Consider the following 136,320-nt stretch of genomic DNA (forward strand, 5'->3'; position numbering starts at 1 on the left):
TGTTGTGGTTTCTGAGTGCAAAATAAGAAGAATGATTTACTGTGACTAATTTATATATGCATGTGGATCCATCCATAATCTTTACCAGTTATACTTTGTTACTGTAGGTTTGGGGAAGTGCTGGAGCCAATCTTACCTTTCAACTAGGAACCCTCTTACTGTAAGGCAATAATACTAACCACTGCACCACCATGCCGCCACATTTACTGGTATTATTAGCAGTATCTGTCTTCTAATAATTTTTCTTATTATTATGAAAACTCATCCACATGCATTTGCATGCATGGAAATAAACAAAAAGGCTTCGATACGTCCCTGAGGATGATGGTATAATGAATGAAGTTGCAAAGAAAGCACATTTGAGTCAGGGAAGCTGATTAATCTCCTGTGTTTCATTAGCTTGCACCCTGAGCTCCCAGAGGCATTAAATAGTGTTGCCTTGTGGCTTTCTGAGAACCTAACCTTCTTCCATTGGCCCAGAGAAGCAGCGTAATAAATGACAAACCCTGCGAAGATCGAGCAGCGCACTGACCCGAACTCGAGAAGAAGTTGGCAGCATGTGGGAGGTCAAAGCCTGAGGTTTTGTGGAGATGGAGAATGCTTAGAGGTTTTACATCAGCCGTTCAAGCTGCTTCACAGACGAGGTTGTTCAATCAGTTGTCGCAATGGAAGGCTCAGAAAATCGTGATGCGGACTTGGGGCTTGTGGGGATGGGACTTCGTGTCTCTGTGTCCCCTGCACAAAATGCCTTTTACATCATCCTGGTGTTGCTAGGAATCCTGGGTAATGCCACTGTGGTTGTGGTGATCGGTAAGAGTGTGATTAAGGACCACGGCGGAGGACGAAACTCGGACATCATCATCATTAATATGGCACTCTCTAACCTGATGGTGTCTTTGATGAGGAACATGCTGCTTGTAATCTCAGACATAGGACTCGAGGTATGTTGTCTTCAAAATCATCCACTGAGTAACCTATTGTTTAAAGGGGGATTTTTTTTTCGCACCAGCTACCACACTGGTCATCTATGCCAAAGAGTACTAGAGGTAGTAATGAGATATTTATTATTTAACAATAAGATGACAGCTAGGTTAATGCAACACATTTCTTTGCTATCCTACCGGGAATAAGTAATAATCAATAAAAGATACTGTCTTCTTTACCCCAGCTGTACTCATCCAAAGAGTGGTGTCAGTTCCTGATGGGTGTCTGGGTGTGGCTGCGATCGGTCAACGTGTGGTCAACGCTCTATCTCAGTGCATTCCACTTCCAGACTTTGAGGCGCGTGGCTCCCAACATGGGCAACCTTTACGGGGCCCGGAATCCTGCCACCACCCTGCTGCTGAGTATGGGCCTCATCTGGCTCCTCAACTTTATCTACTCCATTCCTGCTCATATATTTTCCACGAACGGGGATGCGAACAGCACAGAGGTGATTCCCGTGAAATGTACCTCATCCAGACCTTTTATCAAGTACATTATATATTACAGGTTGTTCTTTCATAAATTAGAATCTTAAATTACTTCTTTCCTTTTTCACACAGACTTTTTTTCTTTTCATTCCAGCCTGTGGAAGTCTTTTGCTTTTAACCTGCTTGGGTTGTGTAACAGTCAATTTCAAGTCTGTATTTATTACTTATAAATTTGGTAGTTCGTGTCAGACCAAAAGAATAATCTGCATTACCAAAAGCAGGAAATCTTGGATACCAAATTAGTATATATTAGATATTAGTAAGATCATTTATTGCGTGTGTGTTCATAAGTGTTGGTTCCTCTATGTTCCTCCTCCTCTCAGACTCTGATGCTGGTGAGCAGCACGACGCGCCCCCTGCTGGGTTGTGTGTGGAATTTCCCCTCCACCTACAGTGGCTTGGCCTATGCCACCACCTCTATAGTGATCCATGAGGTATTTCCCATAATTCTGATGGCTATCACCAACATGGGCTCCCTCTACACCCTCTACACCCATGGCAGGATGCGCATCTCAGTACAGGACGGTCCGGTCATCAAACGAGTGCCAGCTGAGAGGCGAGCGGCCAAGGTGAGGAAGAGGAGGGTGTCACTGAAGAGCTCATGAAGCCATGTAGATAAGCAGTAAACAAGTTTTGATAAACAGCAGATTTGTGCTTTTATTCATAGATCTGATTTCTCTGTTGTTTGACTCAACCTGACCGTATTTCATTATATCTCTGTGTGGCTCTCATTGCCCCAATTCTTTGCCTTGTGTGATTTTCAGGTGATTCTCGCTCTCATTATGCTCTTCATTGCTTCCTGGGGAACCAGCATTATCTCCGTCAACTATTTCAACTACAATCAGGGCTCTTCGGCTGATTTCCTCCTGGTCATTGCTCGTTTTGCCAACATTATCTTCATCGCCATGTCACCTGCTATCCTGGCTGTCGGCCACAGGAAACTGCGGTCCACTATCAAGTCCTTGCTCTCGCACTGACAGAGCGACCGGCTGACAGGTCACTCTGCTGCAGCACTGGAGGTGCAGCTCACACAATACTGATAATATCTCTACCGTCATCTCAATAGTTAATAGTTCTGAGGTTCATGGTCATTGGTGTGAGTGCTTATTTATCTCTGTACACCTTTGTTTGTATGTGTGTGAGTGTGTGTGACTCAGAATAGAAAGGCAAAGTGTTAAAACCCCAACAAGCCTAAAGGATTCATGTTACGTGACTCAGTCAGTAGACGGGGTTATAGTACGATTATTTTTATTATGCAGTCCAAACAACAGGTCCTACCAAAATGAAAAATATGTCCAAACTGATTTAATTTAAGAATAAACTGCAACATGTTTCCTTTAGTTTCCCAGAAAAAATGTTAATACTATGCTTTATAGGTTCAGTGTAATGTTTTTTTCTCAACATGATGGCATCCGACTACATATTTCATATTTTCATACCTTGGGTGTATCAACATAAAATAATATCGTAACTACTTACTTAATAAACTTATTGTGAGACAGTAGCCTCTGATGCACCATTTGACATCTGGATTTTTGGATCTGTTTGCTTGAACCTTACAAAAGATTTTAGTTACAAAACGCTGTGGAAAAGTGAAACATGTTATGAAGGAACAATGCACGATATGTGGTAAATATATGCAATTGGACCAACATTTCAAGGAACAAAATGTCTCTGTAATTTTCCCTGTTATATTTATTTTTTAACTGTGTTGTGTTGGATATTGGAGACTGATTGTACTGGGTTAGATATTTTTTAAATCATTATACACTGTCAGAAATATAATGGAGACAAACGCTGATTTATAAAAATAATCTCGAATTCACAGCACAAAAAAACTTGTACAGGTGATATACTCAGTTTTATCAGAATAAATCCCATCTTAAAAGAAACAACAGAGATCACGGAAATATCTGCTTATATTGAAATATGTCAAAATAAGCTAAATTAATACATGAACATTTTTTTGTCCAGGTAACAAGTCAGTGGATTCAAACAGATTACAATTGTTTTTCTTGTCACACTCTGCATCACTTGCCGGCTTTGATCTTCGCCTCCACAGTTATGATTTTTCTCTCATTTTGAACAACAAAAACAGTTTGTCTTCCCTTTTTTCCTTCGGTCTTTGGAGATGTACTTCCCTGTTCAGCGACCTCACGGTGACGTTTCAGAACTTTAGACCAGCCCAGTATCATGCTCATGATCCTTCTCCTCAGCTTGCCATGTCCCAGCGCCACCACCATAGGACTGAAGCCCACAAATAACGAGGCGGAGAAGTGGGCCACGGTCAGCAGCCCCTCGGCGTGGTGTCCCCCGTCGTGGTTGTAGTACGTCACCGCAGCGACCTGCAGCACCCAGCAGACCACGAAGAGCGACACCAGCGACATGATGACTTGAGCTGCCTTTCGCTCAGTGGACACGTGTTTGTCCAGTTCTCCATTATTTCCTCCCCCCTCTCCCCCTGAGGTGACGGCTCTGATGTGTTTGGCCAGAGCCTGAAGTGTGGCCAGATTGGTGAACATCATCAGCACCAACGGCAACACCTCATTTAGAGCCAGTGAGGTGGAGGCGAAGGCTGAGCCCTGCTGCTGAGATGGGAACTCCCAGATGCAGCCCAGCAGAGGCCTGGTGGTGCAGCTGATCACCATCAGCTCCACGGTGGCGTTGTCGTGAACGTGAGTGGTGTACACCAGGGCCGGAATGGAAAAGACCAGGTTAGCCACCCACACCAGGCCCAGAACGAACCACACCCTCCGCCTCTCCCTCTGATGTGCGAGAGGTCCAAAGGCCACGTGCTGTCGCCTCAGGGTGGTGCAGTGGAAGACACTGAGCGCCAGAGTCACCCAGCAGCCCACGGCTCGCCACCACACCCACAGCAGCATGAAGACTCGGCACCAGCCTGGAGACAGAGACACGTTCAGGCCCAGGTCTGACACGAAGATGGGCACCGTGCGGAAGAGTGAGGTCAGCAGGTTGGCCAACGACAGGTGCACCAAGATGGTGTCAGAAGAAGGGAGTCTCCGACCCGGACTCTCACTGGCTGACAGAAACACCTGAGAGTGAAAGCAGGACAGACTGAGAAAAGAAACAAGACAAACACTCAAGTCACAAGTGCAGTACAACCCTGTGCATCATCTCACCACATGGATGACCAAGATGTTTCCCAGGATGCCAGAAAAAACCAAGAGCCCAAACAAAATAGCATCTACAGTGAGGACCTCTGACATGGCATCATCCTCTGCATGGCGACATAGTTTTTCTTCTTGTAGAGTGCGTGGGAGAGTAGAAGGGAAACACTGAGGCTTCATTTATACTACTGCTCCTGGGGATTTTCCTCTTCGTGTCTTATATGTTCACGCACAGATGAACAAGCAAGTTCATCACACAGCAGGTTTCATCTTTGCTGAACAGGTTCAGGGTCCATTTACTTCAACGTGCTGATGCTTTTGCTGAATATGCAGAGGCAGGCGTTTTCCACGTTTGCTTTCGACATCGACGACCAGCTGCAAACGCAAAGCTGTCTCCTGACCTGGACAATCACATACAAAGCCGTGGGTCACTGGTATTTTTTTTTTGATTAAAATATTTGTGCTCATTGTCACTTAACTCTGCTGCAGGAAAGCATGTGGTGGTGGACCAGTGATCCTCTGAGTGTTTCTTTTTTCGGCTAATTTATTTTTCAGTTTATTCTGTTTGTGTCCCTGCAGCTTGGCTAAAGGAAAACTTGTTGTATCACATAAACCAGAAAACTACTGATCTCACAGGTTGAACTAATCATCTGAGGTGAGCTCTCAGGAACCGTTGATGCTGAATCAGTCATCAATGCAGCACTCTCTCTCTCTCTCTCTCTCTCTCTCTCTCTCTCTCTCTCTCTTATTAGTCAGCCATTCATCCTCTCCCTTGGTAATAATTGTTTGTTGTCTTGCCAGGTTTCTCTCTCGGGAGGAGGCAATCATTATTCACAATAATCTCACATAAGCACTGCTTAATTAATTGTACCATCGAGGACAGTGATGCATCTTGATCGTATATTCATTCTAGATCTATTTCCTCCTCGCGTGATATTATTTATATCAGTAGATCGTTTCTTTATTTTTTAGGAACCATCAACATGTAGAACCCAAAACTTGGTTGAAGGCTTCACTGTATTCATGATGTTATCAAATAATGAGAAATCTAGAATGATTTCACTTTTGTAGAGGGGCCCTTTTACCTTGAGACCTCTGATGCACTGTGTCAGAATGCTTCGTGTACAGGGGATGGACAGAATGAAACTTGTACAACATTATTTACATATGACACAAAAAGCCCAGCATTTATATCTACATTTATGAAGCTTTATCATTACATTTTTGTGGAGACTGTATCAGAGAGGTCTTGGTGCAACTGATGTCTAATGTGTGAGGCTGGATTTCGCATCGTAAAACCCTATTTAATTAACTCTGTATCGACACAAAGATTTTGTCTGGGATATAAAATTAAAGTAAAGTAGTAGAAAAATAAAAGATGTGAGAAAATATAGATTTTACTTATTTGTTGGTGGAAATTAACAGTTTTAATTCATTGGTAAAGTAATATTAAGTCAGAGTTGGAGGTTGAGCCATTTTCAAAGCAACTAGCAAAATCATACGTATGCAGTCTTTAAGCACACAGGCCATCTCTCATATTTTTGTCACAAACGTTTTGTCTGGGAATAAAATAATAAATAAAGTAGCAAATAAGATATAATAAGATAAATTAGATGTAAGCTAGGTTGGTACAGGCACGTGCACAGATAGACCCCTAGTGGTGCTCAAGCACTGGCCCTTCTGCTGGAGCCCAATTTTTTCTTCATTCATCAATATTTAAGAATAAAAAATATTCTCTCTGTCATCAATTTCCCCCAAATGTGTTTTGATATCTGACAGGGCATTTATTTGAGTTCTTGTGAGCATGTCGCTCCGACATGCTCCCCAACATACACACGCAAACTGTCACGCATCCCGATAACTTTTGGACTGTATACAGATGCACACACAGGCAGATAAATTTGTAAGCTTTAAAAAAATAAAAATATATAATAAAAAATATCAAAAGAGTCCTGTACTGATAGCATATCATGTTTTGTCGACACAAATAAACATTAATGATGTCCAAAATGAACTGAACTATGAACTAGTTCAGAATTTAAATGGTGAACTATGAAGGTGAACTATTCATGTTTACTTGTATGAACTGAACTTTGAACTAGTTCATGAGAGGTGTGAACTTGCACAACGCTGCCCGCAGCATCAGACAAAGATAAGATAAGATAGATAAGATACATTTATTAATCCCACACAGACACACTGCAAATGGGGGGAAATGTGTCCTCTATTTTTGACCCATCTGGTGAACACAGCAGGACAGACAGAGCAGTGGGCAGCCATGCACGGCGCCCGGGGAGCAGATGGTGGGGGAGTAAGGTGCCTTGCTCAGGGGCACTTAGACAGTGTGTAGGGACAGTTCTCTTGGACGTTTTTGGACATATCCAGGTGTTGTCCATCCAGGTATGTTTTTTTGGTGGTCACTCCTTGGAGTCCATTCTAGTCCACCGCCTCTCCATGAAACAGGTGTTTGTGCAATCCCCCGACGTTGTTTGGTGATAAATGAACCACAACATTAGCGCCGCTGAAAACATTACGTCGCAACTGGTCCGACGTTTCCTAAAAAATAAACAAACAAAAAACTCAGTGATTTCAAAGCCTTGTCCAGCTGTTAACTGACGTTTGTCATGTTTACTGAAGAGAGAGAGGGTGAGAGATACAGACAGACAGATAATTTAAAGGCAGTTTTACTGTTCTACAAACTAGACTCTAGTTTTGTTTAATTTAAAATCGTAATTATTAAAATGAAAGGTAGGTCTTAAGTTGAGCTACATGACAGTCTGGTGAGGTGTATTTTGGTATATTAATAGTGTAATGCTGCTTATGCTTCAACTCTGTCAGAAAACAGTAACAAAAATGTGTGTGTACTGTGTTGTCAGCTTTATAGAGATGATGTAAGTCACTCTTGATAATTATGCACAACATTGTTTTATCTCATTAACAAAATTTGCAGCATAATGCCAAGAAAATAGGGACTCCAAAAGCAGAAGGACAGGGAGCTGCAGCAAGCAGCTCAGGGTAGCAGCTCTCTTTTATCATGGATCAGGCCATCAACTTGTAAAACAGATGAGGGAGAATCAGTAACCCTACCTGGTCCAGAGGAGCCCATCACATCACTAACCCTAACCCTAACATATTATTTGGTTATTCAATATGGCCTTGTTTTGTCTGTTTTTGCCTGTTATTCATTTATTTATTCAAATTGATACTTTGACTAAAATAAAAAAATATATATATAAGTTGAAAATATCCTACTGTATTTTTTATTTATTTATTATTATTATATTTAATTTCATAAGTAATTTTGGCGATGGGTGCCCTTTTTTGGGGTTTGAGCACCTGCCCCCCAAAATGTCTGTGCACGGGCCTGGGTTGGTATATTTTGTCAGTGTCAGTGTTGTTACCACGCAGGTCGTCTCTACATAAAACGTTTGGTCGGGCAACGAAAATCTAAATAAAGTAGCAGAAAGATCCAATTAGATAAATAAGATGTTGTTCTACAGGAAATAGGGAAAACTGGTAATTCAGCACAAAAAATGTATTAATATTGATTTCATGTTTTTATATTATTTCAAACACTCTTGGCTGGGACCTGGTAATTTCACAGGATTACAAGAGAAGGTAGCAGATTGTTTAACAGCAGCTCTGATGTGATGCGAGGGACGTGCACAGGATAAAGGTATACGTTTCCATCCATCGCTGCTGTCAGGACTGAGACACACTTGAAGCATCGTGAGTGTATGTGTGTGTGTGTGTATGTGTGTGTGTGTGTGCGCGTGTGCGTGGGTTGATGACTCACAAGCCGACTGTTCAGAATTACAAATATGTGGTGCACGCTCCCAGGGGATCTGCGGCGCGCGCTCGTGTACGCGCACTCTCAGACAGAGGCTTTTACGTCAAACCAGGCAGGAGGAAGAAGAAGAAGGAGAAGTAGAAGAAGAAGAAAGCGGACCTGGTGGCACGATAGGTGGATGTTAGAACATCCGCGTCCTGTCATCCCACCGAGACAAGTAAGTGCTTCTCCCGGATGTCTGGAGGTGATGCTGAGGTGACTTCCATGACTGTGCGTTGCTTCGTTTAACTTCCCCCTGCACTCTTCATCCTCATGCAAGGTCACAGCGGGATCTCTTACTGACTGCACGGACGTGAGATTCACTGTTATCTCTGTCGCAGATGCACGGCCCGCCTGCTCCTCCCGCCCATGGACGCGCTCTCTTGCTTTACGCGGATTCCGTCGAGCGCACCGAGGCTGAGCTGATCCTATGGCAGACGTCGGTCCGCCCTGTGCCACCGTGAGAGGAGAATCATCCGAACAGAGGGAGTGAAATGAAAAGCCAACAGCCATCCCTGCTCGCCCTGTTGGCTCTGCTGCTTTGCACATTACACCACACAGCTGGCTCCAGCAGATCATCATCCCCTTCCCCATCAGAGGTGAGGGGCAGGGGCAATGTGGGGGTGATGCTTCAAAACTGGCTGAGACAGAACAACATCACCTCCAACTATGGCAATCACAGCCCGGAAAGTAGGCCGCCGTCATCACCACCAAAGCCCGAAGGGGCAACGGGCCACGTGAATCGCTTCTCCTTCAACAACAGCAGAGGCAATGTCACTACTGTGATATCTGAGAGGTCTGGCGGGGGACCAGGCTGGAGCCCAGAGGAAGGGGTGTCATCACACTGTGCCTACCAAGTGGTCGAGGGAGGCGTTGGGGGGCAGCTGTGCTTTCGAGACACGCTGCTCGGGTACAAGTGTCGCAAGGCAGACTGCAGGACAGTGGTGACTTTGGGGAATCTGGTGGCAAATATCCTCATCAACGGCAGCGTACTGTTACAGTGGGGCCATGAGGGAGAACCTTTGATCACTGAGGGAGGGGTGAAGACAGAGGAGGCTGCAGCTGGTCGGAAGAGCAGTGGGGGTCCAGGGACCAATTCAACGAAGGAGGGAAGTCTACCATCAAGCACTGTTTTCAGTGGCCGACGCCACAGGCGAGGAGGCTATGAGTTGAGCTGCTGGTGGAATGGAAGCTACACTCAGTTTGAGTGTGCCGGTGTCCATCTTGGATCCAGCTGCAGGGACTTTCTCCTGACCGAGCTTCATGAGAACATGCCCTACCGGATCTGCCTGAGATCCCTGGCCCACTCCGATCCAGCTCAGAGCACAGACCAGCGGGACTGTGTGGAGTTTACCCTGCCACCGTCTGGGATGCAGGACATTGTGATCGCCATGACAACTGTGGGGGGAGCCATTTGTGTGATGCTGGTCATCATTTGCTTGCTGGTGGCATATATAACAGAAAACATCATGAGCCCCACGACACAGCACACATACTCCTACCGCACTCATTCACATCACTGATGCACTGCTAAATGAATAAAACTTGCATTTAACATCCACTACCATGTGTAAACTCACAGTCATAGTCACTCACTGTCCTAAATAGTCGTTTACCAAACAAATATGTACATCCTGTTGTGACTGAACTGAAGCACAATCTACTGTGGCTCTGCAAATAACATGCCTTGACAACCTCTGCGAGGATGCACTGGACCAAAAGTACTGATAACTTACATTTAGTAAATGCGGTAGTGTACTGTGTTGTGTTTTTGTTCAAGGTTGTCTGTGATTGAGTGTCTCAGCGTGGGCACTGACAGCATTTATACAGCAATACAATTGATGAAATGGCATCAGAAGCAGAAGTTTGGCTAAAACGTTCAGCCTGTGAAAGTGTCCAGACTGTTCCTGTCCTTGCTGGGTCACAAAAAAATAAGACTTTACAGAATTACATCTTTCCACTTGACTAATCCCCCCCCATCTTGTTTGCTTTTAACGCAATGTGTTTGTACCATTTTGTACAATGTGCAATACAATCTGCTGTACAGTGTCCAGATACTGTGCCAAACATCTTGAGTTAGAGAGCTTTTATGTCCTGCTGTCAGTAAATAAAACACCATGAGGTATTTTGTAATACTTTGCAGCTGTATTTATTTCCTTGTGTTTATGTATATGTGTTTTCTTTTGACATCCAAGGGGAATTTACAAGAATTAGAAACAGGCAATAGAAATACATGTATAAGCACAAAACCTTACAGAGCTGTCACCAAACAGGAAAATGGCTGGTTTGTATGATTAAATCCTTTATCTTCTTTATCTACTTATATATTAAACTGAAGAGTTTCAGTTTATGTTTGTGTTTTAAAGCAGTGTCATGCTCCAATTTTAGCTTCATCACCATTATGCAAGGTTGTGGCATTATGTCGCAATGCCCTAAACCTATAAACCACATGAATGCATTAGACTAATGTACAAATATTTTCCATATAATGGAAAATATTTTGGAGACGCCCTGGTTTCAATATTTGCATATAAGTATAAGTGTTCTGATTGATGAGCTACTTGCTCAATTGAGATATCTAACCAATTTTTGATGTTAACAATAAAACGCAAAAAAGGACACATTGTAAACATGATTATTTCTGATTGACATGTTAATAAGGTAAACATTATTTTTAAGTTGTATTACTTGTAAACACTTCATAGGGAACCTCCACCACAGGTAGGCCAAGATGACAGGATTACATTTTGTTGTTCCTGGCAGCCTAAATTTTAATATATATATATATAAATAAATATATATAAGGTTATCACTCTTTTTATGTTATATTACTAGTAGACACTTCCTATGGCACCTCCAACACAGGTAGGCCAATATGAAAAGACTATATTTAAAGGTTCCATATTGCATTTCAGAGTGTAGGACAAAATGGTGAATATCCATTGTACGTTTGATGGTCTTCTGCACAATGTAAGTTAGCAACTACCAGTATGTCAGCAGGTGTCAGCAGCCACTGGCGGATGTTAGGGACATAACTTCCGTTGTGCACCTCAGCATCATTAACTGTTGGCCTTGTAATCAACGCTACAGGCCGAACGTTAGGGTATTAAGTTAAATCTGACTGCATATGACTGAGGTTAACGTTCTTAAAACCTAATTGTAAAGTGCAAGCAACGTGAGCATGTGTTATTTAGACCTGGTATTCATCGCAATCCAAGTGCACGCTGGGAAATTCCCTGGTTGTTATCATGACAGTTTGTTTTCCGCACGTTTATTTGAATACAAGTCGTATTTGTCACATTTACTTCTCGAACTTTTGATTTCAGCTTGTGTGAAGCTCCGCCCCCTCCCCCATGTGACACCCTCTCATAAAGCCGTGTCCAACACACGGGATTCCGCCATTTTGACTTCCTCCTTGTAAGAGAAGACGAGCACATCGCCGAGTCATTGTTGTAGAGACGCGTCGCTGTTTACCGTGTCGCGGGGGGTTCGGTCACACTTTCCTCGCGGGGCTCGAACTAAGCCACCTCTCGTTAGTTTTTCAGAAAGTCGCGTGTCGAGTAGCTTCAGCCGGGGAGTCGCGATGCCGAGCCACCCGCTGCGTGTAGCGGTTGTGTGCTCGAGCAACCAGAACCGCAGTATGGAAGCGCACAATATCCTCAGGTAAAGACCGGGCGAGAGGAAGACAAAATGAGGGGTCGAAGGGAAACTGCGAGGTGTCGTTCCTGAATGTCTGTCTGAGCCGCTCATGAGCCGCAAAGACGCGGTGATAGACGGTCCCTCCGCCGGGCCGCAGTCTTAACAATGGATCCCTCCTCTCAGGGGCACCGGGGCCGCAGCGCTCCTTCCCCGCCGCCGATCACTACTTCAGCGTAGCTTAGATAAATTCTACCACCATACATCATGTGTCGTCTTCTAAAAGCTGTCTTAGGGTCTTTAGTTAAACTATCTGCGACCCCCACATGTGGTTTGGAGCGCCCTCTTGGAGGAAGCATACCGGAAGGGAGGAACTGCAGCTGCCACACAGGGGCTCAGTCATGTAGGAGTTTAGATTGTAGGTGATATCCTGTTTAAACTACATGTGTGCGCTACTGGTTCAGTCTGGACGCTGCACACTGGCTCTCACCGGACATGTGATGACAACAGGACTGGAAACAAAAGAAAGAGGACGCAAAAAGATCTGTGGACCAGTGTAGCTTGTTGGGGACACCCCCGTCATTAGCTGAAATAATAAACATCACATCCCCCTTTACAGTTTGTCTATTCTCCTGTATTGGTAACAGGGTTTACTCAGATTGGGACATAGGAGAGAGCTGGACGCGGCCCCCACACACTTCCCTGTGCAGTGATTCATCGTGTGACGCACAACCGGCCTGCTCTGCTTACTCACTCAGTTCAGCTCTCAGGAGACGGCAGGGAGATTGTGTAGGATGTGTTGTTGTCACTGCTGATTCCAGAAATGTTATGTAATTTATTCTCTTGTCCTTTTTTCCCCTCCTCTTTGCAGCAAACGTGGATTTGATGTGCGCTCATTCGGGACAGGGTCTCATGTGAAACTACCCGGTCCTGCCCCGGATAAACCAAATGTGTACGACTTCAAAACGACATATGAACAGATGTACAACGACTTGGTCCGCAAGGACAAGGAACTGTATCCCCTTCTCACTCACCTTTTCCTCACACACTCAGACGCACACTTACACGAGGACCATGCATCTTGTTTAGCTTTGGGTTTTTCAGCAGATTGGAGAGCACTGATGGATTAATCACATGCAGGGATTTTAACAAGTGTGACAGATGTACAGTGTGTTTTGTTATGAAACCTGTCCATTACAGAAAACAGGAAGCAGTGCGGCAGTAAGTGTGATTTGGTGAAGATCATTTAGGTTTTGCCTGTATTTGCGATGGTCTTCTTGATACCACTGTTTCTTTCTAATGCAGTTTCCCTATATTTTCCATGTGTTGAATTTTTTTAATTTCTCCACAATTTTCAGGTTGAATAACTTAAGCAAGTTCGTTTTTTTTTTTTGTATTCAGCTTCATCTGGCTCACTTACTTTTATTGTCAATTGCACTTAATGTAGTTTCTATAAATAACAAATCTTGGTTATATTAAGACAATCACAAGGGAAACTCCATTATCGAAGAAAACAGTAGTTTTAAGTAAATATCATTTAGTGGGGGGAAAAAACTCTACCCCTAAGTTTATTATCAGAAGTACAATAACAAAAAGCAGATAATATCTCCCACAGGTTGGGTTTCTGTTAAACCTGGAATCTAGGCATTACTTCTGTTTATAAGATTGTAGGACCCTAAGGTAAGTAAAATACTACCAATTACAACTCCCTGCATTACTCATGAAGAGTAACAACTGCTGCACTTTATTTGTACATGCAATAATATCTCTGAAGCTTTCATCCAAATTATTGCAGTTATTCCTCCTGTTAAGTTCTGGCTGGTCCTGATTTTTGGTCTTCAGTGACATTCAAATGATTAATGTCAACACCATCCACAGAATGTTAAGTCTGCTCTCTTTGCTTATTTCTTTGTGGAATGTTTCCAAAAAGCCTCCAGACTGTTCCTACTGAATTAATTAATTACTGATCCAGGGTTAGAAGAAAGGCAAAATATCTCACCAAATGTTGACTTACTGCTGTGCTACTGATCATTATGTTACTGTTTTGCAGTTGCCGATGTGCAAAACAGTGTGTTCTCATGTGTTTTGAGAGGTCAAATTTGTAATCCAATCAAATGTGGAAGAGCTGTGACATGACCATGCATTATGCATAAGGTGTTTGTACTACATCTTATAAAACTTCTATAATCCCTGTACATATGCATGGATTTCTCACTGATGTATCTCATCACGACAGAAATTGTTCTTTTTGGCAAAGATGGCCATGTAGTGACAGTGCAGTTCAGAATGTTTTTGTTTTTTATTTCAATTTTTTACAAATGGCAGCCTGGCAGTGTCTGGTTTGTTGATAAAATCAAATATTACAAGTTTGTTGAATTCATTTATCGCAGCCTGTAAAGGTTTCACATTTTACTGACATTGCTCTTGGGTGTCATTTCTTCATCCAGTGTTTTTTTTAAAGAGCCGACAATTTAGAGTAATCTTTTTTTGCACCACTAGAGGGTGCTGCAGTTTGACTATTGCAAGCACTGGTGATGAACCAGTGTGTAATTACCGCCTCTATGCTTCCATTGAGACACAACCTCAAGGTGCATGGTTCAAAATACAGCCCCATTCAGAAAAACATGTCCTTATATGACTTCCCTCTCCACAGGGTGTTGGTTAGTGTGATGAATGTTTTCAGTGTGTGTCTGTGGCTCCCTGCTTGTGTTCCTTGACCTCCTCACTCTTCAGATACACACAGAACGGCATCTTGCACATGCTGGACCGCAACAAGCGCATCAAGTCGAAGCCGGAGCGGTTTCAAAACTGCAAGGATAAGTTTGACCTGGTCATCACCTGTGAAGAGCGAGTTTACGACCAAGTGCTGGAGGGTGAGGATTCTCATACATGTATACTACAAGAATCCATGCGGTAACTGTGGGACACTTGCAAAGATCTAGCATTTACTGCTTTTTACAGGCCACAGCACGGAGTCATGTCATGGTTTCAAAAGCAAGTTTTTACTCTTAATTTCTCATCAGATCTGAGCTCAAGAGAGCAGGAGACGCTGCAGCCTGTACACGTCATCAATGTAGACATTCAGGATAACCACGAGGAAGCCACGCTGGGCGCCTTCCTCATCTGTGAGCTGTGTCAATGTGTGAGTCTCCTACCAGGCTTTCAAATGCTATTGCACCGACACAGCACCTGTGAAGGGGAGCTGAGACGCCACGAAATATGTTGTAATGTGTAAAGGGAGTGACTGGTTAAAATAAGATATGCTAAGGAAAGTATGCAGTAAGTTACGAGGATATATAAATTCTATTGAGCCTAACAGAAATGAGTCAGTAGTGACCTAATTAAAATACTGCCATGGCTAAATAAAGGTGCTATGTATTAATAAATGCGTTACAATGAATGATTGATTAAGTTCCCTGGTGCGATGAGCAGTGTGTGCATGCAGGCTGTGTAATTTGTTTCCCCTTCCTCTGTAGATCCAGCACACTGACGACATGGAGAATGAAATCGACGAGCTCCTTCAAGAGCTTGAGGAGAAGAGCAACAGACCTTTTCTTCACAGCGTCTGCTTCTACTGATACACACCCGAAACCCGCAATAAACTCAGACCACAAGCAATCAAACCACAGAGTATGGACATGCATACTCCCTGCTCCTCAGTCATCTGTTACTCAGTACATAGATAATGTGTGCCTACAGAGCACTCACACACGGAGCTTTTGTCAGGGCCTAACAAATGGCTGCGCTTGGACATATTGGTGATGTTGGGTTTCTCCTTAACGCAGAGTACAGACTCGCTGCTCTCACTCTGCCTTTATTCCTTCAGACCAAGGTCCTCCCTCCATCCCAGTCCAATGAAATGACTCAGTCATGTCTCCTCAGGGAGAGCCATAACACCCCCTACCCCTGCACCACAGCCCCTTCCGGGGCAACTGCTTTAGGAGTTCCTCTGATTTTTGTTCACTGCAGCATGTTGACGCTGACTTTATTTTCTCTAGATGATATATTGTAATTGATTTGACCATAAATGTCAGACTTTTCCTCTGACCAGGTGCAGTGTAAATGTGTCTCTTGGAGTCAAACAGAGAGGAGTATGAAGTGAATGCATTGTTTGTGCGACCGTGTGTGGTAGATTAGTTAGGATTAAGTTAAAGGTGGGTGGGCTAATAAAGGATAACCAAACCTAGGCCTCTCTGAGGCTCTCCTATGACGTGTTTCCAATATAATGTGTTGATTCATATTTAAACTTGGATATGTTTATCTTTCAGGGTGTAGTTTTCTTTTTTTTGTAAATGTTAAACTGAAGCATTGTAATTATCTGCAAACTGCGAGCTCCGCTCAGAGTGCCTAATTTTTCTGTATGTACAGATGAATCTACTAAAGAGAACAAACAAGAAACCTGCAGCGTCTCTTTATTTGCTCCGACATGTGGATCGTGTGTTCACTTGTATATTAGCATGTTACTTGAATTAATATTGAAGCCCAGACCATCTGCCCCTTTTGATTGAGTCAGTTCCTTTCTGCTCCAAGTTTTGGTTGACTGACAAATGTGTAAAAGATTGAGGTGTGCTAAATAAAGCTTACCTGGGAAGTTCACAAGTAATTGCTTCTGTGTATCTATCCCATTTCCACTGACGGTACAATTAGCATTTAGAGCTTGATTAATGAACTAATGAATATTAGTTCTGATATATTGATATTTCAGTATGATTTTAAAATATTGCATCATGTCATCTTATACAATAAAATGATTAAGATCCTCTTTACAGGATCTTATATAAGAAATGTATATATTTGGCCCAGCTTTTTTTTATGTAATGATTTTGCTTCAGTAATGTCTGGTTTAAGACCCTAATGTAAATCAGGAAACAACTGTAGTTTAATTAGAACATTCTGCGTGACAACATAAAGCTACAATGGAAGTGAGAGTGTTGATTCAAACAATGACTCGTTCAGTTCCTTGTCAACAATTAGCAGTAGGTCGTTACTCACCGGGCAGGACCGTGGACAGCGCTCGGTCCCCGGTGCAAACCAAGGAGATCCTGGTCCACGTGATGGCGCTCACTATTCACTGATGGAAGGTAAGAGCCATAATGTAAACGCTCCCCATTGGTTCAGTTAGTGTGTGATGTCAGGAGCTCTCCTGGCCCCCGTGCACGCGATTCTTAACCGCGCCTCGACGGTTAGTGCGATAAGAGGACCGTGTGTGTGTGTGTTTGCGTTCCAGTACAGCTGTCTTTGTGAGGACTATTTTAAATAGACTGCAGAGTTAAGGACATTTTGAAGGTCCTCATTTCTTCAGTGGGCTATTTGAGGGTTAAGACTTGGGAAGCTTCGGTTTTCTGAAGAGAGGCTGTTTGCAGTTCTTGTACAGTGTGTAATAAATAACTATATTTAAGATACGCTCTCCATTTACACCATCGTGACAAGGGCCTGGTAGGGCTAGAGTCCTCTACTAGGGGTGTCCAAACTACGGCCCGCGGGCCATCTGCGGCCCGCCATCCATTTTAAATTGGCCCGCCTAAAAAATAATGCACTCATTGTAAATCGCTTTGGATAAAAGCGTCAGCTAAATGAAATGTAATGTGATGGACTATGGCCCACTGTATTGCAGCTGTCCCTCAGAACGCCACCACGCCCACTGTCAACAGACCGCTCCAGGGCAGGGGGGCATTGCGGCGTGAGTGGCCCAGACCTTTGTATTTTTTTTCTTTATGTGGCCCTCGGGATAAAAAGTTTGGACACCCCCGGGCTAGACTAATAAACACCATGTTACTGATTTTAAATTTCCTTTGCTGAAATATATTTTCACCAGTATGACTAATTCTGGGCGACAGCCAAAATGTTAGCAGGTTGTCTGTTTATCCATCCAATTCTTGTAAATATCTCAAAAATCTCACAAGAGATTTGAGTCAGATTTGGCACTGATGTTAACTTGGACTACTAAGAAGTTATTACATTTTGGTAGTCAGAGTTCAAGTGAAGGTTACGGTGACCTAATCAAAAAATGTTGGGTTTTTTAAGTGCGATATCTCAAGTTTCTCTTTAGGGAATTTCTATAAATTTTTACCAGTTTTCAGCCTTGGACTCAAAAATTAACTCATTTCAGTGGTCAAAAGGTCACAGAGATCTCATATCAGCCTGAAAAAAGTGTTTAGACTAAATCATTCAACTACAATAAACAGTTCCATTTAACAAACTGTTCATAAGACACACATCCGACAATCTTAGTCTCATTATAAAAAACAAACACCCATTTAATCAGTTCAAGAGACACAACATTTATATACTGTTCTTACACTCGTTTCAATGTAAAGTTCACTTTTACATTTTTTTATTAGAATCAAAGAGTCTCAGTTATTGTTTGTGATGAAATGTTAATTAATTATTCCCCCTACATACAAGCCTATGAAGTCATCTTCTGTCATGAATGACAGTCCAGCAGGCTTTTGCAGATAAACTGACAGAATAGATAAAGTGACAGGACACTAATCTCTCATATCCAGGCCACACCAGTGAACAAATCAAACTGGAGTTCCATCCTTAGGAGGAGTGGATTCAGTCTTGCCATCTGCTTTCACCTTGCCCTCGCTGTCAGTTACACTAGCAGGCTCGGCTAAACTCTCAGGTGCTTTCACAGATTCTGCTTTGGCAGCATCTTGACTGACACTTTTGTCCTCTGCTGATTGGTCGATGTCTGAAGAAGTTGGTGTACTGTCAACTTCTTGCTTTGCATACACCTCTGAGGCAGGAGCAACCACCTGTTTGACTTCTGAAGGAGGAGGTATGGTGTCAACCTCAGGCTTTGTGCTCAATTCCAGAGCTGGATCCACCACCTGTTCGACTTCTGAAGGAGGAGGTATAGTGTCAACCTCAGGCTTTGTGCTCAATTCCAGAGCTGGATCAATCACCTGTTCGACTTCTGAAGGAGGAGGTATGGTGTCAACCTCTGGCTTTGTGCTCAATTCCAGAGCTGGATCCACCACCTGTTCGACTTCTGAAGGAGGAGGTATGGTGTCAACCTCTGGCTTTGCACGGATTTCAAGGGCTGGAGCGATCACCTGCTCGATTTCTGAAGGAGGAGCTATAGTGTCAACCTCTGGCTTTGTGCTGATTTCCAGGGCAGGAGTGATCACCTGTTCGACTTCTGGAGCAGGTATGGTGTCAACCTCTGGCTTTGCGCTGATTTCCAGGGCTGGAGCGATCACCTGCTCGATTTCTGGAGCAGGTACGGTGTCAACCTCTGGCTTTGTGCTGATTTCCAGGGCTGGAGCGATCACCTGTTCGATTTCTGAAGGAGGAGGTATCATCTCAAACTCTGGCTTTGCACTCATTTCCAGGGCTGGATCTATCACCTGCTCGATTTCTGAAGGAGGAGGTATCATCTCAACCTCAGGCCTTGCACTCATTTCCAGGGCTGGATCTATCACCTGTTCGATTTCTGAAGGAGGAGGCATCATCTCAACCTCTGGCTTTGCGCTCATTGCGAGGGCTGGAGCGATCACCTGAGTGATGTCTGAAAGAGGAGGGATAGTGTCAACCTCTGGCTTTGCGCTCATCTCCAGGGCTGGAGCGACCACCTGCTGGGCCTGAGGTGCCTCACTAAGGGGCAGATTGAAGCCCATTTTGCCTCCAGCGGTTGTTGCCCCAGCTGAGAAAGGCGTAAGGGTCTTGGAATCCTCCTCTCCAAGCAGCCAGTCCATCTTCTGAATGTGTTGCTTGACAGCGTCTTCGACACGAGCGTCAATCATAGCCTCGGTCAGGACGCCGTCTTCAGAAGAATATGCTGCCGCCTATGAAATAATAAAACACAACACGTTTTTTACAGATCCGTCTAAATTAAATAAAAATCGTAGGAAAATTTGAAGAGCAGCTGGGTTGTCATGTTTACACTGCAGGTGGAATTGAAGAGCACAGCAATGACTTTAGGGAACTTACCTGCCAGGCCACACCCAGCTTGGAGATCTCCCTTCCTGACATGCCACCTGTCCTCTTCGCAATCTCAGAGCATTTGATTCCATAGTCGAACTGTGCCAGCTTCATCCTTCTGTACAAACACAAGGACAACAGAAAGATGAAGGAAACCGGGTGGAGGTTGGCACTGTTTAGCTGGCCTGGATGCACTTTCATTCTAACTTTGCTGTGTTTTTGCACCTTATTTAATTTCCTGGCCTGTTTGTGTCACTCCACCAACCCACCAAATCATACATGTCATACATTGTTGTTCGTGAAAGCACCGTTATTGACAAAGTCACTTACATTGAGTCCAATCCGCCTCTACTACAGAGCGCTGGTTGCTTGTTTATTCAACTTTTATTTATTAAAAAACGGCTGTTCCCTGGGCCCATAACAATATACATGCCAAGTATGAAGCAGATCAAATGAATGGTTCTCGGGCTATGCCTTCAACATTCAGAGAGTCAGAGATTTCTGATATTGGTAGATAATTATGCTGTAGTGTTGGGATTGTACTCACTGTCTCCCTACAGTTGCGGGTTCCAGCACATATTTGTCAAAGTACAACCGCACCAGCCTCTCCCTCTCCTCAGGGCCCGGCAGAGCAAAATTCACTATTTCATCGATACGGTCGTTTATGGCCCAGTCAAACTGCTCTGGCTGGTTACTGGCCAACACCAGCATGAACCTACAGGAAGCACACAGACATGAAGCAGATTAGAAACGTCCTGCAAAGTATATGAAATTGTTTGTGTTTAGTTGAAGGCACCAGACTGACACAGAGTGAAAATAAACACTTACTTATTGCTCTGCTCTCCAGTGCGATACAAGAAGGCATTCAAAGTGGCTCTGAGGTCTTCACTGATCTTCTCCTACAAAATGAAAGAATGGAGAATGCTTGTGATGTAATTGATGATAAATAATGCAGGCATTAAAAATTACATCCTTTGTAGAGAAACTACTAAGGTTTTTGATAAAGAATATAGATGCACACTTACTGTGGATCTCTTGCGTAGGAAGGCATCAGCTTCATCCACAAACAGCAGCAGCCTGTGAGAGAATATCACTAAAATCACTTCACTGGGGATACTTAAACAGCACATCGTCGGATTATCACAATAAAGAAGAAATGTACCCGCGGCGACTTGTGCTTGCCCAGTCGAAGACTTTATGCATGGCGGTCACACCATCACGACCCATGGGTGCTACATCGCCGCCAGTCATAATTGCATAGTCCATCCCAGAATGCATTGCCAGCTTCTACTCAACACAAAGACAAACCTCAGTCAGTCAAAGCTTCAGTGTACAGGTAGTCTACATCATGGGGACATCAGGCGTACCTTAGCAAACAGCGTTTTGCCAGTGCCTGGCGGGCCGTACATGAGGATGTTCCTGTAGAGGCCGTTATTCTGCCTAGTGTTTCTGGTTGCTATGGCGATGTCACGCACACGCTCTTCAAGGGAAGGCTAAGAAAAGAGGAAAATGCATTTGTCTTAAGTTGTTAAACATTAAATTGGGTCAAATCTTTTGTAAAGACTTTGATATCCACGTACACTGAGCACAACTCCCTCAAGTGCATCCTGAGGTTTGCTCCTTAGTCGTTTAGTCGTCTGAGGAGTGAAGGAGGGACAGGAAAATGATTATTAACATAGCAGAACTTTCTGCAGCCACAAAAAGTAAAGAGGTTCAATTAATAATCAGGTACCGTGACTGGATGCTTGATTGCCTCTCCCACAGTTAATCGGGACGTCTCTCGCACCAGCGACGGCTTCCCAAGCCTCGCCTCGATGAAGCGTCCTGCCACCCCCGTCGCGTTCCGGGCTGAATACACGCCAACAGCTAGAAGGGTCAATCCTGCCACCTGGTTATGTGACAGAACAGTGAATACCATTTTCAAACATTGGTCAATGCAAGGAACGAGAAAACTGCATCATTGAAACATTTTAATGGGGATTTATGAACACTATTGAGTGTACTCATTGATAATATAAATAGATTATTTAAGGATGGCTATGTTGATATGAAGGAAACTACTTGCTTTGATAATATCTGCTATCAACAGTTTTTCTTCTCAAAGGCTGGATATGCGAGTACTCATGTGTGAAGTGTTTGTCCAACCAGTAGAAACACAATGTTTGAGCCAAAAGAAGAACAGGCAAGCTTAAATCAGTAGTGTCTTTATATTGAGCTACTTTAAAACACCAAACCAACCCTTATTTTGAGGAAGAAACTGTTTCAAAGAACCCGTGTTGTTGCCCAGTCGGTCTTTCAGTGACATTCAGTGGCAAATTCAAACCTCATCATATAAAAATAAATGTTTACTAAGTGTGGATGGAACCAGACATCTCACCGTGGCTACAACTTTGTCCCCGTCTGAAATAAAGGCTCTGAATCCTTCTCCGAACACAGCACCAGCGGTTCTAAAAAGCAAATACTCTTATTAACTGCCAGGTTGCCTTTAGGGTGTGCTTTACTAGAGTGAAGGTGACTGAAACTGTTTAAAACACTTCAAACATCTTCAATTGACTAGATACATGATTCAGGACACGAGGAAACATCAATAAAGTACATTGTATTAACATAAACACAAGAGCCCAAATACAATACAATGAGTCTGTATTGGCCAAAATTATCAACCAACAGATAAATGGATCAGGCTCTGATAAACAGTGTATTGTAAAAATCATAGTGTGTCTCACTTGATGGACTCCAGCACCGTCTGTCTGTGTTCTGCAGCCCGCAGACGGATCTGCTCACGGATGATATCAGCGTTCTCTCTCTCCACGCGGGCTCGAGCTTTGGATTCGGCTTCTATACGCAGGAGCTCGTTCTTGTGCCTCAGCTCCATCTCGTGCTCGATCGTCGCTGTAAAAAAAAAAAAAAAACACCACCACAAATACATAAACCTCAGCAGCTTCCAGGAGACCCTGCCATCTGTGTAGCAGTGGTAACATCCATACCTTTCCTCATGGACTCCTGCTTATGTACAGACTCCTCCTGTTTGCGGAGGTTCTCATCATTCAGGATTTGCTGTTAAATATAAAAACAAGAAGTCATCAGTAACTACAGCTCATTAAAAAAAGTATTTCACACTAAATATGAAGGCGATAACATCACCTGTTGCCTGAGTTGTTCCTCATATCTCTGTCTGGCCAGCTTGTCTTGGTACTGAGCTCTCTGTGGAGGGACAGAAAACAATCAACTGTAAACTCCAGTTGTTCTGATTCACTGCTGCAATATACTTCAAATTCCTGTTAACCTAAAAAATAATATGGAAAAAAAGTATTTCTATTCATACCGCTTGATGCTGCTTGGTCTCCTCATTCAGAGTCTTCCTCCTCTCCTCACCCTGGACTCTTATCTGTTCGCCTTTGAGTTGCTCGACCGCTGCTTCGTACTCCTGTTGCAGTGGCACAAAAACAATGAGAACTCACAACACACGACACAGAACACTTCATTGTATTGTGTTCATCGTAACACTATGGTCGTTTGGGTCATACCCTAGAAATCCTCAGAAAGTTACACACAAATGGGTATGGATCTGACTTGTGTTTTATGTTGTACTGACACGAGTCATTTTCAGACATAAACTCTGGATAACTGAGTCCTGACATTGTCTCAAATTTGCCTTTCACATATGCAAAGTGCAGCAGTTGGCAGATCTATGCCGACATTCAGGCGATGGTAGAGCATGAGGGAGGCATGACGAGTAAATGCCCATGTGGAAATCACGTGTTTTAGTGGACAGCGCATTTTCATATAGTTATGAATAAAAACTTTTTTATCCTGAGATGCATTTCTATTCATTTTGTGTTTTCAGTTGTGCATCTGTCCCGCGTTAGAAACGTCATCAACATGACAACTCACTCCCTGGACATTTCACTTAAATTGACACACGGAATTACACCTCTTCATACATGATTTCCATCTATATTCAAAAGCTACATTCATATAAATACTTTTAACTTTAACTAGCATTATCAATTTGTCTGAATTCCATCTAGATGTAAGGATAAAGCTCCAACAGACTTGTTTGCAGTGCCTTCTGATTTTCTCAGTGTTTAACTTTCAGAACATAACTGAGAAACGTCATTTATGTCCTTGACTCTGCGGCACAGACTTAAATAGAAATAGAGAAATAGAGAAAACTAGGATGTAAATTGACAAGTTCAATGAACTCTACTATCTCACTGCCCTGCAGCAGATTGAGAGTGGAGCAGGTGCAAAGTGTCTGTACCTTCATTTTGCTCTGGTGCTCCATCTGGGTGCTCTGCTCCTGCATACGAGCCAATTCCAGAGCTTCTTTGGCATGTCCTGGGTAGAGGAGAGAGGAGCGGACAACACAAAGCTGAATGATGTGGTGTCTGTGTAGAAATACAGTTTAATAAGAGTCCTACTGTGGCTCTGTCTCAGTTGGATCTGCAGGATCCAACCATGGAGTCCTGAGAAGGAATCCTCTTATCCTGTACCTGAAACGTTTACATTCCCTTTGAACCTGATTGGTAAACTGCTTCGAATGAAATACTAAATACATTGCACAAAATAAAAGCTGGTGCATGTGTGTGTGCGGGTGGAAGGTCAGTGTTACAAGCAATGTCTGCAAGGGGATGACCTTTGAACCCTGTCTGCTTGATTGAATGAAGCAGTGGGCAGCAAGTGACTGTTCTCACGAGCTACCAGAACGTATAATATGAATGGTGAAGGATTAAACTAATCACGTGTATAGCTGCTGTTTTAAATCATGTTGCCGGGCCCTTATTGAATGACTGAAGCCACCTCCACCGCGAAGCAGAGAGGAGCTGGTTGCTGCTGCTTCAACGCTGTCACTGTGCAGTAATGTTATTAAAGTCGAGCTCCTCCTGCTAAACACTTACGGGATTTGTCGAGCTCCTTGGCCGCGTTTGCAGCTCGCTCCAGCCCGGTGGGATCGAAGTTGCTCCATTTGTCCTTGGGTTTATCTCCGCCGCCGCTGGAGCCTCCGGCCGGCGGCGGTGGTGGAGGCTGAGCCGGGGCCTCGGGCTGCCCCCGGTTCAGGCCGAACAGCCACGACATGTCCGCAGAGGAGGAAGAGAGGTCCGAGTGTCCGGGGCTGTGGACGGAGACAGGGGCAGAGAGGAGGAGGCGGCTGCTGCTGCTTCACTGATGTCCCTGCACTTCCTCCACACGTGTGTCACGCCGCTCCAATCTACGCATGTCCACCAGAGGGCGCACGGTTTCTCTAAAATAACAGCAACCTTGATTGGCTGGTGGCGAGTATTCCCTCCTCTCATTGGCTAGATCACTCGCCTCCGTGTTCTCGAAAGGTCAAATGTAGTTCCGCCCACAGTTGGTACGGCAGCCGGAGAGGGTCATATGACCAACACGGCAAATAGAATGGGACAGTATGTTCCTTCTGTTGCATCAGGCTGGTTGAGGTTGGGTATTTCAGAGGTCATGTGTCTTTTCAGTCAGTGAGTTTGATCACCAGAGGAAAAAGTACAACAAGCACTGCTCTCAAAAAACCCTACATGTAACAGACTCTCTGTGCACTCCCACCTGTTCAAGCCCAAGATCACTTTTTAATTCAAAACGTAAACTGAGACCTACCACTTGAATATCTCACAAAATGTTTGCAATTTCTGTTAAAGACTCAATGTACGAGCATAAAAACACACAAAGAAAGGCAGTTGTGCAACTGTATCTATTCAATGCACACTATTTACATTAGTATCAATTCATATTTACAGCATCTGTTATTGAATATTCAGCTTCTCAGTTCAACAATATGTTCTGCGGGGGAGCTGCTACTGTAGCACAATGTTTAACATCGCATTTGCCTTGAAAATGGCCACAATTGACTGACTATTTCCTTGTATAAAAGTTGACCTGTGTACTCAAATAAAAAGTACTAAATAGTAAGAAGCATGCAGCTTCCGCTCTTCCAAATACTTCGCAATAAAAACAAAATATTTTCAAAAAATAAACGGATTTTTTAAAAAACGCATACAGAAAGTGTTGCAACCATTTATGTTTGTTAAATAAATTCATCCGGTAAACATTTTTCTGTCTTTGTCACAAACGTATTTCCAACACTTCCTGAACCCTTTTCAAAGTAAAAGCACTCCAGCGTTAATACGTTAATAAATTAATTTGTTTTAACTGGACTTTGATTGTTATTGACAGACCAGAAGATGCACGTACTTATACCGTAGTGTCCTGATATTTATTTTAGTACGTAATCCGACTTGTATTGAAGGAAATGGATGCATATTATGTATTTCCTGGCATTTACATTGCTAATTTAACAGGGGCCTCTGATCTATGCTATACTATATACGAGTATATAATATACAACAGTATAGTCAGACTTTTAACAAGCACCTTTAAAACGTTTCTGGCACATGAGATTGACTATTGTGCTAATATGCACATAGAATTAGTAATATTAGACAATAAAAGTAATAGTTATAATAATTAAGCCTGTCTAGACTTCTCTGGCTTCTCAAATGCCACTGGATAATGGAATTTAAGTAATTTTTATCTTTGTGGTCAACAGTTTACATTGTCATGCCAATAAAAGAAGATTTGTAAGGATAAATCAGCCGAAGCAACTACAAATGTTAGATAAAATAAAAATACCTCTTAAATTCCCATCCTTAAAATAGTTGTTTTTTCAATAAAGAGAATCAAGAGTAAATATCAAAATGTTTAATGAACTAAACATTATGAAAACAAAGGGTAAAATACATATTTACACAGACAAGTCATCACATGATATCACTTGAGGTCACTCTTTTCTTCACAACCTCCAAAAAAACTCACAATCCAATAACATCAAATCCTAATTTAACAAAGGTTGCATGTGGTGAACACAAGACAAGTTTTGGAAATTAATAATCACATCCTCTATGTTGACTCTGGAGGAAAGCAGCTCAGGAACATTGCTATAGTATGTTGTACCGAAGTCAGTGAATGTAGCAGGCGCAGGTGTGTACAGACAAACAGTTGCTATGCTTTTTAAATGTCAGATCTTGGATTATGATGATGCTCGACTGATGATTCAGTGCAGAACTGAAGTCTGATGAACTGAGTTTATGTCTGGTCAAGTAAACCATTGTAAGCACTGTCACACAATGAATAATGAATAGCAGGGGCTTTAACAGAAGTCTTATACAGTTGACAAAACTCTTCTTTTGAATGGGTTTGAGTAGCAAGTGTGCAGGGGACCACACCGTGTAAAGTAACCGTCCTGGAAGGTCTAAGACCAAGGCACTTCAACAGTAATCATCTGTCCTGCCAAAGTGTCCTTCAATAAGATAGAACATCCCATTCTACTTCAGGGATTAGGATCTGTTGGCAACTCTTTGTCAGACAGAAGGAAGAGGGGTTAGTAACAGGGACATTTTTCTTTTTTAAACTCTGGACCAGTGTGGTGCTGATTTACGTGGGACAGACAGGCAAGAGACACTGATCAGGCAGTGGATAACAAAGTGTCAGCCAGTGAACTCTTCAGAAAGAGCCCCAGGCAAACCATGTACCTAATGGAGTTCAGACACTGATGGCAACGTAAGTCTTTTCTGTGGGTTGTTAAACATGGGACAACCCTGGTATACTGATCAACAAGAGTGAAAAATACTTGGTGAAACAGCCTATGTAAAGCAAGAGGTGAGTGCATGTCTGGACATCTTCAAGATCAACAACAATCCAAGGTGATGCTCTTCAAACCACACAGCAACTGGAAATACATCACTGTAGCAAGCTGTTTATTGTAATAAAACAATTCGGGAGAAGACACCAGGAGGCTCTTTGCCGTCGCCCAGCGCTGCATTGAAGCCCTCCTGCCGCCGAGCCTGTGCCAGCTTAGCGAGTGACAGGAATGACCGAGGTTCTGTGATGGCCAGATCACTGATAACATGTCGGTTCAGCTGAACGCTGGTCTGTGTGGAAGAAGAGAGGAAATGTCTTAAATACAAATACAGTGAAACGTCCAAGCTAAAAAGATCTTACAGAGTGCTGTTACAGCTTTGTAATAGGGGACAAAACAAACCTTTGTAAGGTTGTGCATGAGGGCAGGATACTTCATGCCGTGCTCGCGGGAAGCTGCTGCAATGCGGGAAATCCAAAGCTGAAGAAATGACAGCACACATTAGAATGATAACCTTGTTCATCACAGATCACAAATTATTTGTTTATAAAATAGTGTTTTTGCAAGATCTCAAGTAACTCCCCGTACAGTTTACAATAAATACACCTTCTGCCAGCTGAAGACGTGAAGTAGTGGTACAAAACAAAACTGAGATTGGAAGGACACCTGACTTTGAAGTAAGTGACAATATTTAAATACGTTTTCTTGGTCATCTTGTGCTAAATGGATCTCACTTTTAAAGAGCTTTTCTGTGGTGTCATCCAAGTGTCCGTAAGCCGCGACAATCAAATTCGACTCGAGAAGAACTCATTTACACCATGTTTTCAGCCTAAATGTCTTCTGTGATCCCAGTGTGAACACAGCTCCAGGAGGATATCAGAGGACATTTACGCTAATAACTATGTAAACCCCTGAAACTCCAAGTGTTTTGTGCAATGAAACACTTCTTCACCCCCCCCCCATCTGCCTAGTGGAAAATGGTGAACAGATAATGAGTGGGTTTTCATTTTTGGGTGAACTATCATTTTAAAGAAAGATAAAATGATTATGACTACAACTAGACATGCATATAAGATGTTGGGTCTTGCAGCAATAGTGTGGACCCCGCAGCTGTTAGAAGTAGACGATCGGTTAGAAGACACGTGTTTAAAGGACACACTTTAAAACACCTTACCGTCCTCATGCTGCGTTTCTTCAGCCTCCGGGCTTGGGTGGCGTAGACGAAAGCTCTCCTGACGGCCTTCACTGCCAGAGTGTAGCAGCGGTTCTTTCTGCCCCTGAAGTGCTGGAGGAACAACCGACAGCAGGGTGACTACACCGGATCTACCGGGAACATGTTTCACACATTACAGTCACTACACCGGGGTGACGGTGAGCGGACCCATCTCCCAACGGCACAGTGACTCACTAGTTTCCCTGAGGTCACGACAACACACAAGTACAACACGATGACATAAGTCACAACAACGTGGGAGTAGGTTCGCTGCAGAAGCTCCAGGAGATAGTCGCGACCTTACCCGCGCGTGTTTCAGAACTTCTTGAACTTTCCAGTATCTGTCGGGCCCGCGGCTTCTGATCCAACAAGGCAGCGTCAGGAAAACCATGTTTGTTTTCTGGCCGAGGTGATTCAACAGAAGGAAAACACGGGGTGTGAGTGACCTCGAGCCAGTTTCACCTGGAAGGAGATGAGGGGGAACTCGGTTCACTTCCACACGCGACTGACACAGATACACCGGGTGCGTTTGTTTTTCTAACCCAGGACACGTTGTATGTGTAGGAGTGTCATGGACTGTGCATGGAGGAGGGTGTTGACTCTGCACCGCCCGGCTGATCTGCGGGGAGGGAAAACAAGCGCCACGGCGAGAGCAGTGAGGCGGCCGCGGTGGATGCTGGGATAGCAGGCTGTGTCGGAGGAGGTCAGACAAGCTCCAAAATGGCCGCTGTTTGTTTCACGTCCTTGAGCCGCTGCGGCGTTGTGGCGTGTCGTTCCCCCGCAGGACTGTTGGTAAGTTAGACTCAGTGTGCAGTTTATATTGTGTTGTCCGGGTCACACCGTGAAACTGTCGCTTCACTCACAGGAGCCCTTCGCCTTCTGGCAGCAGAGGTCTCCGTCTATGCCCTGAAGTCAGTGCTAACGCTAGCCCGCCCTGTCAGCTGCGGTCACACTGACTGCGCTGAAACTTCAGAATATCAGATGTTGTTGGTTTGCGGTTCGAGTGCGTAGCATCAAATGTAAACTGTTGTTACTCGAGAGTGTTCCACCCAAAAGTGTTTACCTTACAACCGTTAGCTGAAACCATTCAAGCTAATTAAAAACATCAGCCTGAGGGAAGGGATGTTTTTCTAACCCCACTGTGTAGTAATAGCGCAAAGTTCATCAGTAGTTAATCATAATTCAAATATCTGATTATTGACAGCTCTATGTCTATGAAAGGAAAAAGCATCTACAGTATTATACTGTATATAACACAGATCCAAGACAATTTACTTAAAAGAAACATACAGGTACACAGAGAAATAATGTCATTACATAGTATACAAACATATATTCAAGAGAAACAGGATCAGTCCTCACAGACCCCTGCTGTTTTCATCTGTAAAATGAGTTTGCTTAAAATAACAGGAAATGGAAAACGGTTATGAACCCTGATATTATCTCGGCGATAATTAATGGCTGGATGACTGAATGACTGGAGAAAGGTCTGCTAACTTTTTAAAAAAGATAACTAACTTACGGCATTTTCCAAATAAAAATGCCCAACATTTCTAGGTGAAATCTTCTCATGTGTGAGGTGGATTCTTGAAAGCATGTGGTGGAAGTATGTTCTGAATTTTTAGTGCTCATCGTTAAGCAGTGAAGAGTTTTAACAAGCAGTCTTAATGATTTAAAAGTTTTGGCCATTTAGGCTTCAAAATGGTAAAATAATTAAATAATCTTTTCTCAATGTTACAGGTAGCCAGTGCCCTAATGCTTTTACTGATGTAATGATATGATGTGATGATATCCTCTTTTCTTGGTTGTGGATACAATCCTTGCTGCTCATAGTCTTTTTAATGTCGGACACATAATTTGGTGACATCCGAATCACATTAACACCTTGATCCCATTTTTATTCCAATTAGAAGCAATATATGGAAAACAGCCGAGTATTAAACACTGAAGAAAACATCTCCAAGACAATTTCTAACTTTGTGTTGTCGCGTTACTATGCATGTATGTGTGTATAGTGAAAATAGACCAGCATAATAATCATATTTTGTCTCCCCTTGTCCCTGTTAGGCGGTGCGGTATGCCCAAACAGCAGCGGCTCCAGCAGCTCAGCCCAGAATAAAGAAGTTCCAGGTGTACAGATGGGACCCAGACACTCCAGGGGACAAACCCCGCATGCAGACCTACGAGATAGACCTCAACACGTAGGTGTTACAGCTTTTCTCTCTGAGTGAGGAGGATGAGGAAGGCCAGTTTTTGCAGCATTTGTCACTGCAACTTTCAAACTGGGTTTGCGTTTGTTATCTACTTAAATACACTTGCAAGTGGAAATGCACTCAGAAGAAAGCATACCTCTGTCAAGGCCCCAAAATCCTATTAAATTCAACCAATTGCACCGAATTTCACGCACTCACAGATTCCCTACATGTGACTGATTATTTTCATCAAGTTCCAGGTGTTTATATATATATTTAGATATATATACTTTATTTTCTATAAAAAAGTTGGTTTTCTATTTTATACTATTTCTATTTTATTTTATTTTATAGGGTGTTATTACTTGAGCATTGCTAGAAGAGAACCTGAGACTCAAGCATTTCACTGTCAGCGACTGCTTAATGTTAATGTTGTGCATTTAACAATAAAAAAAAAAACTTGAATCTTGAAATCTTGAATCTCAATATTGAAATCTGGAAATATTCTTCAGTAAAACCGTGAAAATTGTCACAATTTTAAAGAAAGTGAAAACTAATTCCAGATTATGCCCCCTGATCTGTATCTGTACCAACCTTACTTTAATTGATGGTTTCTTCCCCGACCCATACCACATCCTTTCACCAAGTTCTGAAAATCTGATCAGTTGTTTTGGTCTAATCTTGCTTAAAAACAAACGAACCTACCAACATAAACACACACAGGGTGAAAACATAACCTCCTTGGAAGAGGTAATGACAAATTTGTGATTCTGGTCATAATGTTTACTTGCACTAATGGTTGCTTGGTGAAAAGGGCATTGCTCATTCAATCCAAGTACTCAAACAGAGGGCATAATTAATGACCTATGAACAGCCTGCAGGTGGATTAAACTCAGGTGGATTAAACTCAGGTGGATTAAACTCTGGTATATCTGGCAGCCTGTCATGTTTCCTGCCCCCCTCCTTCACCTGTTCCTCTAATCAGCTTGAGAAGACTCTACTCTCTTGTGTCAAAACAACTTGCAGCATTGACTCCCTGCCTGCTCGTTCTCTTCTACAGTTGTGGTCCAATGATTCTCGATGCACTGATCAAGATCAAGAACGAGATGGACTCCACTTTGACCTTTCGCCGCTCCTGCAGAGAAGGTCAGGAGGCTGGAATAGGCCAACAGAATTTATTATCAACTTATATAGGTGCCATTAGAAATACATTTAATACAAACGCTTAAACACTCAAATGTACAGAAGCATTAAAACTCAAAAGGTTTTTAGTTTGCCCAGTCACGGCTAATGTAAAAACAATGGCGGCCTCTTTACAGAGGACCCACTCCTAATGTTAATATAAAGTATATAAATATAAAGGCCTCATTCAAGGGGTAAAGGAAACAGAATTTCTACTACGCTTCAGTAATAAAATGCTTAAGTAAGATTAAGTGATGGAGTTGTTTTGTCTGGTCCAGTGCCATAAATGACAGTGAATATGTTTATACATCTTTCTGCAGGTATCTGTGGGTCCTGTGCAATGAACATTAATGGAGGAAACACACTCGCTTGTCTCAACAAGATTGACACTAACGTTAGCAAGCCAACCAAGATTTACCCTCTGCCACATATGTATGTGGTCAAAGACCTGGTACCCGTAAGTAAAACCCATGAATAAAGAATCCACGACAGATCTATTGGAGCAGATGTTACTCCAGTTGTTCCAATTGTGTATAAAACACGTTTCCCTCCTTAACTTAATTTAGGATTTACAAAGTCTTAACATCAATGATTTTAAGTTTTTATTTATTGTCTCTATATTAATTTAATGTGTGTGTTTACGTGACTGCTGCTGTTAAAACAATTTCAGCCTCATTTGATTTATAGCTTATATAAGGTAATGTCATATTTAAACCAACTGGCCCAATGCCTTTTCTTTTTGAATATCCCAGTGATAACCGGTTAACCCTCATGACAACTATTTCTCTCTTCTGTTTCTATGTGGTGCTGTTTTTTGAACATGGATGAATTCCATTAACACAATCAGACCCATTTTTTCAAAGTTTATTTCTTTTAATTAACTTTTTTATTCTGACTTTTGTTTGTGTTGGCAGGACATGAGTAACTTCTACGCACAGTACAAGGCCATTGAACCCTACCTGAAGAAGAAGGATGAGTCAATGGAGGGGAAAGAGCAGTACCTGCAGACTGTGGAGGACCGACAGAAACTGGTACACTGCGGGTTTTATTTTGGTAACACATTGCAGGCTTTACAGTGCTCAAAGTCCCATGACAATGAATATCCCTTCTTGATTCTCTCCTCTGTAGGATGGCCTGTATGAGTGTATCCTGTGTGCCTGCTGCAGCACAAGCTGCCCAAGTTACTGGTGGAATGGTGACAAATACCTTGGCCCCGCTGTGCTGATGCAGGTGTGTGTGCGCAGGTCGAACGCATCAACATTAAATATTATTGATCTGAGTCAATTAAAAATATAGCCATCTGTCAGAATTCGTAGTCATATATCCTGCCGTCTCTCAGGCGTATCGTTGGATGATTGATTCAAGAGACGAGTTCACAGAGGAGCGTCTGTCCAAGCTGCAGGATCCTTTCTCCCTCTACCGCTGCCACACTATCATGAACTGCACCAAGACCTGCCCCAAGGTGACCTGTCAACACTCGTGTCTCGTGCACATCGCAGTTCACACCATAACACAAGTACATCTGGTTGTCCCTAATTGCATTTCCATCAGTGGCATCTTTCAAGCGTGGTGCAAGGGCAGAACTATAAACCAGACAGAAAGAGCCAAAGAGAGGGTTATAGTAAAAGACACATCCTTTATTCTCAGTATCCATGAGTATCATGAAAAAAAAAAATCTGTATTTACAGATATGTGTAGCCTCAGATTGTGAACCTTATTGCGTTAATATGTTAACCGGCAGCAAAGTATTTTTTTTTTATTTACATCTACATTTATTGATATCTGTTTACGAAAATCCTAATATAATAATCCAGGTGCTTTCAAAAATGTAAATGTCTCATGACAAAATAGATTTTCTACCTGCTGCACAAAGGTTTTCAACATCATATATGTATATATTCACTGGCTGATTCTGTCCTGTATCTTGTGTCATCAAAACATAGAATACATCCTGCAACATCTTCATCAAATATCACAATGATTCTCACTGGTCTCTTTTCAACCGTCTCCTCTTCCTCACAGGGGTTGAACCCAGGAAAAGCGATTGCTGAGATCAAGAAGATGATGGCCACATACAAGGAGAAGGCGGCGTCTGTCGTCTGAAACCTCCGCTTCAGCATCCTTTCTGTAACTTTTCCCTCCATGATATAAATTGTATATTAATTAAGAATGCTTAAATGGTCTAAAGGGCCAGTGCACCAGTCAGCTCAACCACCACCACCACATCCTGGGTCAACTACTAGAAATGTGTGTGTGTGTGTGGTTGGAGGACTTGGTGTTAAAAACGCACATGTACAGTATGAATGCAGATGAGAGAGTGTGTATTAGTCTGTACCACATCATTGGTATTTATCTCCAGTTCCACTGTGTGTTTGTTTGTGCTCATGAGAGAAACAATGCTGCATAGCTAAGTAAAAATATTTTTGTGTATCTTTCTTTTATGGCTTATTGCTTCTCAGGGTAGCAGCCCAGTGTTTAAGTTCATTCTCATCTTTCAACTCACCAACAACAGTTTTTGTTTTGATGAAAAATAAATAGTTGAAATGCCTGTCTTCTGTTTTTATTGGTTATTACTTGTCCTCATAAATGTCTCTTTCTACTATTCACCTACCACACCTGCAGTCATTGGCTAACTGTCCACTAGAGGTCATTACTGTGCAGAGGCCAAGCCCAAAATGGGTTTAACTGAGACCTGTCACAAAGGCAGACGTTTGTGATGAGTGTTTGAATGACACGTCTTTTTTAAGTTTTACTGTCTTTTTTAAATTTTACTGTCTGTTCGTGCCATTCTTCTGAACATGATATCTACAACACACCTTGAGACAATCCTTTCACATTTGGCACAAGCATTTACTTTATTGGTCAAATAGCAAGGTCATGAAGGCATCACAAAACATGGTTTTGGCCTCTTGAATGTGATATCTCAAGTCTGTCTTAAGGGGATTTCCCTAAATTCTGATCAATTGTCAAAGATTAACTGAAAGGTTCAGCTCATAGTGAACTTAAATGAATATGGAACAAAGGTAATATAGACAGGAACTACACTAGTTGGTGGAGGCATACAACATACGCAGCAGGATATTTCTACTTTAAATTTAATCTTTTACCAAATTCCGTTTTCCTTAATCTTGTTAACTTGCTTTGATAATTTGATCAAGTACCTTTCTGAAAAAGACTGAAACTATATAAATAGTAAAACTCTGTGTAACACCATAGGTTATTAGTTGTGTTCTTTCAGCATGACACAGTGATTTCAGATTAACAATCTCTTCTATTCTGCTGCACACTAACTCTTTCATATGAAAAGCCTCACTCTGCACTCCAGGATTCTTGTTAGCATTAGCCTGGGCTGACTGTAACCTGCAGTTTCTGTAAACTAGCTAGTAAAATGCTATATAAAAATGTATTAATAATTAATAATGAGATACATATAACTGACTGCTAATCACACCCCATAAAGTTGATTTGGTTCGAAAGAGACACAGCTGGTTGATATTTATTTCACAGCAGTTGACATTTGATAGGATTCAAGTGGTTTTCATGTCTGGCGTTGATTCAATACTGTAGTTCAATTCTTAATTCGTTTTTCACATGTTCATAACTTTTTTATATAACGGTGACATATGGCATTTATATCACTCAGACTGGTAACCTATGGCAACAGTATATGTGGTAATCTAACATTTGACCAGTTCATCAGTTTGTTTCATTCGCTTGACCCTTTAACATTACACAGTGTAACCCTGATCTTGCTGGGTCTGGGGGTCGGATAACGGGGGCTGGAGGCTGGATGGGGAGGAGACTACAGATGTGGGGTGGTACAATGTGGCTGTAAGGTCCTCCTGCTCTCATAGGACACATGAGAGCTGAGCAAAGTCGGAGCAAACTGAACCAGAGTTAGGTAAGAAAACCACGTCTCAAGTTTGCAGGATTTTTGTTTTGAATTGGACACACTTTGTTCTTTTTACAGCATGCATGTGTGTGCAGGGCTTGACTTGTGCTGAGAGTTAGGATAGGAAAATAAATCAGGGGATATGTGAGGAATGCATGCAGCCCGATCAGTGTTTGAGAGACACAGAAGCATCCCAGCGGTTTATCACTCCTCAGAATGAAGAGCGCATAATGGAGGGGCATTCGTGTGCATGTTAATGGCTGTGGAGGGCTGACATGTGGTCCTGTGTTTTCACTGGAGAGAAGACGGAGGAGGGACTTCACAACACAGCCTGTAGCAATGGCACTACAATGGAGAGGGGGTGCCAAGAGGGAAAAAAAATCAGCTGCTGCTCGAGACTGGGGGTCAATGAGGGCACATGGAAAGATGGTTTAAATATGTGCTTGTTTTTCATTCATAGTTGGATTAAATCAAAAGGTGTAAAACCAATGACAGCAGGGGATCATGTTGCTGTCCTCAGAAACTCTCAATAATGTGTGAGTGTGAACGTGGTGGGGGGGAGATGGGGTCCCTAGCTGGGAAGGGAAGGAGTCATTGGGGAGGTGGGGGGGGGGGGGCTAATCGCTCCCAGATGTTTGCTGTGAAAACATATGGTTTCTGATAGCCACTGTGATGCACAAGAAGAATGTGTGTGTGTGTTTGTGTGCATTTGTGTTGCAGTATTACACACAGACACGCACACACACACACACACACACACACACACACAGATTTGCTACACATGTAGAACTTGTGCAAACAATGTTTCCATCACGGTTTGCTCTCAGTGCGGCCTTACAGAGCAGAAGTCCACAGTGTAAGATGTGTAGAAGGCACATGTTGTGTGTATGAGGTGGCCTACAGTGCTGCAGCGGAGGAGGAGCATTCATTCTTTCCACAATGCAGAAAAAGCAGTTTAGTCATTTTGGCAGGAAGCAGGAGTTAATGGACTTTTTCTGTTTGCAACACTGTGACTCACTGAATCCCATCGACAGCTTCAGAATGAAAGATGTTGGTCTGGTTGTCGGTGATGTCTTGATGTTGTCAGTGTTTAATTTCTCTGTCCACATGTCATTTGGACTCAACCTGAGAGGCCCTCACTGCCTGGTGGAGTGAAGACGAAAGAGTAAGGGGCTGAGGAGGAGGGAGGGTTCGAGGAAATGACCAGTGAGGGCGACAGAAGGAAAAACGGAGGATGTGGAGGCAGACGTAGGGAGGGAAGGAGGGGTGAACTCGGAGGGCGGGGTGGGGTTGAGGGGTTCTCTGTTTCTTTTCCTGGAATGCAGCCTCCAGACCGTCTGCTGCAAAGAGGGAAAAGTAGGAAAACAGAGGGGTTGTTCTGAGGAAGACGAACGTGCCACATTCTTGCTGTCAGGCTTTTCTCCCCCTCTCACTTGCCATGGCTGTTTTTTTTGGTGTATTTTATTTTTGGCGGGTCGGGGGGTAGGGTGGCAAGGGAGGAACAGTGGGGGGCTGAAAGGGGATGGAGGGCGGGGGGAAAGAGAGGAGAGGAGAGTTCATGTAGACCAGGGGCACATCCAGCACTGTACAGCACTTCATTCCCCTCATGTCGCCCTGCCCTGATGGTTCCATCTTCTCCTCATCTCCCTGCAGTGTTGAAGTCAGTCTACCTCCCAAAGTGACCATGAGAGTCCTCCTGCTAATCTGCATGCCAGGTAACTGCACCACCGTCCTCCGTCAGCTCTGAAAACTTGGCCTCAAATCTTGCTTCATGCTCCAAAATGACACTTTCAAATATGAGGATTTGAGAAGCAGTCTAGTTGCTTTCATTCCCACTGTGGGATGAGAAGCGTCTGTACAATACATGTTTGCATTGGCTTAACATAAATTCTGGAAACAGCGAGCCAGGCTCTGTGGACAGGTAAACAAATCCCACAAACAACAGAAAAGCACAGAGCATCATCTTTTTCACTCTGCGTCAAACCACAGAGAACACGACAAACAGGATTTAAATAATGCAACCATCTCTCGTGCAATAACTGACTCTAGCTTTGTAAAAAAAATGGTTGGACTCCATCACTTGAAGTAATGAAACGGTGGAGAAAATTGGTTTTAAGGGATAGTAGATGCTAAAAGTTCTTCAAATAGAAGTAAGAGTAGGTGTGTTGCAAATTAGCTGAAATACAAAATTATTAAAAGATATGATGAAAGCTGATTTAACGTGCAAATCATCCGGAAATACAAACTCCGAAGTCAAGAGATTTAACGGCAACACTATATAACTTTTGAAAGGAACAGCTCTCCCACATTTGCACATTTGCATCCAGTGGTTAGTCTGGCACACCCCCTAACAAAACCAGGAAAAGCAATATTTCCTACACAAGCTTAAAGCGGTTGTCCAATTACATCAGAGTGGGCCAATCAGAACAGCCTGGGCTTTACTGGGAGGGCGGCCCCAAAAAAAACATGCGTTTACCGACAGAGACTGAAAAGAGGAGTTGCAGCAATAGACAGTGTGAAGAAAGACATGTCATTTTATAACATTAGAGCATGTCAGCCTTTTCAAGTAATAACACAAACTACAAAAACGATCCTGAATATGAGCATCACATGTCTCCTCTGAAGCACTGAGGTGACTTTGTGTCACTTTTACTCGCAGTGGGCGTGACAGGACAATGCTAAAGACTGTAAAGTTGTGTAACAGTAACACATACTTTAAGGCTTTTGTAATTATTGTAGGGTGGCTAAGGAGGTAGAGCGTGTCATCCACTAACCAGAAGGTCTAAGGTTCGATCCCTGTCTCCCCAATTCAGCATGCCGAGATACTGAACCACAAGTTGCCCCCGACATCTGTGTAGTTGTTATGAATTTTCTATGTTAGAGAAAAGTGCTGAACATACACATACTGTATGGATGTGTGTGTGAATGGGTGGAAGTTAAAACTTTAATGTTAATAGCTTAGAGTGATTGTCAAGGTTAGAATATATATCTAGATACATTATATATATATATATATATATTTATACAGAACATTTAGTTATTGTAGTCTTTACCTTAAAAGGACGTAAGTACAACGTTTCAAACTTAAGACATTTTGATTTTTGAAATCAAAAGTGAGAGCAGATTACAGATATTTTATAACAAAGTAGTGGTGCACAACAGTGTTTCTTAGTTACAGTATCTAGAATACTCGTAATTACTGACTTTGTACCTTTGCATTGCACTCATTGCTTCATTTGTGTGATGACTGCATTTGTCTGCAACCTCAACAGTTCTGCTGCTCGCCCAGGCTCAGTACCAGGAACCATATCCTTTTTTGGGTGAGTTCATTCAGAGAATATGGGATTGTTCCAGCACAGCATCGGTTTATATCAGAGTTCTCCACATCTGGTCCGGATCTCTCCCTGTCCTCTGATATGTCCCTTAGCCTTGAGGAGCTCTCTCTCTCCCTTTCTCTCTCTCCTCTTGTTGTTATTTACCACCAGCATAGCAACCGTTTTTCACAGTGTAATCAGCTCTCTAACCACCCAGTATGTGATTGTTTGTAAACATCTTGCATATGAAGTCATGGATTAGGACCCCACAAGCTGCCTGTGTTCTTCTCCAGCTTCGTGCAGGTGGTTCATTTTATGTGGAGCGGTGCTTTCTTGTGTGTGTGTTTGTGTATTTGAGGGGGAATGAGGGGGTGGAGACGGTAATTGGTTTCACAGTGTTGATCTCATGAAACATTCTTCTCTCCTGCTTATGTCACGGCCTCACAGAGGACTATGGGCCCGATTACTTTCCAGGTAAAAAAAGTGTAAACACATAGAGATGTTCAAATGTTGAAATGTTAATTTCTTGGTTAAAAGAGATCGCTCCACTCTTGTTTCAGAGAGTCCAAATCCCGACCCTCCTCCCGGAACCTACCAGCAGCAGGTCAGCTTGGATACTCTGGTGCGTCCAGAAAAATCAGGTACATGTGTTTAATTCTCCTGTCAGAGTCACAGGTCACGTCACGTCAGTGTGTTTAAAAAGTTTTGCAGTGACTCACTTCAAATCTACTTTGTTATGTGAACTCAGAGTCCGAGCTGGAGACGGAGCCCACGGAGCCAGGACCTCTCGGTGAGAACGCTGCAGAAACCAGGACAGCTCATCAGATGTTTACTTTTAGTGGATAAATCATCTTTTCCTGTGTATCTGATTTCCAGATTGCAGAGAGGAGCAGTATCCCTGCACCCGACTCTACTCTGTGCACAAGCCATGCAAGCAGTGCCTCAACAGCCTCTGCTTCTACAGGTATGCATCGGTTTTGCATGTGTTTTAAATGAGCAGCACGCCTCAAATAAATATTCAGCCATTTTCTCTCAGTCGTCTCTAAAGTTTGTCAGACAAAGAAACACTTCTCCTAAACCAGACTATTACAACTGATCCAACAAGAAGAAGTGTCTGTCAGATGTTTACAGGCTCGTTCCTTGGGCCCTACCCAACCATCCCACTAATTTGCATTAAGGTCGGTTCAGTAGTTTCTGTGTAATCCTGCAAACAGAAAAAACAGCAATTAAAATACTGATGGAGTGAGTCTTTGAAATACACATGTATAGTTTCAATAGGTATAGTTTCCTCTCTAAAGAATCCCTGGTATATTTTTAAACAGTTAGGTAATGTATCTTTTCCCAATCCTTACTTCCAAAAGGAATTAAAAAAAAAGTACATTTCACTTGGGACTGCAGCAACTTCAACAAACGAAGAGTCGCTGAGAGGCTGAGGTCGGGTGTCAATAGTTTGAATGACGGAACTACCCAAAGATTACTGAGAAAAATGCGTTTAACTTTTTAAAAGAAAATGCTGGTCAGCTTATTGCAACATGGACGAACTCGTATATTGAATCAATCACAGGGATCAAAAGAAAAGTAGCATAGCAGTTTTTACAGTAGTATGTGGTTGCAACTGAAAACAAACCATGGTGCCTATGTTTATTATGATGAAGAAATATGTCACTTAATGCAACACTGTGGTTCATTGGTCCATGTTTAAGAGTTCATGGGTGACATTGGAGGTTTATCGCAAAGATTATACTTCCATGACATTTGTCAACAGTAAAACATTTATAGAGATATTAACTATAAGCAGGGTTTTGATTTATGAAGATGACTGTGTGTTTTAGGGGGAACTGCTCCTTTAACGTCCCTGGTTCTTCAGTGCTCCACTTTAACTGTATTTAAAGACCCTTTGTGTGTATAACGGGAATAAACATGTGTTTTCATTCAGTTTGAGACGAGTGTACGTCATCAACAAGGAGGTCTGCGTGAGGACTGTGTGCGCCCATGAAGAGCTGCTCAGAGGTGGGTTCTGTGTGTTGTGTCTCTCTTTTTGTGTGCCGGTCCAGAGACTCTTGTTGTGTTAACTCCTGACTCCTCTTGCGTGTGCATGTAGCGGACATGTGTCGTGACCAGTTCTCTCGCTGTGGCGTGGCGGCCCTGAGCGGACAGTGTGCATCACTAGGAGGAACCTGTGGAAAGAGCTGCGGTGGCTGCTGATGGAGTCCTGAGATCAGGGACACACCACCCGCCCAGATACTGCCGCTTGTCTACAACTCGTCCACATCCTTTGACTTTGTCCTCCTCCTGCTTCTTCTTCTTCCTCCTCTTCCTCCCCTCTCCCTCTGACTCTTCCATACAAGACCTTTCCTCTGTTTCTCTTTGTTTCTCCACATTTATGTCTACCCAGTAGAGCCTGTATGTATGGTTAAATATACTCCAAAAGACATTGATGACAGTACTAATAACTGGTGCTATACAAACATCACACTGGTGCTATAAAGAGTTAACCTTTAGAGATGCACATAAAACTGCAGAACATCCTTTTTTTTTTTCTTCAATTTTTTGCCATATTGTATCACATTAATCTCATGCTTTGTGTTTGTTGATATGTTACTGTACTTGTGTTGAGAAGCAGTCATTGTCAAGATGATCAGCCCATCAACGGTGGCCACTGTGCTCTGACACCAGAGAAACACTAATCAGTATCCAGCCGTCAGCAGTCTCACGGTTGAAGATGGTGAGATGTGTGAAGAGACAGGTGGTGAGTGACCTCAGTTTTTGCACTTCTGCCACGTGGATCTGAGCTTAGCAACCAAGCTGCAGGCAAAAAAAAAATATAGAATTGTATTCCAGTGGCAACAAGTGCTCTGAAAAGGCATCTCACAAGTGGCCTCTGTACTACTGCTTTGTAAAACTGTCACTATAAAGACTGAGAAAAAAATTAAACCTTCTTTTTTTTACTACAACTGTTCAGCGTGTGATTGAGTCGAATGGGATTTGTCGCTGTGATGTAATCTGAGGCAGCTCGGCTGGCAGATACAAATCGGCAGATATGAGCCTTTCAAAGCCATATCAGTATCAGCCTTTAAATAATTTATTTTGAATTTACAGAATAAACAATGCAAAAAATATGTGCATTCGTATTGACTTAATTCAAGATCTATAAATGTGGGTGTATTTGTATTTTCTCCGGGTTTTATAACAACATCTTGGAAATAATAGTCGGTAGCAATGGATGATATATCAGTACAGGAAATATTTTACTCCCAAATATCATTTTAGATCATTAGGGCCATATAGAAGTTCTTGAATTCTTGAAATTACCAGATTGATAATTTAATAAGTCATGATATTTTAAGAAAATTGTTTTGGGTTTTTATCTCTTTGAAAACTTTCTCCACGTCTTGTGGTTCTTTCTTCCGAACAGACAGTTCCTTGAACTAACCCTCCTCAATCCTGACACTAATGCTTTCCTGATACTGTTGAGGAAAATATTAAGCATTTTAGTATTTGTGAAACTTGTACTAAAGAATAACTTAACAAGATACTCCACATTCCTCTATCTAAAGCAGATAAGAGGCTGATCTTCCCCCTCTGAAATGACATGAAACCAAAAATTAAGGACTTATTTTTGTAATATTAAGACTTTATTCTTGAAATCATAGATTCTTTCATCTTTAAGCGGACCAAATACTCTTCATTTCATTCCTACTCAGTACTTCTGAAAGACAAGAATGATGCACACAGTGAGTTTTTCCCCCTAAACATTTATGAATACTGTCCAAACAAGTCACGTTTCTCTTATTAATCATCAGTGTCCTACATACGGTTGGTAAAAATAAATGAATTTATGATTAATAAAACTAGTAATAACTAATAAAAACACAAATACTGTAAGTAAACCCTCACACTGCCGCACTTCACAGCTTCTGGCCCATTTCTCAGTTATAAAATAGACTATTCATATAATCAGTCAAATCTGTGTCTGTTTCTAAGAAAAACGACAGTGTAGTTCCTTCATTATGGTAAATTGTTTAGTTTCCTGGCACTCGCACACAGTGAAGACCTTTCTTCCCTCTTTCTATGTTCTCCGCTGCTAATATGTAGAAGGAATGGAGGCCAAACTGGCAGAGTTTCTGTCCTGCACCACATCCAGATTGTGTCTGGAGTAGAATCCTGCAGTGATTCGGGTTTCTTTTGTCTTGAGTGAGAGCAGGACGTTTTTGGGAAGATGTTGGGCAAGGATCAAATGTAGATGGTTGCCAGTAATCAGCAGGCTGCTGGCATTTTGAGCCAAGCTGCTGAATCCCATCACGCCCTCGCCTGTCGTGTGCTGCAGTCCGACAGTTTGAGTTTAGTGTTTTTAATGTAAGATAACGCCATCGAAATCAGACTAGTCTTCATTTCAGAGTCACACAGTACAACATACATTTTTTTAACAGTAGAGTTAGAACAAGTGAACACTCTGTGTGTTTCCATGGGTGAATATTGCTTTCAGACTCATGATGGATGTAGATTTTCCCTGGACGGCTGGTGATTCTGGGTTTAAGCTGAATCTCAGTGTAGAGTCGATGGTAAGGACGAAGTGAGAGAAGTTTGCCGCTGCTTAATCTCCTGCTGCAGCTGCTCCTTCAGGGTGGAGACCTGCAGGATAAACAGTGGGCGACAAAATGCAAATTTTACATTTCCAATCTATGTCATTTAGATTGTCTGGGTAAGAAAAGGGCTCCAGAAGGCTGTGAACAAGGTTCTCTCTTAGCTGAAGATAACATGAGTGTGTGTAATCGGTTGCAGCTTGATTCAATTTGAAATGACTGTTGGGACTGTTGAGGTATGTTGTCATTATTTACATGATTTGAAACTACTTTACTATGTGTTGTATGTGAGGAATCGTCCATCTTTATACACAGTCTAGTTTACATGTGGACTATCAGCCTTGGGCTGCTTCTTTACTTAAAAAGCAAACACAATTAGAGAGGTATTACTCTGATCATGTTAATGTGATCATATATTGAAGCAGGGAATGAGAGAAGTCCAACTTCAAACCCTTGAGACCCGAGCCTGTGTGTCTGTACCTGCTCCTCCAGGCCTTTGACCCGGTGTCGGTGAGATCGCTCTCTGGTGCCCAGAGTGCGCTCGATGTCCCTCAAGCCCGTCCTCAGTCTCTCTGCCTCCCGCTGGGCCTCTTCGCGCTGCCTCCCCAAACTCTCACAGAGACTGTGCGACTGCTCCATCTCAGCCAGCTGAGTCTACTCATCACACACACACACACACACACACAAGGAAAATTGTAGAAAGTTTGGCAGGAAAGTGAAAACTAGAACAGTTTATACAAAAGAAGTTGAAACACTGAGCAGAGTTTGGCTGGAATAGGCGTCTAACTCAGTTCACTTTTTTGGAGTTTCACCAAAAGTAAGTCTTTCTAGAGCAATGTAAATGTCACCGTAAAAGCATTAGATGTAATTTGACAACTGTGCTATGACGTAGCTATAGGGAACATTGAGATCATACTTCTGCTGCTCACATTAAGGTAACGCTGATTCTCGGGGTGACTTGATATTGTTTGGGAAATTTATTTTATTTGAAAAAGGACTTTGGAGAGTTTATTTGTTTAATATATCAATTCATCAAAATGAAATAAAAGAGAGCCGTCATAAATCTATTTTTTGTTCTGCTACAACTTAAAACTGGCCTAACCCTTTTTATTGGTCTGAACGAGGCCAAACAGAATGTGTGATAAGTATGTTGTTTTCAGATTTCAGGGTAAAATCCTCCACCTCTTTCTATTGGTTTTTCCTCACATATTGATGATTTACTTTAGTTCAAATCATCCTCTCTTTGTGAGAAATAAAAAAAGATCCAAGTGCAAATTCCGAGACAAATACATACTATGAGGCTTTATGTTTTGAATATGCTACTTTTTTTATAATCAGATCATATTGGGACCCTGCAGCACATACTTGAGCGTTTGTGAATTTTTGCTTCAATCGATGAATTCTCCTGCATTTCGAGAAACACTGCGTAAGGAGAGGTGAACAGTCAGTCTGAAATAAACAACCTTAACGACTGTCTCTTCTTATGAAACCTATTCTCGCTTTATTTATCTGCTTGTTTAGAGCATGTCTGTGGTACTTAAAAAAAGCGTTTTTATAAGTTAAACAAAAAATGAAGCCTCCCCAGAAACATCTCACTAACTGCTTTGGTAGAACTTGTTCGTTTTTGGTGTTTACTCCAGGAAGTTTGTCTGGCAAAAGAATTGTTGATACACTTACAATATCCGTTGTGGCTGAGCTGTGATGTTAATCTCATGAAACCCTTCATCTCATGCAAACTAAATCCTTTGTTACCCAAGCAAGTCTTTCACAGCGTGAACAGTATGCTGTGTGGCGGCCGAGTTAGAAAAGGAAAAATATATAAATATACCACAAAAACATATGAAGTCCAAACTCTGGAGTTCATTAGTCATGTTTAAGACATTTTCTTCAGACTAAAACATGTTTGGCTTTGTCCTTCAGTAAAAGGTGACGGACTCCAGGATGTGCACAAGCTCACACCTCCGGCTGAGGTGTGAAGCAACAGCTTGACCAGCTGTCACTATGGCCCCGTCCACACCTTGTGTTAACATCCGTCCTGAGACATCCCATCACAAGTGGTCAGCGTTCAGTTCATCTGTTCACACCTGGTATCAAGGTACGCCCTGAATGTGTCTCCTGTGACCAATTGTGATCAGATCCCCCCCCCCCGCTCTAAATAACCATGTTTATCATCTGATATCATAGACATAGAATGATGTTGTTTTAGCCTAGTCTGAATATACAGATGTGTTTGTGTGAGTATTGGTGTGCGTGCTCGTGTGTGTTTGTCAGTATGTTTGCACAAGTGAGCGATGGACAAAGTGGGACAGAGAGTGTCAGAGTCAGGAGGGGCTGAGTTAATCAATGAGCTGGTTTTGAGGTTTCTGTGTTTATAAGTCCCACTGAAGACCAGTAAGTTAGTGTGGTGAGAATCAGTGTGTGCTCCCCACCTGCAGCATCAGGATCTGTTGCTGTGCTTCCTGCAGCTCCTGTTCAGTCGTGTTCAGAGAGCGATCCAAGCGACTTCTCTCTGCAGACAGTCTCATGCTGCCTTCCTCCGTCTTCAGCTTCTGACGTTCAACCTAATAACAGAACAGAAAGAAATCGAGATCCTGAGCAAAAAAAAGCTGTGAAACCTGTTTTAAATTCTTCTTTCCCACACGATACATAGTAGTTTACATTTGTTTTGGGTGGATAATAAATAAAAAATGAGAAAAAGATGATAAACACATCATAACATCCAAAAGCATGTCAAAATGTATTTTGTCTAAACAGAAGTGCAAAACTTGAATGAATCGAATAATCTAAGAATTGTTTATTTGTTGAAGCTCTATTGTTTATTTTATTGCGAGTTTTAATTTCCCTATTTCTGTTTTCACTTGTTCCATTTTAAAGCTGATTATATCAGGACTAGTCAATTTTATTTTGCTGCCATTGTAAAGCAATTTTAATGTGGCTTTGGAAAAGTGCTACATATCTAAAGTTATTATTATTATCTTATTCTATTTGTAAAAACTGATAATCTCCACCTCACTTAGCTTTGGAATGTGTTTTCAAAGAGGCAAAAACGCGTAACATTCCGACATGTTTCCAGAAAGTTCATGGACTTTGATATCACAAAGGTTCCTTTGTGAAGATCTGCTGACCTTATCCAGGGTGCTCCTCAGGGCGTTCTTGTCCTTCTCCAGCCTCACAGCCTGTCTCTCAGCGTCCTTCTTCTCCGTCTCCAGCATGGCGACCGCTCGCTGCAGCCCACGCAGTCTCTCCTCCACAGCCACCCGCTCTGTCTGAGCTGACTGGGCGCTGCGCTGAGCCTCCACCAGGGCGGCGGAGCGCTGACGCAGAGCCTGACCGAGGGAGGACACACACAATGGCGTCAAGAGGGACAGTAGGAGCAGCAGCTGCACTCCGAATCGTAGGTCATGTGCTGAAGGTTTAATCTGAGCAGAGAGAATCTTCACCTCTTGAGCGTTGCTGAGCTCAGCCTCCAGCTCCTCCCGTCTCATCTCACTCTGGTTCAGCTCACTCTGCAGGCTCTGCACGCGCTCAGTGAGGGTGGCCACGTTCCTCCTCGCTTCACCATATGAGGCCCGGACCTCATCCATTCGTTCCTTAGTGGCACAGAGCGATCATCACATAACCGTTCACTTCTCATCCTCATTGTGTCTGGACGTTTTTCCCTACTGTGTCGCTCACCTGTAGAAGTGTTTTGTCCTGTTCGGCCATACTCAGTGTCTTCTGCAGAGCGACCATTCGACTCTGTGTGCTGCTCTGAGCGGCTGCCACCTCCTGATGGTTCTGGTTCAGAGAGACGTTCTTCTCTCGGACTAAAGATTCAACTTCCTGAGCTTTGAGCAGAGCCTGACCCAGCCTGTCCACCTCTCTCTGAAGCAGAGACACCTGGGCGTCTCCCTCCGCCACCTGCCGTTTGAATCCAATTCAAATTAATGCAATTCCTCTACCAACCGGGGCAGCTTCAGACTACATACTGTGACCCTTGACCACTGGAATCCTGGAATCCAATCAATTCATCTTCGAGTCAAAATGTGAAGATGATCCCTCAAGGATGACTTGATATAGTGTTAAGAGGCAAAAACTGTGTTTTGTGACTTTAACCTTTGACCTTCAGTCACCAAAATTGTATTACTTCATCTGTGAGTCCAAGTGAACATTTGTAAAAAATTTGAAAGGACTCCCTGGATGTAAACATGTTCACAAGGCAAGATACAAAACGTCACAGTGACCTTTGACATCTAAAATGTAATCAGTCCTTCCTCGAGTTCAACTAAACATTTGTACAACATTAGCGAAAAAATTCCCCCAAAGTGTTGTTAGAATATCGTGTTCAAAAGAATAGGACGGATGAGGGACACTAGCACTGACGCATAAACACATCTCCAACTGTTTCCATAAACAGATCACTGGTTGTACCTGTTTGAGTAGAGAGTCATGTCGGTCCTGGGAGGCCTGGCTCTCTGCCTCCCTGTCTCCCAGACTCAGCTTGAGTCTCTGCAGCTCCCCCTCCAGACTGCGCCTCCCCAGCTCCACCCTGGTGGCGCGAGCTTCAGCCGCCTCCAGAGCCTCCCGCAGACGCTTCCTCTCGGCCTCCAGACGCATCTCAACAGCACGCTGCTTATTCAGCTGATCCTGCAGTGATTGAGGGAGGTCGGAGTACATTTTAAAGACAGATTCCTTTATTTGTATCAACTGTGAGAGCCTCACTCTGACTTTGTGTCCCTGTTTCCCCTCTGGTCCAGAAGGTGAATTATTACGAGAGGTGTTGGCATGAAGACAGACATATGGCGAGCTGACATGAGACACCGCGAGAGGTGTGACACTGTGTGTGAGGCATCTGTTGTTATTACATTCCCTGACACTCTCTGCTTCTGCTGTTGAGTGCTGCCATATGGCGATCATGACATCATCCTCCAATACGTGCTCACAAGAGCACAAACGTATGTGTGTACCTGTGTGTGTTTTTTGTCCGTCTCAGACGCATGCAGCATTCGCTCCAAGTCCTTCACCCGGTCGCTGAGAGCTCTCCTCTCTCTGTCTCCTCTCCTCACTGTCTCCTCCTGCTGCTGGAGTAACATCTGTGTCGTGGTCAAACGCTCATCCAGACCACGCCTCCCTACAGCCACAAACATTAACACACATCAACACAAGTGTCGGCACTAGCTATTAGTCGTTTAGTTTGAAGTTGAGATGTGTCTAACTATCTATCTGTCTATCTATCAACTTTGTTTAACAACGAACGACTAGCTTCACGTTTGTACGACGGGAGGAAATGTTGACGTCTAATTTATTTTTAATATAGAGTACATAATCTATCTAGATGGATGTGCATGGATGTACCTTCTTGGTATTCTTGTAAAGTGTTTTGTAGCTGAGTCAGACGACTCTGAGCAGAGACTCTTTCCCGCGTGAGCTCCTCCAGCTCCCGCTGCAGGGCCCCCTGCTGGCATCGAGCATCATCCTTCAAAATCAGCCAGAAACAAAGACTTGAATCATACAAACAAAAGAAAAACAGAGTGTGTGTCTGTGTGTGTGTATTGTGCAGCTCTTGTACCCGCTCCCTCTGTGTGTCTCGCAGGTCCTGGAGGAACTCTCTCAGACCACTTCTCAGTGTGTCGGGGTCCAGCTCGGGCTGAAGAAGAGGCAGCGGGGTTTCCCCTCTCTCAGGAGACACAGCCGCTGAGCCTAAAGTGTTGTCAGGGGTGCTCACGTGAAATTCTGTGAAAATTAAACAAGAAGAATTGCAATCAAATGCAGTTCGTTTATATGCTTGAACATCCACAGGAGGGAAGGAGGGGTCCGGTCAAGTCACCTAACAACAGAGCTGTGATTTAGTTGAGTATGTTGTGTTTCTCAACAATCTCTTAAAAAAAAAGGGATTATGAAGAAACTAAAGAGGTTTCTCTTCAAGACAGGCCTGCAATACTTAGATTTTTCTATTTAATTTTATAGGTCAATCATATGTTCTGTCGCATTTGATGAAATTCCATTTTCGTTTTGAAATGTTGATATTTTGTTCTTGTTTGTTTGTGGTTATTAATTTGTAAGTTTAGTTTAGAGAGGAACCCTTAAACCCATCAGACCTTGCTACACTATCCAGTTTCTTTGTATTCAAATTTGTTAATAAAGTATTCGATAATCTAAGGTATCACAAAGTGGGATCATGAAATTCATTCATTCTTACCTTTAGGAGGTGAGAGTGAGGAGCGCAGGGGTGAGATGCTGTGGTGGCGTGATATGTTGCAGGGTGAAATGGAGCTCCCCCCCGGGCTGCGCCCCCGCCCCCCTCTGCCACCTGCTCCGATGCCCAGCGTTCGCGTCAGTGCCGACTGGAGGCTGTGGAGACGAAACTCCAGGTCCCTCCTCCCAGCCTCGGCCCTGGTCAGCTCGGCCTCTGTGGCGGCCAGGCGGCCCTGGGCCTCGCTCAGCTGCAGGCTGGACTGAGCAGTAGAGTCTTGGGCTGTCTGAGCGCGCAGCGACAGGTTCTTAGATTCATCCTGGAGCTTCTTCTCACAGCCACGTGCCTCCTGCAGCTGAGCGCTCAGCTCCCTCTCGCAGAATCGCCAGCCAGACTCAGACTCCACCAGGCGCTTTTGAATCACAGAAAGCTACAGCGAAAAATAACAAGAGCTAGAATTACCACACTGCGGTTGTATACCTCCATCTACCAATACAGCTTCAGTCTATAGTCCAGAATATAATATGAGGTCACCATGACCTTAACCTTTGGCACCTGAAATCTAATCAGCTCATATTTGAGTCCAAAATTTGAATGAATTCCTTAAAGACATCAGAGATATCAAGTTCTAGAGGCCAGAAACATGTGTTGTGGGTTCCTGAGATGTTGCATTCATGCAAACAAGGTCACAGTGACCTTGAACCTTCATCTTCTACCCCCAAAATCTATTCAATTCATCCTTGAGTCCAACTAAACGTTTCTTTATCAACAATGTGGTAATTCCCTCAAGGCGAACTTGAGACGTCCGTACCAACGTATGAACGGGTGAACAACGGGAGTCTGTTGACAGTGAAGACAGTTATTAATGACTCTAAATATTTTAATTGTTTTCCCCCTCCTCACCTCTTTTTTTAGAGATTCTCTTGCCGCTTCAGCTTCATTCAACTTCTGTTTGAGGACGAAAACATCTTTCACTCTCTCCTCATCTCGTTGCTCCTCCACTGACAGACGAGTCTGCAGCTCGGCCACCTCCATCCCTTTCTGCTCCTTCTCCATGTCCAGGACCTTCAGCTGCAGCCGAGAAAAGCAAAAATCACAGCGACGTCACTCTACCGAGAAAAAACTGAGCACATAGTCTCGAGCGTGTTATGTGGCGGCGTGTCGGACCTGTCTGCGGAGCTCCTGGAGTTCTCTCCGAGCCTCGAGTCGTGACCTCTCAACTTCCCTCAGGCAGCTGCGTAGCTCGGCCACCTCCTTCTGAGCGGATGAGAAGTTCTCCTCCAGCACAGCGAGCCTCTGCTCCTTCTCCTCACACTGTCGCTTCACACTGACAAACACACAACCACACACTTACTTAAACACACTGATGCTAACATACCTGTATTTTTGTCCAATGGCCTTTCCCAGTCTTTCAACTGTTTACCTGATTCTCTCGGTTTCCGCACCTCGCAGACTTTCTCTCAGCTGGGTGTTTGATTGGCTGAGAGTGTCCCGCTCCTTGCTGACATCACCGAGGTTGCGTCGCAGCTCCATGCTCTCTCTCCTGTGGCTCTCTGCTGCGTCCTGGGTTTGGTTGAGATGGCGCTCGGCTTCCATCACGTCCCGCCTCAGCTGGTCTCTACTCTCCTCGGTCGCTGTGAAAGAAGCTCTGCACTGGTCCAACTGGAGGGCGAAAGTATCAGATAAAAAATCTAAATTAAGCTAGAATAATCGATACGATGAATACAGTCAGTACATCCACATCAGAGGTTTCACATGGTTTATATCTCAAAATATCTTCTTGTAAATATCATCAAAAGCGAAGGATGAAGTGATCAGTTTTAAAAATATTAGTTTACAAGTATTGAGATTGGCTATTAAGAGAAGGCATTTTTAAACATTTTAGGTATTTTTCTCATGATGCATATGTCATGAATAGCTGTTCTTTTCTGTCCAGTGCAGACTCATCTACCTCTTTGAGAGCAACATCCGCACGTGACTGAAGGTCGATACAAGTCTCTCGTAGACTCTGGACCTGACGTTGGTGATCACAGGCTGCGTCTTCCAGCTCAGAGCGAAGCTGCAGCAGCTCAGTGGTCAGAGCGCCGACTCTGACCTGCAGAAAACAGAACAAAAAAATTCTAAAAACAGAGTTTACTCAGTCAATCTGCGATATGTGTTTGTCTTATTCAACGTTAACAGAAGATAAATACGGACAGGATGAAGTGCCATCACCTGCTCCTGCTCCTTGTAATGCACCGCCTCTCTGGACATCTTCTCAGCCTCCAGGGATGCAGCTGACAGCTCCACCTGCAGACTGCTCACCCTGTCAGACAAAACACTCTTCTCTGCCTCCTTCAGAGAAAGAGCCTGGGGAGAGAGAAGAAGTCTGGTTCACAAAGAGATGGAACTCATAGCAGAAGTTCCCGGGGTGATCCTCACTGTTTCTACACTGCATTAAATAACAAGACAAGTCCAGATGGAATGTTTGAAACCTTTATCAAATACTCATCCATTGTTTTCATCTACAAATACACTGACATTGTTGATCATGATATTAGGATTCCTCTTGATAACCTACTTCTAGGAGGTTCTGTTTTCCTCCATCTGTTTGTTTATTTGTTTCTTTTTCACCAGGATTAGACAACTATACAGATTTCCATGACTCTTGGTCGAAGGATGGGACTAGTGCCAAGAAAGAAGCCATTGAATTTCGGCATAAATAAAGGTCAAAGGAGGATCCAGGATTTTTAATACTTTCTTTAATACTGCGAGACAGTGTTTTTCCACATTGTCACTAATGTCCTAGGGAATAAGTCATGGATCCTGATGAAAAAGGGGAGTGATATCTATGAGTGTGTGCAATTTGGTGCCTATCCAAATAAAAATCTAGATCTACTGGAGTCCCTCAGGGTTGGAGTCGGATCAGACCTGTTGTTTCTCAGTCTCGGCCTGCAGCAGACTCTGGTCTCTGTCATGCTGGAGACTCCTCAGTTCCTCCTGCAGCTCCTCTCGTTCCCTCTGCGCTCGGTGGAGATGCTCCTCCGTCTCCTGCCGGAGCTTCCTCAGCGCGACCTCGTGCTCCACCAGCAGGCATTGCCGCAAGATTTCCTGTGAAGCAGAGCGGCCAAGAGAAGAGATCGAAAAACGGATTAAAGAGTCGTTAGCATAGAACAGCCTGATTCCAGATGCAGAATGGATTCACACTGAGCCACTTCTGACCTTTTCTGAGACCAGCCTCTCCACCTCCTCCTGGTGTTCAGAGATGGCCTTGCGTAACGCCTGCTGGGCCTCCAGCTGTGCAGCATTTAGAGACTGAGTCAGAGCCTGTTTCTCCCGCTCGGCCTGTGTCAAAATATTCTCCCCCTCTGAGCGGAGATGCCACAGTTCAGCTGGAAATCACATCCAAGGAAAACAAAACAGAGGGAAACACAATTCAACCACAGTGTATCACATCACTCACCAACTGGCTTTCTCGTTATATCAAATATCTTCAGTTTTCTCTCCTCTGTTTTATTCATACAATCCTCATGTCTCTTTGGGGTTTGACGTGCTGTCTCCCCCGTCACTCACCTGCGGCAGTTTCAGAGCGGACTCGCAGGGTTTGGTTCTCCGTCTCCAGCTGCTCCCTGCGAGACTCCACCTGGACCAGCTGCTGCTGCACCTCGAACAGACTCGTCTCCAGGGACTCACGTTCCGACCTGCAGGGTTGCGCAAACACAAAGCTCTACACAAAGCCACTCACACGTGTGACAGCGAATGTGTTGAGGACAAACAACGACGCGCACCTGTAAGCAGCCAGCTCCTCGGACAGCACCGTGTTTTCCCTCTCAGACGCCGTCAGCTGAACCACGAGAGACGCTTTGTCTCGGGCCAGTTCTGCCCGACCGCGGCCGACCTCCTCCAACGCCACCTCGCTCCGCTGGCCCTCTCCTCTGGCGAGACTCAACTCTGACCCCAGAGAGGTCACCTCGCCACAGAGCTGATAACAAAGTGAGTGGAACAAATTACAAAACAGACAAATTCGGCTGCATTCAAAGTATCTATAAAAGAAGTCAAATCATCTATGTAACCTAATTGTGACTTAAATAGGCTGATAATTTGCAGTTGCATTAGTGACAGTTTTTGCTCAAATGTTTTCAGGAAACCTTTAACCTTTAAATGATGATGTTATATATTCTGTTAAGTACCTGGGTGACTTTCTCCTGCAGCTTCAGTCTCTCAGCCCTGAGACTCTGGAGCTCTGCCTCCATTCCAGCCCGGCTCAGCTCAGTGTCCTGCAGCGACTGCTGGAGAGTGATGCGTGTGGAGTCCAGCTCCAGCCGGTCCTGCTCCATTCGCACCAGCTCGTCCCTGATGGTCAACTTGTCCTGCTCCGCCTGCCGTTTCTGAGCCTGCAGGAGGGTCCTCTCCTCGTCCATCTTTGAGAGAGAGGTGAGAGTGGGACGTTTACATTAGAGGCCCTGAAAGCTTTTTACTTTGAGCAATGAGATCCTGTTTTAACAATCAATTTTCTGCCAAAGTTTGCTCTTTTTTGAATATTTCCCAATTATCACAATATTTCTATGTTTCAGTATTTTTTTTTTGCTAGTGCTCTTTTTCTTTTTTCATTTTTTTCTACATTCTTGGCTGGAATTGTATCTTTATTTAATTATTACATTTACTAATGTTCCAACTTTTATTATCCCCTTTGCTGCTGTAACATGGAAAATTTCCCCATAGTGGGACTAAGAAAGGATCATCTTGTCATGTCTTGTTTTTCCTAACTTGTCTTGTATGTGGTCTGAAAAGGGGAGGACTCAGGAAAAAGGGAATTTTCGTGTAAGATATTTGAATTTGGAGTCTTGAGTCTTATGACAGTTGTGGGGCTGGTTAATTATGCTATCCCCTCAATCAAATCTCATTCAGTCCTGATGAGGCAGCTGATGTCTGAGAAATTGCAAAGGTTTACGACTGGATGATTTAATAAGGATTTTACTCTGTGACCATGATGGTGGGATGGCTGCATCGGAGGATTTTTGTAACTTTCCAACAATGATGTCTAATTCATAGAGTGTTAAACAAAACTCAGCTGATACACACACACATTCATTTCCAGGTCCCTGAAGTTCCCTCACCTGTAATATGCAAGTGTTCAGCTCAGTTTTTTCCTGGACCAGACTCTCATTCATGTGGCCCATTTTGGCCAGAGAGTCTCTGAGAGCTGCGGCCTCAGACTGCAGCTTGTTCAGGAGCAGAGAGAGCTCTGCATTACAGCTCTCAGTCTGGAGGGACAGGGACGTCACAAAGGTCAAAACAACACAAAAATACACAAACACACCAAATCAAACCAGAAAACACTCAATGATTCAACTGTTTCTCACTTTGGCGAGCGCCTCAGAAAGTTGGGCTTTCTCTCTCTCCAGCAGCTGCCTCTCAACCTCCCCCTGCTGGTGAGTTTCCTTCACTGTAGACAACTCTGCACGCTGAGCGGACGCTCGAATCTCGCTCTGATCCCACAGCTTCTGTCTGTATCAAACACATGCAAACAGAGAACTATAACAAAACTCCATTGCCTGAGCCAAGGAGGCTGTGTTTTCATCTGGGTTTTGTTTGTTCAATTATATTTCCCTTTTTTTTATCATTGCGGGATAAAGCTTTTTTAAATATTTTCATTGATTTCTCAGAGAATAACTCATTCATTTAAAAAAACGTAACTTAAAGTGCTAGATATTTAAGAGTGTGAGCCGGAAATTTAAATAAAAATCTGGATCTAGTTAATTTAAAATTGGTTTCACAAGGGGCCTGCAGTATCCGCACTCCAGAGTGCTATTCTAGTTTGAAGGCTACTAATGCAAGAATTAGACAGAAGATTAGAAATACAAATGTTTTATAGACTAAGTCTTTTTTTCAGGTATTTTTATAGGGAATAACTTTGTCCAAAAAGTCCAACCACTTTTGTCAGGCGTCTGTCAGAGGAGCAGTCGTGGTGCTTTAGAATACAGGATATATATCAGATCTTTTCCAAAGTGGATGTTGGTTAATGAGGTTTGAATATCGACAGACGGAGACTTTCTGCTTTGTAAGCTGATACACAACTTCTTGATGTCTCCCTGTGACTACGTGTGTGTTTGCTGTTTGTGTGTCGGCTTCACCAGACTAGACTGTGGATTAGTGTCTACATCGCATTCACTTAATCACTGTATATTACCCTACTTACATCCTCTGAGTCTCTGCCTTCACACGGTCTCTCTCCTGAATGGCGGCCTCCTTCTCCTCCCTCTCGTGATCACGCTCTCGCTGCATGGACGCCCCCGTCAGCTGCAGCTTCTCGCAGTCCATCTGCAGCATCTGGCTGCTGCTCTGTGCCGCCTGTACGCTCTTCTCCAAGTTAACCTTATCACTGTGAGATGCATGTTGGAGAACACATTGTAGAGTACGTGTTACTCAGGGATCGGGAGCAAAATCGTTAAATGTGATGGGACAGAGTGTGAACCTGGCCAGCGTGTCTCTCTCCTGCTTCAGACGCTCCTTTTCTCTCTGTGTGGTCTCCCGCTCTCTCTGAGCTGCATCCCTCTCTCTCTGCAGAGTTTGGTTTCGCTGTTCTGTTTCTCTTTTAGTCCCATCAGCCTCTGAAAGCTGCTTTCTTAACTGTTGTATGGAGGACTGGGCTGAGACGAGACGCCCTCGAACATCCTGCAAACATGCATATGTGTGGTTTTGTTAAGGTGGTGCTCTGCGTCTTCAAAACTTAAACACTGGCATACAATGAATAAAGTATCTTTGTAATTTCTCTGAGTAATAAGGAAATAAGCACTGGGTGTGTATGTGTGTATGTGTGTGTGTGTGTGTGTGTGTGTGTGTGTGTGTGTGTGTTTGTGTGGTCCTAAATCAGACAGAGGGGTGTAGAAATGTACTTGTCACCTGCAGCTGGAGCAACTTGTTTGTGAGTGCAGAGCGCAGAGCAGACAGCGCTGCCTCTGTGGGAGCAGCCAGCGAGGAAAGACGAGAGGGGGAGGACGACCTCCTAGAGGAGGAGGAGCGGTGAGAGGACGAGCCGCGCATCAAGGCCAGCAGAGGAGCCATAGAGTTGTCCTGGTCCGCTTCAGAGGACGACTCTCCGTCTGACAAAACCGTCTTGAAAACACAACTCAAATGAGGATTTTGCATCGTGATGGTGTGAGTGTGTGTGCAGCTGTGTGCAGCTTGTTACCTGCGCAATGTCTTGCAGTGTTTCCAACAACATTTCCGTGTGAGCTCTCATCATCTGCATGTCAGTCTCATCATGACCACTCTGCTCCTGCAGGAAAGTTCAGGAAAAAATGAGCACAGATCCCTCGTTGACCTGAAGGAGTTGGTTTAATGCAAGTGACCACTACAATCCATTGTGACCGTTCTCTCACCTCCAGCCTCCTCGCCAGCTTGACCAGTTCTCTCTCTCTCTCCTCCATTTGGCCCTTTAGTCTCTCCGCCTCTCGCACAGAATCCGACAATCTTGATCGACAAACATGAAAAAAATCATTTGGTGGAAAATCAGCCGATGTAAAAGATGCCAATGATTCCTAAGACACTGTTATCAAATACTTAAGACAGAGAAATGTAATTGAGGCTTGATATTTTACAGTTTGGCAAACTTGATACGAAATAAGTATGAAGAAACAGAGAAAACAAATACAACAAAACAAAAATAAGATTTTTTAAGTAAAACTTAAAAATGAGTATGATCTATGAGTATGTGAAACTTAATATATATGTATAACTCTTTTCATGTACCCAGGCTTCATCTTCTTAAAGAACCAGATCATTTCTAACACACATATTCATCTTATGCACTGATGATGTAACTGAGCCGGTTTCACTCTTGAACTGTAAATGACCTGACATTGTTTATGGAGACAATGGATGGGACTTTTCCGTGGAAACTTAATAACAATGGTACTGACTTGGTATTGAGCTCACTCCTCTCTGTGTCTGTCCTGGTCTGAACATTCATCATCTCCGTCAGTCGCTCTCTCAGCTGCTGCTCCAGCTGAACCCTGAGAGCCTTCTCTCCCTCCAGAGCCAGAGCTGCTCCTCCCTCTCGGCTGTGCAGAGAGGCGGCCACACCTGCACAGGACACCTGAGCAGAGTGGGAGACCCGGGCCAGCTCGTTTCGCATTTCTGACAAGTCCCTGAGATTAAGGGGAGGAGGAAGGGGAGGGAGGAAAACGTGAAATGTGAACGCGCACAGCTCCCAAATAAAAACAACGTGCACACTGCTGATCTTAACCTCTCAGTGGCGCTCTTCATTTCACAGACGTGCCTCCTGAACCCAACCACCTGACGCCACACCATCAGCAAACGACTGTGCTCACTGGTGAAATAACTGTGGAAAGACTGAGAGGAAGAGAGGAGGGAAAACACAAATAAACCATCCAGACTTCACGTTCTCCTTGACGCTCGTTTAAATGTTTCACAGTTTACGGCATCCTTCTCCCACCTCTTCTTCTCTCCTCCAGTCGGACTCCTTTTGTTCCAGCTCTTCTCTGGCTTTCATCCAATCAGCCGTGAGCCTGCGGATGTCCTGGCTGAGAGCCTCATTGGCCAAACCCGCCTGCTCCAACTGCTCCCTCAGCATCGCATTCACTGCAGACAAACTGCTGCTCCTGACAACAAAACGAAACACAAAGGAAACACTGAGTGCGCAGCTTACAGCTTCAGAGAGTCGGAGAAAACAACAGGATGTTTTGACGTTTCTCTCAAAGTGAAGAGCCATGTAAAGAATGACAGATATGAAGGAATATCAGCGTTCCAGAATTACTTTTAAAGTGTATTCAAATGTATGTATGAATTTGGGAACATGGTTTATAGTTTTATTACAGCCTGCACATATTCTGATCGGAGGCAGAGCCAGGGGTGGGGCCACTGAAACCTGATTGGACCCTGAAGTGCGCCTGTCCTGTCAGTAGTCACTTACCCACAATATAATGTTCTAAGCTTTTAGGGGGGGGGGGGGGGTTAGTTGTCACCTCTGTTGTTCTTCCTCCAGACAGATTAGAGCATCTTCCAGGTTGCTGCCTGATTCTTCCTGATGGCGACCGTTTGACGTGTCATTGGGACTCTACATGAGAAAACATGTGAGGGGTCAATGGTCGTGTGGATAAAAGTTGGTTTCCTCAATGTTAGAAAGTAAACTCACATTGTGGAGCTCTGTGGACTTGTCCTGCAGCATCTGCTCCAGATCCACACATCTCTTTTTGTACTGAAGTACCTGCAGACACAGCACAGAAATCGGTATCCTAATTCACGCATCACTGACCACGTCACAGTTAAAGGGCAAGTGTGAAACAATCCTACCTTGGCCTGTAACTTCTGCACCAGCTGCGCCTGCCTCTGCTGACCCTCCTGGTACGCGGTGAGTTTCCGCTTGTAGGAAGCTTGTTCCTCGTCCAGCCGTCTGCGTAGATCCACGTTCTGCTGAGCCAGGCTGCGGGACTCGGGGGAAACGTGGTCGCCCTCTCCCGTGTCGAAGCGTAGCGCCTGTTCCAGCTGAGGGTTTAAGCGAAGGTGAGAGGCAGAGGGCGATGTTCGATGAAGTGACACCTGGTCAATATTTGAGGAAAGATGTGATGTTCATGTGGCCTCAAACATTATTTGACCTTTGACCTTTGACCACCTAAATCTAATCATTAAATCTGTGAGTTTCACACCACACCTAGTTCCAGTCACTCACTGTAATTCACTCTTATTTAAATTAGTTACGGGCGGAGATAAGACCTCACCATGTTGCAGAGAACACGTACAAGCTACTGGATTTAAGCTTCTCAAACATTGCTCCGAGGACCCCTCCTCAACTCCACAGACTGAAAATCTGATTAGCATTGATATATAAGAATCGATAGAGTTTGGTGACGGAGCCATTTTATCTGACAGTGAACCTACTTGAATCACCCTTTTGTTTTTTCGGGACGTGAGTTTTCTTTATTAATGTGTAACCCAAAAAGCTACATTGACCCCCCCCCCCCCCCCCCCCCCCACCACCACCACCACTCAAGCCCCTGTTTACAGTTGCCCAGGGTAACAGACACCATGGCAACATTCCACTTCAGCTCATTCCAGCCCCCATCACCTGGGAGACGGGCAGACCTCACACAAAGAAACCCCAACAGTTGAAAGAAAGGAAGATATCACAGCCCCTTTGGGTTGACAGTGTTTAACATGAAGGATTTTCAAATGTTTGAGGTCTAACTTTTTATACAAAGAGTGCAGAGGATGTCAGGGGTCAGATCACGGTTGAAAATCAGGACACATTGTTCACCATCATATCTAATGTCTCTCCGAGCTTTGTTTTTATCCAGCTTACTGCAGCTCACGTCTCTACTGTTGCCGTTGTCCTGGTGTGTTGCCTTACCCTCTCACTTATTGCACCGTACTTGATGGCGAGCTCATCTCGGTCTGCCCTGCTGTGTGCCAGCAGATCCTCCAGCCTCCCCAGCTCTCCCTGCAGCACTCGGTTCTCCTCCTGGAGGGACATGACCGAGGACATGGCCCCCGCTGTGGAGAGGACACAGAGAAAGAGACCCCGATTAGGCAAAGAGAGGGGTCTCATCTTTAATTTGATAACACACAAGCAGACTGTGGCCACTCACAGCTATCACTGAGGTTCTGTGTGACGATCTGTCGTACTCGTGCTGGCAGACATGTAGCGGGAGCATCAGGCGAAGGGCCCCGGACCGTCAGCCGCTTCTCCTCAGACAGAACACTCTCCTCCAGCCTCTGTGAACAGAAAACACACATGAGTCCTCGAGACCAAACAGGATGAGAGACAATAATGACAGTAATCGAGAAAGTATGAATGTTTAGCTTGAGACACAGGCAATGACAAGAAAGAAGTGAAAGATTATGTTGATTGTGATGAAGTGCCACCAGACCAGGGGGTGCCACACTGCTCCAAAAGTGCTGCGTAGTGGACACAACAGCGTCCTCCAACACGCACGCAGATGGATGTGTCACATTGAACACCAGACAGCTCCTACATTAAATATGCGATAGGAGCCAGAGATAGAGCCGCTGCGCCTCACCTGGATCACGCTCTCAAGCTTGTTGGAGTCCGCCTCCGAGTTTTCCGCTGCGCTCATCGCGGTGCCAGCAGATATTCCAGATCCCTCGGGGGAATCGGATTAACTCAGTCCAACGATCGTCTTTTACTTCCCGGACGAGAGCGAATCAGATCTGAGGGGTAACAACTTTGCAACCGCGGTTGTTTTGTTGCCGTTGAAGTCGCAGAGGAGCGGAGCGTGCGCGCGTCCTGCTCCGGCTCGACCAGGCACAGATTGAGGACAGCAGTCAGCAGGATTAGTGGCTTTAAAGATGCACAGCTCCTCCACCGCCTCCGCACTCTCACTGCACGGCGCAGCAACACGCACCACACACAGTGGCGATGCTAGAGTCTACTGGGCCCCAGGCAAGAAGTCCCAGGGGGCTGTTAAGTTATCTGACTTGCACAGGTATGACTTGGCGTGAAAGTATAAGAGGAGCGTCCATTTTTTTTTTCAGAATCAGAATCAGAATGTGTTTATTGCCAAGTAGGTTTAAACATACCTGGAATTGGCATAGAATGAACATAAAAACATAAAAACACAATAAATACAACACACATTAGAAAAAAAAACAATATATATATACTGTATATATATAAAATAAAAATATATATAAAAGGTAAAAGATATAAAAAGTAGAGTAAAAAGTGAAACGCAAAATGCAAAACAGCAGAGCAATGTCAATTTGCAATATGCAATGTAATTTAATATAATATAATATAATATAATATAATATAATATAATATATTATATCCTTTATAAGTATTTATTCCTAACATGTGCACCGGCTTTATATCCAACCGTCTCTGCACAGCATACAGAGAACTAACGACAAACAAGTCATACATGCAGGTATGAGAAACCTTAACACCTCAAATATTAAAGCCAATGTTACCGTAATACATTGATAAGAGCGTTATCCATAATGATAGTTTAACAACCCACTCGCTCTTATCTCATTAGGTTGCATGAAAACAAAAGTAACATAATGTGGTATCCTCGTTATCTTATAAGGAAACAACAAACTCTTTTCAATCTTAGTACCAAACATGTTCCGCGCAAATCTTTTTTACTTTAGCTTAGTAGCTGGCTTTGTCAGGACATCAGGAATCATTTGCTCAGTAGGACAATATTCCAAAATAAACTTTCCATTGTTCACATTTTGCCTTAAAAAATGATACTTAATGTCATCGTGCTTGCACCGTTGTCTGTTGACGGTTTTTTTGGCGAGTGCTATGGCACCTTGGTTGTCTTCATACTGTGTTTGTGCATATTGGTATGTTCCTACACCCCTGAGTAGCTGTTCTAAGTAGATGCCTCCCTCTATGGCTGATGCTAAGGACATGTATTCAGCCTCACAAGTGAATAAAGCTACTGTTGGTTGTTTTCTTGTTTTCAAGGATCTCAAAGAGCTTCCCTCATTTAGACTGAAACAATAACCTGATGTACTACGCCTATCCGCTGGATCTGTTGCCCAGTCAGCATCACTGTAGACTCTTAGGCCTAGTTTTTCTGTTATTTCTCCTGAAACATAATCCATGTTCTGTTGTATCTTTAAGGTACCAGAACACATGTTTTATTGTGTTCCAGTGTTCTACTGTTGGTTCAGCAAAGTGCAGGGAGAGTTTACTGACCACAAAAGTGATGTCTGGTCGGGTACATGTGGACAAGTAAATTAGACTTCCTATGCCTCCCTGTACTTTCTTGGATCTTTCATTTTTTTCTGCATCTTCTGGGTATTCAAGTTTTGGGTTACATGAGGTTTCTGTAGCTTTGCAATCCTGCATCCCAAATCGATCTCAAATTTTGCTCACATATCTCTCCTGTGACATTTTGACTACACCATCTGTTTGTTCGAAATCTATGCCCAAGAAATGTCTCAGCTTTCCAAAGTCTTTCATTTTGAACCTTTCTGTTAGTGACAATTCCCTTTACATTTTTCCGAACATTCTCATTACTAGCTGCTGTGATCAGATCATCAACCCATATGATTTTGATTACTTTCTCGTTGTGCTTTTGTATAGACACACAGGTATCAGCTGGGTTCTGTACAAAACCATTCTCAATTAAACATGTATGCAACATAGTATTCCAATTCCTCCCTGATTGTTTTAGACCAGTGTCTCCGGGGGGGGGGGGGGGGGGGGGGGGGGGGCGGTATCACAGACAGAAAAAGAAAAAAAAAAAAAAAAAACGACCGCCGAACTGTCACTGGTTAGTGAAAGCTTCCTCAGTGGCGAAATGCAAGGGGCTGGACTGACACAAACAAATCAAATACTGTTTCGTTCCTGATCCACCAATCAAAAGGGGAGTGTTTCCATTTGAAAGCGAGTTGCACGTACGCTTCCGAGTATAAAATTAAACGCAGCATTGGTCAGCGCTCACCCTCACTGACGCAACACCCTGCAGAGTTTGTGTGATTGCTCTTGTGTCCTCTATCATATGATATCATATCATTGCCGGCAATTTTGGCGCCCTAGGCGAGATTTAAGATTGGCGCCAACATACACACGCAAACTGTCATGCATCCCCAAGGTTTTTATACATCTCTTTGTGTGCAGCATGCTTCTATGAGGAACTGTTGTGAAGTGAAATGAAACTCCTTTTTTTCTGTTCATGCTTAAATAAAGTGGATTCACTTGTTCTGACGTTTTCGATCACATCTTTATAAAACACCTCATTAGCTTCACACTACAAACCCTATGGGGCTGGGGAAATGTTTTTTGAGAGAAGATTCCAGATTCATTCACTAGACTGGCACTCAGTAGAGCTCAACAGAGCTGTATAGGTTCATCTCTGATCCATGCAGCTTCCTTCTAACAAGCTGTGTGGTTATTGGTCCAGTGGTTTATTACATAAACCTGTTGACGGACAAATCAGAGATGAAAACATAACCTCCTTAGCAGAGGTAAAAACCTCCACCCATTAATCAAGGAAATGTCACCAACATTAATAATAATTAGAAACACAACAGGAAATTAAAAGCAGAATGAAATGTTTTGAGAATATCTAAACAGTTGCCGGGTAATTTTCTGTTGGTGGACTTATCAATTCATTTATTAAAAGAAAATTTCCCCCTGCTACTTATTCTATAGGGTTTTTATATTGTGTTTTATTTACATTGTTTATATTTGTTTATTTTTGTCGTGCACTGATTGCTGGTTGTACATCAAATTGCTCTTGAAGGACATTCAAGATTTTCTTTGATGGACAACTTAAGTAAATCACAAGCTGCACAAACCAAGCTAGAGCAGCAGAGGAACCCAGCAGCCAGCAGGGGGCAGCCCTAGGACAACACAGCAGACTATGATTCTTGTAAGACGTTCAAAGACAAGGTTGGAAAACGTACTGGGTTATTCCCTCACAATCATCCAGTATCTAAAAGGCAAAAATCTAAAAGTAACTTTTAAGTAAGGCTGTCAAATATATGTAGTAAAGTACAAAATATTTTCTCTGAAGTGTTTATCAAAAGCAGCATAACATGACACGGACACACACACAAGATAATTTGGCCATCTTCTTAGGGTGTTTAGTTCTTCATGGGAACTATCAGGTGGTGTGGCCTAGTTGGAGTGTCTCTTTTCCAACAACAGACTCCTGGGTTCGAATCCCATTCCTTCTCTCTAGGTCAGAAATACATTGACCTCTTAGAATTGAAGGGATTTCATTTATTAATTACAAAATATCTTACACTATGTCAATTTAACTTAATTAAATATAAAAACAGGGAAAAAATTTAATTGGAAAAAAACCCCGCGCGCAATGGGCATCTGCGCAGATGTGCGCAGTGGGTTTCTGCGCAGGATGTGCGCAACGGGCAGGATGATTTTTTTTTATATTTTTATTTTATATCTATTTTTTTATATTTAATTTTTCATCATCATCATCATTTCTCCGCGCTGGTTCAGGGCTAAATGATCCTGGTCTTCACAGGAGAGTATGTGTGTGTGTGGCCGCGGAGCCTCCCGGTTCTTCCCCGTGCGAGCAGCCCAAGTATTTAACATGGGCGAGGAAAGGAAGCGGACCGCTTTTCGCAGCGCTTTTCTACATCCGGTGCGTCTCCGGGGTTAGAGGATGGTGTGACGTTAATGTATTGTTTTAAATTGCATGTGTCACGTCATGATAAATCAGTCTCCTATGTCGCCTGTACCAGGAGCCGCCCCTGTCACTGGTTATCTTGGCCGGTAACCAGCGTCCGGACCGCTCCGTGAATAAGGAGGAGGAGACGTTTCTTTACTTGGAATGCGGCCACTTCATTTCTCGGATATACAGCAGGAGCAACACTCGCATCACCTCCAGTTGGTCCGTCACTTCTCGTTATACACACACTTTTAGCGTATTTTCCCACAATACCCTGGTGCACTACGTCGCACACTACAAACTTCCCTTAAAGGGGCAGGCCATACCTGCAACACAACAGCTCTCGGTCTCATGTACAGATGGCAAGAGAAAGCAGAGAGGGATTTTTACACACTGTCTGATAAAGATTCCGACAGTAAAGGCAAGGGGTAGTGATGGATAAGGTTTTCTTTAACAAGTTAAGTCTTTCATTCTCACTTTCCACCTTAAAACTATGAAATGACCTGAACTATGAACTATTTCAGAATTTAAATGGTGAACTATGAACGTGAACTATTCATGTTTACTTGTATGAACTGAACTTTGAACTAGTTCATGAGAGGTGTAAACTTGCACAACACAGCCCTTTTCTCATTGTCAGTGTCAGACGCTTTAATGACCATCAACTCACTGGAAAAAAAGAAGCAGTCATCATCATTAGAGGTCAACAGCAGAGGGGAAGAAAAGATCGAAGAGGACTTCCTCATGAGAGGTCAACAAAGACCGTGAGAACTCTGCATCGTCTGAAAGGAGCGCCAGGAAGCATGGCTTCTTCTCCCCTTTAAGAGCAGGTATCTCTTCCTTCTTCTGGAGATAATGGATGATGTTACTCCGATAGCTTCACTTTCAAATGTCAGCGTGGCAGTGGTGCTTGCCACTGACCTTCCCCACGGACCAGGAGAGGAAGCCAGCCCACCCCCCGATGCTCTCCGGAGGCCGGGCAGGTGGGCGACGCTGCCCTGGCGCCCTGGCTACCGGACCAAGGCCTGTAGGGCCGGCAGGCGTCGGCCTCTCTGCCAACGAGGGACACACAAACTTAACACAAACTCAAGGTGCTCCCGTTATCCCCACATTTATAATGAATAAAAATTCTAAATGGAATGATTTGTTCTCAATATTTATTCCACTCAGACTAAAGTTGTGCTGTTTTACAAGCTGAAAATTCACTGTTTCTCAGGTGCAAGTTTCTTCCTTTTACTCATCAGCACCTTCACCTGAACTTAGCTCCCAAAAGCTGTATAAGGCGGAGGAGAGTAACCTCATTATGGCTGGTGATCAAATAGCAATAGTAAACATCTAACTTTTGATCTTATTATTTTACAACCATAGACCATACAATGACTATGAAATAAAAGATATCAATCTGAACAAAATTAAAACTTTAGTTTTCAACATGATTCTAAGCTGACTTCATGTTATCATTTGATGCCGTGTTTACCTTTAAACTCTGATGTTGGACAACACACTGCAAAAGTGAAGAGGAAAAATCTGGCATAAACTTTAGAGAACAAACAAATTCAGATTAAATCCTGTAATTCCAGAGCTACTGGTTATTTCATTGATTTACATTCACCAAATAAAATCCAATGAAATACATTGTTTATTTACATGGAAACATAACATTTTATAAGTTTTAGATCTTTTTCAGAAAGGCACTTGATCAAATTCTTGTTGCAAATTATCAACAAGATAAAGGAAAATTCTATTTGGTAAAAGGCACATGAAAAAAAACATGAGGAAAAAACATTGAGGGTGTAAACAAACATGAACAGACAACCATTTTCAAACTTTGAATCACAGACAAAATGGCGATCACGACTCTATCCCAACACAGTGATGATAAATTGTATTTCTGATGACGATTTAAAACATCAACATAAAGTTTAAGGTGCGAGGAGTATTGAAGGGCCCTCGCTCCTTGGATAGATTGTGTAGGTGAAACAATGGATTCTACTTCTAATCTAAAAAACTTCTGCTTTGGAAATGGAGACAGGACGGTGTGTAACATTTCAAGTAGAGTCACAACAGAATGGGAAGAAAGAGACAAAGATACTAACAATGAGAATTCACAAGTAGTGCTGACTGTTTTACACATGAACTTTCACCATAATCCCAAGACAAAGGAGAGGGGGGAGGTGACAAAATAAGTAGTAATTATTACTTTACTTGGGGATGGGTAAGAAAAGAAAACCTGGTAATTCACAGGCCTCAGGGTAAAGACGAGAGCTACAATTGACATGACCATAACATTTCCAAATAAACATGTTTTTGCCTGATATATCTGTCTACAACATTTCATATATCAAGGAGAAATTTACCCAACAGGGTCAGTAGGGGCACTACCAAGGCATCTTGCCAGACCCAATTGTTTTGTTTCTGGTCCTTGACAATCTGGTGGCTGAACAACCAGGCTAGCAGCCACACAGACAGGGGGACAAAGGCTTTACACATCATCATAGGTCAACAGCATAGAGGAGAAGAAAGTGAGGTGACTTTTGTTAACCATGCCAGAGTGTCCATTTCATTATTGTTTTGGTTGTGTGTGGTTTATTTTAATCATTTTTTATTTACGACATTTGAATATTTTCTAATTCAAATGTCAGACTGAATTTTCTCAAGACTTCAAAGTTCATTGGTATTTGAAAGGTAAATTATGAATATGCTATAATATTATCATCAGTGGTATGAACTGGTTCCAAAATTATTACAATATCATTTATCACAATCATTTCTGGGGACAACGAAATATCCCTTACTGAAATGACTTGTCCAGAGTTGCTAATGGTTTCTTTTCTTATAATAAGGCAGAAATGATTTGCTTCTTCTTTGAAAAGTCGCCCGTACAAAAAGCCTGGCACCATGTCCAGCTTTTTTTTCCCTCTTTGACAACAGGCCTCTCCACCTTCTTCAGGAGTTGAGTGATTGTTGAAGGACTGAAGATTGTCAGTAATCCAGGTTGTGGTATGTAGTAAGTGTACATGGGCAATTGGACTTTCTTTAAATAAGAAAAAAAAACTCACCTTCCCGCTGCGCAACGGCCAGAAACTAAAACCCTTTGCATTTAATTACAATGAAAGTATCAGGATTAGACTGAAAAAGATTTGACCGATAAATTCAAAATGGCAAATTTCCTGTTGGGTATAGCGTCCAGCTCCAAGAGGCTTCTGCCTGATAGACACATCTCCTGAATTTCATACATCTAGAGCAAAGTTCAAGCAGGGATCTTTGAATTGTTAAACTGTGCAATCGAGCCATTTGCCATGCACAGCGAGCATGTTTGGGCCATGTAATGTGCGCCATTCTGTGCCCGGGGCCGACCTAATTAAACTTTAATGTAAGATCACTAACACATTCACAGACAAGCTAAACAAAACATATATACTTCAATTGTAAATCATTATGTATTCCCAAATGGTTCAGATAATCATGAGATGAGATGTGCTGGTGTAATGAGATAAATGTTACACTGACAGCAGAAGAAAAAATAGAGGGATATGATTCAAATCTGTTTTTTGACAGATTGACTAGAAAGTAGAAATAAAATAAAGGGGCAGTTGATTTAAAGCGGTGGACACGCACCTGTTAGTGTAAGGAAACAACCTTGAACTTCAACCAACAGTACTCTCACTTTTCTGAGAGAGCAGAGTCTCTAACAATGACAGTTTAGAGGCTACCAGACTAAAAGTCAAAAGACAAACCTCACTGCATAGCAAAGAGTATGAAAAGAATAGTCATATTGTCAAAATTCTGTACATTTAGCTGTTTGTTCCTTCAGAATGTGTTGGTCAGCGGGCTATGGTCAACATAAACAGACTCTTTACAGAACAAAAGCAGTGACGGAGGCGGTCAAGTTTTTACTAACAGTTCCTCTCTTTTAGTTTCTTTTTGCCAAAATGGTCCTGCCCACGGAATGTGTGGAACCTGAGTGTGTGCACATTTTCTCACAACTCAACTAAACTGCACCCATCCTGATTGGACAGCATCTTTACTGGAGCTGTGGAGGAGACGTGGTGGAAGATGAGTGATAATGAGAGAGGAATACCTCAAAAACAGTCACATAAAACTGATACATATATGACAAATGGATGAGATGTATCATTACAGAAGAAAAAGATGCTGAAAACCTTACTTGGAACCTGCCGATGTGAAATCCCCCCAACCGTCCGAGCTGGGCTGGGCTGCAGGGACTTGGGAACCGAAGTCTAAAAGAGTGTCTATTTAAAGAAAAAAAAAAAATTGAGTATGAATGACGTTTAAATCTTGTAATGATTTTTTAAATGTTTATCTAATACAATAGCAGGGTGATCACCCGTGTTAGTTTGAACAGCTGGGACTGCCTCTTGTCCTCCAGGAGGTTGCACCATGCCTCCAGCCTTTATGCCTGGTGGGGGTGGGAGCAGACCTCCAACCGCCCCCCGCGGTTTGATACCACCCGCATCCTTTTTCTTGATGTTCTGTGGTAGACAGAGTTACAACAGTTTCTAAATCTTTATATGGTCATCTCCTTCCACCTGTGATGTGTGGGTTACATGCTCACCCCAATGCTGATCTTGATTGTCTGTCCCTCTTTGAAGCTCAGGTCCAGCTTCGGGGCTGTGACCTCAGAAGCTTCCATTTTTGCGAGCTCACCCTCTTGCTTCACCCATCTTTAGAGTACAGTTGAAAGAAAATATTTTTGGGTCAATTTAAACTTCAAGGTGGTACTTAAGAATGAACCAGAGATGGTGCAGTTGCAGATACCACACAATAAATTGTAGATCAGTGGGTTTAACATTTTAAAAATGGTACGACTTGCTTGCTGCTGACATACATTAACATACTTTTTTCCACGGGTCTTTGTTTTAATTAGTTCATAAGTCAACAAACGGCAATCAATGAGTCACTTTTATAGAATATAATTAGAGAATACAATACACATATGCATGCTATGCAACTTTGCATAATATCCACTCATTTAAGATTAAATGTTGGAAATTAACTTCACATTTAGACAAAACAAAAAGGTGAGTCTATTAAAATGTAGCAGGTCATACAGACTTGATCATTCATAGGTTGTATGTTAAAATACCCATTTGGAAGAAAAATAAACATGTAACAGGGAGTAACTTACTTAAAATGGTCTTGTAAAGCAACATTGAAGTCAAATGAGTCTCCACGATCAGCAAAGCCCAGACCAATAAAAGCATGACGTCCTTTAATCAAAGCAATTGTAAAGACAATAAAGTAAACTTCAGGTGATGTAAAGTAACTTTGCATCTCATAAAACAAATATATTCCTACAATATAAACATATACTTACATAACTTTTATCTGACACTAAATGTGACACAAATATTCTTAGAGAGACTGACGAGAGTTTGTTGTATTTCCAGGCTTGTTTTTAATTCTGCTGTATAAGTGATAACAAATTTAAGAAACAATAAGCACAGCACAGCTGCCTGCTTTAATTAGGTCACAATATTTCCTATTTAGAAAAGATTAGTTTCAAAATGATAAGCTGTCATTATAGTCAGGGTCGTCATACATTAAGACCAATAGGGTAACTGGATAAATAAGTTTGCGTACTGCGACATTGTACATAGGTTACATTCTCTTTTTAGTTGATATCCTGTTAAAAATGTCTTACCATTGCCATCCTCTATCCGTATCACAAAATACCTGCTGGAGTCGGTGACTGATTCAACCACACAACCTGGATACTGGTCAACTGGAGCTTGTGCAAACAGCTCTCCTGCAAAGAACAAATTTACACCACATTGTGCCTTAGGGGTATCTTCTGAGGGGTCAAGTAAAAAGGCTGCTTCACAGGCACTTCGATCACACTGTGACCAACGTATGACACTATGTGTTGTTCATTTAAATAAATCGCCTCTATGGGAAAATCTCAGAAGTCACTTGTGGCTTTGAATAGCTTATTCGATTAAAACACTAAAGAGTTTACTACAGCAGCAAATGCCATTGTGCTGGTGACCATCGGTTTCAGGCTTCAAACATTTTCAAAGGTTCAATGTGTAGAGTTTAGTGACATCAAGTGGTGAAGTGGCATCTTGCAGCTGAATAGCCCTCAACCTCCCTTTCCAACATCAAGGAAAACCTATGGCTGCCTTCAGTTGTCATCAAAACTCGAACGGTGTGAATTTGTACAGTTTGGACTACTTTAAAATAAATGGCGGTCTCCGTAGAGAGCACCTGCTCCAGATGTTTATATAAATGGCTCATTCTAGGGTAAAGAGAACAATTAAGTCGATTAAACACTAGTGAAAACATCACTAGGATTATTTTATATCCAATTCATAATAAAACATCTCTTTCACATAAGTCTTACACACTGGACATTTAACTGCCATCACATTCTACCTAAAAGTGACACTAACAATCAGCCTAAACAAATAATTACCCCAGGATCTACTGTACATTCAGTGCTGATGAGCAGATCAGGCAGGGTAGGCTCTGTCTCTCTCTGGCTATACTCATCAGATCTGTTCAAAAGGAACCGATGACCAACTTTGAATGGTTAGTTGCTGTAACGTCATCAACACGCCCACATGCTCACTGTGAGATTTCCAGAAATTTCCCTGTTGTATCCTCACTTGAGGCCTAATGACATTTTACCAGAGCGGAAATAAGTCAAGCAAAAGGTTTAATAAAAGGAGCAGATTGTGAAGAATGAATACATTATGAACTCAATGAGATGCATGCAGAAAACAACATCACATGTAGTAATCAGAAGTGTTTTCAATATTGTACCTGTGTTTTTGTCTTCTAACTTTATGAAAGCGATCTTGCCTTTGGCAGTGATTTTCATCCTTCCACTCCATGAAGGTTCATCCAGCTTCCAGTCAGCAGCACTACAGAAACAAGAAAAACCCTCATCTGGATAGGAAAGTGGTTTGTGTAATTGTCGTTCACAAGAAAAGCGGATTTAAGTTTTCATGCAGGATTTAATTTTTCATTTTTCCTTCTGCTTTGCACAGCAGGAAGAAGCAAAATTGAAAAAAGATTCTACGACTAAGATCAGACAATAAGGGAAGTACTTTTGTTCTGCAGTCAAATGACTCAAAGCAAACGGTCACAAAGAACTACAGTGCAGGATTGTAAAGTGTCTGCACTGCTTGAGTGAGCAGCACTGCTCAGCTCCTTTCTAATCACTCACACGTAGAACTGATCTTTAGAAAAACCTGCTGAATTTATATTTATGTGTTCATGGACAAACAGTGTTGCTTCTCCTGCAACAATGAAATAAAAACACCATATTGCGTCATAATCTGCAGGAAGAACTTCTCTCCTGACTCCACGTGTGTGTTTGTCTCCATCCTCGAACGATGATATCTGCTCACGAATCCGGATGTTGGACCTTTTTTCAACGTGATTAAATAAGTCTCTAATAAACTCTAGACGGATCAAACAAGCACAAAGTAAACTTTAAGTAATGTATTGGTCGTAGTAGTTTTTCATCAGTGTTGGTGTTCATTAATAACTTGTAAAGTGAGCGCAGGTCAGCGGGGGATTGAGGATGGAGGACAGGAGCAGGCTAATACTGAACAATACCAGGATACCGGGTCCAAAATGTGTGTCTTTTCTCTGATCCTGGCGGCCATAATGAACGTAGCAGGAACCGTGCTGTAGTGTCCTGGTATAAATCCCAATTTATATGCGTGGGAAATACAGTTGTTATACCAGAAACCTCACACTGCAGAACAACAGACAACCCTGAACACAGCAGAACCACAGCACAGTCACTCACGCAGACAGTGTCGCAAGGGCGTCATAAGGCTCGACAAATCTAAATGCTCATTGTTAAACGGAATGCAGGATGATAATCATTTTGTCAAATACTTTGATTACAAAATCGTTGGAAGCCATAATCATGAAAATAATAGTCGTCTTGTGCCAATGACGTAATTTGGTGCCAGAGTCTGCAGAGTAGTGATCGAGCTGCGGTATCAAAGTACCACTGATACACTCGACCAATCGCGAGCTACAATCAGCTGTGTGTTTAGAATTTTGTGTTATTTTTCGAAGTCCCATTTACTGACATGAAGCAAGAGGGGTTTGTGACCTATACTATCTCAACCACCAGGGGGCGGTCGAGACGTTTTGGCTTCGTTTTATGGGGAGCTGTCATGTCGTCCAACTTCATATAGAAGCTTGTTTGATCAACACAAAATGGAAAAATACAGAGCATCACTAGAAAAGAAGACTACAAGACGAAGTCAGACCGTCGGTTCTGTTGTTTAGCTTCATAAGTGCAAAGGTCGAACGTACTTTTAACCAAAATAAGGACAGAAGCGACATGGGGTCGATCTGACGCTTTTAGGGCCCCTGGCGGTGGTGTTTTGCACGAGCTCAGCTCTTTAGAACTTTTCATAGTTTTATAAGCAAAGTCCCCCGCATCTTTCACGGAATGCTGGTGTTAACCGTTTTGAACAGGTTTGAGATTCAAGTTAGCCGATTGTCGGAGATGGTGTCTGGTTCCCGTGAGCATATGGAGTGGAGAAGTTTCTTTGGAAACAGCGGGGAACTTGTTGGCCACAAACCGGCAGAAAAACCATGAGGATCAATCTAAATACTTTGTGGTGTAGTGTACGGACTTTGTGAGCTTTCAGCGTCGACGACATTAATCGGGGAAACGGAAGAAAAGTTAAAAAAAACACCAGCCAAACGAGTCTGTCCGATAATGGATGTATGTCCGTTTAAGTTAGCTTTGCTGACCGACACTTGTCTGTCACAAACGTAAGCGGCCTCTGACGTCAACTTACCGATATCCACGGTTAGAGGCGCGCGGCGGGATCTTGTAAACGTGGACCTCGGGCTTGACGCAGAGCATGGACTCATAAGAGTTGTCTTCTGCCATTTTGTAAAGTTTCACTAACTAGAAAACAACTTCCGACTTTCAATGGACACGGCTGAGGCTGGAGCTGAACAACATGACAAGCTACCACAGCGCCGCCCCTGGCCGGAGTGGGCGCACAGTGCGGCATGGACCCACAGGCACTAATGAGAATAACACCCTCCTCCGCACATTCGCTACAGTATTAGACAAGTATATTCAGGGTACAGTCTTGAGCTGCCAGGACTTAAAAGACAACCATGATCTTCAAAATCAGGATCAATAAGGTATTTTGAAATGAGATGTTATTGGAAATAACTTTCTGAAGGAAAAGTATACAGAAGGAGAGACAATTCTTGATCTCTTTCAAAAAGCTTATAACGATGCTATATACCAAAAAGTTGTATCTAAATTACATATAGCTTTTCAAAACTTAAAATGGTATAATACTTTTGCTATTTAAGCAAGATAGGAAGCAGAGAGCATTTCGTAAATGTCACAGGAAGAATTGGACAGGATCTGCAGACAGCAATGGCGAATGTCCAGTGCTCCCTCATGGAAAGAATTTAGTTGGAAGAAAATGTGTTGCTTTTTCTCAGCTCCAGCACAAATAACTCCTCCAATCAGACAGCCTGCTGGACATCCTATGGTACTGCAGTGTTAAACCACTTTCCCTTTTTGGGGAATGTCCATCTGGGGCTCAATTTTGGATAAGTGTCCACAGTGTCCTGGAGGCAGCTTACAAGATATTAATGTATTTTACATTTGAAGTATTCTACAGTGAGAACCTAGAAGAACTTCACTGTGCAAAGCAAGATAAATAAATGTTGAGGGTGCGTCTAGTTGCTGGCAAAACAGCTCTATCCAGAAAGTGGCTAAAGACAGCTGTATCAAACATGAATGAGTGGTTTCATATAGTCTACAACAGAGGTCTTCAACAGGGGGTCTGCGACCCCTAGGGGGTCTGCGGAGGTACTGCAGGGGGGTCGCGACATTTTTGGTTGAGACAATTTTTTATATTTTTTATAATTTTTCCAACCAATTTTCCCCCACAAATTTAAATGTCTTTAAATAGACATTAAATTGCATCCAACATATCGTGAGGCTGATATGACCCTCTGCCTTACAACCTCCATCTGTGCAAGGTTAGATAAGTTGTGTGCTACCCATCAGGGTCCGACATCTCACTAATGTAGGAGTATGTGTGGCATCCACAGATGGCTTGAAGATTCAGTCTCTTCTACATGTATGTTTAAAATAAAAACATGAATCTGTGAATTACTTTAATAGCTCAGTGTTGTATGCAAGATGTATGTTTATAAATGGCAGTGTACCACTCTGTACCTTGCACATGTTTAAATTTAAAAACATGAATATATGAACCTGTGTAATATTTGACTAGTTTAGTTATGAATGCACAATAACAGAATACCTATGTTTATACATGGCACTAGGCCCAGTTTAATATAAAACACAATTTTATAAAATATATATAGTATGGTGTCCCTGCTTCATCTCTCCACCAGTTTGGGGTACCTTGGTCTGAAAAACGTTGAAGAACCCTGGTCTACAATAAAAATACAATGAACATAAATTACATTGAAATTAAGAAGTCAAGTTGATATTCTTAAGACATTTAGTTAAAATGTCTTAGCCGTGTGTCATGTACAAAACCTGTTTTTCTTTAAGTTATACACGCATGCTAAGGATGATAAGGATTGCCTATGGATATGCATATGGTTAAGCACGTCAATTAAACCTGGAAAGTATGCTGTTTGTTCGGATAGAATGAGTGCACCTGAAAGAACATAAACAGGATGTCATTTATTTAAAAGATGGATCCTCCCCAAGATGTTTTTAATTTGATTTTTTATATGTATTCCATATTTGAATTCCCAATAAAATAAAAAAAAATATGGATACCTACAAAACCAGGTTTATCACCAAGTGAATGCATTATATATTATTTAGCTGACGCTTTTAACTAAAGTGACTTCAAATAAATGCGAACATAAAGCTGCACACCTAACCCCGACAGGTTCACAACTGATGATGTGTCCCAAACTTCCACCGGTGGTCCCAACATCTGCTGGTAATCCTTGACATCTGCTGCAATCTGGCAATTTCTTCAGAGGACCTTCAAATGCACAGGGGATATTCAACATCTTGTCTTATTTTTTTAATATCACCCATACAATTTCAAATTCACACTTTCATCCTACTTTTAGGTTTGTAGCTGTGTAGAGTTTGCAAAGGGCTTGAATGGTGTGAGAGCCTAGTAAGATCTTGAGGATTTCAAATAAGATTTATCAACATGTAGCAGAGGACCCAATGGCTACAACTCCAGTTGTTTTATCTGAATATTTAAAAGTTGTAAATTAACGTAATTTTGTGTGGCTTATTCTTGATTTGTGCTTTTTTCTAAAAGGCACTGAAGACACAATCAATTTTGGATTACTGAACACGAGTAACCAAAAAAAAAAAACGTGTTGCAAATGTTATAGTTTACAATTCACCTGAATGACTCATACGTAATCATCTGTCATTGTGAGAATAACCATCCTTTAATCCATGTATTTATATTTGCCACGATTAGTTTATTCCTATGTGTCAAAATAAATAATTCAGAAATAACATGTGGTTTGAATTCATATTACATTCTACTAAATAACCGGTCTAATGAAACATCAAACAAACACCAAGTTCTCTTTTTGAAGTATGTGTATTAAAGGGTATTCAAATTTCATTTGTGTTTTTAAAATTTGAGAATTCTAATGAAAACAAATCAGCCACAAACCCAACAGGTGGCCGAATGGCTGAAGCAAAGCATCATGGGGAAATATCACAGGTACAGAATGACAATTCTTCTAAATTCTCAATTTGAAATTATTACAAATTCAAGTTTTTCAGCAATTGAACCTGATCTCTGGGAGAAGTTATTATGGGCATCCATAGACATCAGTGATGTTACAATCTTGCCTTCCATTCATCTTGACAAGGGATGTTATAACGTATAACAAAAATACTGAGATTGTAGAACTGCAACAGACAACTGCACGTGGTTTTTCAAACAGCATCAAATTCAGCTCTGCTTTTACTTTCTTATTTGATCTACAGTACATTTGCTCACAAAAGCAAGATGTTCAACAATCAATTCACCAGGCATTATTTGGACAAATGATGGTGAAAATGTTGCATGGAGTCTTTCACTTAGAGAAGCTTTACTGCACAGCCAGTGAGAGTGGTTTTGTATCCGTCTATAACTATAGTTTGGTGCAGCTTTAAACTGTGCCTCAAATACATTGGATTTTTTCAAAGAATAATGAACTTATGTATGCACAAAAAGAAAAATTAATTAGCACCAACAATTGAAAGTATATCCAGGGTAACTGTTATTTAAGGCAAAGTATTAAAAGGTTGTAAAATGAACTGCAGGTTCATCTACAGTGTACATCTTAATAACTGGTGACTTTTCGGTATTTGATTGCATTATTAAATTCATGGTTTGCCAACTTTTCTTTTCGAAATGTTGCAGACATGCAGACAATGTTGTAAAACCCTGGTGTGTACAAAAAGCACAAGTCACAGAAAAATATTCAGTAAAACCAGGCAGTTGAATCTGGATTCATTCTGGAAGAGACAGATTAAAAGATGTATGTTTGTATAATTTTCATAATTTAAATCACATTTCTTTGACCCTCATCGAAGAAAGATTACTGGAATTTGTCATCTTCCTCCTTGTTGATTATTTAAGTGTTATTTCTCAACAACTACCAGCCAAGCACACAATTTGTCAAAAAAACTGCCACCTCAGAGAAATCAGCCTTAATTCTTCTTTGCTTAACAGATGAATTGCAGTTGGTTTTAAGAGTTAACTTTGAGTCTGTAGAAAAAGTCCAAAAAAGACTTTGCCAATTTGAATCAGTGAGGCAACACAAACAGAGACATTGATGCAGGACCACTTAAGATTTTCAATACAGGGATAGGCCTGACTTTTTCCAATTTGACGACTTTAATCATGATACCACCAGTGAAGTTTCCTACAAGCTACATTATCTATATGGTACACACTATTGATCTCCTGAATTAAACATATGATTATTCAGAAAGGGGAAAAAAACTAACTAATAAAACCATGTAAACTGATTAAAAAAAAAAAACACAGCACAGGTAATTCGTCAATATGTAAAAACAAACAAAAAGTAATAATCCAGGGAATAATTTCAGTATTATTATTGCTTGAATAAGCTTAGATTTAGTGACACTCTGTCCTTCCCATCTATAACCGTTGGCCACAGGCTATGAGTCCATTAGGCATTTCTTTAATAGCTACCAGTGCCAAAGACAGGCCTGTGGATTGTGGAAAGTGCTGGTCTGGGCCGCTACAGTATTGAAAACACACTTTTGAGCGCAGAGCCCTTTTACGCAAGAAGCAGAATCGTTAAGAATTTCTGTCAAGTCGTGCTCAAGGGGCTGATCACGCAGTAAACTCTCTGCACTTTTTCACTGAACCCAACAAAGCTCAAGCCAGCTTCCCATTGGACACCCAGCCATGATCCACAATCCACCTGTGACACGGCCAGCTCGCTCGTTTTCATGTCTCCAGGGAATTCCCATAGATTCACTAGCTCTCTTTATTATCCCTGAAGAGACAGACGCCTTAAGCCTTGGCACTCTGCCGGCCGACCGGCCCTAAAATCATAGGGCACCTCATGGTACATCAAAGTATCACAGTGTGTAGGGATGTGAGGCAAAAAACTTGTTCAGTGTGGAACAGAGGTTTCAGATCTTTGGCTGATATATGCCAGCCCCTTGCATTGTTCCACAGAGGGAAAAGACAAGGTGAAAGGCAAAGACCATGCCCGGAAGCAGAGTAGAGAGAGGGTGGAGAAGTTCGTCACAATCCATGCTACGTCTTCAGAATTCTAACATCTGTCAAATTTTATGTTGTTCCACCTCTCTGCTCTTCATACCACACGCAATCCCTTTAAACTCTTCCCCTTCATAGCCTCTCAGGGAAACAGACGTTTCCTTGCAGCAGGTAGCTTCAGTTTATCTGCAGAGTCGAAAGCCTGAGGTGCCATCTGGGCCAGTGGGCTGGCGGATCACGTGATTGTGTGGATGAACTGGTTGTGATGGTTGCTGCGCACTCATACGAGCTGGCCTAATCAAATGAGGAGACATTTAGAGTAAATTAATATTAATCTATGTCTTTTCTTCCGAACTTTGACAAATGATGGTTTTCCTACCTGTCGTGGCATGGAGTGTCCTGAGACGTTTCTTCTGAAGAAGCACTACCCAAAATCCTTTTCCTGGCTTCTGCATATTCTGCCTCCCTCTGGGCCAAAGACTTCATCTGCTGAGAGGGACGGGATGAGGACGCGGCAGCGTTACCGTTATTTGTGGGACGCTTTAAAATCCGGATTTGCGGTGGGGGTGCTGCCGGCTGAGAGTCATCTTGAATTACCATCGCGGTTCGCACAAGTGAAACACCTGAGCCCAAGCTGGACTTCCTGCACAGGTGAAAAAAAAGGTGTCAGAGGAATACAAATATTAGAGAAAACATTGTATGTATATATTCACATCATATTTAAAGATTTCAGGCACATTTTCTGTCTACTTACTTTGCTTCCTGGTTTATTTTCAGCTTAGCTTCAAACCTTCTCTCTATTTCCTGAGGAAAGAGTAAAAAAATAAACAAATAAATACATTACTGCCCAACAAGTATATTTCCTGAGTCTCATTGCTCTGTGTAGCCAACATGTTTACGAGATCCATAAGTCTGAGAAAACACACTTCTGACCTAGCTCAATCATTATAGCCCATTAATTCCTTACCATGGTGAAGGATCCGAGGGACTGGTTAAATTCCTGTCACACTTTAAAACGTTTTTGCACTTTTAGTAAGTCTACTGAGTTTTTATCACTTTTATAGAATCTTGTATTTTTACTTGTGAAATACTTAGTAACCATGTTTGAGAAGTGCTTTGAACATAAAGATATTAATATATTATATAAGTATACTAATCTTATTTGAATGATAGTTAATTAGCTGTTTTTAACAATACAAATTTTATATTTATCATCCTGGTCCCCCTATTAGTTGTACTTTAGAGCCGAACCACATTTTTTAGGTCCATTCCCACTTTCATTAACAAACATATGTAAGAAAACCCAGCTAGATTTCTCAGATTTCTTATTCTAAACCTGATCTACTTCAACTCAATGATGTTGTAATGTTTCACCAGACTGCAGCCTATCATTTCCGCATTGGGCGGGTGTAAACATTACGTCCACTGTGGGTGAAAAGTATACTGTGTTAAAACAAAAAAAGGAGCTTTCTTTGTGATCACCACTCGGGTTTTTCCTACAGATTATAAATGCCTATACCTTTATTGAGAATATAAAATGTCATGAACGCAGGCTAAGCCCCACGACGTTATGGGACAGTGAGGCCTGCAGACCGCATCCGGGGAAAAGAGGCATTTTTCTTTGACAGGGAAACTGATCACAAAAACGATCCAGCGTATCTTAGATCCTTTTCTAAGGGTCTGTTGAAGTGAATTCAAATTTCAACCTGGTTTGTGTAGGACGACATGTGTACGTGTTTCTCACCCCGCTATCCGCTGCCTCTTCCCAGCTATCCGCAACCTCATCATCCTCCATTTTTTTTTAACCGGACCGCTGGCTGGTAACCTCTTCAAAACTAGTTCCCATCCGAGCCGAGGACCAGGGAAGGCGAGCGGCGTCTGCACCAGACCGCGGGAGCTCGACTCAGCGGGCTTCAGTGGTCAGGAGAGGGCTGACGAAGGAGATTCCCAGACGGTTCCCAGGCCGCGTGTTAGCTTGCTAGCTTGCTAGCTTGTTAGCTTAGCACTCCAGCGAGGACACCTCCTCCTCCGGGCGCCTGCCACTTTAAATTTGGCTTCACGCCCCCCGCCCCGCTGATTCAACCGGTGTGACGTCCACATGTACTACAACACAGAGTACTGTGATCTATGTGCGAGATCATGTATGTGACTTTATATAAACTTATTTAATCTGGAAACACGATAAGATAAAATAAGATAAGATAATTCCTTATTAGTGCCACAATGGGTAAATCTGATATAATACTGCAGCAAGACTCAGAATAGGCATTGATAAAAAAAGAAGTAACATGCAATACCTAACTGAGATATAAAACCAGAATTTCACTTTATATACAGTCTATGATTTCACCAGAACAGTCTTATTAGTTTTCAGAACACAGAGTGTGCAGTATCTCTTAGTAAGTATAACTATAAAGTTTACTACTATAAACGATTACTGACACACTCTTTCTAAAGTGTCTTTTTGAGTATCTTCGTATAACAGAATCGGTTTTTTTTGCCATGCAGATTTACACAAACAAGGGATTTTGTTGTTATGTATTTGTGCAAGTATACCTATGAAAGAAATGGGAAACAAAATGAAATAGAAAAAAAACACTAGAAGCACCAGGGGAGGGATTGTGCAATACGTTGTAAGTAAACACTTGAGACTGGATTGTGCGAAGTACAGTTATTTGCCAAGGGAAGTTAAAGTGTCACCGTCACAGGCAGGGGGCATCATATTGTAGCTCAACGTGCTCATTTAATGATCTGAAGACTTCGGCCACCTCTGACATGTTAAAGGTTTAAAATTGGTTTTAAAGCGTGAGCTCTTCCACGGGTGACGCGTCTGAGGAGCCACTGGACCCACCCTGGTGCCACGGACCGTCCGCGGCTGCCTGAGAGTCGCTGTGCTGCGGAAGATGCTGTTCACTCAGCGGAAGATGGCGACTGTTTGGAGGCTGCAGAGGAACCTCCAAAGCTGATACCGGGAAGGAGAAGAGACACACGCAGCGCCCACTGAACCATACCTCTAAACCCACTAGGTACTGGGTTCATTTGTTTTTTTCCAGTTTCAGGGTGGGAGTCCAGGGAAAGTGGGTGAGTGTGTGTGTGTGGCATTGGAGGAGCCACCGCTAGCAAAGATTATCAGTGGTGCTCCGGGGACTGAACATAGCAGCTAGCTTGTTAGCTTAAAAAGGATGCCGTGTCATCGAGACCATTAAGAGGTAGGGAAGTCCAAAATGTGTCTGGCAGACTTATTAGAAACAAGACGTGTATAATGTGTCCTTTTACCGTCATCAACAGAGGAACTGATGTTGGCTTACGCTAGCTTGGGTGCTCATGTTAAGGCAGCTAGCCTCGTTAGCCAGTGCTAGCTCCTATATTCCAAGGACCAAACGTTGAATTCAGCAACATGTACAGGTCGGTTACTCAGTTGAAAAGCACAAGCCAGTCTTCGTTTATATGTATGATGTGTTATATACGTGATGTATATCTCCAATGTAGTTATCTCTTGGTGATAATTAACATTAGCAGCACAACCGTTTATTTATTGTATGGCGGCTAACGACCGCTAGTTGGTTGTAGCCTACGCTGTAAAGGGGACGCGCGGTGTGTAGGGGCCAGCTGTTCTGCCTAAAGAAAGGGCACCACCCGTTCTAAACAATGGCCCGAACAATCAAGTCTGCTGAGCACATACATGCTATGTCGGTCACAGCTCTGCAGTGTCATTGGGTTTCCAGGGTGGGATCAAATATCGTCCAGTGTTGTTATAGGATTCATCCTCAATGAATCGGATTTGCAGAAGTCCAAAAATGAACATGGTTTGAATGTGGGGAGTCTACTACCACAAATAGAATAATTAAGTCATTGTAAAAGTCACGTCTGTGTAGCCAAACTCGGCCGATAGTAAACTTGCTCCTGAGCACCAGGATAATTTGTTCATTGGTCGCTTACAATGTCTCTGCATGTCTCAACAGACGATAATGTCCCGCTCCCCTGACAATGAGGATGGATGCTTTGTTGCCATGGATACAGAGGACGACGGTGCAGGCCCTGCTGGGTTAACTGAGGAGGCAGAGGCCAAGATGGGGTCCTCCTGGCGACAAGAAGGGACCGTGGATAGTGGTGCCAAAGGAGGGGAGAGAACGATGTCGGAGTTGCCAGAGGAAGTTCTTGAATATATTCTGTCCTTCCTCTCACCCTACCAAGAACACAAGACAGCTGCGCTTGTATGCAAGCAGTGGTATCGCCTCATTAAAGGTATGCCTCTTGCATCTGCATAATCCTGTGTGAACCTGAGAGGGCCGGTGGAATGGTTAGCTTCGCTGTGGGTGTGAGGGGGCATTACAACATCAGCAAAGAAGTGAAACATTACTTTAAGGGACCAGCGTGCAGAGTTCAATTGGCAGTACTGAAATATAACTTTTGATAATGTGTTACCTGAGAATAAAGAATTAATTGGTTACTGCTAGCTTAGGATGAGCCCTGCCTATCTATATTGAGAGCAGGTACTTATTTTGTGTGTCATGTTGCACTGCCATGTTCCTACAGTATCCCACAATGGACAAACATAACACTGACTCTGAGTTTTTACCTTATCTGAACCCCAAACTACCTGAGTGAGGAGAGGGGTATGCAGTTTATTGCATTCTACTAACCTAACTGCTTGATGCCACTAAATGATACACAGTGGCTCTTGAAACACCTGAGAAGTGACATTTAAGAAAGAATGACTCATTCAAATCTGCTTATACTGCAGGTCGAATATTCGTAAAATGGAGAAATGTAACTTTTTGTGTTACTTATTTGTATTTTCTCTGAACTAGGTGTTGCTTATCAGTGCTATCATGGTTTCTTGAGAGCTGTCCAGGAGGGAAATATCCAGTGGGAAAGTCGTACATACCCATATCCAGGAACCCCTATCACACAGCGCTTCTCACACAGTCAGTACATTCTGCTTTACCAATTGTTGTACTTTTTTCATACGGTGAATAATATCACTGACATACCCATGAACCATGAAATTACTGAGATATACAGCCCTTCAGGTTTTGTATCTAGTGTCTTTAAATGTTTTTATGTCATTGTAACTGTAGGTTTGGTTTAGAGGACAGGGATCAGCGGATAAAATAGGAAGAGGAACTTCAGACTAGCCATTTTGTCATCGGGTGAACTCTAAGTGTTGGCATTTTGGTTGCAACACCCAGTCATGTTTTTACAACATTTTAAGCAAATGCAACCGTGTGAGGACTAGTTAAACAGTTTTTACAGTTTGAAATCTATCTCCTTCCTGTACAACAAGAAGTTATGTTATTTATTAATTTTCCAGGTTTAAAAGATTAACATTGAACTACCAATTGTCAAAGGCTATAGCTAAATTTACTCACCTAGGAACCCAAGTTCTCCTTTATGTCAGTGTATGTCTACTGGTGTGTTGTAATACTAATGTAGTGTCAGATGATCTAAAGGTAATCTGATCAAGATTTAGTAAGAAAAACAAAATCTTTCTTTGCAAATGTACTGTAAACAACCAATCTAGAAATGTCTTCCAATACAATTTTTATATTGAAAATGCAGGTAACTTTTTTCCTTGGTTTCACACAAACAAACTAGATTGCATAAATAAACAGAAGTAAATGTTTATCTGTCAAGGTGGTCAGTGTTTGCATAAGTTTGCTGTTAATCTTGTGGCTGATTTTTGTGTTTTGCAGGTGCATGTTATTATGACTCAAACCAGTCTATGTATGTGTTTGGGGGTTGCACTCAAAGTAGCTGCAATGCTGCCTTCAATGATCTATGGAGACTTGACCTAAACAGCAAGGAGTGGATCCGTCCTTTAGCCTCAGGTATGAGTCCGTCACAAGCAGTAAAGACTGATTGGTAAAAGAAATTACAGCTCTAAAGTAAGATGGGGCTTATGTAAGAGCAGCTGTGGGAGGGTGAACCTCATGTGTGAATACAGTGTTCAGATAACGAACGGCAGCAGCTGAGTTGGCAATACTGAAATATAGTACTGAAATATTTTGCTGTTGCAGTTAAATTCTTTAAACTTCGGAGCTTTGGTTCTTTTTATGAATCTGCTAGTAGAGCAGTTTCACTTATTGGATTAAAAAATGTACTCCCATCTCTTTCTTTTACAGGCTCTTATCCGTCTCCTAAAGCTGGGGCGACTCTTGTGATGCACAAAGATCTATTAGTGCTCTTTGGGGGGTGGACTCGCCCAAGCCCATATCCATTGCACCAGCCAGAAAGGTTTTTTGATGAAATCCACAGCTACTCCCCTTCAAAGAATTGGTGAGTTGGATATCATTACTGGAAAGTAGAACTTTTCATCATGGGTTTTCTGTCGCTGTTTGATTCATTATTTCCTTTGTTGATCAGGTGGAACTGCATCGTAACTACACATGGACCTCCACCCATGGCTGGCCACTCTTCCTCAGTAATTGGAAACACCATGGTGGTGTTTGGGGGATCATTAGGAGCTCGTCAAATGTATACATTTAATCCTTATTTAAAAAATTATTCAAAACTGAGATGCATAAATTAAAGCTGGAATCTGTAACTTCCTGCAAGTTCAATCTGCAGAAGAGATGATGGGGCATCTAGTGTCACATTTACAAAGTTTCCTGACCCTCCTTATTCAAGACAGTAAACAATTTGTCAGGTGATTATATTCTTTACTGAGGTTATAAAGTTACATCACCTCAGTGACATCTACTGTGCCCCCAGAACAATTGCTGATGTTACACTCAAAGTAGACTTAAATCCCAAAAAGAAGGTTGTGTTTCATAAGTGGAGCTCAAGTACAAAGAGCTGTTAACACTACTTGTCCAGACAGCCTCATAATGGGCTTTATAAATACCTGGTTTTGTCAAATCTGATCAACACAATAAAGGTTCCAACCAAGTTAGTGTTTCACACTCACTTTGGTTTTATTGTCAAACATTTACACATTTCAGCTTTAATTGTTAGACTTTAACTCGGCTTTGCTAGTAAATGAAAACTTAAGCTGTCACATCTCACAATGTCGTTCTGTCCTTCGTTGATTCTGAGCAGGAGTAATGAAGTCTGGATTCTGGATCTGGAGCAGTGGTCATGGTCCAAGCCAACCATATCTGGCCCATTACCACACCCACGAGGAGGCCAATCCCAAGTAAGGATTCATTCAACAATTCAAGCTATTAAAAATCCATTGTGATCTTGTTTTCTTGGTCTGACAAGTTGTTGGTTTTTACCACTTTAAGACTGTTTTCCATCTCCATGCAATTATAGGTAGGTGAAGTTTGGATTGAAAACCCCACCCATCTTATTAATATAAAATGTAATTCTACTTTTTTAATTTTTCCTATCAGATTGTCATCGATGATCAGACGTTGCTCATCTTGGGAGGATGTGGTGGTCCTAATGCAGTAGGTTTCTTTTATATTTAATTCTCATATTAGAACAAAATGTCTAAACCTCCTTTTAACGTGACTACAGTTTTAACCAAAACCTTTTATCTGTGTTAAAGCTTCTTAAAGATGCCTGGCTGCTTCACATGGACACACCACCGTGGAGGTGGCAGCAGCTGCAGGTTGAAAATGAGGACCATGGAGCACCAGAACTTTGGTGTCACCCAGCTTGTAGAGTAAGTGTCTGTCTTAGCAGTCAGTGTGTGTGTGTGTGTGCGCGTTCAAACCGAAAATCAATCAATGTGTCTAATCTTTTTTTATTATCTTTCTCATCTTCTTCAAGGTGGGCCAGTGTGTGGTCGTTTTCTCACAGGCGCCATCTGGCCGTGCACCGCTCAGCCCAAGTCTCAACTCTCGGCCCTCCCCCATAAGTGCCTCACCTGCCTCTCTAGGCCCCGAACCGCCTTCCCTGCGCTCTCAGTCTCCTGTTCGGAGTGGGGCTGCCGGTGCTGTCCTGGGAGCTGTCGAAGAGGCTCCGTGTGTAAATGGTCGCTGGGGAACGCTGAGACCTCGCCCCTCAGCAAGAGGATATGCCAGAGACGGGAGCCCATCCTCGTCTCAGCAGCCGTCTCCTTTGCAAGGTCCAGACAGTCCTCCTCTTCCTCCACTTCCTGCATTATTAAACGGATCATCACCTTCACCCGGGACCAGCCCTGCCCAGGTTGCATCTCCTCCCTCTCGCCCTCACCTGCCTGCCTCCACGGACTATGATTGGGAGTCTCCCCCTTCTGCCTCCCACCACCCTGAGGTGCCCAGCACTAACGGACTGCATACACCTCCTGCAGGCTGCCCACGCACTCCCCCCGGAGCAGTGTCCCCGGCTGCCTTACGACGAAGTCTGGAGGCAGTAAAAAACAAATCTTCCTCATCTTTACCATCTTCATCATCTTCATCGTCATCATCATCGTCGTCTTCCCTTCAGGCACAGGGAGCCTCTACCGGAGCAGGAAGTGGTGGAGGAGCTGGAGGAGCAGGTCCTCCTGGAACTCCTCCCTCATCCTCATCCAGCCCCCCACAGGCTGCTGGAGCTGATGGACATGCTATCCCACCTATTGCACGGCGTCTTGGTCATCACCCTCCTCAGAGCCTGAACGTAGGAAAACCTTTGTACCAGTCTCTCAACTGCAAGCCTATGCAGATGTATGTTCTTGATGTATCCCGGGCCAAATCTGCCAGGGTGGTGTCTTGGAGAGTTTATGGGAACGGGACTCCCGCAGCAGTCACAGGGCCACCAGAGACCAGCCTCCACACAGTGGTGCAGGGCAGGGGAGAGCTCATCATTTTTGGGGGCCTCATGGACAAGAAACAGAATGTGAAGTACTACCCTAAAACCAATGCCTTGTACTTTGTACGTGCTAAAAGGTAATGCAGCTCCAGACGGGACTGGGAAGACGTACGCTTCCACCTGTGACCACACGGAACGAAGACACACAGCCTTTTTCCTATAGAGAGGATTATTGGAAAAGAACATTGTTAGATGTTCCACTTCAGAAGTTCATGACCCTTCTGCCTACTGCAAGCATTCAAAATAAAACACTTTAACTACACTTTGATAAAGCATACGGTTAAATGAGAGTCCTGACTGTGTGTGTGTGCTTGTTTGACAGCGAGTGTGTATTTGTGAGTGCCAGGACATTTTTTGTTGTCCCAGTGATCAACCAAACAAAATTTCCGTTTTTTTTTTTTCTGTCACCCTTCTCTGAACTCTTAAAAGAGAGGAGCTCTGGAAGAACTGACAGAAACGGTGGACGACTACCTTGTTTTTTGTAACACTCTTTAAGCCTGCTATGTTTACATTGAAAACCGTGTGCGTGTGATTGTGTGCCTGTGTGTGCGTACGTGCACAATAGTGGTTAAAAGTTCTTGACTAATTGACGGGATCTTTGTGTGAGAGATATGGCACTGTACTAAAAAGATAGTTGAACAATAAAGGCCTCCGTGTTTAATCTGTCAGTCTTCATATTGCTACAGTGTTTGTTTGTGGTCTATCATAAGTAGCTGTTTTAGAGCGGTCACTGATTTTACCTGTTCTTCAGGAGGTTGATATCAGTATCTTTCAAACTGAAATTGTAAGCCAAAGATGGACAAGAAGTTGTGGAGACAAAGAAAAGCCATGATAAAAAATGTTCTTTTATAAACAAGAAGTATTAATTTGAGATTACATTTAATAGATTTATAACATAGGCATGTTTTTTAAAGCTTGACTCAAATTTGATCTTAAATCTTCCCAAATATATAAAGAAATAAACTAAAGTAACAATTTATATTGTGGAGAATTAACTTTCTCAGCAGCACTGATGAAGTCTGTACACGTAGTTTATCAGGGGCTGACGAAGAGCGGCCTCTAGTGGCTGCTCTTATATCAGCACAACAAGGAAAGGGGTCATTCAGTGATGAGTCATCTCAACTGCAAGTAGCATCTGCTCCTAGTATAAAATACCTTATATAAATGTATACCTAGTTTTATTACAATTAATCCTTATCCTCTTAAATCTCCCCTAAAGACTAAATTTAAAAGGTGTGCTTTCTCTGAATTCTGATCTTACCTAATGTGACAGTTTGATAATGTTTAATGAGGTTTTACTCTTCTCATCTTGAACAATTTTCATTTCTGTATCTTTTGCGGTTTGACCTTCAAATAGGTTTTTGTTTCCAATTGCTTGCCCTCACCAATTGCTTGCCCTCACTTATTTTGAATAATTGTTTCCGGTTTAAAGTCAGTGGTGAAAAAACTATTCAGATAAAAAGTAGAAAATACCACAGTGGTAAATGTCCTTCATTAAAAATGTCACTCAAGTAGTTGTAGCTCTAAATAACAACACACACAAGTGTCAGAAGTGTATATATCATATAATATATAATTTGCATTCATTTGTAAGTACCTTTTATTATATATGAAATTCTTTCATATACTTTGGTATATATCTTTTATGATATACTATATTATATTTCATACTGTGTTTTGAAAGGCGCAATATAAATAAAGTGTATTATTATTGTTATCATATATATCTTTTAAGAGCAAATGTTTATATAATAATAATAATTATTGTATATATTATTTTTATTTTTATTATTAGGTGCTAAATCAAAATTTAGGTACCTAGACTATCCACACGATCTTTTGCAAATTTACCTTGTTTCAACACCCACAGTCACTTTTTTTTAATCCTCAGTCTCCTCTCACTCAGACTGTCCATCCCCCTCCGCGAACCAACAACCTTTTACCCAGAGAGCTGCTATAGGAGCAGAGCAGGGGCAGCTCGGAGCTCAGCAGTCTGATTTGAGCAGAATCAGGGAGGTGGTGAGGTGGCAGACTGCACTGACGAGGTATTGGCTCTGACAGCGAGGCAGTGGGAGGAGCCTGTGACAATGAATGTGCTGAGGACAGGACACATGTTTACAATGATAGGGGGAGAGAGGGGGAAGAATGGAGCTGCTGCACAGGACCACTGCACACTGTGAGTTTCCCAATGAAGTCACCAAATGCAAGAGACCTTTGTTTGGCTAAGTTTTCATGAGACAAGTGAGAGGAGTGTGCTGCTTGAGTGTGGTAGTAGTTAGGTGTGTGTAGTTGGTTTGAATGAGTTTTAAGTGTAGGCCTTTTGGGAGAGCCTGTGTTTGTGTCTGCAAGAGAATTAACTGTCTGCTTTCTATGATGCATTCTTTAATATTACATTTAACTGGTTGCTATCTGGTTTCCACATCTTTGCTTGTAGTTAAGTTAAGTTAAACTGACAGACTGGTTTCAAAATATGTCAACCATGAGCTAAACCTAAATATTTCCAGGAGAACATCAGTCTTCCTCATGATGCACAACCACTCTCTGCCCTTGTAGCCTAAACGCATCTGAACCTTTTATAAATCACAACATAAACACCACTTTTTGATTCTGTTGCAGATGGTGCCTCTATTAAACAGCCTGCCAGTCAAGGGAGCTAATGAAAGTCACTGCAGAAGGACACCAGAGTGGCTGGGTGTCATGTGATACCGAGCAGCACAATCATTCAATGAGTGATCACAAAGGCTGATAGCGTTTGTTTTTGACGTCACTGTTCTGTTCTAAGTACAACACACTCTCCCTGTTCCCTGCTATCTCAAACAAGAAGGAGGTGACACAGTAAGGACAAAGTGTCATTTCTCAGAGATGACCAGTTCTCAGCTGCTGGACTCTTCATCCACAGAGTCTGTGTTTGGTGCTCAGGCTCCCCCCGGGATGGCATCCACAGTGTCTGCTGTCCCGCTTGGAGTCTTTGGCCCCTCGCCGCCCCCTCCAGCTGTTTGGCCTCCTCTTGACTTCGCCCTGGGTGCTCTGGCCTGCTGCGCAGCGTGTGTGTTCACCAATCCCCTGGAGGTTGTTAAGACTCGTCTGCAGCTCCAGGGAGAGCTGTGTGCTCGTGGATCCTACCAGAGGCACTACAGGGGAGCCCTCCAGGCCCTGTGGGTGGTGGGCCGCACAGACGGGCTCCGAGGCCTGCAGAAGGGGCTCTCGGTTGGCCTGATCTACCAGGGTGTGATGAATGGTGTACGGCTGGGCTCCTATTCCTACTGTGAAGCTTTGGGTATAACCTCACTCCACGGGGGCAGCCTGCTCTCAGGGGCAGGGGCTGGGGCCCTGGGTGCCTTCATTGCCTCTCCCGCCTATCTGGTAAGTTTACTGAAGTGTCTCTTTGAGTTCATCCTCCAAAGAAGTTATTTTAATGTTCCCAAAGGAAAGTTTATGGTGAAAACTTATCACTGATGCTATTTTAACAAACAAAGAGACTCCATAGACATTGACATGTAAACTGATCTGTATTTAGAGGTTAAGTATCAGGTGAAATATCCATTTCATGGTTCACAATGTTTTTTAGCTTGTAAGCCCATAAAACAAAGCAATCTGTAATTTCAACCCCTCATCACAGGCTGCATGTTTGTGAGGTGACTTTCACCCTTTCAGTATTAAATTTATAGTGATCCCTGAGGAGCAGAGGTGGTTCTAATATTTTTCTAAATCTGGGGCTTTAAAGGGGCCATAATTTACACAGAGAGGCCCATTACATGTCCAAAGGCTGTGCACACTTTCTGATTTAGTAAGGAGCACATTACAGTCATTCCTTGTTTACAATTAGCTCCATAGCTTTGAGCAAAGCCACACATGGAATATATTTAGAAAATGTTTCCTTGTTCAAGAACATAATGTACTTCCAACAAGTTAGGGAAATCTAAGTCTTAACAAATAGGGTTAAGACTTTTTATTACTAGAATCGTTAGTAAATGACAAGTGGTTTAAAGACTACATGCAGGACAGAGCCTGGCCTTCAGGGGCCAATCAGATTTCAGCTGGGGCCAGTGCCCCCATGACCCCACCTCTCACCTCTGGATCCACCCCTGTCGAGGAGGTGAAACTATAGCATCTGCAAAAGAGAAAACTGTTGAGTAAAGTTTGTGTCTTATTTTTGGCTTGTGCAATATTAACCTAATCTCTTTGAGATCATTGCTCCATGACGTTATATTCAGGATAAAAAAGTGTACCTGTTACTGTTTGTGTGTCCCTCAAACATTGTTTGTGTCGGCCAGTATGTTGATGTGTTGGTAGTGTATCTGTTTACGTTTGCGAGCATAGACTTTAACACTAAACCCAATTGGAAGTTACAACTTGTCTACAATTAAATATTTAGCCTGTCTGATTAGGTTACACTTGTCACCCTCAACCTAACACACACTTATACGTTACTTAACAACCAAACAACTGCGGGGACTGCAGATCAAAATTAGACTCTAAGACAAAAACTTGCACAAAGACCATGATGTTCTCAGGTGTTATTTTTGTGCATTTTCTCATAAACAGTTAGTTTTCATCTGCCCCATCCAAACAAACCTTTAAATAAACCTCCCTTGAGATTGAATCTATAGTAAAACAAATAAAAAAACATATATCAAATCAATGTTCTGTCTGTCGCTAATAATCCAACAAGTGAAAAGTATTGACAGGACACAACAAATTCTGTAAATTTAGTTAATTTACACCATAAGATATATTTTATAAGCCACAGTATGACATCTCCGTATTACAAGACAAGGTCACCATTTTCTAACTCTGTACTATCCACATCCAGGGTTTTGTTTACTGTAATCATTCCTCCGGCCCTGAAGCAATTCTCTCACAACACATTTGCAGTGAAAGTGATGGGGGCCTCACTGGTCTTTAAACAAATCAAAGTGGATGGTCGTTTCACAATGAAATGCCCTGCTTTTGTTTCCCAGGAGCCTGTTTCCTGGCTGAGTTCCGATGGAGTTTCGTACTGTGTATTGGAATCAAGTTGATCTCGATCTTTACAACAAGAAAAGCTATACCAAACCCCCTCTAGATTTTTCTTATTTAGATTCACAAAATCCAGATCATTTGTTGGACCTGCTCCAAATTTCACCTGTTGATAGATGTCAGCACCCCATACATGCCTGATTTCCTTCACAAAGATCTCTACGTTATTTCTTGGGAAAATAAAAATAAAAAATAAATGTCAGAAGGAAAGAAAGGGGGAAAACAATTTATACAACATCCTTCCATCAAGTTTCACTAAAATCAGTTCAGCATTAGAAGTTTGCGTAATCCTGTTAAAAACATTCGGCCGTGAAAACATAACCTACTTGTTGGTGGTAAGGATCTAGAAAACTCAACCTTGAAACCTTTTGTAAATCAGCAGTATTGTACGTCAGAACAAACTGGAAACATGAAAGAACACGGCTCAGTTTCAGAGGGGTCTCAAATGTCTTGGATGTATTTTTTAACCAGGGCGAGAGCTGTTGTAGCAAATAGATGATATGAGCTTAGGGTTAGTCATAGATAAGCTCTCAATTAAAGACATTTTTGATTCGCTATAATCTTGAGTCTGTCTCCCTGCACCAAACCAAGCCCCACTCCGCTTTGCTCTTCAATATGGAGGATGATGTAATGGTCATCTATTAAGCTAGCCACAGTTTGAAGCCCTCATGATGTTTGTTTATCTAACACAAATATCAAATGTCACCATGTCTTGATTTATGGCACGTTTTAATGAACGTCCTCCTCTGCACGTCCTCTTTCAATATGATACGAGTCGTGTTGATGTTTTTCTGCCTCAGCTGAAGCATCTGACCTTTTATTCCCTCATGGAAAGACAATACTATGGGATGACATGCTGCTCTATATCTAGGTCACTAAATATACCCTGCACGTGGCTCCAACCCTCCGCCTGCTGCCAAGAATATACATGTACAGTATCTTATGGCTCCTTCCTGTGAGCGGTTGGCAGGGAGTTATGTAATTGACACTTTGTGGGAGGTTGAGCGGAGAGGCTTGCTTTGGTGCGTGTTATTATTGTGTCAGGTAAATCTGGTTTGGTGCAGGAATTTCTTTGTCGAGTTCCCGTCAAAGTTTCTTGACTTAATGACAAGTTTGGTTTTATTACCGGAAGTTATGTTTTCACCTCTGCTTGTTTGTCAGCACTATTACCAAAAAACTACTGAATGGAATTCCATGAAACGTGATGAAGGAAGGGACATGGGCTGGGAAAGATCCCATTCACTTTTGGTGCAGATCTGGATCTCAAGCTAGATGACATTTTCACCAATTTCCCAGGGAATAAATGATGGACCTTGCTAAATAAACAAAACAAAAAACTGGATCTAGTGGATTTCAATTTGCTTTTGTGGGGGAGTAGTATTATTTTCAGCTGCTGTACAGCAACAAATAGGGCTAGAAACTGGTAACTAGCCGGGATAATGTTGATTCAGAGGGAAGTCATTACATTACAGTGTGATGTATAAACCTGAAAACCCCTTAAACATTGTGTGTTGTATTCTTTTCACAGGTGAAGACTCATCTCCAAGCTCAAACTGTGCAAGCCATAGCAGTCGGCCACCAGCATAACCATCTGGTAAGACACATGAATACAAGTTGTCATCTGGAGTCATTTCATACTATGTGTTCAGATGCTTCAGTTGCAAGCTTTCAAGAAATACATAGTGAACCATTTCAGTATTTTATTTTGATAGTATCCTTCATTGCAGCTAAAGTAACTGTGGTATTTTATTGTTGCAGTTGGTCCAGGTTTGGGTGTTTAATCAATGATGTTGCATCATCTTTTATACAGTCATCATATACATTTCTGTTTTTCCACAACTTCTCATGAGTATTTTTAGTTTTTTGTACACATTCTTAAAAGTGCATCAGTTTTAGTGTCTATAATTTGCATGTGATACACTTTTATTCACAAAACATTAAACATGGGGGCAGATTCTGATACCAATATTAGTGAGTAATAACTTTCCGACATGATTTAAAAAAAAAAAGAAGGCAATTCTTCCTAAGATTTCATTCGATTTCAGATAACACAAATATGACCAAAAATATAGAACTTGAATGAAGATTCCTTTATGTAAAACTTAAACATAAATGCACATCTTTCTTCATCGTTTATTCTGTAAAATAAATGTCATCAGTGCATACCAGCGAACATAAATGTCTGTGAACAGCTCATATTGGATGATATTACTGTTCAACCTAAAAATCGGTTGGGCTCTAGTGAGACTTCTTCACATGACTCGATTGTTGTAGGTTGTTCACGAAAGGATTAAAAATAGTATATTTGTAACCCATGTCTTTCCATCACACAATAGTAAAACACGCACTCTGTTATTAGACACTAATATCTGCTGCTTCCAATTCATTTTTCACATTTTGTTTTGTCATTTCAGGGAGTGTCTGATGCCTTTGTCTCCATCTATAGAAGGGAAGGTTTGATTGGTCTCTGGAGGGGTGTGAACGGGGCCGTGCCGCGAGTCATGGTGGGATCAGCTGCTCAGCTGGCAACCTTCACCTCGGCCAAGGACTGGGTGTCACATTCCCAGGTAGATGCGATGAGCCGCTGACATTTGTACCGCACATGTACTCTGCAACAATTTCCGTCACGCTCTCAGCCAAAAGTCAAATTCCAGTTACACCTCAGGTTCTTTGTTTCTTTCCAGTGGCTGAGTCCAAACAGGTGGCTCACGACGTTGATCGCTGCCATGATCAGCGGCGTGGCCGTGGCCGTCAGCATGACGCCATTTGACGTCATTAGCACGAGGCTCTACAACCAGCCCGTGGATGAGTTTCGGCGGGTGAGTTTAAATGATCTCATCGAATTTGTGCTTTGTGCTCCAACTTGGTTTAATGGGATTAAGTTTAATATGTAAACATGCACTGTAGGACCAAAGCTTGTTGTTTTCCTTCTGTGCCTCTCAGGGACGTCTGTACCACGGGTTTTCAGACTGTATGCTGAAGGTGTGCCAAGCTGAAGGTCTGCTGGGGTTGTACAAGGGCATGGGCCCAGTCTTCCTGCGTTTGGCCCCACACACAGTGCTCAGCATGATGTTCTGGGACCTGATGAGGCATCATGGAGAGGACCAGAGCCAGAGGAGGAGCTAAAACTCCCCAAATGCCACGGCTGGACTCAGTAAGAGCAGTCGGAGTGGTCCATCAGTGAATAAAAGACAAATGACATTTCTACGATTAGTGCTACCCCTGCCATGTCTTTACAGCAGTCATAGCCAGGGTAGATAAGTCGCTTTGTTTCCAGTCTTTGTGCTGTACTCTTATATGAACCGTGCAGGGTGACTGTCGCCTCACAGCAAGAAGGTTCCCAGTTCTTTCTGTGTTGCGTGTTCTCGCCGAGACTGCATCAGTTTTCTCCAGGTGCTCCCGTTTCCTGTCACAGTTCAAAGACAGTTCAGATTGTGGTTAGAATAATTAACCGTGGTGTGAAGGTGAGCATGAACGATTGTTCCTCTCCATAAGTTGGCACTGCGATACTGGCAACCTCTCCAGTGTCCATCGCCTCCCGCCCAATGTCAGCTGAGATTGACTCCAGCTCCCATCGTGAACCTCAAAGGATAAGAGGGACAGATAATAGGTAATGGTTGGATGGAGACACAGGTGCTCTATCAATGTTCTCCGTCAGAACGGGAATAAGCACATTTCATTTGACATTTCCCAAAATGTCAAATGATTCCTCTCACAGAGCATTTCTCTCCCAGGATGTAAGGATGTGTGATTGACATACAAATACAGAAAATGGACACATGTTGCACAGACTCCGACAGAATTACTGTCAAAATTCTCCAATATATATATGTATGAAGCTGTCGACAAACTATCAGGTTTTTGCCTTAAAATACCTCAAATGCAAAAAGCGATTTCTCTGTGGATCACACTGGAATGAGAGAAAGGCCTCCTGTTTATGTCTCGAGCAATTCAACGAAGCACAAGAACAAATCTGGATTATTGAAAAGTGTCTATTCCATGTTTATAATCCAGTGTGGCTGCTGTAACGTGTTGTGGTTTAATACATACCTCTTGTTGCCTTTGTTGTATAGAAAAAAACGTGATGGAAATATCTTTTATCTACTGTCACCAAGAATGCCATTTGATTTTTGAGGTTTTTATTTAAAACAAGGGAACTTGAATCCTTTGAACAGCTGTTTATAAAAATGAGATTAATAATAATAATAAAAACATTTTCTTGTATGAAATATCTTGTATAAATGTGTTTTTGTGTCCGCTTAGGCACAAATGCTGCTTCTATTTGTGATACATGATATCTTACGTGACATTGTAAACACAGATTTTTTCTGAAAAGGTTTCTGATTGGTCTGTAAACCTAATCATCTGCTTGGAGGACTTTCAGTCCTATTCATCAGGGAATGACGAGATTCCATTCCATTACATTTAACTGACGCTTTTATCCAAAGTGCATTCAACCCGGAGGGTAAAAACCCAAGAATTAAGAAAGTACAATTTCTTCAAAAATAAAGCAAAACTACAAAGTGCCATAAGTAACTGCCATTTAAGTGCTACAAAATTGTTAGCTTCAAAATTGTTTTCAAGGTAAAGTCGGAAGAGGTCTGTTTTTAGTTTGTGGTGGAAGATGTGTAGACTTTCTGATGTCCGGGTGTCGATGGGGAGCTCATTCCACCATTTAGGAGCCAGGACAGCAAACAGTCGTGATTTTGAGTGTTTAGCTCGCAGTGAGGGAGCAACCAGCCGATTGGCAGAAGCAGAGCGGAATGAACGGGCTGGGGTGTAACGTTTGACCATGTCCTGGATGTAGACTGGACCTGATCCGTTCACAGCATGGTACGCAAGTACTTATCTTTTCAAACAGATGCGGGCAGCCACTGGTAACCAGTGAAGGGAGGGGAGGAACGGAGTAGTGTGAATGATTTTAGGTTAAAAACCAGTCTAGCAGGTAGACCAGCCAGGAGGGAGTTACAATAGCCAAGACTTGAGATGACCAGGGCCTGGACCAGAACCTGCCTTCTGAGTGAGAAGGGGGGCGTATTCTTGATGATGGTTGGCTACAGCTGTACTGACCACACCCCCTGCTCATGAGTCAATCAGGTACCAGGTGGTAATGGCCCAGCCATAGAAACTCAGAAGAGTTCAACACAAGATAAACTTTTCACTTGAATCAGTGATCAGGTGAGTTTCCCGAGATAAGATAAACACAGTCAAATCAAAGTTGACCTTTGGAGCTTAAGTGTGGAGCCAATCACACACTTTACCAAAGCTTTGACTGACAGGAATTTAGAACAAACAGACTTGTTGGTCTTTGCTGAACAGATTGTAGTAGCATGTGAGAGACATCATAGTGTGTTTGGTGTGAAAGAATCATGTTTCTCCCCTTCTTCTGGATCATGGGGACTTCTGAATGGATACTTTTTGATTCAAACCCCCCAATTGACTGTTTTCTTCAAGGTGAGTTTATATGTAAATCTTCCTTGTGGTAATATAGTTTCTTATTTGTTTTCCTCAAAGTCCTCAAACCTGCAAAGTTAAGAAATTGTCAATTTCAGATGTTTTGTTTTTGTTGTTGTCAAAGGTCTTGTGGGTGCATGTGCAATATCAGTGCTGGGCAGTCTGATGAGAGTTTACTATTTCCTTCAAACATGCAGGTGAGTTTATTGTGGAGAAAAGAAAGTGGAAAATGTAGTCAACCTTTAAGAGCTGGTTTCTGAGTTAATATTCTCTGTTTCTCCTGACACAGTGATTCTGAAACCGAAAGTAAGCAGAGGTCATCCTCACCCGTCAATCCTCTGAGAGGGAACTGGAGAACAGCGCTCCAGTTCTGGTCCCTGACGCTCGTCCTGTCTCTGGTGGGCTCCAGGGTCTCCTCTCTCATCGTGCTGGAGTTTTCTCTCAGAGCAGTTTCCTCTTGGGCATCAGCAGGACTGGTGAGTTCCTCAAACAGAATCATAATCAGAATTATTTATTGGCCAAGTATATTATCAAATACAGAAAATTGACTTGTTGTGGGTGGTGCATAGGGAATAAAAACCTATATATATATATATATATATATATAAGTAGAAAGAAAGCATTAACTGAAAATTTGCAAAAGAGCTAATCTTATGGTCTAAATAAGAGATCAATGTACAGAGCCCCTGAAAACACTGATTATGTCTTGTTTACATTTAATTCAGGAGACCCTCTCAGTTGTTGGTTCTTGTGTTCAACATATGAATCCTTCTAACACTGATCTGACTCATTTTCATCCATTCTTCAATATGTCTTTTCTCAGGATGCCCATGGCCGAGGCCTGCACCTCCTCCTGCTCCAGTGCCAGTTTTCCCTTGGTTGCTGCTTCAGCTGTGCTCTGGTCTTCCTCCATCAGGGGGCTCCACACAGCTCCCTCAACTTGTTCCTGGCAGCTGCGATCAGCTGGGCACTGGCAAGTGGCAGCCTCAGTCTGTGGAGCCATGTGGCCAGACACTACCCGCTGCATAGCAGAGAGCCTTACTGTGGGATATGCATCACCCTCCTGACCTCAGGACACACCATACTGACCTCACTGCAGAGAGCGGTTGTCTTGGCTTTTGCTTTTGCAACTGTGGCTTCCTTCGCCACAGTATATGACCACTTCCTGTCCCAGACGGATGCTCTGAAGTTTTGGACTCCACTGACACTCTGCTATACCATGTTGGTTATCTACATTCAAGGTGATGGTCAGGGGACTGTGGGTAATGAAATGGTTATTAAGGAGATAGTAAAAATCTTAGATTAGTCAAACTAAAAGGGATAGTTCACCTAAAAATGAAAATCTACTCACCAATATGGTGGGTGAAGTGTATGAGTCCAAAAAACACTTTAGAAGTTTCAGGAGTAAACAACGCTGCAGCCAAATCCACAACGATAGAAAACAATTAAATGCCTTCATGTTTTGCTATTTTTGCACTGTGGCATATAACATAAGGACAACTAACACGAATACACAAACTAGCCCATATTAGAGTATAAGAGACCTTAAATATACCAAATAAATAAACCGAATACATATAAAACCAAAACCATCCATATCTCAGAAAAGACTCAAGGACAAGACCTCGTAGCATCATTGTGTAGCTTCTTTTTGTTTTCATTTTATGCAGCTGATCAGAATCGGCAGACGGGAGCAGTGGCTCTCTGGCACACGGCCGTGCTGCGACTGGGAGCTTTACTGGTGCTCATGCTGACAGTGGGCGACTGGTCTGACGTCCTGCATATCCTCATCTCTTTCCTGGGAGAAGCAGCCTGTCTGCTGCCATCTCAGGACCTACTGCAGGCCACGTCAAGGGTCTGCATAAATAAATCCTTACCAGTCAAAGACTATATGTTGCATGTTTCCCATTGCTCTATGTTCAGAATATAACTGTTTGGTGTCAGTATTCTTGAGAAATGTGAAAATGAGAAATGTTTATTTGTCATGCTCCGTTTGTAGGAAGAAGAAGAAGAAACGAGCCTGAGAAAACAAGAGCACAAAACTGTTCACAAAACCCTTGAAGTCAAAAGAAAACCATCCTCAGACGACAGCTGATGGCGTCCCTGAGATCTACCTCATCACTACCTCAAATAATACATTGACATTGTACTTTACTTAATGCAATTATTACTGTTACCTCTCTTAAAATGTACTCCAAATCACTGCTGCTGTTTTGGTTATTGTATCATAACCAATAGTGTTATCAGAAGATTTAAATCAATCAGAAATACTTAATTGATAACTGCCCTTATGGGCAATTGGGAAATAGAAAACATTAATTCAAAGTCAGGTATGAAACAGTGGATAAAATGAAGCAATAGAACAAAAATGTCTGTTTAAAAGCTGTGTAGTAAAAAACAACAACAATACAATCAAATAATGAAACAAATGTCTTATAAAAGCTATTTTATAAAATGCTGTTTAAAATGTTTTAGCAGAGGATAATGAGGTAGCTTGTGTGATTGAAAGGTCACTGAGATGTCACTAAGTAAAGGTGGACTCCATCAATTTTACAAATGATATCAGATCATACTGTAAAAACAATTTACTATTACTACCATTAAAAAACATATATTATATCTTCTGTGACTCTGGAGAGTCTGCATTTTAAGCTGGATGTGTGGGTGGAAATGTTGGTGTCAGGGGAGTTTAATGAAAACATTAGCCAGTTGAATCTTGGGAAATGAAGGGTCCACATTTTCTGAGCTTTACCCTGCCTTGGGACTAAAAGGAAAATAATTTTGACCTCTGTTGAGGTTTCTCTCAGATTCCTTTATAGCGTAATTAATGAAGTCCTAGTCTAACTTTTACCATAAGCAGCTTGAAAAATACATTTTCACCAGAAGTATTTCTATTCAGTAGAGTTGTTACCAGAGCTGCATATGTTTACATTTAGAAAAAAAGCATCAAGTGTAATTGTGAACATTCAGTCGTCATTGTTTTTTTTTCTTTATCCTGTGTTTCTTCCTGTTGCTTTCCGTTCATTTCCCTCCATTCATGCAAGTCTCTGTCTGCAAATCCACTGACACTGAAGTAGAGACATAATGTGATGGTGGTGAGTCAAATGGAAAGTCGTGCTGTTGGAGGCAGTGAAGAGGTTCAGAGGGTTTAATGAGGATTGTGGCTATGAGATGGGCGGAGCGTGGAGGTCTGGGGATTGTGTCATCAGCAGGCATGCTCCCTCCTGCAGCCGTGACATCACTGCAGCATTCCTTTCCACAGAGCTGGAACAACAGAGACCCCCATCACTCTCCTCATCTCCGTCTCCTGTTAACCCCCTCTCACACATTCCTCCACCTCGATCAGGAAACTTTAGTTTCAGCTCACATCATCCTCACTATGGACTCTCGGAAAGACAGTAGACCTCGCAAGGTTCAGCTCCGGAAACCGAACACAATATTAGCTGATCAGCAGGCCTGATACCGCTCAGACTCATTCTGGTGGAGAGCGGCAAAAACAACAAAGCAGCTTTTTCATGGCTCTCACAGACATCACTCACTGTTCCCCCCCACCTCTCCTAATATACCAACATCTCCTCTTGCACAATGCCGTGATTCATTGCCCTGTAATGCTGCTCCTCCTGTAGAGCAGAACAATAAAAAGCCTGATCAGGAGAGTCTGATGGAGTCCAACACATAGAATCAGACAGTGTGCGGGGCTCTGCACGCCAGTCAGGAGCCAATGGAGGCAATGCCATGACACGCTGATAGTAAGTCAAGGCTGGACTGATATAATGTAGTGGGGGGAAGGGAGGAAAGAGAAAGAGGGAGAAGAAAAAAGGAGGCAGACTCAATGAGGGAGGTAGGGAAAATAAAGCTTTCAGAACAATAAGGCAGAGCTGCACATGGGAGAGAGAAAGAGGGCCACTCGAGGTAGAAAAGGCAGGTACAGTCACATCCTGCTGGCATGCACAAAGATAAAGAAATGGGAGGTGGCTCTGTTTGTCTCTGCGTGTCATTTAAGGGTGAAAGCCTTTTGAGAAACTTGATGATGCTGTAGGCGTTATTACATTTGTCGAAGGTCAGTCTGTTTGCTTGCCTGGATTGCAACAGTTGCATGAGTATGTGTCTGAGTGCATGCATGCCAGTGTGTGTGTGTGTGTGTGTGTGTGTGTGTGTGTGTGTGTGCGTGTGTGTGTGTGTGTGTCCCTGCACAAGATTTCATAGTGTATGAATGTGTCATGTTTTTTTTACTGCACTTTGCCCGAGATTAACTGTTCACCTTTTACGGTCGGGAGGGAGGTGGTATTTTCATTCGACCAAAGAGGGGAGGGAGGAGGGGTCGACGGACGAGAGAGCTGCGAAGGGAGGTGCAGGAGGAAAAGGAGTGGCCTTCTGCAGATAGTCGCCCTCTCTGCCGGAGTAAAGTCTTCTCACTGTGGCAGCACACAGGAGGGAAAACAAAAGTTTAGAGACACAGGACAGGGAGAAGGACAGAGAGAGAGAGAGAGAGAGAGAGAGAGACAGACATCTTCAAACCACAGTTTCTCCCAGGTAGGTAATGGTAGCTCACAGCCATGGTGAGGGGGTTACAGATAACCCAGATTTGTGCTTTTTGCCTCTATGACCAATCATCATAGATTCAAGATTCAAGAGTTTATTGTAAATGAACAAGAGTTTATAGGTGAAGAGGGATGTGAGTTTGTGCTTTTCCCTCTGTATTGTGAAAGTGAGAGCTCCCACAAAGTTAACTAAGACGCTCAGATTAAATGTTCTTATGGTGAAAGAGACAAATGTTCCTTATGTATGTGTTATTCTTATTTTAACTGATTAAAAAGCTTGTCTAAGATCCTAGGATTGTCCGGTTAACATGTCTGTAAAACAATAAATGTTACGAGCGGTATTGAGTCATGATAATCACTGTGCTTTCTTCCTGTTAGACTGTGTGTGGGTTGAATACAGTCATGGCATCAGCAGCTCCACCAAAGAGAATGGTGTCCTCCTTCTTTATCACTCTGGCATCCCCCTACCGAGCCACGGTGACACAGCAGCAGCAGCCCACCCTCCAAGCCCACAGTTCCCCGGCTAGAGACAAGCAGCACACAGCTGTGCGGGTTAGCCCAAGTGAAAGTGTCCCTGTCTTGAGACACAGGAAAGAAGACGTCCTCTCTTCTCACAACAGCAAAGACAGGGGTCATGCAGGAGCCTTGACCCACGTTTCAGGTCCTCAGAGTCCCAAACCTACCCAGACTGGACCCGGGGCAAAGATAGAAGACAACATAGGTGCTGCAGGTACATGACAACATCTTTTTTTGCATAATTGTTCTTTTTTTTATCCTCTGCCGGGTTGGTGGAAATATGCCTGATTTTGTTCATTGAGATTTCTGAATATCCGCTGGGACAATGGTATAAATGTTAAAAATGTAAAAGATAATCATAAATCTTCCTGAAACCGCCCCCTTGTCTGAATCTGCTCCGTAATGGGTTCCTCAAGATTTTGTGGAAATCCAGTCAGTAGTTCTTGCATAATCTTGCCTACATACAAACCAACAGACAGAGGTAAAAACACAACCTCCTTGGCAATTGAAATAAAGCCATTGAGCTTTCAAACCTGAGTAGCCTGCATGCTACTCATCTCTGCTTGAGGCTAGTGGCTTAGGGAGATAACTTGTGTAGTTGCTATAGCATTGTGGGTAATTTAGATGCCAGGTTATGTTAAGAAGAAGAAGGAGTTGGGGGAAAGATAAGCCTGGTTGAGCTGCATCAGCTATGATCCTTCTATGTCCATAATGGTTACCACAGTGTTATAATAGTGTAACAGTAATGCAGTGAAATCTTCCAGCGCATTAACCTGGAAACATTCTCCCCTACTCACATGTATGTTCTAGGCTCTGTAAATATGTTTATGTTATTAGGTTAGAAAAAAGTTTTGCCAGCAATTAAACAAATTTGGAACATGCAAGATAGTTGTTATTTGTATGAAACATGTTCAGAAGACACATATATCTTGACAGTATCTGTATGTTGACAATATGTATTTACATTTGTCAGGTCTACTTAATCCTGAATTTCCCGTATTTCAGGAAATTTCCGAACTTACTTGAAACTTTTTACCAAAAAATTTCTGTGTATATTACTGACAAGTGACAATGTCTTTTTGCTGTCAGAGGGCCTTCCTCCTCCTCCTCCTCCTCCCCCTCCAGCTGCTGCGCGGCCTTCCCCTCAGAGAGCAGCACTCCCTGAGGATTCAGCACTTCCACCACCACCTGCCCAGACGCCTCTCTCACACCCTTTGACCCCAGGGCAGCAGCCGCTTTACAACAAAGAGGTATGCAGACCTCTCTCTCACACACTGCCGCTAAATATATCAGCCATATTTTCATCACATACATCTTAATGTTCAAATCACAGATGTCATTTACTGTCTTAAACCTGTGATCCAATTTTGTTTGATCAATTTCTCTTGAGGTAGGCAAGTGATATAATTTTCCACGGTGAAAGATTACAACTTTCCACAGCTTCAACAGATAGTGTATTATGTTCTGCAGTGGTTGTAAAGAATCATCTGCAAACTACATTATGAAGGGCAAAACAGCTGTTTCTTCAGCTGTGGATAAAAGATCAGAAGAAACTTTATGAACTGTGCACAAACAGAGCACTTTCCAGTCCGCTGATGACTTTATAAGACACGTTTAGCTCCCATATTTTCAGCCCCAGTCTTCTGTGTAGAAACTCAAAGATGCATAGCACAATATTTTCAATGCTTTATAGATAAATCTAGAATGTTTACCTCTGCCAAAGGTCCAACAGTCTCCTTCTGAAACCACATTTAAATTCACCAGACCTGTATTTGTAATTGGATCAACACCATGCCTGATTTTAACCATCAAGATCCATGAGTTAATCTCTGTGAATCAAGGAAAATGTGGAAAAACACACCAAAAAATGTAAATATAGATCCTCCCCCTGAACTGGACCCACATCGAAATGTAATTCATTATATCCCATACCATATTTCATGAAAATCGGTTTGGTGGTTTGTGCGTAATCCTGCTAACACTGAAGAAAAAATAACCTCCTTTGCGGAGTTAATTAATTTCAACTTCTTTGTTCCGGAAGCAGCTTTATCGAGTGGTTCAGGTTCCTGTATTAGAACAGCCTACGTGGAACACAGAGAATGTAAAGACTGTTTGGGTGATACATTATGAGCTTACTGGACTACTATTCTCACAGGTCTTTGGCCAATATTAGTTTTTTTCTTTAGCCAAAGATGTGATTGCATGTGATTCTAATGCGATAAAAGTTCAAGGATAATCAGAATCTGTGTCTTCACTAAAGTTCTCTTGATTAGAAATAGTCAAATGAAAGTGAAATGTTGGAGCAAGATGTTTAAAAAGGCAACAAAAGCCAAATGAAACCTCTGAAAAGCCAAACACACAGTGAAATGTAAACTGTAAATCCATGCAGTGCAGTCCTAATTGTGTGGGCTGATGTTAATGTTTCAACCTGTAACCACACAGAACAACTCTTCATCCTCTTTCCTTTCAGCATCAAACACAAACCATGTAGTCAAAACCAACTACCTCAAACATGTGGTTTATCTGATGAGGCCAAACCCAAACAAGAGCATGAAATGTGTCTCAGTTCAACCTTTAGGTTTTACATTAATAAAGTGTTTTACATTAAAGGTGGAAACAAGAACACCATCTAGTGGGTTGAACCGAGGTGAACAATACCATAACAATGGCCAGGACGCATGTGAGGAGACTAAAGGTAACATCATCTTTATTTACACGCACACACACACACACGACTATAACCTGCTCTGACGTTGGATGTCTGTATCCGACACAGAGGTGTGTGGCTTCTGTCGGAAGCCCGTGGCTCTTTCTGAACCTGCGATCGAGGCCTTGAACAGGACTTACCATGACGCCTGCTTCCAGTGTAGATCCTGTCACATTCCCCTGGCTGGCAAACAGTACTACAACAAGGCAGGAATCCCGCTCTGTGAAGACTGCTACCAGGTAGGTCCAAGTCCATTCAAAACACTTTATAGTAGAGTTTTACCATTCACCCATTCACACACACATTTATACAGTGCATCTATGCAGGCACTGTCTTTATTATACATCACTAATATGCTGTCGGCAGTCATCAAGAGGACACTTTGATATGCAGGATGGGGGGGGGGGGGGGGGGGGCTGGGATCAAACTACCGATCCTCTGTTTAGTGGACAACTTTCTCTTTCTGCTGAGCCACAGCTGTCCTTGTAAAAAGACCATATCAATGTTCTTCACCTTCATTTTCTTTAAGTTATTTATAATTTACATGAACCAAGACTATAATTTACATTTAAACTGGGATTTACTTTCTCTTACTTTCAATCCCGCATCAATCCTCTTTCACAGAAAGTCATCCAGCACATTCAGCATTGTGTCACCTGTTATCAGAGTCAGTGTTATGTCATAATTACGTTGTGTAGTCACAACTTGAGCTGACTGCGGTGTAAAATTCTATGTGTTTATTGTGATTTAAGTGGTGAATGTTGACTTTTATTCTGTGCTATAATGAAGCCAATGGCTACTTGGAAAGAACAACTGAGTTGAACTAGAATGGCACTCAATAGAGCGCAAACCTCCACCAAGACCCAATTGATAAATTCAATCAGGCTGCACCAAATGTCACATACTTGTAGTTATCAGTTTCCTAAATGTGCTGAGTTCCATGAATTTCCTCTTGAGAAATCAGTCAATATGTCGAAAAACAACATTTCCTGGATGTGCATCAATATTTAATGGGCTCTTGGCCGACAGATACCGCAACCGTCACACAGTTTTGTGGAAATCCATTGAATGGTTTTCGTGTAGCTTTTCTAACACACAAATGCACACAGCTAAAAAAACATAACCTTCTTGTCAACGTTATGTTTTGCAAAATGTCAATCAATTTGAAGTAGTTGAATAATGGAAAATGTTAATATCATCCTGGAATATAGAGAATCTATATCTAATCTATTAACAATTAATTTGTGTCTCTCAGGCCAGTCTGGAGCTCTGTTGGTCATGCGGCGAGGTCATCACAGACCATGTGATCCGCGCCCTTGAGCGAGCGTACCATCCTTCATGTTTCACCTGCACAACATGTAAACAGAAGATCGGAGAGCAGGCGTTCGCTCAGGGAGAAGTTGGAGAAGTGTATTGCCTCCAGGACTACTACAGGTATACGAGTTAAAAATCATTCACACAAACAAACCTATGCACATATAAAAAAGGGACTTAAAATGAAATAGTAACTAAATTTGTTTTCCTATTTATAGTTATTTTAGGTGTATTGCTTCATCTTGTATAAAGTAGTTTTAATTTCATCTGTGGTGAAATGTGCTGTACGAATTAAAGGGCCTCTACTAATATTGTTTTTTTCTCTAAAATAATGTCCATGAAGGAAATATGCTCCAAAGTGTTGCTCCTGTAACCACCTAATTATTCCAAAAGAGGACGGGACTGACAGCTTCACTGTGGAATGTCTGGGACGCTCCTACCATGAGAACTGCTACAGATGTGAGGTAGGTGTGCAAACTATGTTTTGTACGGACACACTGACAAGTACACAAACACACAGACGCACACTATGCACCCTCAGTCACTCAGCGTGTCGTGTTGTGTGCAGGTCTGTGTCATTCAACTCTCTCCTGAACCAAACGAGCACGGCTGCTATCCTCTGGACGGGAGGATGCTCTGCAAATCCTGCCACATGAATTTGGTACCTGCTCAGCACTAACGCCATAAACTGCAGCTGATGGAACAGGGCCACAAGTCCGGTCATGGGCATTTAAGACTCTGGCATGTGAATGTCACACTAACCTTTTATTGTTTTGTTTTACAATAATGAAATCTGGTTATCATTTTTATAACATATCATACTTTCTGAAGACCATCGTATTCCTCTTTTATACTTGATAATTTTGCACTCAATAAAATCTACAAAATGCACCAAATATATTTATGCAACAGACTTAACGCAATAATTATTTGAATATTTCAAAGTCTTAATTTGTATACTGTTTCTCTATCACATTAATCCTTTATAATAAACATAAAAATGTAAATTAAAAAACAAAACAAAAATATATATGAAAGTTAAATAATATATTTTATCTGAAACCAGGCTTCAACATGCATTAGATTTGTTAAGTCGCACATACAATATCGATAAGCATTAAGATCAGAAATAAGATATATTTACAAAACTGAATAGACATTTTAATGTGACTTTTTTTTCCTTTAAAACACGACACAATAAGTGATTTTTAACCACTGATTATGTATCTGTACTTTTGAATGTGATCACATCCATTTTTTGAACACACAAAGATCCTGTCTCGACCACAGAGCCTGTATTTTGTTTTAGCAGCAGTGAACTGATCACATCTGGACTTTACAGTATTAAAGTGTCATTTGGATCCCAGCTGAAATACTTGGTTATTTATGTTCTGTATGTCAAATGAATTATTTGTTGAATTATATGTCTGTTTATTAAAAGCATTAATTAAAACTTTTTGTACTGAAAACAAGTAAATTAGCTGTGTGAGTTTCTATTCACCACACGTTTTTTTCCTTTCTTTTATTTTCCAAGGTAAATATTGCTATTGTTTCATCATTATCTTGTAAATATTAGGTTTCCTAAATTAAAAAGTGATGTTATGTCAAGTCAAAAAGGTTGGCATGTTCTTCATGACAACTTATCTTTAATTTGTGTAAATGAAATTGTTTTGTCTTAAATGACGAATATAAGCTGGATTTCATCTTCTTAAGTGTACAGTTTAAAACATACAATGCTATAAAAACATTGATTTGGCTTGAAAAAAATCCCTTAGCATTGACTGACTGTGACCACAACCATCAAACTGGGGCTATTGTTTAAGTCGACTGGAGGCCCCTGGGCACATTTCAGTATTTGGCCTAAATTTTCCCATCATAAACACAATACACGTGGCAGCCTCACACACAGAGAGACTCTGACCAACCAGTACTCTGATACTGATTTTACCAAGATTTTATATAAACTTATAAAACACAATTAAGGAAACTGGACAATCAAACAAGTTATCAAACTACTAACAAATAGTGGCTAACCACTCTACTCACCTCAGTCCCCAAATGGAAAAAAAGATAAGAATGAATAAGTAAATGTAGAAAAAAAATGTATGGGAAAATACAGAAATATTCTTTTTAAAATCTGAAGTGTGCTTATTCAGTAATTTTTTGTGTATCTATATGGAGTTGCGTCGTTTTTATACTTCATAGTTGTGATCGAAGCTGCTTGTCAACATGTTCACAGCGAGCTTTGACGCAACAGTTCACTTTGTATCCAGCACTGACGCGATGGAAATGATTGGATCGCCTGCTGCAGCTTCACGATAATCGATAACACTCATCGATAACGTTGATCGCCGACTCGTGACGTTGCAGACAAATCGAGCTCGTGCGCTGTGTCTGATACCCTTGAAGACGTCGCGTGCCCACTCACTGTCACTGGTGCACCGGGGCCGCGCACCTCGCTCGCACCCAGACCTGACAAGAGCGAGGCCGACGCGCGCTCCCGCGAATAAGCTCGGGGACGCAGCAGCTAAAGCTACACGGCCAGCGGGCCTGATCGCTTACGGAACCCACCGTCGTTCATTTTGTTCAGGCAGACCTCCGACCGGCAGGGATTAGAAACGTGCCCGATCATATGTGTGTGGAGGGGGGAAGGATAGCGCATAATGGTTCGGGAGACCAGACACCTTTGGGTGGGAAATTTACCCGAACATGTCCGAGAGGAGAAAATTGTGGAGCATTTCAAACGGTAGGTTACGCAAGAGGGATCCGCTGTCTGCGGAGCAGCGCGGGCTAGCTGAGGCTCCACCGTTAGCCGCGTAGCCTGCGACCAATACTAGCACCGCTAACTGTAGCATTTTAAACTTTTACTAGTCAGTGTGTTTCTTGTGCGGTGCGTGTGAATTCTCACAACACGGTGGCATCCACAGAGGCGACATACATACAACATAAGCACTTAAATGCACACGGGTACAATTTGTAATGTTTAGCTAACTTTCGCTAACGCCAATAGGCGGGTAGCTAGTTGTGCTAGCCACCGAGCTAACACCCAACCAATCGACCATTTTGTGGGAAGTGGAGACGTTTTCATGATCGGTACGAGCCAAAGGGACGCTAATGTTAGCTTTGCAGCAGGGCACACAACACCAGATGACTCATGCTAGTCACTCGAGCCGTCGTCACCACCGTGTTATTATTTCTCATATTGGCATTGTTGTTGGAGAAAAACCGAAATGTAGAAAAGCCACAAACAGCGAGCCCCACGGTGCTGATGATCCGAGGTTACCATAACACGTTCAACCGAGCTCGGCTGAGATACTGGTCTTGAAAGTTTGCAAGTTACATGTAAAGTATGACGTTTTTGGCCCCGCCACTCAGTCAAATGTGGATTTAATGAGTGCTAATAGCCTTAACCTGCAGCCCTCTCCGTCGGTCACGTAAATCATTTAAGACTATGTAACGTTACATGACTTCACCGTCTGCGACCTAATGTGAAGTCCAGCCGAGAAAACATGATCCACAATCAAAACATCCATCCTCAGTCAGACTGTTACCACATTACAACTGGTCTGTTGACAAACTGTGTTTATAAAGATGCTGCTTTTTATAGTCATCAAACATGGATGTTTGACACGTGTGAGGTTCAGAAATCCTGCCAACCATACTTGCAAATCGAAGTATAATCATCCAGTGTAATAATTGCAAACATGACTGTAGGAGTTTAGTCCTGCTAAGTGCTTGAGATGGAAACTAGGGGAAACGTATTGTGGCACATAGTTGCATCTGAATAATTATTTTTACTTATTATATTATAGTCTCTTCCCTTGATTTACCAGACTTTAGCATGTATTACAAATTGTTGCACTCGTCCTATTTTAGCTGGTTTGTATATAATTTCCCTCTTTGTTTTCATTGTAATTTCCTCTCAGGTATGGGCGCGTGGAGAGTGTTAAAGTTCTGCGGAAGCGAGGGTCAGAGGGTGGTGTTGCAGCGTTTGTGGATTTTGTGGATATCAAAAGTGCGCAGAAGGCTCACAATGCTGTCAACAAAATGGGAGACAGGGACCTGCGGACTGACTACAATGAGCCTGGATCAGTCCCTAGTGCTGTTCGGGGCCTCGAAGACAGCTCCCCCTCGAGCAGTCGAGACGTTACAGGATTCTCTAGGGCAACAGTTGGTCCTGTGTTTGGCCCACCTGTGTCCCTGCACACCAGAGAAGGACGTTATGAACGGAGAATAGATGGGTAAGTGGACACGGCCTCCCCTTAAAATCCAGGGGATTCTAGGTATTGGATGGGTGTAAGACCTAAACACATAGTGGGGTTATTCGTGAGAGATAGATGCCTCAAGGTGGTTTCACAAAGGTAATTTAGGGATTATTCCACTTTTCATCATAATCGACTTGCCATTCCCACTGGATCTAAATATATTACCTACACTATCATTTGATAAGGTAACTATAATTCAAAGTTTGACATCTGGTGTGGATATTACATCTGTGAGGAATATCCAAGTGAGTTTTGGATTTATTCAATTTTTGGTGGAAACTACCTCGGGAACTTTGGATATTTTTTTTATCGTTTTTCACTAAAATATGGGATCTAACAGTGATTTTTTTGGTCCATGGAGTCGTTTGAAGATGGAAGTAAATCCCTACTTTGAAGGATGCCCTTTTCTCTGAAGAATCTTTACAGGTAATGCATAATTACGTCAAGGACCTTCCATCTTGGGTTGTCATTTTTTTTCTCTTGGCAGCAGTTGATGGTCGGAATACTGATTTTTGCATCTGTGGATACGGCCCTGTCTGGATTTACTTTATGAACAAGTTGATAGAAGATTTTTACATCCGTCTCACACCCAAAGAAAGTGTTTATCTCCATGGCTATTTAATCATTTTAGGGTGAGATTAACTAAATCACTGCCACCGTTTGTCCCAAATATGGAAGCTATACCAAGAAGACTTTGCAAGAACACGGACGATCCAAACCACCAGCAATCATCACAAGTTTGCGGAGCTAATCCGGTTTTGGATTGATGACCATGAAGAAATATGAAGGCTGCGTAAATGGGATCTAACCTCCTGGATGTATGCAGTAGGATACCCCATGATGGATGTACTGATGTGGAACGTAGCATGGATAGGTGTAGATGCCATTCATTTGGATTACTCATGAGTGGATGTAGCTGTGTAAGGCTGAGGTGAAGAAAACTCCCAAAGAAGTTGCAGAGAGCTGAAGCCTACTTTTTAAAAGTAAATTGAAACTCTCTTGCAGAAAGATGAAACCTGCCAGTACACACCTGAAGGAGTTCATGGTTTGTGGAATTATGTCATCTGTACGTGCCCAAGAGGATTTTATGTGCCATGATCATAGTGTTAAGCTGGTTAAACTACTTGACATTAACCAGTGGAATACATTTTTGGCAATTTTAATGCCATTTTAAAGCTTAACATTTGGAAAATACTACCTTTGCAAGACTGATCTAGTTGGATGTATTTTATATTTTGGCAAAATGCCTTTAGTCAACCTGGAATCTGCTGAATTACCCCAAAATTGAATTATCCCTTTTTATAATTTTTTTTTAACAACTATTAGTTATCTATTGAGGTATGTTTCTACCGATTCCCCCCCACATGCCCTGAATTCCATAAAGAGTTCCATCTGTGGTCGCTTTTGTTTTTATTTTTTCCATCCAGTGAAGAGAATTGAGTACCCTAACTGTGGACTACACGTCAACAATCGACTGGCCTGGTCCTCCACAATATTATGAAGATAACGCGCAGTGCGATTCAAGAGAAACGTTTTTGCCATTTAGATCAGTTGATTTTTTTTTTTCTTGGTTTTCCATTCGGGCTCTCATTCTGACCACCTAGATTTTATTTGGATTAGTTTCAGTAACTTCTTTTCCAAAAGGTTGGTATTGCTCTGCCCTCTGTATATTTTCTTTCTCTAACTTTCCTTAGTGCTTTGTCTAATATTAGGTCTTGCACTGCTTCTAGGGAAAAACAATTATACAAGAGAGGAAAACTTTTTTATTTTATAAAATATTTACATACTATTTGTCTATTGCTTATGTCAATTTGTTTTGTAGCATCTCATGATGTACTATAGAGTATTAATTTCACATTAAACACATTGATCTGACCTCTTTAAGGCATTTGAATTTCAACCCCACACAGTTCCTTGAACTTTGAATATTGGAGTGATATTTAGTTTGGATATTTTCTTTCTCTCCACCAGCAGTAGTTTATGTACAGTATGAAATCGGCCCCCTTGAACCCCATGAGGAGACAAACATGATTTAGTTTTTACAGATGAAATTAACTGAATGAGTTAAGAACATAATTTCAGCATCGCTGAGTTATGTTTGTATGGGTAAACCTTCCATCTGCATCTGAATATTTTGGTTGTTTTGATGAATGAAGTCATTTTAGGCTGCTAACAGTTTAGATATGGGTGGAGTCACATTCTTATTTACAGACGGTGCCAGTATTTTCTTTTCTTGAAGAGTTAGTTATTTATCCAGCTGTGAGGACTAAAATATTTTTCAGATCTTAATAGAATTCTTATGTATGCAAAAAATCTTGTAGACACCAAGTCTTTCGTATGTTGTGAACACCATATTTTTCAGAAGAAGATTCAACCTTTAATATAGTATGTTGCTGAAAAGATTAAATAAATGTTTTTGTTCTGTTCCAGTTTGATAGTAATAAATCAACTGATAAAATTTAGCCAAAGAGAGAATCTACAGGTTCTACATTAGAAATATTGGCACTATTGCGTCTTTGTATCACTAATAAAGGGAGAGTTCACCCAAAAATGTAACTTCTGTCATCCAGTGTTTGAGTCCACATAACACAGAACATGTCTCCAGACTCCGTACTTACACCATGTTTTTATCTTAAATGTCCACTGTGATTTTTGCATAAATGTGACTCCAGGGAACGATATCAGAGGACATTTAGGCTAAAAACATGGTCTTAATGATGCCTTTCCGAGAGGAACTTGAATGTTGGGGCTGACAGACACTTGGAAGAAACCACATAGGTAGTATTGAGGCGTTTACAGTTTTTCTTCTTTTTTTTATACGTATAATGAATCGGTCACCATTTACTTCAATTGTATTGGATTTGGCTGCAATGCTCTTCACCCCTGAAACGTTAGTGTTTTGTGGACTCAAACACTTAACCCACCCCTCCATCGGCATAGTGGTCAGTAGATAATGAGTGAATTAAAATTTTTGGGTGAACTATCCCTTCAAGCTGCGTAAATTGTCTTTATTGATTTGTAATCATAATTTTTCCCTCTCTCTCCTTTTCTTTCTTTACAGTAGCTCAGAAACCCGTGAACGTGCATATGACCACAGCCCATATGGACACCATGACCGCAGTGGCACTCTTGACCGGCAGCGTCACTACAACACTGAATATTACCGTGATCGTTCTATGTTTGCTGCTGCTGGCCCGGGGACTAGTGCTGTTGGGGGAAGCTTTGAGGCAACAGACCCACATTTTGACTCTAGAATTCGAGACCCCTTCACTCTTACTAATTCAACACGACGTGACCTGTACAGAGATGACCGAGGAAGACGCGTTGACAGAACTTACCATCATCGGCGAAGCCGATCGTCTCATTCCTCACAGTCAAGGCACCCTTCCCCACAACGGACCATTGGACAAACCCCCAAAACCCCTCATTCACCTAAAAGAGCTCCTTTGTCCCCTGGTAGAGGCCCAAGGTCTCGGTCCCGGAGCCGATCTTCAAGCTCTGATTCTGTCAGCAGCACCAGCAGTACGGGCAGTGGCAGGTGTGTCATTCATTTTGTCCTATATAACTCAATGTCTAATGGGTTCACTGACATAAGCATCATATCCTATTGTTTTTAGTTTATTTTTTACTCCTGTTTGTTTTCTTTCTTTTCTATGTAACAGTGACTCAAACAGCAGCTCAAGCGATGGGTCCCGTGCACGTTCTGTTCAGTCGTCAGCTGCACACGCCCCTACTCAGTCATCAATGGGGCTGGACTCAGATGAACCACGCAGAAGCTTTGGAATTAAAGTTCAAAACTTACCAGTGCGCTCCACAGGTGCGTTTCCATATGTTTGATATGCTCCCTCAAAGGGTTCATGAGTCAATCCAAAATTCATATATTTGAAATGTCAAATTTGGGGGGCTACTTTGAAATTGTTACCTTACTCGTGTAGTTACAGCAAATATCACAGCCCAAAATGTTGCAGTTTGTCTCAAATCAGTAGTCAATTTAGATTTACTTTGGAAACTGAAAACAAAGACTGTTTTTCTTTTGCAATTATTGCTGTCTTCGATGTCAAAAACCTTTTGATTAAACTTTAAATAGCAAAATCACAACAGTTGGTCAGAAGTAGGGCTGTGTGGTTGCAAAAGGGCAAATTTTCATTTTATTTTGCTGATATAATGGTCTGCTGCCTCGAGAATCCAGTCAGCTTTGCAAATCAACCTACGAATTGGCACTGCATGTATTATATTCATTCAGGCCATTCTGACTTTGCTTGCACACTTTTAGGAAGTGTAAGAAACTGTCCCAGTCAGAATGAAGTAACTGCTTAAAGAGTACTTCAGGCTTTACCTTGGGTCAAAATACCACCCAGTACATTGCAAAGTTTATTGCGTGTCAGCCAGATGACACCACCATCAGAATCTGTTACAGTGTCGTGTTTCAGTAAGGAGTCAGGAATCTAAAATAGCTTGGAGTGACAGTGAAGTGAAAAAGCCTAGAATATGGAAACCATTGCCCATCTATGCACAGGTTTATCTGCAAACTGGGAAAAAAAGCATTTAAGTGGCACCTAAATTGGTTCATGGTTATTATATTTTGTTCTTTTAAAACCTGTTCCGGTTCTGTATTTTTCCAGAGGATGATCATGATAACATTTTTGCTCCACAGACACAAGTTTGAAAGATGGACTCTTCCATGAATTCAAGAAACATGGGAAAGTGACCTCTGTGCAGATCCATGGAGCAACGGAGGACCGTTATGGCTTGGTGTTCTTTAGACAGCAAGAGGATCAAGAGAAAGCCCTAACTGTTTCCAAGGGAAAGCTTTTCTTTGGAATGCTTATTGAAGTCACTGCCTGGAATGGCCCTGGTAAGTGATGACAAGTATACATTATTTATTGTCGCAATTCTAAGTGGTGACAGTTGAATTCCCTAAAAGTTACATTACATAAAGCTGTTTGTGGTCCTCATGTTGGTAAATAAGACCCTGAACTCGAGTAGCATGTCAGCAATATGAATGATACATTTCCTCCTTTTTTCAGAAACGGAGAGTGAAAATGAATTCAGGCCCTTGGATGGGCGGATAGATGAGTTCCACCCAAAGGCCACTAGGACCCTGTTTATTGGTAACCTTGAGAAGACCACCAGTTATCAACAACTCCTTGACATCTTTCAGCGGTTTGGAGAAATTGTGGTAAGCTGGCATTTTTGTCTACTTCACACAATTGTATGAAAAAAATTTGCAATTGATGGGTTATTTCTCTAATCGTCAGTCATTTCTCCTCAAGGACATTGACATCAAGAAGGTGAATGGAGTCCCCCAGTATGCCTTTGTGCAATATTCTGATATTGGCAGTGTGTGCAAGGCCATAAAGAAGATGGATGGAGAGTATCTGGGGAGCAACAGACTAAAGGTAGGGTTATTAAATAACTAACACATGTCAATCTTTTCAATTTTATGTAGTTTTTAATATAAAATATGAATGTTTTTCTCTTGAAGCTTGGTTTTGGGAAGAGTATGCCCACAACATGTGTTTGGCTAGATGGTTTGGCAACCAACATAACAGAACAATACCTCACCCGTCATTTCTGTCGCTATGGACATGTAGTTAAGGTAATGTTTTCACTCAACAAAGATCTTCTGCTTTTGATCTCACTGCTATTTTCAAAATTTTAAGGGTGACTTGAATTTGTTCTTCTTTTTAGGTTGTGTTTGATAGATTGAAAGGGATGGCCCTCGTCATGTACAACAACACAGATTTTGCTCAAGCAGCTGTAAGGGAGACCAAAGGCTGGAAGATTGGTGGCAATAAAATAAAGGTAAGAAATGACCACTATTTGGCTGTTAAGTAAAATATACTCATTCTGCTTACTTACTTAAATGTTTGTATTTATTGTAAATAGGTGGACTTTGCAAGCCAAGAGAGTCAGATGGCGTTTTACAGATCTATGCAGGCATCTGGCCAAGACATCAGAGACCTTTATGAAATTCCTACTGAGCGAAGGTAAATTGATGATATTGTATTTGCATGCACTTGTCAATAGTTTATTGCAGAACTTTTGAAAAGTACTTAAAAATGATAATGACCTAGAAATGTCACAACCAATTTAGTAATATATTAGAATATGAAACTTCAAATTATTAATTATTTACCATTACAGAATTCATTATTTTGGTCTTCCCATTGTCTTTGTTCACTCCAGGGAGGAACGCAGACCTCCCTTTCATGAATTCACAGCAGAAAGAGCATACTATGAGAACATACGAACCCCTGGCCTCTACCCCACAGAGGAGGCTCGAAGAGATTATGCTGCCCGCAGCCGAGAGCGGTTTCCTGAACTGGAACATTATCAGGGAGAACCTTTTGACCCACGTTACCATGAAGACCCAAGAGACTACAGGGACTACAGAGACCCCTTTGAGCAAGACATTCGAAAATACACATACATTCAAAGAGAGCGAGAAAGAGAGCGAGAGCGCTTTGAGGCGGATCGCACTAGGTGGAGCCCCTCCCATCCAAGGCGACCTGTTACTCCAACAGTATCGCCCTCACCATCTGAGCGTGCTCCCAGAGATCCCGAGAGACGGGTTTATAGCCAGTCGTCTGAGCCAAGTGGCAGTGTGAGCTCAATGTCACCACCACACTTTGACAAATCGGAAAAGACTCCACTGGACCATTCTTCTAAGGGTGACAAAACTGAAAAGAGCAGTCAACCTGATCGTTTGGCTAGTGTTGAGAAAACCAAACGTGCAAAACGAAAAGAGAAAGTTGACAAAGACAAAGCTGAGAAAGTTAAATCAAGGAAAGCAAAGGGGCAATCCCCATCAAACCAAGTACCTGTAACTGAACTTGAGGCTGGTTTTGAAGGAGGCTCAGGACGAGCAAGGGGATCAGACCAGGATGGTCACGAGAGGCAGAAATCTAAGGGGGAGGACGACTCTGTGTCTGCAATTCAGGTGTCAACTGCTAATCACGACTCTCTGAAAACTGAAAGATCTGAAATAAGTAAAGGAGATAATTCAGATATGGATGGGAAAAGTCGACTCAAGAAACATCTCAAGTCTGATACTGGAAGTGATGGAAAAGATTTATCAGTGGATTCAGATCGCCTTGCAGCAAGGAAAAGACGTTTTGCTGATTCTGGTGGAAAGACTGTTCATCAGAAGAGAAGCAGACATGAGGATGAGGATCAGTCCTCTGACTTAGGTACCAGTTCCACATATTTGAAAGAGTCAGACACTGATAAACACAAAGAATCAGTACGAAAAGATTCAAGACTCAAAGTTGATAAAAGTAGCACTCAAAAAGATGGTCAAGAGGACCTTAGAGGACAAAGAGAGAAATCCGAGGGATCTTTGGACACTTTGGATTCAAAACGCCATGCGGGGCACACTTCATCAAGAAGGTTTTCACATGAGGGGGTTGCCGAACAAAGCAATACAAGAGAACAAGCACACCACGTTGCTATTAAACCCAGTGGTCAGAATAGTGACACTGACAAAGGCCCCAAGAACAAGGAAGACCATGTTGACATCGACCTGTCTCAGAGTTACCGCAAGCAAATGGAGCAAAATAGACGTTTAAGCCAGCAGCAACAGCAGCGTGAGTCTGACAAACCTCACAAACCAGATAGTCCACAAGGAAGTGAAATGGAGGAGTTGGAGCATCGCAGTCTTGTTCATGAAGTTGGAAAGCCCCCTGAAGATGTCACGGATAATTTCCCATCTCACAAACTTAAGAAAATTGACCTATTTGACACAGACCTGGGGACAAAGAAAGAGCGGGTCTACCGGAGCTTTAGACAAAAAAGTGAAGATCCTGAATGGAACCACACCGCCTCTCCAGGACATCACCACCTCTCTCTCCATGCAGAGGAGGACTTTATGGATCCATCTCAGAAGGAGTCAAGTCGAAATGATGAAAAGATTCACCCAGATGTGGAGCTCTTATTCAAAAGGACACATAACACACCAATGACCAAACAAAACACGCCTATACTGACTGTCGAAGAAGAACAGCAAAAGAGATGGGAGAGCAGAGTTAAACAAGACCTGATACCTGACCTTAACTTTTCCAGAAATCTTAGTAAAAACATCCACAATTGCAAACGTTTGGAATATGGTATTTGGCATGACTTGGAGCCAGGAGAAGTGCGATCAGATTCTGAAGAGGACAGGGAGCCGAAACCCCACTCTCCTGTGCCCTCGACATCTGTGCCTTTTTCCGAGAGGCCAAGGGTTGACAGGTTTTCAGACCCCAAGATAGCACAACTTGAAAGGAACAAGTTCTACTCATTTGCACTCGACCAGACTATTACACCAGATACCAAGGCTCTGCTTGAACGTGCAAAGTCTCTTTCATCTTCTAGAGAGGATAACTGGTCATTTTTAGATTACGATTCTCACTTTGCAGGTTTACGCAACAGAAAAGATACTGAGAAAGTAGAATCAGTGCCAAGGCCTACACCTTCTTGGTACATGAAAAAGAAAAAGATTAGGAGTGGATCTGAAGACAAACTTGATGACAGGAAAGAAGAACCTAAGCCAGAGGAGCATGAACGGAGGGAACTATTTGCCTCCCGCTTCCTTCATAGCCCTGTATTTGAGCTCGACTCGCGACGTCTTCAACACTTGGAACGAAAACATGAAGAACCTGAGAATGCTCAAAACCAGCAACCTGGTCAGCAAGGTATAGCAGATGGTGAACTTGACTCTGGGCCAGTTGTCCTTTTCCAGAGTCGTTTTTTGGAACTCACACGACTGCAGCAGCAGAAGAATAAAACCCAACAGCAGCCTGAGGCAAAAGGAGAGCCAATCGTCGCATATAAGGGTAAAGTGGAAAAAGTGCTAGTTCAAGAGCAGCCAATTTTACAGCCACCTGAAACAATAGTATCTATAATGGAGCCTGAAATTAAACCAATCAGTCCAGCTGAAGAGGTAATTTGTGAACCCAGACTTGCACCTATGTCTGTCACCCAATCTGTGGTTAAGGACTTTCCTCCACCAGAAGACAAATGTGCTGCGTTAAATCCAGCCCCCGATCCATATTCCCAAATGTCTTTCATAAAGGAAGAGACAAAGGAAGAGATGAAGGAAAATAAATATGTGGTTCCCATTCACACCCCGCCAGCTGAGACATCTGAATCAGAACCTGCACCTGTTGTATCATCCGAACCCAGTCCCTCGCTCGATAGATCTAAGGTTTCTCCATTTGAAGTGAAATTGGAAATTGTTCCTGAGGATGTAAAACCTGTGGTTGCAACACCGTGTCGCCAGAGTTCTCAGGATGAGCTTGTTATCAGTTTAGAACCAGAGATGGATCTTGAGATGACACAACCAGAAGTGCCTGTAGCCACTAGTCCCATACCATCTAGTTATCTAGATGAAGGGGATGTCCAGAAAGCGATACATTCCACTTGTAAAATAGTACCAGAGCCGGATGGAGAAAATAAACTTCAAGTTAGTAAAGTGCATATTCCTTTCGATGACAGAAATGATGAGCCAGTGTCACCCCAGAAAGAGCATAAATCTAAAGAGAAAAATAAAAAATGCAAGCAATCCCCTGCTCAAGTTATTCCTGTCATGTCGGCCTCTGAGAAACAAGCTACTCGCAAAAGTGAGCGCATCGACAAAGAGAAACTGAAACGTGGATCCTCCCCCAGAGCTGAATCAAGGTCCACAGGCAAATCTCCTATCCATGGATCAGACCCTGATATGTTAGAGCAAAGCATATCTTTAGGCAGAGCCAGGCGGAGAAATGTTAGGTCTGTGTACGCTACCCCCGTTGAAGATGATGCACAAGTTCGTTCTGGAAAAGAAATTACAGAGTCTCCACGTTCTGCGAGAAAGCGAGGTACAGACAAAGAAACAGCACATCAACAAAACATCGAGCAGGATCCTCCTGCTCCAGCCCCTGCAAATAAACGGGGCCGTCCTCCCAAAAATCGTAGACAAGGTGACGATGGTACAACTATTAAAGTGGACAAACCCAAAACGGATAAAGAAACTGATTCAAATGAATCAGAAAGTGGCGAACGAATATCAAAAGGCAAAACATCGCCTCTTAACACAAAGAGTTCAACATATCAGATGTCCACATCCTTTGGTTCTGGATTAACACAGAAAGGAGACAAAATTGAGATGACAGAGGATGACGATGAGGAAATGGATTTCACAGAGGAGGATACCTTTCAAGATTCATCAAGTTCAAGTAAAGAAGATCAGTCAACTAAAGGTGACCAAACAAAAGAGGAGAAAGAAAAACCAGGAAGAGAATTGGGCAAAGATAAAGATGTGACCAGTGAGGTTAAATCAAATGGAAAAGAGACGGATACCTCAGTCTTGGAGGAGAATCTGACCCTGGAAAAAGAGAAGATTGTTAGAGGAAAAACCAAGTTGACAAGGACTCCCAGGTCTCCTGTCCTCAAGAACCTCAAAATAAGACTAAATGTAACTGAGGTGAAAGACCTTCTTCAATTAGATGAACTTGGGTCTCAAGAAGACAGTTCAAAGTTCAAACCGGGTGAACACAGTGATCCTGTTTCAAAGTGCACTGACGCTATTAAAGGGGCCGCCCATAATGTAGCAAAGGAAAATGCGGATTTAGATGAAGAGGTCCTGGAAGCACCAAAAAGCTTAATTTCACAGGAGCTTGAATTGGAGCAGGCTCTGAAGAACATTGCCAGTCCAGACTTTCCAGGAGAACTACAAACACCAGCTGTTTCACAGGCGGACTCTAAAAACCCAGATCAAGAAAAATCAGACAATCCAGCCAACGAGACAGAACTCATGGCTGCCATTTACTCGATAACAGCTGAGGATACACCTGTAGCCGTAACCCAGCCTCCTCCACAAAGAACAGATTCAGCACCCACGTCTGAGATGCAAGACTTCATTCATCCTGCCAAGGACGATGAAACTGAAACGAAAACGCCCACCATACAGGAGGAACCTGTTTTTCAAACCACGCCTAAAAAGGGCACCAAGGGCAGACCTAAAACTCCAAAACGGCAGAAAAATCCAAAGCAAGTAGGAAAGGATATAAAGGAAGGACCTTCTGTAAGTGAGGAAGTGACAGCTAAAGTCACAGAGAGCATAACCTCCGGTGTAATGAGTGTGCCTGAGACGACTCCATCAGGAGCTGCAACGGTTATTACTCCTACTACTTGGAAACCAGAACCCGAGCCTCCCGTTGTCAAGGCTACTGAAGTAAAGGCAGAGTCTGAATCATCTTCTGAAGAACAAATTCAAAATCTTAAATCTGCTTACCCTCTGTCTAAGAGTCCAATATGCCCAAAGCCTCTGCCGCTGCCATCTGAGTGCATCTCCCCTTCCTTGTCTCCTCTTGCAAATAAGCCCAATATCAGACCCATGCAAACAAGTAGAATTTCTATTTCTCCTACAGATTGGCGCCCACTGTCTAAAGATACAGGTGTTTCCACATCACCTGTTGTGACATTGACTTCAAAGGAAAACCCGCCTTTACCCGTGGAATCTGAAAACATGGAATCTGAACATGGTACAAGTGACTTGAGACAGATACTCATGAAATATAAAAACATTTCACTGCCGGTCAGCAGTTCTTTTTCTAGTAACCTTCCCTCCCTCCGAGATCAGAACCAATCTGAAAGTAATACTCCATCAGCTATTGTGCCAAATAAGTCACCTCTACCTGATAGTAGAATGGCTGCTCATTCAGCCCCGTCAGTTGTTAGGCCTCCTGTCACGCTGCCATCCCCTGAGACAAAGTCTGTTATCTCCGTCATTGCATCCACTGCAACCTCTGTTATCAGTCGTGTATGTAACCCTCCTGAGCCTGAAAACAAAGCAAACATGAGTATTGGAAATCCCTGTGTGGACATGACTCTACCAAAATCTAGCTATAGGCCCAGCAAAGACGATACTGGATCATACCATGCGCAATCTGTAGGAGATGAGGGGGGAAGTGCCTCCCGTTTCATTGTTGAGAGCCCCAGCCTCGGTGTGGGATCCTTCCCTGGTCTGAGGGTAAATACATCTGAAGGAGTTGTCGTATTGAGCCACTCGGGCCAGAAAATAGAAGGACCTCAGCGGATAAGTGCGAAAATAAGTCAGATCCCACAAGCAACTGCTGGTGACATGGAATCTCAGCAGTTGGTTTCAATGCCCCAGATAAAACAGGAAATGTATGGTCATTCTCAGTCAGGACTTCCGAAGGGGTCTTCACTACAGGCAGATCATGGGCATCCTGGTAAGACGCAATCCGCTTTATCTATTAAACAAGAAAGCTGTGGTTTGGAAAAGATTGAATCCGCTTACCAGTCTGGACCTCAAGGAGTAGTGAAGCGTCTCACACCGGGTAACCAGCAAGTATTAGGCTACCATCAGGATTACATGCCCTTGAAACATCAAAAGAAAATGGACAGTGCTGATCCTCATAGTACTGATGGAGCTAAACCATCTTGGACATCTGCTATCAGTCCATCTATCAGCCCCCATTTGCCCTCTCCACCGGGCAACCATGTCAGTTTTGTTTCAGCAGCTGGGGACAGAGCTCCTTCACATCTCAGTGGGGTCAAACAAGAACCACGATCTCCACGCAAGTCAGGTCATCCACACTCTCCATTTACCAAAGTGTCCTCACCCATAGGCTCCTCATCCCCGAAAGGCATACCAGTGATGTTATCCACTGGACTGCCTGCCATGCAGCAGTTTATTACTGGTGTACATCATCCAGAGCAGACAGTGATCATGCCACCTCACAGTGTGCCTGGAGGCTTGGGGCGGATGTCTCCTCACTGTGTTAGTCAATCAATTCCAGTGGGCCATCTTGTCCAAGATGTCCGTGTCAATACTCCACCTCTCTCTGTGATGAGCTATGGGATGCATAGTGAGCCTCTTGCGTCTCCCTGGTCTGGTCCAATGCAGCCACGGCCAGCCTCACCCCAGGCTGTTGGCAGAGACAAGGTTCTCAAGGTAAACCCTGGTTCTTTGAGGAGTCATGATGGGGAACAGGAAGAAGCCAGACACTTCCATATGGCGGGGAGACAACCGAGCACACAGCTCAAACCGGAGACTTTGCAGTCAGATCCTCGTGGGTCATTGCGAAGTGGTGTCCAGTTGGATTCATACATGGCACCGAGAGACATGCGTGTGCTGATGCACCAACAGGGAGAGCGTTCAGCCCAAGACCCACATTCTGGACACATTCAAGAGATTCCCCCCCTGTCCCCAAGACCCCATGCTTTGCCTAAAGGTGTGTCTGAGAAGGATATAACAAAGCCATTAGATGCAAAGAGGCCCCACTCCCCTCTTCCTAAAGATGGAGGGATGGGCATGCGACAATGTGGACCAGCAATGGCGTCTCCCCAGAGAGTACAGCTAATGCCACCAGGGCCCAGCGGTTCATTCTCAGAGTACACAGGGATGTACCCAAACCCAAGAGGCATCCATTCTCAACTACCAGAGACCTCTCCTGTTAACCAGCCACCACTGAATGTCACCCCAAATATCGTGAGTTTGTTTATGTTGTTAACATACAAGACAATTAGATGCACCTTAAACTAATTTGACATTCTTTCAACAAAACCTACCCTCATCAAGATTTAATTGCATTACACCAAGAGCCATTGCACTATTTCATCCACCTGCCGTATATCGGTAGGTGGTATATAATGCAAACTGTTCAACAGCATCACAACCTGCAGTCTCAAAAATAATTACACTGTCGAGACCTTTTTGAAACAATTTCTACAGAAACTGAACATTATCACATCTATGATCCTGTTAACAGAGTGTAAATGTGAGTTGATATCCTCATGTTACAGAAGCTGCTCATGACACAATGCTCTTTTGTTGTTGAATCCTCAGGGAACAGAACTCCAGGCAAAACCAGATAGCAAGATGACACAGCCTGCTAATATGGTGCAGTTGCTCACGGTGAGACAAGTTGTCAATTGTTTTCAGGTTTGTTCGTCTGAATCAAAGCCGGCCTTGTCTGACACCCTTACTTTTGTTTTGTCTCGTATCTAAACAGAAATACCCCATCGTGTGGCAAGGCTTGCTGGCGCTGAAGAATGACACAGCTGCAGTCCAACTGCATTTTGTCTGTGGCAACAAAGTTTTGGCTCATCGATCATTGCCCTTACAAGAAGGAGGTGCACTGCTTAGGATTGTCCAGAGAATGAGACTAGAGGTTTCACAACTTGAGAGTGTAGCCAGAAGAATGACAGTACGTGTGTTTTAAATAACTTGCATTGAGTGCACCCTTGTTTTACTAAATTGAGTCTGCTAATATCATTTTATTTTTGCTAACAAATTTTATCCCATCTGCAGGGGGACAGTGAATACTGTCTTCTCCTCGCTCTACCATGTGGACGAGATCAAGACGACGTCCTGAATCAAACTCAAGCTCTTAAGTCCGCTTTTATCAACTACTTGCAGACAAAGTTGGCTGCTGGTATCATCAATATCCCCAACCCAGGTTCCAATCAGGTGAGATAGCATGGTTTATAAGTGAAGATTATTGTCTGTAATCTCATTCTTTAACTCATAAAAATGTTAATAACTGATTATCTTGGTGAGCTCACCCAAACGTAGACAAATACACACTCAAAATACATCCTATAAGAATGAAGCGCATATATAAAATCTGAGCCCTTAAAAGAATAGAATAAAACTTGAAACCAAGTGTTCAGCTAAATTCTTTGTAAGATCTTTAGTCTTATTTGAGTCTTGCATATATTTTCCATGAATGAATCATATGGATTGATATTTAGTGCAGACAGAAAATGTGTTGATTCTCTATAATTGCACATGTATAAATCAGGATTTCCTTTGTTTTTGATTTTTCAGCCCGCCTACGTGCTACAGATCTTCCCACCGTGTGAATTTTCAGAGAGCCACTTATCCCAGGTCGCCCCTGACCTCCTCAACCGGATCTCCAGCATCTCGCCACACCTCATGATTGTCATCACCTCTGTGTAACCTTCACTGCTGGGAACTGTCCCACAGATGAATGTTCTCCATGATGCGCCTCAGGAAACCAGAGGAATATGAGAATATTTTTTTTTCCTGAACACAATAGGAATGTGTGGGATACACCCATCAACTCTTTTCCTTTTTGCATCGGTCTCTATTTTTTTTTTTGTCACTCCTGTCTGGTATTTTTGTCCTTCTCAAAAGAACTCGGGGACGGACCGAACCAGAATCAGTCTTATTTGGCCATTTCTCTGCTGTATTTCTATTTATTGGAGTTTAATTTTAATGTTCAGAGATGCTTTGAAAAAAAAAAAAAAAAATCAGGATGTTTGATGAACAAGCGTGAATATTTTGGTGGCCTTTTTTTTCTGTCATTTTTTTATTGATTGTCCTCTTCATTTCTTCGCCAGAGAGGATCATAGAGGCTGTTGTACCACAATGGCTAAAAAGACATTTCAATGTGTAATTTTAAATAATTATAAGCGGACCTCCTCATCCAGGTTTTCTTTAGAGGAGGAAGAATTAACAGAGACCCTGTAGAGGACCATGTTTGTTTAACAGCTCCTTTTAATTCCACCAGCTCTGCTCATGTTCCCACTACTGACGCAGTCCCACATCCGGCACCTGTCTTTGCATTGAACAAGCTACAGTATGATTTGGGAGTTTTTGAATACAGGACTTTGTAAATATTTTAAATATTTAAACTTTGACTATGGAACTTGGACAACAGAGATTTGAACTCTGGGGAGAACCGGAGCACAGTGTGGAAAATTGATGGATAATGACTTTTGGGTGTAAATACTTGTAACTCAAGAAGGTTGGCAGACTCTCCAGTGGAGTCAGCTGATGGCACTTCAGATTTTGTAACTCAAATAAAACAAACTCCAGAAAATTTGAATATTTAAGAAAAGATCTTTTATTTTTTTGTGTCATGGGTTTTTGCCAAGAGTGTTAATATTTTCAATGAGATATACATGAGATTATAAATAAACAGTTTATTAGGTACACAGTCCAAACTAATGCAGTTCAGTAAAATCAATAAAAATGACAGTTACAATGTTAAGGATTTTTTGCTAAAGGTGTTTCAACTGTATAATCATTGGAGGAGGCAGCTCTTGAACTATTGTGATACAAGTAAAGGGGTTTCTCATTCAGCTTTCTCTAAAAATAATTCAGAATAATATAAATACAGAAATATCTTCCACCTAAATCCACACTTGTTCAAAACTGAATATTTGTACCTTTGAGAATGTAACATTTACTGCGGGCCTGTTGTAATAGACTCAATCTGTTTCATCTGATTTAAATCAGAGACAACTTTTCAAATAGTGTATGTACATTTTTTCTGTATAGAATTAATGTTACACTACAGGTAAAGTAACGAGAGGAGCTTGTTATCAGTTGACCACCTTTGCTGTGCAAATGGACAATGGGTCAGCACCTGGTACAAGTAAATACTGAAGGCAGTGATTGACCAGCACACTCATTTGAGTATTTTGCTGTATAAATTAGTATGTGTTCAACAACTACAAACAAAATTCTTAATTGTTGGCCCCAGTTTTGGAAATTATTTTCAAGTTTTTCTCTTTAATTTACGATGTGGCTCTTCAGAGAGATCTCTATTCTGCTCTTATGAGAGGTCGATAATAAGATGTAATTTTTATATTTTTGAGAACTTAGAAACAAATACTTAAGTAAATGATAGAACATTATCTGCTCAATCTAATTATTGTAAAGGTTATATACATACAAAGGTTTGAAACGTTGATAATCGCAGACTAACAATTTTCTACATGAAGATGTAGTGGAGTAATGGCGTCCTGAGTAAAGAACAGAGTCACCTCCCTCTATTTGTTGTGTTCTGAGCTTCTCTGTTCCTGGTATCCCCATTGGGCCCCCCCCCTCCCCATAATAACAAAGCAAGATGGTTCCAGCTCATGATCGGCCGTGATGTAATTAATAACAACCTGGTGGATATTCCTCCCTTTCCCACCAATATGTTGTCAAACTTAGAACACCTTATTTCTTCCGACACACAGATAATCAACCTGTTTGGGAGACGTTCATTCAGTTGTGCTTCAGTGTTGCAGCTTCACTACATCCTTAGACTCTACAGGTAACACCTTACTGAGAACATTGATAGATAAATAACTTATTGATCCCGGGCGGGGATTTAGGGTGCAGGGAGGGTGGAGGTGTGAACAACAGGTGAAATGTTTAACCAGGAGTTGTATAAATAAAGGTTCCATAGAAAGTTACCACATTTCATGCAATCATCAACCAGTCAGGAATCTGAGGGTGTACTGTTCTGTAGGGTGGGAGGATTAGCGTGCTCATAGTTATCTCCATTGTCTGAACAATGGAGATAACTAGAGGTGAGGCAGGTTGTCGTATAACCAGGAGGTCGGTGGTTTGATACCCGTCTTCCTCTTTCCGCATGCCGAAGTGTCCTTGGGCAAGTGATGTGTGATAGAGAAAGTGCTGCAATGTAGATGCCCTGTATGAATGTGTATGTGAATGACAAAATAGTAAGTTGAGTGTTCATCAAGAATAGAACAGCTCTTTCTCAATAGAGACCATCTGTGTTACATTGACTCCATCCATCAGTCAGGTGTAATCGAGCATTAGTTTTGCTTTGGGTGATAAAATCATAAGCATGGTTTGTTCTACTTCAACATATTGACCTGTCAGCAGCAGACTGGTGCAGGACCAGTACAAAGACTGTTTATAAAACAGATGTCTCTATGTCCTTCTTACCTCGTGGGGAAGATGATCACATGTTACATGCAGAACCTACTATGTTTAACCTGCTGATTTATAATTTTCATAAACTAGTGTTTCAAGTCCACACTGGAGCCGAACAGCGCCACCAGCTGGTCTTCATACTGGGAGATGTTCCTCTTCATGATATCCATACAGGGGCCCAGCAAACGCTCAAACGCCTGGATGTCGATGACTAGAGGGAAAACAAAGACATCCAGAGTAATGTCTTCCCATTTCAGGTGTTTTATTTTCCATTAACAACAAACAAATATATAAACTTGCACTGTCACACATTTGTCATCATGTGCAGTGGAGCACTATAGTGTCAAATGAGGATTTCAAGAGAAAACAGTGTATGTGGTATATGTTTCACAATGATGATCTGTGGATATTATAGTTATTTTATCATAGTGAAACAGCAGAGATCCTGTTTCATTGAGCTGCTCTGCTGGATTGAAGCCTGTGCAGTGAATTCAAGTCCCTGTCTACTTCCTGGAATCATGTTCAAGTTTTAATTCTTTACGGAAAGGTTAATTTGTGAGTTTTCAAAATTGGTCCATTACCAAAATGCAGCATCAAATGTCTGTTCAGAATTATAATGTAACTTTACTCCCATGATCTGATGTGTTTTAATTTAAATCTAAATTCCATGACTGTAGATGTTGATCTCATCAAATCTCTGCAGAATCACAAGTCAGATATTAAGTCACACTTGTGGGAGGAGTTCTGTTTCCAGCTTAACTGCAGTTTCTACTGTTAACTGAATAGGGTGTCTGTGGGCATTTTCCATCTCTGTGGTTTAGTTTGTTTCTCTGTCATCATCTTAGTGTCTTTGTCATTGGTTTGAGTCTCTTTTTGGCCATTTTGTGTGTTTTGTAGTCATTTTGCTTTCGTCTCCTTGTGATCATTTTGTGTGTTTTTTTTGTCTGTTTGTAGTCTTTCATACAAAAAAATCAATAATCACTTAAAACAAAGGCTCTAGGGCTTCCTGTTCCCTCAGGCCAATGGGTCGGTGCTCAATAGACCAATTCAGTAACCCATCCATAATGACAAAAATTATTATTATTATACATTTTATTTATTTCGATATTTCCGACCTCTTAAGAGTAAACATTTGAATGAAAGTCCATGATATCCTCTGTGTAGAGCAGACAGTGACTGTGTGGATTTTAATCTCAGCCACATCGAGCGACCATCAGCACCTCAACCTGAACTACAGAACCTTTCATTGAAAACAAAACGGCAGCGTTAAAAAGGAACTGTGTCGTTGCTCCTGAAAAACAATGAGACGTACCTAAGCATTTGGTTTCTCCAATCGCGTAAACTGAAGCTGCTCGAGGTTTGTTGGTGACCAGCGCAAGTTCTCCAAAATACTGCCCCCTGGTGCAGCGAGCCACCTCAACCTCCACACTGTCCTGCTGGCTGGCCTGCGTCTGTGACACACAGAGACACCTGAGACTGCTGCACTCACTTAGCACTATGACATTATATACATTTATATATTACACAATACAGACACAATAAAGAAGTAATGACCCTATGCTAAAAACTGAAATACATAGATAATTAGAATTAGCATGCTATGGTTTTATGGCTCTGCCCGCCAGTGCCGTTCAGTCAACATAGAATACTTTTCTTCTTCAAGACTCATGAGGTCACTGTGACCTTTGACAAGGCAGACCTGAGATATTACATTGAAGAGGCCAGAACAATGTTTGTTAGGACATCTTGACCTTTGACTACCAAAATCTCTGAGTCCAAGAAAAAATTTATGCCAAATTTAAATGGATTCTCTTGAGGCGTTCTTAAATAAAACATGTTCACAAGGAAAACAAGGTTTTCGACCTTCAGGTCCAATGAGGTCATCCTTGACCAAATGTAATGGAATTTTCTGTCAATGTTCCTGATGTGTAACATTGACAAGTCAGGAGATCACAGTAACCTTTGACCTTTGACCACTAAAGTATGATATCATCTTTGACTCCCAAGTATAGGTTTGTAATAAATGTGAAGAAATCCCCTCAAGGTGTTCCTGAGGTGTTGAGATCACAGTGACCTTTGGAACACCAAAATCGAATCACTTCATCTTCGAGCCTTAGTGAATGTTGGTACCAAACTGTAGGACATTAAGATATCACATTCAAGACAAACTAAAATAACATCACATTTTTGAAAAATAAAATAGCTTCAGTTATAATTAATGTAGATCCAGGTATAATATTAAAGATTGTGCTCACTTTGCTTTTAATCATTATCTTCACCTCTCCAGATTCCACAATGTAGAAGCAGTGGGCCTGATCCCCCTGCAGGTACAGAAACACATGTTACTTTAATCTCATCAACATTCAATAGACACACGTTCATCACGTCTCCCACAGCCGTACCTGTGTTATCACTCGCTCTTCATCTTTGAACACACGTGCTCCCAAAACATCAACGATCTTCATTCTCTCAGACAGCTTGGGACAAGAGAGACGAAGTGTGATGACAAGTCAAAAGCCTGAAGTGACCTGACACACAAGCCGACTAAACAACCATGTATTCAATGATTATGTCGTTTGTGTAGTAGAGGTTGTGTTGTCTGATCACAAACCTCGAGAGACTTCAGAAGAGGAACACACTCGATAAAGGCCTCGTACATCCTCCTTTTCTTTGCGTTGTTTTTCACGATCAGTCTGTGAAACGTGGCTCGATCCTATAAAAGAAAGCTGTTTTGTCTTTAATCATTATTGAGTTGAATGTATTTCAGTGGACTGTTAGATGTTCCTTAATGCTCCACCTCAGTATGAGATTGTCTAATGCCTTCATTTACTTTCAATTCCCTTCCTCCTCGTGACTCACCAGGCCCCACAGGGCGCCGTCCTGCGTAGCGACGATGGTGGCAGCTCGTGGAGTGTTGTACATCAGAGCCAGCTCACCGAAGCTCCCCTTGTTATCGTACTTTCCAACACACAAATCCCTTCCATCCTTCTTCACAAAAATATCATACACACCCCTGGAGATGTTGGCACACAGAGAAAACAGGGAGGTCACTATCTGACTGGCTCAACATCCTCTATGGTTTATTATCGAAGCTCTGTAATTTTTTTTTTTACAAACGTTATCATGAGAATAAGTTATTCCAATTTTATTGAATCAGTTCGCTTTTCTCTCATCTGCTGGTCTGGATCTCTTAACCTCAAAAACTCTCTCTCACTCAAGTTTCATCTAATCAGTGGACTTTTAGATGTTAACGATAATCCAATACAATTTTGCCGTGATCTCAATCAGCCAACCATGTCCCTGTCAGACTGTTCTCCTCTTCGTCACTGTCATTTCAGTGATTCGCTCTGACCCTCCTCCTCCTCAGACACCTCAAAGTCTCCTTACCCAGTCCACTCATCTCACCTGATCCCATCAACCATCCCCAGTGTCTAGACCCTGAGGAAAAAAAACAATCATCTCACTTCTCTATGACGTAGAAGTTGTCTCCGTCTTCTCCCTGATCGATGATGTGCTCCTGAGGTTTCACCAGCACCTCGAACATGGCGTCCAGAACCTCAGAAAACTGCTCCTGGAGGACGTGAGGTGGGTTTAGATGTAAAAACATCTTTTAATAGGAGAATATACACATTATATGCATGTGTGCCTGAACAACTATTTGCACAACTATATATCATCAAATTTTGCCTGAACTAACCCTAAAAGAAAAGTAGCACTATAAAAATATTTGTCATTCATCATTAATAGCCAAGTTTGTTTTCTTACCCCCTCCAGAGTTTTAAAGAGTAAAATATATTTGCAGGCGTCCTGAAGTCTGCGTCGCTGCTCGTCTGTTTTGGGATACACAACCCGAGGCTCCGTGTCTTCATCCTCATCATCATCAGGGTTGTAGGCCTCTGCACAAACTGCAGCAGGGAGAGCCAGTTTAAAACCCAGAGGCCTGGTCCTCATGCGCTAATGTTCATCACACATGATGTTCCAGTGACTGACCTGAAACTCTGCGACTGTATTTACCGGTGGTCGACTCTGCAGTGAGAGATGATGCAGACTTTATTACAATAGATTTGACAGGTCTATAATGAGGTTGTTTCTTCTCATCATAACATTGTACATATTCACTTTTCTGCAAACGAAAGTGGAGAAGGTTATAAAATACATACATGAATCCCATATGCCCTGTATGTATATTACGTGAATGGTGAATTGTTTATGGATAATGGATTTATTCTTCATCACATGATTTTCTCTTTGTAGCTGTAGCTGTCAGTTAACAGAATATAAATCTGCTTTTGTCTCCATGGACTTAACTGTGACTTTAAAGTTTTAAAAATGTTTTGCAGAGAACAATTTCCTCAAGTTCAACTTTATGGAGCAGAAATCAAACAAACCACGTAGCATTACTCACTAATGTCTTCTTCCTCCTCCTCCTCCTCCTCCTCTCCATCATCCTTTGGGGACTTGTTTGCCTCAAACGAGACTTCTTTTCTCACTGGTTTGTGTTTCTTGGCTCGCTGGTTCCTTTGGTTTTCCAGAAGTTGTGTAAAATGCTGCACTGCAAATGCCACCAGGTTTGGAGGCCTGCAGCGAAGCACCTCCACAGCGTATCCCTGTAAAAGCTCCTTTAAACCAGCAGGTATCTCCGCATTACTCATTGTTCAAAGTTCAGAGGTCGGAGGTCGGAGGTTGGATGAGTGTCAACAATAAACCTACAACCTCTAGAGGAGCCTGTGCTTTTACTATGAGCTCATTAATCCCTGAAATGTCAGATCTGAGCATCAGCTGCAGATCGGATGAAGAATCATCTGTGCGAGCATCACCACTGACTCCTCCTCCTTTTGTGCCGCTCTCTCTCTCACGCTTCCAGCAGCTTATTGATTTCTGTTTGTAGCACAGCTGGTCGGAAAGTATTGACCTGGACTTTTCACCGCTGTTAATTAAAGGCTGTCGATGCATTACGCCTCAGAGCCTGGCGATTTGGCAAAGAAACAACACAAAGAGAAGCGTTTTCATGTCGACAACTGCAAAAACAAAAGCAAAACCAAACTTGCACAAAATAACTCTCATAGAGATGCATGTTTTTAAATTTAAACTAAAACAACCTAAAGACTTTATAGGTGGGGTGAACCAGTTAATCTGCTGTTTACATCCACGTCCTGACACACTGACGACTTTGAATGAATATTAGGTAGAGTGTTTTTGTGTATTATACAGGGTATTTAGTGTGTTATCATAATAAGTGTATGAATTCTTGACCTTGGGTCTTGTCCACTAAACCGGATGGGCAATGCAGGCAATTCTGTTGGAGCCCCGAGTAGATTCAAGATTCAAGAGTTTATTGTTATGTGCACAACAATTACATACAGCAGTCGCTGGCAAGGAAATGCTTGGGTCACAGGCTCTCTTCTAGCAATGCTTACAATATTAAACTCAAAATAACTATGAATACAAATAAATATAGAAAATAATATCAGTCACCTGTGTATAGGAGAGAGATATTATTTTCTATATTTATTTGTATTCGTATTCTTATAGTGAGATTAACCCGTCACTGTCTTCATCAGCTCTGTGTGAACTTTTATTTACTATCATTTATTTGGTAAAGTCCAACACAACTTTAATAATTGTGTTTTTATTTTATTCAGTATAAATTATGTTCTACTTGTTTACCTCTCTATGATTCATTAGAATTACTTCTTTTTATTATTACCTGAGTCAATGAGGTTATGTTTTCACACCAGTCATTTTTTTTGCTGGTTTGATTCTAAGCAGGATTACACAAAAACAACTGAACAAAAAATGGTGGAAGGATGATACATGCGCCAAGAAAGAATTTAATTTAACATTGTGAGACTGGGTGTTTTTCAGCTATTTAGTTATTTCCTAAGAGAATAACTTTATGCATCTAATAAATGTAAATGTGGTTTCATTCGGGGACGGTTTAGCCTTACTCTACTCAGTTTAAAATGCCATTAACAGGCAATGCTAGACTAGGTTTCATGGCACTTAGATTATTTGTATAGGGTTACAGTTTTTTGTAAATACAACAAAAAAAAGAAGTTAGAAAAATGAACAAGACAAGTCTCATTTCTAAATATGGATTAACATTTTTATTTCTTTACATGCCGACACTCACATACTGTTAATTTCATCTCATAACGACTACAAAATAACAATAAAACAGTTGGTATCAGAGGTCACTGAGTGGTGTGTGACCGTACACGATGAAGGAAGGTCTGAAGGTTTGTATTGCTGAGAGACTGAACACACACTGCAAAACTAAGTGCACCTTTTCCCTGATATGTACACCTGCTCGCAGATAACAGAAGGTAAGGCACAACGTGTTCATCTTTTTCTCTTATGAAATAAAAAAGACAACAGAATTAGAAACTCTAAAACAAGTAAAACAAAAAGGAGTGAAAACATTCGTCTGTCTGTGTGTGTGTTAAGTGCACTGGTGTTGCAGAGTCGTGACAACATCTCTGCACTGCACCGTGAGCAGGTCTGAACGCTCCGCGTGCTCGACAGTACTACGTGATTTTAAAGATAATCAAGTAAATCATTGGAAACCTGTTAACAATCTCTTTGTTTCGTTTGATTCTTTGTGTGTATGTATGTATGTGTGTGTGTGTACTGGTAACAATTCGGTCTTTGTGTTACACAGTTCTGTTTCCCGGGATTCACATATGAGGTGACGCTGATCCTTCATCAGTGGTTTGGTGCTAACCAGTTCAAGAACTTCATTGCCATTTCAAATCCTAAGAAACAAGCCTGAAAATAAGAGAGAAGAAAAAACTTAGTTGGTGTAAAACAATGATTAAACAAATATGAAATATAATATAAAATACTGCATTTATTCAGTGTTCGCCATTAACTAGCTACACTGTGGCGGTTTGCCATCTTCTAATTTGTCCTGCAGGTTTCATGATGAACCAACGTTTTTAAGTAACAGTAGATCTCTAACTTGGTATAAAGTTCTGTCTATAGATTTGTATTATTTTACAACCAAAACCTCTTAATCATCCTCATGCCAATCGTCCTAACGAACC

The 136,320-nt window shown here is 42.2% G+C and overlaps 17 protein-coding genes across 24 annotated transcripts in view; 10 read left to right on the plus strand and 7 right to left on the minus strand.

The window, feature by feature from the left end:
- Positions 1-422: 422 nt before the first annotated feature.
- Positions 423-3,326, plus strand: LOC133973655 (olfactory receptor class A-like protein 4). Its single transcript, XM_062411649.1, has 4 exons — positions 423-941; positions 1,169-1,432; positions 1,796-2,041; positions 2,237-3,326. Exons 1-4 carry the CDS (start codon positions 666-668, stop codon positions 2,447-2,449), a joined length of 999 nt encoding a protein of 332 aa, XP_062267633.1. The 5' UTR covers positions 423-665; the 3' UTR covers positions 2,450-3,326.
- A 176-nt stretch (positions 3,327-3,502) lies between these two features.
- LOC133961297 (olfactory receptor class A-like protein 4) lies at positions 3,503-4,716 on the minus strand. Its single transcript, XM_062396390.1, has 2 exons — positions 4,613-4,716; positions 3,503-4,525 (listed from the first exon to the last, which is right to left on the minus strand). The coding sequence occupies exons 1-2, from the start codon at positions 4,697-4,699 to the stop codon at positions 3,503-3,505; spliced, it is 1,110 nt and encodes a 369-aa protein (XP_062252374.1). The 5' UTR covers positions 4,700-4,716.
- Positions 4,717-8,467: 3,751 nt separating this feature from the next.
- fndc10 (fibronectin type III domain containing 10) lies at positions 8,468-10,400 on the plus strand. Of its 2 annotated transcripts, none has more exons than XM_062401679.1 (2): positions 8,468-8,607; positions 8,710-10,400. In XM_062401679.1, the coding sequence occupies exon 2, from the start codon at positions 8,924-8,926 to the stop codon at positions 9,950-9,952; it is 1,029 nt and encodes a 342-aa protein (XP_062257663.1). In that variant the 5' UTR covers positions 8,468-8,607; positions 8,710-8,923; the 3' UTR covers positions 9,953-10,400. The 2 variants fall into 2 exon arrangements, with proteins under 2 accessions (XP_062257663.1, XP_062257671.1); XM_062401687.1 differs by having other exon boundaries at positions 8,771-10,400.
- A 1,419-nt stretch (positions 10,401-11,819) lies between these two features.
- On the plus strand, positions 11,820-16,664 carry ssu72 (SSU72 homolog, RNA polymerase II CTD phosphatase). The gene is made up of 5 exons (XM_062401699.1): positions 11,820-12,092; positions 12,937-13,080; positions 14,799-14,938; positions 15,089-15,207; positions 15,542-16,664. Exons 1-5 carry the CDS (start codon positions 12,013-12,015, stop codon positions 15,641-15,643), a joined length of 585 nt encoding a protein of 194 aa, XP_062257683.1. The 5' UTR covers positions 11,820-12,012; the 3' UTR covers positions 15,644-16,664.
- Positions 16,665-18,306: 1,642 nt separating this feature from the next.
- On the minus strand, positions 18,307-25,209 carry atad3 (ATPase family AAA domain containing 3). Its single transcript, XM_062401710.1, has 16 exons — positions 24,896-25,209; positions 24,259-24,335; positions 23,320-23,421; positions 23,139-23,198; positions 22,982-23,051; positions 22,721-22,886; positions 22,372-22,441; positions 21,727-21,882; positions 21,575-21,631; positions 21,362-21,487; positions 21,157-21,281; positions 21,020-21,071; positions 20,823-20,893; positions 20,542-20,709; positions 20,004-20,112; positions 18,307-19,858 (listed from the first exon to the last, which is right to left on the minus strand). The coding sequence occupies exons 1-16, from the start codon at positions 25,071-25,073 to the stop codon at positions 18,590-18,592; spliced, it is 2,856 nt and encodes a 951-aa protein (XP_062257694.1). The 5' UTR covers positions 25,074-25,209; the 3' UTR covers positions 18,307-18,589.
- A 1,484-nt stretch (positions 25,210-26,693) lies between these two features.
- On the minus strand, positions 26,694-29,366 carry mrpl20 (mitochondrial ribosomal protein L20). Its single transcript, XM_062401734.1, has 4 exons — positions 29,163-29,366; positions 28,820-28,930; positions 28,048-28,125; positions 26,694-27,937 (listed from the first exon to the last, which is right to left on the minus strand). The coding sequence occupies exons 1-4, from the start codon at positions 29,247-29,249 to the stop codon at positions 27,764-27,766; spliced, it is 450 nt and encodes a 149-aa protein (XP_062257718.1). The 5' UTR covers positions 29,250-29,366; the 3' UTR covers positions 26,694-27,763.
- A 134-nt stretch (positions 29,367-29,500) lies between these two features.
- sdhb (succinate dehydrogenase complex, subunit B, iron sulfur (Ip)) lies at positions 29,501-34,780 on the plus strand. The gene is made up of 8 exons (XM_062401722.1): positions 29,501-29,650; positions 30,926-31,059; positions 32,111-32,196; positions 32,553-32,689; positions 33,147-33,263; positions 33,361-33,462; positions 33,572-33,694; positions 34,255-34,780. Exons 1-8 carry the CDS (start codon positions 29,579-29,581, stop codon positions 34,333-34,335), a joined length of 852 nt encoding a protein of 283 aa, XP_062257706.1. The 5' UTR covers positions 29,501-29,578; the 3' UTR covers positions 34,336-34,780.
- Positions 34,781-35,808: 1,028 nt separating this feature from the next.
- Positions 35,809-42,392, plus strand: mfap2 (microfibril associated protein 2). Its single transcript, XM_062401748.1, has 9 exons — positions 35,809-36,133; positions 37,778-37,839; positions 39,397-39,444; positions 39,886-39,912; positions 39,999-40,079; positions 40,187-40,228; positions 40,315-40,402; positions 41,375-41,448; positions 41,540-42,392. Exons 2-9 carry the CDS (start codon positions 37,809-37,811, stop codon positions 41,641-41,643), a joined length of 495 nt encoding a protein of 164 aa, XP_062257732.1. The 5' UTR covers positions 35,809-36,133; positions 37,778-37,808; the 3' UTR covers positions 41,644-42,392.
- A 659-nt stretch (positions 42,393-43,051) lies between these two features.
- Positions 43,052-61,525, minus strand: LOC133966713 (rootletin-like). Its single transcript, XM_062401757.1, has 37 exons — positions 61,212-61,525; positions 60,780-60,906; positions 60,542-60,684; positions 59,488-59,679; positions 59,330-59,401; positions 59,160-59,251; positions 58,631-58,796; positions 58,421-58,527; positions 58,095-58,322; positions 57,555-57,645; positions 57,365-57,451; positions 57,076-57,288; positions 56,648-56,847; positions 56,372-56,554; positions 55,536-55,680; positions 55,290-55,436; positions 54,363-54,593; positions 53,961-54,154; positions 53,746-53,873; positions 53,395-53,564; positions 53,104-53,283; positions 52,408-52,542; positions 52,145-52,288; positions 51,617-51,855; positions 51,361-51,520; positions 51,097-51,264; positions 50,200-50,623; positions 49,570-49,733; positions 49,356-49,476; positions 48,968-49,131; positions 48,432-48,647; positions 47,697-47,921; positions 47,462-47,611; positions 47,147-47,347; positions 46,451-46,582; positions 44,502-44,675; positions 43,052-44,070 (listed from the first exon to the last, which is right to left on the minus strand). Exons 1-37 carry the CDS (start codon positions 61,266-61,268, stop codon positions 43,984-43,986), a joined length of 6,057 nt encoding a protein of 2,018 aa, XP_062257741.1. The 5' UTR covers positions 61,269-61,525; the 3' UTR covers positions 43,052-43,983.
- A 5,405-nt stretch (positions 61,526-66,930) lies between these two features.
- On the minus strand, positions 66,931-74,256 carry necap2 (NECAP endocytosis associated 2). The gene is made up of 8 exons (XM_062401766.1): positions 74,108-74,256; positions 72,096-72,196; positions 70,975-71,079; positions 70,459-70,540; positions 69,886-69,994; positions 69,658-69,802; positions 69,478-69,562; positions 66,931-69,342 (listed from the first exon to the last, which is right to left on the minus strand). The coding sequence occupies exons 1-8, from the start codon at positions 74,200-74,202 to the stop codon at positions 69,297-69,299; spliced, it is 768 nt and encodes a 255-aa protein (XP_062257750.1). The 5' UTR covers positions 74,203-74,256; the 3' UTR covers positions 66,931-69,296.
- A 2,625-nt stretch (positions 74,257-76,881) lies between these two features.
- Positions 76,882-81,098, minus strand: LOC133966744 (SUZ domain-containing protein 1-like). Its single transcript, XM_062401788.1, has 4 exons — positions 80,793-81,098; positions 79,803-79,852; positions 79,428-79,691; positions 76,882-79,342 (listed from the first exon to the last, which is right to left on the minus strand). Exons 1-4 carry the CDS (start codon positions 80,841-80,843, stop codon positions 79,231-79,233), a joined length of 477 nt encoding a protein of 158 aa, XP_062257772.1. The 5' UTR covers positions 80,844-81,098; the 3' UTR covers positions 76,882-79,230.
- An 835-nt stretch (positions 81,099-81,933) lies between these two features.
- On the plus strand, positions 81,934-88,437 carry fbxo42 (F-box protein 42). 2 transcript variants are annotated; one of them, XM_062401769.1, is made up of 10 exons: positions 81,934-82,074; positions 83,011-83,293; positions 83,860-83,976; positions 84,745-84,879; positions 85,174-85,327; positions 85,415-85,525; positions 86,087-86,186; positions 86,386-86,442; positions 86,544-86,660; positions 86,768-88,437. In XM_062401769.1, exons 2-10 carry the CDS (start codon positions 83,017-83,019, stop codon positions 87,848-87,850), a joined length of 2,151 nt encoding a protein of 716 aa, XP_062257753.1. In that variant the 5' UTR covers positions 81,934-82,074; positions 83,011-83,016; the 3' UTR covers positions 87,851-88,437. The 2 variants fall into 2 exon arrangements, with proteins under 2 accessions (XP_062257753.1, XP_062257761.1); XM_062401777.1 differs by having other exon boundaries at positions 86,090-86,186.
- A 1,420-nt stretch (positions 88,438-89,857) lies between these two features.
- slc25a34 (solute carrier family 25 member 34) lies at positions 89,858-97,017 on the plus strand. The gene is made up of 6 exons (XM_062401801.1): positions 89,858-89,945; positions 90,386-91,132; positions 94,317-94,382; positions 95,203-95,355; positions 95,473-95,607; positions 95,732-97,017. Exons 2-6 carry the CDS (start codon positions 90,632-90,634, stop codon positions 95,912-95,914), a joined length of 1,038 nt encoding a protein of 345 aa, XP_062257785.1. The 5' UTR covers positions 89,858-89,945; positions 90,386-90,631; the 3' UTR covers positions 95,915-97,017.
- Positions 97,018-97,897: 880 nt separating this feature from the next.
- On the plus strand, positions 97,898-101,046 carry LOC133973472 (transmembrane protein 82-like). 2 transcript variants are annotated; one of them, XM_062411379.1, is made up of 6 exons: positions 97,898-97,966; positions 98,367-98,439; positions 98,532-98,718; positions 99,066-99,483; positions 99,913-100,097; positions 100,242-101,045. In XM_062411379.1, the coding sequence occupies exons 2-6, from the start codon at positions 98,408-98,410 to the stop codon at positions 100,335-100,337; spliced, it is 918 nt and encodes a 305-aa protein (XP_062267363.1). In that variant the 5' UTR covers positions 97,898-97,966; positions 98,367-98,407; the 3' UTR covers positions 100,338-101,045. The 2 variants fall into 2 exon arrangements, with proteins under 2 accessions (XP_062267363.1, XP_062267355.1); XM_062411371.1 differs by lacking the exon at positions 97,898-97,966 and adding an exon at positions 97,973-98,242 and having other exon boundaries at positions 100,242-101,046.
- Positions 101,047-102,590: 1,544 nt separating this feature from the next.
- Positions 102,591-108,686, plus strand: fblim1 (filamin binding LIM protein 1). Its single transcript, XM_062401805.1, has 8 exons — positions 102,591-102,775; positions 103,162-103,513; positions 104,389-104,549; positions 105,910-105,994; positions 106,076-106,245; positions 107,262-107,440; positions 107,664-107,784; positions 107,889-108,686. The coding sequence occupies exons 2-8, from the start codon at positions 103,186-103,188 to the stop codon at positions 107,997-107,999; spliced, it is 1,155 nt and encodes a 384-aa protein (XP_062257789.1). The 5' UTR covers positions 102,591-102,775; positions 103,162-103,185; the 3' UTR covers positions 108,000-108,686.
- Positions 108,687-109,811: 1,125 nt separating this feature from the next.
- Positions 109,812-127,427, plus strand: si:ch1073-335m2.2 (msx2-interacting protein). Of its 3 annotated transcripts, none has more exons than XM_062401807.1 (15): positions 109,812-110,066; positions 111,247-111,561; positions 114,647-115,123; positions 115,248-115,402; positions 116,240-116,440; positions 116,613-116,764; positions 116,844-116,984; positions 117,071-117,184; positions 117,277-117,390; positions 117,475-117,575; positions 117,775-125,062; positions 125,420-125,488; positions 125,586-125,780; positions 125,885-126,043; positions 126,404-127,427. In XM_062401807.1, exons 1-15 carry the CDS (start codon positions 109,984-109,986, stop codon positions 126,533-126,535), a joined length of 9,696 nt encoding a protein of 3,231 aa, XP_062257791.1. In that variant the 5' UTR covers positions 109,812-109,983; the 3' UTR covers positions 126,536-127,427. The 3 variants fall into 3 exon arrangements, with proteins under 3 accessions (XP_062257791.1, XP_062257794.1, XP_062257801.1); XM_062401810.1 differs by having other exon boundaries at positions 116,859-116,984; XM_062401817.1 differs by lacking the exons at positions 109,812-110,066; positions 111,247-111,561 and adding an exon at positions 111,600-113,229.
- Positions 127,428-128,735: 1,308 nt separating this feature from the next.
- LOC133966804 (mitochondrial carnitine/acylcarnitine carrier protein-like) overlaps positions 128,736-136,320 on the minus strand; it is a 10,994-nt gene continuing 3,409 nt past the window's right edge. For 2 of the 3 annotated variants that reach the window (XM_062401844.1, XM_062401837.1), the window contains one exon: positions 135,359-136,042. In XM_062401844.1, coding sequence (XP_062257828.1) covers positions 135,980-136,042 — 63 coding nt within the window. In that variant the 3' untranslated portion in view covers positions 135,359-135,979. Of the gene's footprint in view, positions 129,486-130,586; positions 130,726-131,529; positions 131,596-131,676; positions 131,752-131,885; positions 131,988-132,133; positions 132,288-132,738; positions 132,846-133,039; positions 133,215-133,675; positions 133,912-135,358; positions 136,043-136,320 lie in introns of those variants that run through there. The other variant, XM_062401829.1, reaches the window with a different exon arrangement.

The sequence above is a fragment of the Platichthys flesus genome, chromosome 2, assembly GCF_949316205.1.
Source record: "Platichthys flesus chromosome 2, fPlaFle2.1, whole genome shotgun sequence".
Classification (NCBI taxonomy): domain Eukaryota; kingdom Metazoa; phylum Chordata; class Actinopteri; order Pleuronectiformes; family Pleuronectidae; genus Platichthys; species Platichthys flesus.

Bases quoted from the DNA above. Each gene is read 5' to 3' on its own strand.
- sdhb (XM_062401722.1), top strand. From the start codon at position 29,579: ATGGCCGCTGTTTGTTTCACGTCCTTGAGCCGCTGCGGCGTTGTGGCG. The intron at 32,690-33,146 runs GTAAGTAAAACC...TTGTGTTGGCAG, and splicing joins TGGTCAAAGACCTGGTACCC to GACATGAGTAACTTCTACGC. The intron at 33,264-33,360 runs GTACACTGCGGG...TCTCCTCTGTAG, and splicing joins TGGAGGACCGACAGAAACTG to GATGGCCTGTATGAGTGTAT.
- mrpl20 (XM_062401734.1), bottom strand. From the start codon at position 29,249: ATGGTTTTCCTGACGCTGCCTTGTTGGATCAGAAGCCGCGGGCCCGAC. The intron at 28,931-29,162 runs GTAAGGTCGCGA...TTGTTCCTCCAG, and splicing joins AAGTTCTGAAACACGCGCGG to CACTTCAGGGGCAGAAAGAA. The intron at 28,126-28,819 runs GTAAGGTGTTTT...TCATTTCTTCAG, and splicing joins AGAAACGCAGCATGAGGACG to CTTTGGATTTCCCGCATTGC.
- atad3 (XM_062401710.1), bottom strand. From the start codon at position 25,073: ATGTCGTGGCTGTTCGGCCTGAACCGGGGGCAGCCCGAGGCCCCGGCT. The intron at 24,336-24,895 runs GTAAGTGTTTAG...TCCTCTACCCAG, and splicing joins CAAGGAGCTCGACAAATCCC to GACATGCCAAAGAAGCTCTG. The intron at 19,859-20,003 runs GTAAGTTCCCTA...ATTATTTCATAG, and splicing joins AGCTGGGTGTGGCCTGGCAG to GCGGCAGCATATTCTTCTGA.
- LOC133966713 (XM_062401757.1), bottom strand. From the start codon at position 61,268: ATGAGCGCAGCGGAAAACTCGGAGGCGGACTCCAACAAGCTTGAGAGC. The intron at 59,680-60,541 runs GTAAGGCAACAC...TTAAACCCTCAG, and splicing joins ACGGTGCAATAAGTGAGAGG to CTGGAACAGGCGCTACGCTT. The intron at 44,676-46,450 runs GTGGGGAGCACA...TGTGATGAGTAG, and splicing joins AACAGATCCTGATGCTGCAG to ACTCAGCTGGCTGAGATGGA.
- fndc10 (XM_062401679.1), top strand. From the start codon at position 8,924: ATGAAAAGCCAACAGCCATCCCTGCTCGCCCTGTTGGCTCTGCTGCTT.
- fblim1 (XM_062401805.1), top strand. From the start codon at position 103,186: ATGGCATCAGCAGCTCCACCAAAGAGAATGGTGTCCTCCTTCTTTATC. The intron at 105,995-106,075 runs GTAACATCATCT...TATCCGACACAG, and splicing joins CGCATGTGAGGAGACTAAAG to AGGTGTGTGGCTTCTGTCGG. The intron at 107,785-107,888 runs GTAGGTGTGCAA...TGTTGTGTGCAG, and splicing joins AGAACTGCTACAGATGTGAG to GTCTGTGTCATTCAACTCTC.
- LOC133961297 (XM_062396390.1), bottom strand. From the start codon at position 4,699: ATGTCAGAGGTCCTCACTGTAGATGCTATTTTGTTTGGGCTCTTGGTT. The intron at 4,526-4,612 runs GTGAGATGATGC...TTTCACTCTCAG, and splicing joins ACATCTTGGTCATCCATGTG to GTGTTTCTGTCAGCCAGTGA.
- fbxo42 (XM_062401769.1), top strand. From the start codon at position 83,017: ATGTCCCGCTCCCCTGACAATGAGGATGGATGCTTTGTTGCCATGGAT. The intron at 83,977-84,744 runs GTCAGTACATTC...TGTGTTTTGCAG, and splicing joins CACACAGCGCTTCTCACACA to GTGCATGTTATTATGACTCA. The intron at 86,187-86,385 runs GTAAGGATTCAT...TTTTCCTATCAG, and splicing joins CACGAGGAGGCCAATCCCAA to ATTGTCATCGATGATCAGAC.
- LOC133966744 (XM_062401788.1), bottom strand. From the start codon at position 80,843: ATGGAGGATGATGAGGTTGCGGATAGCTGGGAAGAGGCAGCGGATAGC. The intron at 79,853-80,792 runs GTGAGAAACACG...CTCTTTCCTCAG, and splicing joins AAGAGGCAGCGGATAGCGGG to GAAATAGAGAGAAGGTTTGA. The intron at 79,692-79,802 runs GTAAGTAGACAG...TCACCTGTGCAG, and splicing joins AAAATAAACCAGGAAGCAAA to GAAGTCCAGCTTGGGCTCAG.
- necap2 (XM_062401766.1), bottom strand. From the start codon at position 74,202: ATGGCAGAAGACAACTCTTATGAGTCCATGCTCTGCGTCAAGCCCGAG. The intron at 69,803-69,885 runs GTGAGCATGTAA...TGTCTACCACAG, and splicing joins CAATCAAGATCAGCATTGGG to AACATCAAGAAAAAGGATGC. The intron at 69,563-69,657 runs GTGATCACCCTG...TTCTTTAAATAG, and splicing joins AGCTGTTCAAACTAACACGG to ACACTCTTTTAGACTTCGGT.
- slc25a34 (XM_062401801.1), top strand. From the start codon at position 90,632: ATGACCAGTTCTCAGCTGCTGGACTCTTCATCCACAGAGTCTGTGTTT. The intron at 95,356-95,472 runs GTAGATGCGATG...GTTTCTTTCCAG, and splicing joins ACTGGGTGTCACATTCCCAG to TGGCTGAGTCCAAACAGGTG. The intron at 95,608-95,731 runs GTGAGTTTAAAT...TGTGCCTCTCAG, and splicing joins CCGTGGATGAGTTTCGGCGG to GGACGTCTGTACCACGGGTT.
- ssu72 (XM_062401699.1), top strand. From the start codon at position 12,013: ATGCCGAGCCACCCGCTGCGTGTAGCGGTTGTGTGCTCGAGCAACCAG. The intron at 12,093-12,936 runs GTAAAGACCGGG...TCCTCTTTGCAG, and splicing joins GAAGCGCACAATATCCTCAG to CAAACGTGGATTTGATGTGC. The intron at 13,081-14,798 runs GTATCCCCTTCT...CTCACTCTTCAG, and splicing joins GTCCGCAAGGACAAGGAACT to ATACACACAGAACGGCATCT.
- LOC133973655 (XM_062411649.1), top strand. From the start codon at position 666: ATGGAAGGCTCAGAAAATCGTGATGCGGACTTGGGGCTTGTGGGGATG. The intron at 942-1,168 runs GTATGTTGTCTT...TCTTTACCCCAG, and splicing joins TCTCAGACATAGGACTCGAG to CTGTACTCATCCAAAGAGTG. The intron at 2,042-2,236 runs GTGAGGAAGAGG...TGTGATTTTCAG, and splicing joins CTGAGAGGCGAGCGGCCAAG to GTGATTCTCGCTCTCATTAT.
- mfap2 (XM_062401748.1), top strand. From the start codon at position 37,809: ATGAGAGTCCTCCTGCTAATCTGCATGCCAG. The intron at 39,913-39,998 runs GTAAAAAAAGTG...CTCTTGTTTCAG, and splicing joins TGGGCCCGATTACTTTCCAG to AGAGTCCAAATCCCGACCCT. The intron at 40,403-41,374 runs GTATGCATCGGT...GTTTTCATTCAG, and splicing joins AACAGCCTCTGCTTCTACAG to TTTGAGACGAGTGTACGTCA.
- LOC133973472 (XM_062411371.1), top strand. From the start codon at position 98,158: ATGTTTCTCCCCTTCTTCTGGATCATGGGGACTTCTGAATGGATACTT. The intron at 98,243-98,366 runs GTGAGTTTATAT...TTGTTGTCAAAG, and splicing joins AATTGACTGTTTTCTTCAAG to GTCTTGTGGGTGCATGTGCA. The intron at 99,484-99,912 runs GTGATGGTCAGG...CATTTTATGCAG, and splicing joins GTTGGTTATCTACATTCAAG to CTGATCAGAATCGGCAGACG.
- si:ch1073-335m2.2 (XM_062401807.1), top strand. From the start codon at position 109,984: ATGGTTCGGGAGACCAGACACCTTTGGGTGGGAAATTTACCCGAACAT. The intron at 115,403-116,239 runs GTGCGTTTCCAT...TTTGCTCCACAG, and splicing joins CTTACCAGTGCGCTCCACAG to ACACAAGTTTGAAAGATGGA. The intron at 125,489-125,585 runs GTGAGACAAGTT...GTATCTAAACAG, and splicing joins ATATGGTGCAGTTGCTCACG to AAATACCCCATCGTGTGGCA.